This window comes from Phodopus roborovskii, unplaced genomic scaffold, assembly GCF_943737965.1.
Source record: "Phodopus roborovskii unplaced genomic scaffold, PHOROB, whole genome shotgun sequence".
NCBI classification, from domain to species: Eukaryota; Metazoa; Chordata; class Mammalia; order Rodentia; family Cricetidae; genus Phodopus; species Phodopus roborovskii.
The window spans coordinates 5,767,679-5,907,222 of record NW_026126558.1 but is presented as its reverse complement, the minus strand read 5'-3'; the positions used below and the strand labels follow the sequence as shown (position 1 = coordinate 5,907,222).

Sequence of the window (139,544 nt, the reverse complement as noted above, 5' to 3'; positions counted from 1 at the left end):
AACTTGAACACACTGTTGGAAACACACACCAACATCCCAAAGCTGAGGGACGGCTACGTGGGGGGCCAGGTACATTCTCTTGTCTCCCATCTGTTCTTTATTGGGGTCTCCCCTATGTTCCCTGTGGAACTGGTTAGGTATGGCCTGCCTTAGAGAAGAATGCTTCCTAGACCCCTGAGCCATAGGCCTTGGAAGGGCACACTTGAAGGGCTTCTAAAACGGCAGGAGAACAGACCCATGTGTACACTGGGGTGGGCTTAGATATCATTGGTCTGGGCTACCAGCTATTACGTTTTGCCCCCAGTTCTGGTCCGCATACTTGCCTTGTGATACCCAAAACAAAGATGCTGTGAGAAGGATATTGGAACAGATAGATGTCATACACCGAATGTGCCAACTATATCCTGAGACCTTCTTGTGTGTCACCAATAGTTCAGGTAGTATCCTGCCAATGTCCTGCTGCCAGGCTTGGTCTTGAGTACAGGGTGGGGCTTTGAACCCCAAAAGTCTAGTGCCAATCCTCTCCTTCTCTGTAGGTATCCGACAGGCTTTCAGCGAGGGGAAAGTGGCCAGTCTGATTGGTGTGGAAGGTGGTCACTTAATCGACAGCAGCCTGGGTGTCCTTCGGACACTCTACCATCTGGGCATGCGGTACCTGACCCTCACCCACAACTGCAACACACCCTGGTAAGGGGTCCCACTGTGAAGCCCCTGGGATGTGGTGAGGAGAGGAAAACAAACATGGCTTCTGTCATGCCCAGAACTCTCCTGAGCTCTAGCCCAGGCCTTGTAAGCTAGGCAAGTGAGGGTGACACTATTGCTTTGCTCCCTGGCCACATGTGTTTCTCTTCAGGGCCGACAACTGGATGGTGGACACAGGAGATGACAAGGCTGAGAGCCAAGGACTGTCAGACTTTGGGAAGGTGAAGGGGAAGGACCACAGTCCCCAAAGGACAGAGAGCTAGGAAGGTTTCCAGGGTTGAGTACATTGGAAGCCCTGAGCATTCAGGATGCTATGCCCTGAGTGCCCCCACAACCTCCAGACACTAAAGGACTAATTATCACCTATCCAGCACTGTCTCTCCCATGTCCCAAATTCAGAGTATCTATGAGGTGTACCAAATCCTATCTTTCTCCCCACCCTCAGAGAGTGCTGAAGGAGATGAACCGTCTGGGTGTTATGATTGACTTGTCCCATGTGTCTGTGGCCACCATGAAGGCTGCTTTGCAGCTATCCAAGGCCCCAGTTATCTTCAGCCACTCCTCAGCCTTCAGCCTGTGTCGGAGCAGGCGGAATGTACCTGACGATGTACTCCAGTTGGTGGTAAGGCATTTAAGGAGTAAAGGGGAGCCCTTTGTCTCTGGTGGGCCCTGTCTAATTTTCACTCTCCACCCCTCTCTGAGCAGAAGGACACAAGGAGTCTGGTGATGGTGAACTTCTATAGTAAACATGTGTCCTGTTCAAAGGATGCCACCCTGTCCCACGTGGCTGGTAAGTGGATTTGATCACACAGTGACCAAGTGAGGGAGGGCCTTGCTTAGGACCCACACCTGCAACTCTCTACAGACCACCTGGACTACATCAAGAAAGTGGCAGGTCCTGAGGCTGTGGGGCTTGGAGGAGACTATGACGGGGTTACAGAGTAAGAGTGATATCTTATTCTATGATGGAGTTATGATCCTATTGATGTGTGCTGATGGGACATGGGAGGGAAGTGTATCCTGAGTACAGTGCAGGGCATTTTGCTGCAAGCCTGTTCTTCTGGCCTTCATATGCCTGGAGAGTATCTTGTCTGCAATGCCTGGTCCTCTTGGTCTTGGCATAGGCTCCCCAGGGGACTGGAGGATGTTTCCAAGTACCCAGACCTGATAGCGGAGCTTCTCAGGAGGAACTGGACAGATACAGAGGTCAGAGGTGTACTAGCTAACAACTTGATGCGGGTCTTCTTGGAAGTTGAAAAGGTGAGGAGAAAGTGTCCATTTGGGTTTCCTGCCCTTTCCCTATCCACAAGGCTGGCTGTCTAACTTGGGTCTGTCTCCAGGCAAGTAATAACATGCAAGTTCCTGAGGAAGAGCCTATTCCCCTGGATGAGCTGGAAGGCTCCTGCAGGACACACTACGGCTACTCACAAGCCCCCAGCATCCACCTCCAGATAGGGGCCCTGCTGGCCTCTCTGACTCCCTTGCTCTTCAGTCTGCATCTTCTGTAATATCCTAAGGACTAGTGCTTTCAGAGTTCAGGGAAGACTGGACAAGCCAAGAGCCCATGTTATCCATGCAAAGACACACTTTCCCAAATAAGCAGTGGACTTACCTGGGGACACAGGCATACAATAAATGAAATGACCCCTTTAAGTGTAGAGTATGTATGTTGCCAGTATACCTCCCTGGGAGGTACTTCTGAGCATCTGGAGAACAAATTTTATGAGAATGAGCCCTGTGTGAGCAGGGATGCAGGAGTGTCTGAGTTCTTAGAGGACTGGAAGGAACCCAGATGTCTGCAAAAGGTCTTACATAGGCAGTGGCCAGTTTAAAAAATCATGGTCTAGGTTCTAGTGGCTACCTCCCCCTAGCACTTGCACAAGTACCTACCATCCCCACACGTACTCATGTGCACACAGCCCATACGCATACATATACTCACTCAGATGCACATATATAACATACATGGACACGCATAATCTGGTACATACCATATTAAAATCACACATACCTATGTTTATTTGGATTCTGTAATGCTGGAAAGGGACCCAGGAAATCTGCATTCGGTTCAGCCTTGGAGGGTAGCATCCAAATGGGATGGGTGCCTGGACTCTCCAAGGCTGTCTCACACAGCTAACAGCAGGTCTTTCCAGATTCACAGGACAGAAGTGGTTTCATATGCGTTACCTAGCATGACTGTTAGTAAAACAGGATCAGGCCTTCCAATTAGGACATTCAAGAATGAGTCTTGTGAATAAACTAGTGAGGGATAGCTGAGTAGCCAATCATGCCTTTCTGGTCCACACTGCTGAGACACTCCTCATGGACATGGGCAAGGTGTCCCTTTGTTAAGAGCCTGTTCCTACCTGCTCTGAGGGGGACCCACAAAGGTGAAGGACATCACTGACTGAGTTTACGAAGCCCCATGGCCCTATATCTCTGTCCATTTGAGATCTGCCTTCCCTGAAAAAAATGTAGGTAGACAATAAGCACAGCCTATGTGGCTGACCACAGGGCCCGGCCATCCATCTAGCTTTAACGTTTTTAGTTTTTGAGACAGGCTTTCATGTATCCTAGGAAGTCCTCCATGGGATGATTTTGAACTTCTGAGTCTCCTGCCTTCACTTCCTAAGTGCCTCAATTAAAGGTACAGACTACCTCACTTGGTTTATAGGGTGCTGAGGATCAAACATGGAACTTGATGCATGCTAAGCAAGCATGCTACCAACTGAGCCTAGCCTCAAGTTGGTTTTTAGTCCTCCATGTGTCAGGCTACCCATTTTCACATGTCACCAATGAATGAAAATGCAGGGGCCTGCCCACCCCCAAATCTGTGGGTATCAGCACTAGACATGACTTGGACCTGTGTCTGTCACAAATGGCCCACCAAACAGCATCCTTCTCTAGTCTGGTCTAAATGTCTTGGGTAACACCCTGTGACTACATAGGATCAATGTATAAGGGGAAATGCTTATTAAAGGTTTCTGAGCCCATTATCTGACCAAAGCAGTGGAAAAGATCCCCCTGGTGTATTTCCAATGTATTACACCTCATTTTCTCAACTGGGAAATAAAGGAACCAAGGTCCCAGAATAATCCTAGACCTAGGTATAGTGGTATGTGCCTAGAACACTGGCTCCCAGGGGCCTGAGGCAAGATTAGTTTGAGATCAGCCCAGGCTATACAGCAAGACCCTGACTGAAAATGTTTAGTTGCCTAAAATAATCATTTTGTTGTTGTTGTTGAGTGAGGGTCTCATGTAACCAAGGGTGGCCTCAAACTCACTATGCAGCCAAGGATGACCTTGAATTCCTGATGCCTACAGTAATCATAGACACAGTAAAATCACTCTATACCCCCACTGCAGTGACACAGCTAATCTGGTTCTGAAACTTCTTCCTGCTTTTTACAGTTGTTCATTTATTCCCCTTTTCCTATCTGGGTCACCATCTTTTCATTTCCAAATTGTGAGGCTGGACATGGTGGCACATGGGTGCTGGGAACTGAACTCAGGGCTTCCAGAAGAGCAGCCAGTGCTCTTAAATGCTCAGCTACCTCTCCAGCCCCGAGATCACCAAAAACAAAATAAAACAAAACAAAAACCCAAAACAAGCAAACAAACAAACACCAACCAATCAAATAAACAAAAAACGAGAAAGAAAAAAAGGAATGAAGAGAGGAAGAAAGAAAGAAAGAAAGGCAGCCGGACATGGTGGTTTATTTATCCCTGTAAACTGAATTCCCAGGAATCAGAATCTGAAGGATCCATGCAAGTTTGAGGCCAGCCAAGTAACTCCAGTTCAGCCAGAACTATTTAGCAAGCCCTTGTCTCAAACAAACAACAAATCCCCAAAACAACAAAAATGGAAAATTTAGAAGTTTCAAATTGTCAGGCATGGTGGTACATGACACTAATCCCAACAGTCAGATCTTTATGAGTTCAAGATCATTATGGTCTACGTAGTGAATTTCAAGACAGCTAGAGCTATGGAGGTGAGACTGTTTTACAGAAAAAATATTTTTGGTTTTCTGAGACAAGGTTTCTGTATCAGTCCTGGCTGTCCTGGAATGTAGAACAGGATGGTCTGGAGTTCATAGAGACCCACCTGCCTCTGCCTCTCAAGTGCTGGGATTAAAGGCACGTGAAAAAAAAAATTTTTTTTAAAGGTACAAATAAAGAAGGCAGCTAGGCTGGCTCTTATAGTATTACTATACAGTCCTAATGTCAGAGAGTAACACTAGCAGGCATTCTGTCATACGTCTCAGAAAGTGTAAAGTAATACATGCAGTGCATTTCTGTTTGGTGTGTGCATGAGTGTGCATTTATAGGTCAAAGATTAACTTCAGTTGTCGCCCTCAACCACTCTCCAACTTTTTACTTTTTATAAGTAAATAAATTTTTTTATTTATGTATTATGTGTATATGGGTATTTTTTTCTGCATGTATACCAGAAGAGGGCATCAGATCCCATAAACTAGTTATAGATGGTTGTGACTCACCCTGTGGATGGTGGGAATTAAACTCAGGACCTCTGGAAGAGCAGCTAGTGCTCTTAACCATTGAGCCATCTCTCCAGCACCTGCCTCCCTCATGCCTGGCTTTTTAACTTGACTTCTGGGAATCCAAACTCATGTCTTCATGCTTCTATAGCAAGCACTTTGCCAAAGGAGTCACCCCCCCCCAGGCCCACACTAAGTTTCTAAGCACTGTTCCCTTTAAAATGAAATCAGGGATGACTGGATGCCAAGACAGAGAAGCCAAGAGCCTGTGAACCCCGCACTGAAGGGTAAGCTGGGAAGCAGGATGTGCTGAGACCAAAGAGAGCAGGTTGAAGGGGCTCAGAAGCCAGAAAGAGGCATCTCAAATAGGAAGTAATCTTTATTTCAATACTTTAATGTCTAAGATAAATCATAGACTTGATTGGTTGCATATGAGTAGCCTGAGAATCTTCATTCACCCATGCTTCCCTTTCCTCCATGGAACCAGGCATCCAGGGACACCATTCCTGATTTCATCCTGAAGTGAGGCACGGGATAATCCACATAGCATCTAGCCCATAGTTCTGCAGCCCCGCCCAGAACATAAAAGCAAAGCTTGAGAAATTCTCCAACAATCAGTTTATTTACTTACAACAGCATTTTAACTGCAGATACACCATTTTGATGAACCCAGCCCAGCACCCCCAACTCTACTAGTGTGCCACAAATCCTGCACCCTTCAGGACTCAGGGAGCTCACAGGCTGTCCCGAGAGACTGTAGCTACTCTCAACACCTGTCATGTTGATTTCAGGGAGCCTGAAGGGCCCATAGTTAGATTGTACCTTAGTCCCCACACCCAGGGCCAACAATTGCAGCCCTCCTTACCCCCAACATCAACTTGTAATGTAGAATACCGAGGGGCCCCAAAGTGCAGAACAGAAAAAACACAAACACAGGGAGGCCAGGTACAGTCTCCAAGTTTTCATGTAACCCTGTGGGCAGTACTGTAGTGCTCAGCTTGTGAAGAGGGCTGGGACAAACACACCCCATCTGCTGTGTGCTTTCTACTTTGGCAAAAGAACAAAATCACCGGGAGTTTTAAGAACATGAGTAAACTTCAGGAGATAGAAAAATAAAACAGCAGCCTGTACACACAGCCTTGAGGCCACCCAAGTCAGCCTCATTACCTGCTTCCTGCCAGCTTCCCCGATGCAAAGGGATATAAAAGAGCTATTGCAGCCAAAGGTGACTGTCCCAGGTTACCTTTGTGAGCCAACCTGGCTTTCCCTTGGAGAAGGCAGAAGAGCCGGGGGAACCTCACACTCTCGAGCGAGAAGCTCTAAAATGGCCTGGAAGGCTGTACCACTGGTGGCCTGGTGTCATCAGGCAGACTGCTCAGCCCAAAGTCCTTCCAGAGGCAGCTGCCGAGGAAGGGTAAAGATCTCTTGGGGGGAGGGGGACACCTGGACTTGAAATTGGTGCCAGTTCTGTTCCTGTGTGCTGGGGAAGGGAGCTGAAGGACAACAAGCCAAGGCAGACTCAGCCAGCTGGCAGTGGTAGCCAAGAACTCAACTCAAGATGGAGGAGAGAAACCATCTGCAAAGGCCCTGGTCAGTGTTGGTGGCACTGGACATTTTTGGTGCACAAAAGGTCCACAGGAACCTACTCAGGACTGTCACGCAACAGAACTTCCCGTCTGCAGAGGTGGGGGAGAGGCTCCCAAGAGTTGCCTGGCAAAGGAGTGGCTCTGACCCTCAGTGGCCATGGCAAGCAGCAGCAGGTGGGTATTCACTGCGATCTGAAGACCCCAAAGCACTGGGCTGAAGTCCACACATCTGCTGGCCAAACAAATCCTGTCTGTCAACTCCATACAGGCAGAGCTTGCCATCTTCCAGCTGTGGCCCACAAGTCACATGAGTCACCTACACACTTGTGCAAATTCAATACCAGGACAGAGGCCCACTGCCCAACCTAAGGCTCAGTTGTAAGGTGCCCTGCCTGACAGGTTGGAGAAGAGCCAAGGCAGGTATGAAAGGTTGGAGAAAGTTGAGCGAAGAGTGAGGCCAAAGCCTCCAGTACATCATGAGACAAGAGAGGTAGCACCTGCCAAGCGTGTGCTAATTCCTCAGGGCAGCCAACCTGGAAACCAACAAAAAGGATTCTGTAAGAAAGGAAAGGGCAGAGGTACCTGAAATACTGTGTACAAGCACTAGACATGAGCCCAGAAATGAGGACCCACTGAGACTAAGGTTTTCAAAGTTGTCCTGAGATAATGTGTGGAAAGATGCCAGAAACAGCCACATACTGTGACCATTTCTTAGAAAGAGTATGGAACTCCCTTCTACAGTGAGCTGTGTGTAGACGATCTGTGATCACACATCTGGCACCACCTGCTGGCTATAGGGGACTGACTGCGGCATTCTGGTGCAAGGGGCAACTGTCCAGACTAACAGGTCTTCCCTCTGCCTTGCCAACAGTCCTATCAAGTGCAATAGGTCTTTGCATGGTTGGGTTCCAGCCCACAAAGTCCTTAGGGTTCCCAACCTGCCCTCAAGATAGAAAACTAGAGCAAGTACTATGACATTCCTACCTTCGAGACAGCTGGTCCTCCTGGCTGCGCACAGAGCTTTCGCCCACAGCAGAAGCACCCTCTGGAAGCTGGCTGAGCTGGTCTAAGACCTCCAAGCCATTTTCCTCGGCAATCTGTACAATGAGGCTGTCTACCTGCTCCTGAGGTGTGGTCAGCGTGGTGGCAGAGCTCACAGAATCCTCCATGACCTGAGGAGAGGTTCATTCTGGGCAGTATGGCCATGGCACCATGAAGCACACTGCAATTGTTTTGTTGTAGATATGTGCAGTGTACACACGCATACATGAATGTACTCATGTGAAGGCCAGAGGCTAACATCAAGTGTCTTCTCAATACCTCTTTCAAAAAGCCTCTCACTAAACCTAGTGTTTACCGTTTCAGTCAGGTTGGCTGGTCAGCAGAACCCTGGGATTCATCTGTCTTTGCCCCCAGCACTAGGATCCCACATACAAGTCCTCAGGCTTGCACTGCATCCACTGCGCCATCTCCCTAGCCCCCACTGTGCTCGCTCCCTCTCTCCATTCTGCTTCCCCCCCCCCCCCCCGGGTTCTCCCTAGGAAACTTTTCCTGGCTCCCATGGCCCTTCCTGTCCCATATTCAGCCCGTCCCACCGCTGGGTCTGCCTGGTTCAGGGACCTTTCTGTACTTCTGTGTGCTTGTCTAGCTTGTGGATTTCCCCAGAAAGGGCTGGTGTCTCATCCCCTTCCTCCTCCAAGTCCTTCCTGTGTGCAGCTCAGTCCAGCCACCCTGACCCACTGTCCTGTTGTACTGCAATGGTCACCTACCGATGTGTGTACATCCAGGTTCTGCACCTGCTGCTCAAACCTGTCCATCACTGCAGACACCTTCTGAAGATCCATGGAACTCAGGGCCTTGTCCAGAGCCTTGGTCACCTGTGCCATATTCTTGGTCACCTGGGATAAAAGAGGATTAGGGACAAGAACAGAGTTAAAAATAGTCAAGAGCTGCCAACCAGGGACAGGTTATAAACTTCCTGATGGGAACCCAGGGTCTCAGCACAGTCACTTGAATGCAGTTGATGACACAGTGGAGCTCTCTCCACTTTGAAGGGAAACTCTGCTGTGGAACCAAAAGGTCCATGTAACTTCCAGCCTATTATGGGATGATGCTATGGGATCCAGGCTTTCCTGAGGCCTTCCTGTGTCTAGTACTCTTTGATGCCTAGGTTCTTTGCTAGCTTCCCTCAACTCTCTATACCCTACAATATATGCTGGCCACATGGCACCATGGCCTAGCACTTACCCCCTTCATGGTCACAGCTGTTTGCACCTTGGAGGCTACTGCATCCACACGGGATGCCATCCGGAGCCAGTTTACACCTTCGTTCTTCTTGCGGATGGCATTTTCAGCATACACACGGGCACATTCCACATTTTTCTGCTGAAGGGCCTAAAATTCATAGGTAAATGTTCATGGAGAAACATTTGTAGGCAAGTTTGTGTATCTCTCCATGGTGTGGTTTACCACTGGGGAGGGTAGGAGGCTTTCACTTTTCCCCAGGTATAATCCTCAGACACGTGTGGCTTTGTAAAAACACAGTGTCATTACCAATAGCCACAGCCTTGGAGCTATTCTGCCTTGAAGCAACACTAAAAGCTGCACAAGATTTAGCTGACGGTCTGCTGGGACCAGTCATGCTACTTTACTTTCTGCTCTGTCTTATCTTTAGGCAGAGGATCTCTTATTGCAAAAACCCCAGCAAGCATCTACTTCTGCCCAACCCTATGGAGCCCGACTCCTAATATCAATGCCTCTGCCCAGACCTGATACTCCAGGCAGCAGCCCCACAGGAAAGACAACTGCTGAAGATGACGACACTGGAGCAGGACAGCTAGAGGGCCACACCTTGCCAACCGAGGATGTTGGAGGAAGAAGGAAGGAGTGAAGACCATGAAACTGCTTGGACACCACTGTGGGCAGGAAGGGAAGAAGGAGGGCTATTGCCCTTCCCTCATGCTTGCCTGTCTCAGGTATCAAAGCAAATGCACCAATACTCTGAAATCAATGAGGTTAAGTCACAATGTAGGAAGTGTCTTGAACAAAAAGAAGATATTAAAAGCAACACAGAGGGAAACAAAGCTGGGTGTGGTGGTTCCCACCTGTAATCTTACCAACCACAAGGCTGAAGTGGGGTCATCTTAAAAATAACATGAATGAAGTAAAGTAAAACAAAGGGGTTGGGGGAAGAAAAGAACCCAAACCAGAGAAGTTACACACCTTCTTCACTTTGGCCTGCTCAGCCTTGGAGTCCTTCTCTGCCTTCTTGGCCAGTTTCTCTAGCTGCTTCGCTGTGAACTGAGTAGAAACCGTACACTCTGAGACACACAGGTGGAGCCCATTCTCTAGGCTCTCTAGGTCCTGTTCCCTGTACCTCCTGGCTCTGTATATCCTTCACCCAGCCCTATAAGGCACAAAGCCTCAAAATATAAGTCCTGATGACTACTGTGGGGCTGTGAGAACTACAACAGCATCAGTCACAGTTCATCAATTCTGAGGCCGTGTGCAAGGAGGGTTCCTGGAATGTCCATCATCTCTAATAGCACTCCAACCCATATCCTCCTCTAGAGTGGAAAGCTGCCAAAGCAACTCTCACCAACTCTGCTCCTGCTTAGACTTAGAACTCACAGGGAAGATACTCGAGAACTTTCCTGGGGTACTCAAGCACTGAATATCCAGTGCTATCTGCAGAGAACCCTGCATATACAGCTTCCTCACTTCTTTGCCCACATACCACCACCTGAAAGCCTCAGTGTGTCATAGGTTATGTCAGAGCCATCATGTTCAGCAGCATGTAACCTCACTACTGCCCAGACCCTTGGAGCCAGGGAGAAAAAAAACAAGATAAAGTTAACTATGACTGTCACTTGTAAGGCATTAAAAGTGGCAAAAAATATGCTAAAGATTACGTAGGCTCAAGTATCTTCCAAGTAGGAGGCACATTCAGTTGCCCCTAAAATTCTCCAAGTGTGTTTAAATTTCAGCCAGTGGTTTTAAATGCTTACTTAGTAAAACATCAAGGCATGTGCCTATCATCCCAGTTGTGTTTCTTAAAGATAACACACTCAGTCTTCATGGACAAGTCTGAGTGATCTATTTCTACTTAGCCAAAAATAAAGAGTAAGCCTGGCTTTGGTCAGCAGTCTGAGCCCTGTGTAACAGACATTCAATGACTTTGGGTGTCCAGGTTCCAAGCACCGATGTAATTCTTGTCCTTATTTGCTAGTTGCAAGGACAGAACTGGGGAATGGTGGTTTTGTACAAACCTTTAACTGGAACAGGGTATCTGCAAAAACAGAGGAAATAACTTAAAATTAAAAAGAAAAAAATGAACAAGTAGCACATTTATCAAGCAAGATGCTAAGAGCTGGCCCACAGGAGACAGACATGGATGGGATTTGCCTGGGCCCAGCAGTGGAGTCAGAAGAGAGATCCATTTTAGATAAGGGATCCAAACTAACAGAGACCCTCGCTAAACTTGTTTGTCAGGAACACAATGGTACTAACCAATCTCAAAGGGTAATACATGCAGCTCTTAGCCATGGTCAGAATGGACATGACCGCTTACAATTCACTGAACTTTACAAAAGACACATGGGATTCTTTGCCTTTAGTATTAAACTCAATCCAATCTTTAGTACTTAACAGTTTTTTAATGCCTTTATTGGCTTTTTTTTTTTTTTTTTTTTTTTTTTTTTTTTTTGAGACAGGGCTTCCTCTGTGTAGCTTTGGAGCCTATCCTGGCACTCTGTAACCCAGGCTGGCCTCCAATCACAGTGATCCGCCTGCCTCTGCCTCCCCAGTGCTGGGACTAAAGGCGTGCACCACCAATGCCTGGCCTGGTTTAAAAAAAAAAAAAAAAAAAAAAAAAAGTGCACTGGTGTGAAGGTGACAGATCTCCTAGAACTGGAGTTACAGACAGTTGTGAGCTGCCATATGGTTGCTGGGACTTGAACCCAGGTCCTCTGGATGAGAAGCCAGTGCTCTTAACCACCAAGCCATCTCTCCAACCCCAATGTATCCTTTCCTTTACCCTGCCAGAGGTGAGTAGATAAAACTGAAAGGTGGTAAGCCTTAGTGAAAAAAGGTTACTACTCCATGACAGATGCCATTTCTAAGCCACAGCATCAGGCCCAGTGCATAGTCCCTACCTGTACTAAGCCAAGGAAGGGATTTAAATGTATTTTAAAAAAATTAATTGCTAACCAAACCTGCTATTCATTCACAAACTTGAGACAGGTAAACACAATTTCATGTTTATTTGTTTTTGATGTTTCAAGACAGGATTTCACCTCAAACTCCCTAGGTAGCTAAGGATGGGGACACTGTGACCTCCTCCTGATCCTTCTGTCCCAACTGCCTAAGGCATTGCAGCTGTGAGCCACCACACCAGGTAACTGGCTGTTTCTAAAGCTGCAGAGTGCTACGCTATGATGCCTGAAAAGGCTCACCCACCAGTCCAGAATGAGGCACTGATGGTCTGCTAATGCAAAACAAGGCCCAGCAGAGGCCTGCTGGGGTATAATGAGCTCCGTGCACCTACCTATCTACCACCACTCAGTGCAGGCACTAGTTATGGCCAGAGCTGCCACAGCTGACTAGTACTCTCAGACACAAAAGTCACCCGACAGTGACTCCCAGGTGAGGCACAACCATGTCACTAGCTTTAGGACACTGGCCAAATCTCTCCCTTTTCAACCTGTATTTGCATGTAGACTCTAGTGGGATTGGACTCTAAAAAAAAATAAATAAATAAAAAGCTGGAGAAACCTGATGTGAACTTCAGAAAAGTTCCCTCACACAAGCAGAGTAAAACTGTGATGCAAAACTTCTATATTGTTGAGACACTGGGGTGCTACATCTTTTGTCCAAGGAACACAGTATAGAATTCTCATGTATTTCCTCCATGACAATGACACAACTTTCTACATTTCAGAAAACAGGTTTTAAAAACTCCACTACAGCTGTGCATACCTTCAATCCCAGCCCCGGGGAGGCAGAAATAGGTAAATAACTGAGTTCAAGGCCAGTCTGGTACGTGTAGTAATTTCCAGGCAAGTCAAAGCTACATAAGGAGACCCTGTCTCATACAAACAAAAGCTCTATTACAGCAGCCCATAAAACCTGCAATGTCCATTCGTGAGTTATTTGAGAGTCTAGAGATCAGAACACTGAGTTAGTGAGTTATATACTAGGGGTGGCTCTCTCCCAATCTATTATAAGGGTAAGGGTAGAATAGGACATGAAGCTTTAGGAGGGAACCCACATCCTCTTACTCGGTACTTTAAGTCCTCTGTATCTGAATTATTCCTATTTCTTTGGGTGCTATTTATTCAAGGGTGCAACTACCACCTTTTCTGGTGCCTTCTGACAACACCCCAGGGTCCTCAAGGCAGAAACAAATCAAAGGGAGGTTGGCTAGAAGGGCCTGGATCTGAGGTCATTTGAACCAAAATCAGGGGTTCGGTCCTGGATTTGGGCTTCAGGCCTGGGGAGATCTGGATAAGGAACAAGACCCAGGGGTAGGTTCTGGCTGGGGTCTGGAGTCAAAAACCCAGAGGTAGTTCCTGTTGGACTGTGGGATCAAAGCCCAGGAGAGGGTTTCAGCTAGGATGTAAAGGTTCGGGAACCGGGGACTGATTCTGGTCGGTATGTGGGGTGTAGGCCCGAGGGTCGGTTCTAGTCGGAGTCTGCAGCTGAGGCAAGAGGCGGGTCCTGGTCGGGATGTAGGGTCGAGACAAGTTCCAGGCCCAGGGGCGGGGTCTAGGGCTGAGACCGGGGACAGGTCCGGTTGGGTTAAGGGGCTGAGACCAGGGTGTGCGCAGAATCCCGCTCCGAACCCAAAGTAGGTGACGGCCCCTTACCGTCCATGGCCAGTCGGGTAGTGCACCCCTCGGGGCGGCGAAGGGGACGAGATCTTACGGACCAGCTGTGCCCGGGAGGACTTCCGGGGTCGCTAATGTTTCCGGTCGCGCGGCCTGCTCTCGCGAGAAGACGGCGCTGGGCCTTGGGTGGGGCTTCGGTGCGTCTCGCGCGGTGCGCGGTTGCCATGGTAATGAGCTCCCAAAGCGAAGTGTTGGTTTTGTGAGTCGCTAGGGTTACTGGGTCTCCAAGGCCGCCCGCCCGGGGTGGCGGGGTCACCTATGGGCCTGTCCAAAAGCAAACCCAGAGAGAAGAAAGGTAAAGGGCGCCGCCTGGTGTCGAGGCCCGCCCTCCGAGCAAGCATCTTTGGGTTGTAGGTCTAACTGATTATCCGTGTGTTTCAGTTGAGGAGCCAAAGAAGAGCCCTACCAATATTGTTGTAAAGACTAAGGAGAAAGTAATGGAGACCAAGCAGCTTGACAAGGAAGTCATGAATCAACCTGCCGAAAGCCTGCTATTCGGGGCAGGGATATCCAAGCACTCAAAGCCTTCCTCTTCCTCTGAAGGTAGGAGACCAGAGGAGACCTGCCACGTCAAGGCATCTGGGATGGGGCCCGTTCCTAAGACTAATGATACAGCAGGTAAATATGCAGGATTTTTGGTGCAGTAAGATAAACAAGAGCACAGCTAAGCTTGTTAGTTTAAGTCCATTCTAGGTTATAGCAGGAATTCAAGGGCATCTTATATATATTATGGAGACTGTTTCAGAAGGAAAAAAAATTAAGGAGAAACTTATTGAATGATTCAGACATTGTCCCGCAGGAGGGTTGGGTGACTTCTGTTTCCTCTGTGATTCCTTCAGTATGTTACAGCTTGGAGCAGAATGTTGGGTGATTGTCCAGGCTGGAGTATGACTCCTGAGAAGGGTTTGGTCTTCCTCAGCCTGGCAAAAAGGTGGGAGGGCTTCCGAGGAAGAAAGGATCATGGATGGAACAAAAGCGTTTCTTCTCATACAAACCCAAGCATAGCATTTGGCAGATATCAGAGAGTGACAGTTTGCTGCCAATTTTACTTTTCCCTGAGGCAAACAGTTTGGCATATTTATTCATTTTATACCAGCCCAATGTGGCCACACCCTCAGTGTGGAATTGTTAGCGATGAGACCACAAAACCAAGACAAAGCGCAAATACAGATCTTCCATCATTGTATCACCCAGATCATTGGAGATAGAATTGTTAAGTATTGAAGACAAGGAAAGTATTAGGAGCTGTGTGCATTGGAAAGGTCTTTTTACTTCCAGAATGGACACCAGTATGACAAACAGAACACTAGGGGGACCCACATCATGCTCATTGCTGTAATCTGCTGGGAACGAGAGAAGCAGCCGAAGTAGACATTCAGAAAGACTGGAGGTAGAAAGTGTAGAACCTACTCTCTGATGAGATGCAGGGGAAGATCTGGGCTGGGTATTTAGTCAGATGAGAGAGGACTGGCCTGGAACAAGCAGGAGCAGTGCTCGGTGGTTCAGACTGAGGCTCCCTGGGACCTACAAATGCTACACAGCAGGAGGCAGCTTGAAATTCAGGTGCTGGGATTCAAGGAGGTCTGATCTGGAAACTTAGTAACCCCTTCATTTGAGGAAAGAAGGGCTACAGCAAAGGGGTATGCCTAGGGTGGAGGTTTAAATCATGTCTGTCCCTCAGGGTGCTTTTAGCTAAACACAGAAAAGCCAGCTAAAGAAGATTTTAATCACTAAGGGTGGGCAATGGCATCAACTGTGTTTGCTCAGCAGTGTGGCCTTGGTATCAAGGGCTCCTCGTGCTCCGTGGCATCACTGTCAGTGTCAGGGACATCTTCCTTCACAGTGCCAAGGCATCACAGACACACACTGGCACTTAAGAGACTGTGGACCTGGCTTTGCTGTTGGCAAGGAAATCTTTTTGAGGTAGGCTTTCCCAGCCCAGCCTCTCTAAGATGGGTTCAGCCCTACAAGTTATGAAATGCTGGAGGAGCGTTAAGATATCAGACTAGACAAGACCTTTGCCAGCGAGGAACTATCCATATGGAAGCCACCAGTGACACCTGTCACACAGCTTCACTTCCGGAGGAAAAGCAGGTGGACGTGAAGACAAACCCTAGTGAGGATGGTGTCGAGAAAAGATGACGGAGCAAGTTCAGCAGTTACAAGGGACAAGCCACTCACGCATGTGTTGCTGGAAGACCTCAAAACATGATGTCAGATGTAAATGTGCATATACATTATGACTTCCTTTATATGAAATGCCTTGAACTCAACAGCCTTTTTGCTTCAGCTCCCCAAGTACTGGGATTACAGGCATGAAATGTCATGTCCATTTGGAAATGATTGTAAATCTGTGAACAGGTTGGGCATGGGGTTGTCATGGCAGCTGCTCAGGAGACTGAAGCAGGAGAATCATGGAAGCCCAACTTGGTCAATATAGCGAAACCCCGTGTTTTCAGAAAGGGAGAGGACTAAGGATATAGTTCAGTTGGTAGAGGGTCTACTCTGCACAAAGCACAAAGGCCTGGCTTTCCTTTCCAGCACTATATAAAAGCAGGTGTGGGAGCATATGCAAGTAATCTTTCTTAACACTTGAGACAGGAGGAGCATGAGTTTAAGGGAACCTGTCATTATATGGAATGTTCAAGTCCAGCATGAGCTATATGATACCTTGGGGCTGGAGAGTTGTCTTAGAAGTTAAGAACATTTGCTGGTCTTGCAAGAGGACTTGGGTTTAATTCCCAACAACCATTTGTAAGTCCAGTTTCAGGGGAGCCAATGCCTTCTGACCTCTGTGAGCACCAGACATGGTACACATACATACATACATACAAGCAGGCAAAACACAAAACAAAGCAAAACTGACTTATGATTGCCCAATTGTGGGGCTGTGAGGCTCTGGGATGGACCATAGTTAGCCATCCTGGTGTCTGTGCCCTTCTAGCCCTGGAGTGGACCTTTGAGTGAACATGTAATTATAGGATCTGGCCTTTGAGTCTTCACAGCCTGTTGCTGCCAGCAGAACTTGCAGGCCAGATAAGTCTTCAGAGGGCACAGCCCAGAAACCATCCACTGCACCACCTTCTGAGGCTCCAGGGGGAACCGTCTAGGCAAGCCTGTCCTGAGTTTCTCACTCACAACAGTGAAAAAGTGGTTGGTTTGAGCTGCTGAGGTTTGGAGTTAGTTATACAGTAATAGTGAGACCAAGGGGTAAATGGTGGAGTCAAGAAGTTTGACTCAATTATAGAGTACTCCTGTAATCCCAGAATTCAGAAGGCTGAGGCAGGAGGGTCATGTGTTCCAGGCAGCTTGAGCTACATACTAAGACCCTGTGAAAAGAAAAAACAGCATTGTGGCAGCTGGTAGATGGGGTGTGTTATGTCATACATACTGAATCTGTATGTTTAAGGCATTTTTACATTGAAAATTCTACAAATATACACAAAGAGATTAGCCCACCACAAATTTACAACCAGCCTATTCTAGAATGTCGAAAGTTCTATGCCCTGAAATGACACAATTTCTTCACAACCAAAAAACATAAAAGGAGTTGGAGAGATGGCGCTCAGTGGTTAAGAGCTTGTATTGTTCTTCCAGAAGATGGAAGTCATTTCTGAGCATTCATATTGGGTGGCTCACAACTGCCCTCTCTGACCTCTGTGGGTACTGCATTCACATACAAATCCATAATCTGATACACACATACACTTTAAAATTTAAAAAGGAGGGAATTCTTATATAAGTAGCTCATAAACAAAGGCAATGTGTAGTTCTGAAGTGGGTCATCTTAAGAATCAGTTTGGATATTACGTAAAATAATAATAATAAAAAATTGATTCTGGACTGGAGTGTAGCTCAGTAACAGAGCAGTGGCCTAGCATACCAAAGGCCCCAGGTTCCATCTCCAGCACCATAGAAAACAAAACAAAACAAACAAAAAAAAAAAAACAAAAACCCAAAATATGGTGAGTAAAAAATGGCAACCCGAAAGTTTCACATTCTGTGTGACTCTCTTAGGGGTAAAAGAACAAGGAGAACAGGTGTGACCCAAAAGGGCATCAGGAAGGGGTCTCTGTGGTGGAAGGATCTTATGTACTATTCAGATGGAGCTGCTACAAGTGCATGATGGGCATATGTCTGTACAGTCACTAGACCAATGTCAATTTTTGGTGTTGATACTACCTAATGTAAGATGCTACCACTAAATAAACTGGGTAAAGGGAACATGGGACCTCTTCCTGCTACTTTTGCAACTGTTTGAATTTATAAGTATCTGAAAAATAAAAAAATTAAAAATATAAAAGTTATAATTTTAATTATTATAGTCCAGTATACAAAAAGCATACCAATTATAGAAAGTAGGGAGAATAAATGTAGTGTGTGTGTGTGGGGGGGGGGGTAAGTGTATAAGAACACTGACACTAAACAACCAGCAGAGACAGACAGGGTTATCTAAGTTACAATAGGAGAGCTAACACTTTAAAGGAGATGTGAGTGTAACCTCTTACTATATACAGATTATTTCCACAAGAGTAAGAGTTAATATAAAATGTGGGGCTTGGGGGAAGCTGAGAAATGGCTCTGCAGTTAAGAGCATTGGTTGCTCTTCCAGGGGACCAGAACTCAATTCCCAGCACCCACATGCCAGCTCACAACTGTCGTAACTCCAGTTCCAAGGGATCCCCGGCCCTTTTCTGGCTTCTGCATGCACAACACCCAGGCAAAATAACCATAAAATGTTTAAAATGTTTTAGGAGGCAAGAAGCAGGTGGCTCACTGTGAGTTTGAGGCCAGGCTGGTATAAATTGTGATTTCCAGGCCAGCTACACAGTGAGAACTTTTATTGAAAAACAACAACGAAAGTAGAAGTTTTGTAGGTAACTCGGTTGATGGATTGCTTGCCCTGACTTCCACCTCCAGTACTGAACAAACCACTCCTGGTGCTGCATGTTTATAATCCCAGCACTTGAGCAGTAGAAGTAGGAGGACCTTAAGTTCAACTAATTGAATTTTATTTCTCAACGAGGAGCATCTTTCCAAGCCTTGAATGAAGGGAAGGCATCACTTAGTGATATCGAAGAATATGTCCACACTTTTAAAACAGCCATTCAACATAGGCATGGTGGTACAACACCTGTAATGTCAGCAATTAGGAGGCAGAGGCAGGAGAAAGCTCTTTGAGTCCCAGGCCAGCTGTTACTATAGAGACCCTGTCTCAAAACAAAATGTATATGCACAAACATACACATGCCACAAAGAAATCTCTCCAAACACTATAGACATTTTAGATACTTTAAAGCTTAATGATAATCATTTGTAGCCAGGTTTGGTGGCTCACGCCTATAATGCCAACAGTCAAGAGGCAGACACAGACAGATCTCAAACTTGAGACATAAGCCCAGGCCATATAATGAGATGTTGTCTAAAAAAAAAGTTAAAAGCAAACTCAGAAGGCAGAGGCAGGCAGATCTCTGTGAGTCCAAGGCCAGCCTGGTCTACAAAGCTACACAGAGAAACCCTATCTCTAAAAAAAAAAAAAAAAAAAAAAAAAAAAAGTATGGTGCACTATTTTAAAAGTTAAAATAGTGGTGGTGCGCAACTATAATTCCAGCTGTGGGGAGGCAGAGGCAGGTAGATCTCTGAGTTGGAGGCCAGCCTGATCTACAGAGTGAGTGAGTTACAGGACAGTCTGAATTGCACAGAGAAACCCTGTCTTGAAAAAAAAATAATAAAAGCTAAAGCAACATATTTGAGAGACCAGAATAATATCACAAATATCAGATCAGGTACATGCAGGTACTCTGAGACACTGTAGAAGTACCTATCTGACTTTTTTCTTTTTCTTTTTTCTTTTTTTTTTTTTCTTTTCAAGACAGGGCTCTGGTTGTCCTGGAACTCACTCTGTTGACCAGGCTGGTCTTGAATTCAGAGATCCGCCTGTCTCTGCCTCCCAAGTGCTTGGATTAAAGGCATGCATCACCTCAGCAGGCTAGAAAAACCCCATCTTTCTTGAAGGCAGTCTGACAGTGTGATTCAGCCTCCAAATCCCTGTCCTCTGTTGAACAATCCTGTGTGATCTCTCCTTGAGTAGGATGTAACTTGCCCAAAGGAAGAGGTGCCATTGCTGTGGCTAAGTTTTAGTTGACTTTAACTCAACTAGCATGGTGATTATCTGGGTATACCCAGCTTAACCACAAAAGCCTTTACAAGTCCCAGAGGTAGGAAGATGGTTAGAGTGCTTGGTGCTAGGTCTGGCCACCTAAGCTCAATCCCTGGGCCCCACAATAGGGAAAGGAGAGAAATAACAACTGAAAGTTGTCCTCTGACCTCTACACCCACAACATGGTGTGTGTGCTCCCCTGTACACATACTTGCACACAAAATAAAAATACAATTTGAAATGTTTCTAGAAAGTCACAGGCAAGCTGGGTGTGATACTGCACACCTGTAATTCCAGAATTCTAGATGCTAAGTTAGGAATATCCCCATGATTTTGAAGCCAGACAACGATTCCTAGCAGAAAACTATCTCAAAACACGTGCCCACCCCCATCACATGCAGAGGTTGCAGGCTTCTTTCTGGACCTGCAACCCCTGATCATACTATGAGGGGAAATGGGAACTTCAGTATTTGAGCCACAAAGAAACCCTGACCCTAATCCAACTGGTACACGAGAATGTAGACTCAGGCCCTGAGCAGAATCTTAGCCAAACTGTGCCTAAATTCCAGGGCACCACGACTGAATGACTGTAAGTATAGACACTGATAAAGGCCACCAACTTTGAAATAATTTGCTTTACAGTAATAAAGTAGTTCAGGATGGCACTGTGGCTTGAAAATAAATGCTTGCCTAGCATTCGTAAGGCCCTGAGATGTATGCCCAGCACCTGAGAAATACAGTAAGGACATACAAGCATGGTGGTACATGCCTGTAATCCCAACAACCAGGAAGTAAAAGCAGGAAGATTGTTCAAGGCCAAGTTCTAGATACAAGTTCTAGGCAAGTTATTGCTACATAGTAAGACTCCCTCTCAAAAAAACTAAATTGTGCAGGTACTGTATAGCAAGAACTTTAAATCAGGTGTTATGTCTATATTCCCAGCATTCAGAGGCAGAGACAAGAGAATCTTGAGTTCTAGATAGCCTGGGTTACATGGTTAAGACCTTGTCTCCAAAACTAGATAGATTAAATAATCCTAATGGTTAGGATGTAGCTCAATGGTAGCTCATACCCTAGCACATGCAAAGACATGGGTTCCAATCCCAACATGGGAAAAAAAGAAAATGAAGCAGCACCATCAAACAAAAAAAAAAAAAAGAGAAACCTGAAAGATGAGTCAGTGGTTAAGAACATGCTAGATGCTCTTCCAGATAGACGATCTCAGTTTGAACCTCCTACATTGTGGAACCCCCATGGTAGCCCTCAACTGTCTTAATTCCAGTTCCTGTAAGTCTCCTCAGTAAGACCTCCACAGTAACCAGGCAGTACATACAATACACAGATATATGCAAGCAAAACACTCATGTGTATAAAACTAAAAAACTTTTAAAACAAAAAGCCAAGAATGGTAACTCATACCCTTAATCCCAGCACTGGAGAGGCTAAGGCAGGAAAATTGTGGATTCCAGGCCAGTTCCTGCTACAGAGTAAGACCAGAATTTTTGTTTGTGTTTTGTTTTTGTTTTTTGTTTTTTGTTTTTGTTTTTGAGACAGGGTTTCTCTGTGGTTTTGGAGGCTGTCCTGGAACTAGCTCTTGTAGACCAGGCTGGTCTCAAACTCATAGAGATCCACTTGCCTCTGCCTCCCAAGTGCTGGGATTAAAGGCATGCGCCACCACCACCCAGCTAAGACCAGAAAGTTTTTAAGAAAGAAAAATGCTGCAAAATGAACTCAAAGCATAAAAATGAGTAAAACAATTTATGTTGATAGAGAATGATTTTCTTAGCTTGTCTTGTTTTCTGAAATAATATCAGCCTCAAACTTTCTGGGCAGTGGTGGCTTGCTTTTAACCCTGTCACTCAGGAGTCAGAGGCAGGTGGATCTCTGAGGTCAAGACCAGTCTGGTTTACAGAGCAAGTTACAGGATAGTCAGGACTACACAGAGAAACCCTGTGTCCAAAAAACAAAAAACAAAAAACAAAAAACAACAAACAAACAAACAAAAAACAAAAAAAACAAGAAAACCTTCCTATAATTCAGCCAAAGATGACCTTGAACTTTTGCTGTTCCTGTCTACACGTCCTTTGCTACCTACACACAGCTCTATTTATAGTCTTCTAGCAGAAACTTAAGTTGGTATTTTTTGACGCTGGAGATTGACCCTAGGACCTTAAGCATGTAGTCTACCATGAAGCTACATCCCAGCTCAAATATGATGGCTTTTTTGCTTGAGGAAGTGTCTCTTAAGCAACTGAGGCTGGCTTTGGAATAAAAAATGCTGAGATTACAGGCACGTATGTGCTACCATGTCCCTTCTCTCAGTTAATTTGATAATATTTACCATAGTTTGAAAACATACAATTTGATCCAGAGATTATAGTTCTAGTAACCTGTCCAGGAAAGATGTGATGGTTAATACTGTCAACTTGACAGAATCTAGATAGCGGTTCTCACATGGGTCACAACCCCTTTGGGGGGGGGTCACATGTAAGATATCATAAATACCAGATGTTTACATTTCAATTCATAGCAGTAGCAGAATTACAGTTATGAAATGTCAAAGAAATAATTTTGTGGTTGGGGGGTCACCACAACATGAAGAGCCTGTATTAAATGATTTGTAGCATCAGGAAGGTTGAGGACCACTGCTCTAAAGTCATCTAAGAGACAAACCTCTGGACATGTTTGTGAGAAGGTTTCTAAATAAGGTTAACTAAGACTCACTATTCACGTGGGTGGCAGTACTTTGTGCTCTGGTGGCCATACCTTTCAGACATGATGGACTGTATCTCTTCTTAAATTAGGAGACAAAATATACTCCTCCCTTAAGGTTCAGGCATAGCAAATGAGAAATAAGTAACAAACAAACACACACACACACACACACACACACACACACACGGGGGGGGGTGGCTAGAAATAAAAAGATAAAATTATAGTATGCAGAGTACCATTCAGCACCATGAATAGGTTAATAGGGGTGAAGGCTCCAGGTAGGCACCAGCTTGACTTCTCCATGTTCAATGACATTGATTGGTTGGTTGGTTGGTTGGTTGGTTGGTTGGTTGATTGATTGATTGATTGATTGATGTAAGGTATTACTGTGTTTCCCTGGCTGGCCCAGGACTTTTTGTGTAGACCAGGCTGTCCTTGAACTCACACAGATCCTCTTGCCTCTGCCTCCCAGGTGCTGGGATTAAAGGCATGTGCTACCATACCCAGCTATTTTTGTTGATATGATTTTGTGTGGTGGCGAGAATTGAGGGCTTCATGTGTGGTTGGTATGCATTGTACCAATGAATATTTTAATTTCATTATGTATCCCTGGATGTATTGGAACTCTGTGTAGACCAAGATGGCCTTGATCTGACAGAGATCTGACTTCCTCTGTCTCCTCCAGATCTTGGAATAAAAGTGTGCATCACCATGCCTGGCTCAACATATTTATTTATTCATTTATTTATTCATTTGGTTTTTCAAGACAGGGCTTCTCTGTGTAACAGTCCTGAACTCACTCTGTAGACTAAGCTGCCCCAAACACAGATCCACCTGCCTCTGCCTCCCCAGTGCTGGGATTAAAGGTGTGTGCCACCACCGCTGCCTCCTGGCCTGTTTGTGTATTTAACATTTAACATACATATCCTATGGCTTTTCCAGGTTTATGCACTTCCTGTAACCTCAGCAAGTGTGTGAAAATGTGGAAGAATATCAGGAATGTATTTCTAGGACATTCTGATCCATAAAGTTCTGAACTGGAAGGTTTTACAAATTGAAATTCTCTGGCAACTGGGCACCTGAACCCTCTAACTTCAGAGGTAGATTCACTTTCTTCTAGCTGATTAGGCCCCTTGACAGGGAGAGGGTGGCTGGCTCAGAGAGTAAATCTGGAGGTCCTGAAGGCCTGACTAGCGTGTGTGTTGGGAATGGCCCCCTGTGAATGGCAGACAGAGTGACCTCAGTGTTGGCAGGATCCTAGCTTATCTGTATTAAAGACTCAAAAGAATGTCGTATCCTGTACTTGTCACTCTGAAGCTGTCCTGCACCTCATGAAATGTAGTCTCCTCTGTTTCTTCCTTGCATGGGTTTACCTAGTACTCATAGCCACCTCTCTGAACTTTGAATTTGTTTGAGTGTTGGAATAGAATCATCAGGCACAGTTTTGTTTTGTTTTTTCCTGTTGGCATGAATCTGTTTCCTTTACTGGGAGCTAAGATAGATAGACCTTGTCTTCATTGTGGAAGAAGTTTCTACATACCCACTAAATGGTTGGATGTTTTCTTCCCTCTAGACAAACCTGATACAAAACAAAAGTCGATCAAGAAGAAAAGTGTCATTCCGCAGATCATCATCACTCGAGCCTCAAATGAGACGATAATCAGCAATGGTCTCCTTGAAAGTGAAGAACAGAGAACCATTCGTGAACAGGCTGACTGGGGCCCTTACTCCCGACACAGGAGCCCCAGCACAGTAGCAGCCTATGATGTACACAACACAGAATAAATGAGAGCTCCTGGTAGCTGTGATTGTTTACTGTGATCTGAGTATCAGCTAAGCTGACAGAAGGGCCACCCTTCCCTGTGCTGGCACTGAATACCCTTCTCCAGTCTTTGAAGTTCTGTCTCAGTGCAGTGACATTTTTAGTTTTCTCAAAGTCAGCAGCTTGATGGGGAGAGGGTGGCTGGCTCAGAGAGTAAATCTGGAAGTCCTGAAGGCCTGACCAGCATGTGTGTTGGGAATGGCCAGCTGTGGGTGGCAGACTTCAGGCAGAAGCTCACACTGTTCCCCAGGTGGGCATTTCAAATCTACTCTGCTCAGTTGCTCCAGAAGGTGTGGTGGAAGCACTTGGAAGTTAGTAAATGACACGCCCCCAAGTCTGGGGGAAAGGCCAGTCTGTGAACTATTAAATTCAAGAACAGAGAGGCCCCAAGGCTGGTGGGATCCTAGCTTGTCTGTCTGTATTAAAGACTCAAAAGAATATAGTGTGGCCTTGAGCTGAGGAGGGCAGCAGGGCACTTAGGACTTTGGCAATAGCCTATGAATGCTGTCTTGTTTTTCTGACCCATGGATGAAGGGTTATAGAGAAGAGCTGTTAGGAATGCCAAACAAGCTGCCGTAAGACATCTTTTAGTAAACCAGGTCAGGTTGTGTCTTGAGGGAATGCCCTTCCCCGCCTTATTCCTCACATGTGGTCTAGTAACAGTGTATTATCTTCATTAACTGCCATGTTAGATGGCCTCTATGGCCTCTATGGACAGTGGTATGTCCACCATGATCACTAACACAACGACCTCCTGTACTAGGATGAGGGGATCTGTTTCCTATTCCACATGCCAGCAGTTTCTAATATATACATAAGGTTAGCTAGTATGTAAGTTATGTACTACACTATCTAGTACATACTTGCAGGCCTTACTATATATGCCTATATACATAACCTAAATGACTTTGAAGAATGATTTGTGTGTGTGGTCCTGAGAAGTGAGCCTAGGACTTCAGATAGTACTAGGCAGGTGCTCTACCCCTGAACTGTATTCCCAGCACGATTGCTTTTTGAGACAGGGTCTCACATCCAATCCAGTCTGTACTGGAACTGACTATGTAGCCCAGGTCAGCCTTGAACACACAGCAATCCTCCTGCTTCAGCCTCTTGACTGCTGAGATTACAGGTGTGTGACAACATGCTTAGAGAAAAACAATTTTCAAAGTAAAAAAAATGTAAAAGGAAAAACACTCTGGCAGAAATCTTACTTTAAAAAAAAAATCATGCTAGAGACTTGCTACTGAAAGCCTTATTTTGAGATAGCCAGGCTATACGAACTTGTTCTAGCTTGGAACTCAAAATCTTCTGGCCTCAGCCTCCAGAGTGTTCGGATGACAGGGATTATAGGCATAAGCCACCAATCCAAACACCAACTACAGCACTGAGCTAAGCAGTGCCCACATGGGCAGGAACATTCACTTCCCTAATCTATACAAACCTTCCACAAAGGCTTCAAGACAAATGGTGTTCTGAGTTCCATTATATAGTACAAGAGCTGAGTGCAAGCTGCCTCACAGAACCTCTTGGTCTAGAGTTGTGCTCTAGTGGTGAGCACATTAATTCCTTTCCAGCTGTCTCCCAAACCAGGCAAGTTTCCCCAGATCAGTAGGACAAATGTGGAGTAGAAAGAACACGAAAGCAGCTCTTTATTCCCTTGTGTTTGATGTACACCCTTCCTGCACAAGGCTTCTGTCTTGTCCATGGCTAGTGAAGGGACAAGGTTGGCCTCAGGAAGGAATGGGTTCCCACAGAGCCACTTTTCGGGGAATGTACCCAACATTGCTGATGTACTGGAATTAGTCTCACTTAAATGGGAACTAGGAAAGGAAAGCATCTTCTAGCTGATCAGGATCAGAGTCTTCTGCAGGTTTGGCCAGAGATGGTACTTTGAGCAACTTCGTGCGGTCGTGCCTGCACCGAATGCTGATAATGGGCCTGACCTCTGCGGCACGAGGAGACTGAGAGCAGACAGACCCTCCAGGGAATGCTTAGGCGAGGTTACCAATGTTTGTCAAGTCCAGAGCAAGCCGGAAGTACGTTGTGCGCCTGCGCCGAGGGGCGGTTTACGCCTGCGCGTTGGAAGTGGGCGGTGGGGCGGCACCGGCTTTGGCATGGCGGAGGTGGACCTTGAGTCAGATCAGATCCGACTGAAGTGTATCCGTAAGGAAGGTTTCTTCACCGTGCCTCCAGAACATAGGGTGCGACGGGGTGCCACTCGGGAGGCTCTGTGGCAGGGCCAGACTGAAGCGCTCTGATGCTGTCATTGTGGTGTTAAAGTTTGAGATGCCGGCATCGGAGGGATGGCAGTCCCAGACCTTGCTGCGGCGTGTGCAGAAATGCGTAGCCAAGCGGCTGGGGGCGGGAGGGGGCACGCGGATGGGGTCCGACGGAGTGCGAACTCCCGGTGAGGCGGCGGGGTGGGACGTGGAGTTCATGCGGGTGAGAAAAGTGGGGCGTTCCCGGTGGTACCTTCAGCTCAGAGTTCACAGCTTGCTGATAGTTCTTTACCCACATTTTTTGTATTGTCCCTTTTGTGTGATGGGGAAAGTAAACCTTAAGGGCTCTGATTTGTGCTCAAGTAAACAGTTGGTGGGAAGAGGTTTGCAGCTGCCCGCTTATGTTTTTAGCTTCTTGTTTATGGTTTCAAGGCCAAGGCACATAAACTTAAGTTTACTACCTCGGAGCGTCAGAGCACTCACTGTGTTGGAAGCTGAGGTAGCCAAATCCGAAATCTGCTCCCAAAGGGGGAGAATATGTATAATAGTTGGCTCCTCAAGACAAAAATGTCAAATATGCGTGGTGGCTTGTAATCCCAGTACTCAGGAGGCTGAGGCAGGATGCTTACCCTAAATTGGATGGCTGGGCTACAGAGTGAGACCTCAGAAACAGGCAAAGACAAAAAAAAAAAAAAAAAAAAAAAGGTTTTGGAGAAAAAAGTATATTCAATAAGAGATTTGTAGATGAGTTGACATTTGTTTTGGACCAGGAAATGTAGCCAGAATTTGGACGAATATGACAAGGGATGGCATGCCAAATTCAGGTGGCAGCACAAAGTCATGGGAAAGGCAAGTGCAGAGTAAACAGGAAACCTAAGGGGAAAGGTTGTGAGAAGCTAGGTTAAAGATCAGATCTTGGACTGGGCAGTGGGGGCACACACCTTTAATCCCAGCACTTGGGGTGCAGAGGCAGGAGGATCTCTTAAGTTCGAGGCCAGCCTCAACTACAGAGCTAGAGCTATTTCCAGGACAGCAAAGGCTACACAGAGAAACCCTGTCTCACACACACACAAAAAAAGGAGTAACTGAATGTTGGAGGCAAGATCTTTCTTCACAGAGGTGTAGCCATTTGTTACTAGTTAGCAGACATCTGGACATCTGGAACACCAGGTTGGAGGGAGTATGGAAGGTGGCTTCAATAATTCAAAGTGGTTCTAGTGTCCTTCTTCCCCTCTGCTCATCAGAAAATTCCAAGTATGTGGTTGCTTTTCTGTTCTGTGAGCAAGATATAAGCAGGCTTCTCGATGTGGCAGGCATAGGTAAGCTTTATCACCATTTGTGTGCCATTAGCTTCCAGATCCCCACACTGGCTACTCCTGTCTTTCAGCTTGGAAGATGCCGGAGCGTTAAGGAGTTTGAGAAGCTGAACCGAATTGGCGAGGGCACCTATGGCATTGTGTGTGAGTGGTCAAGACAAGGAGCCTGTGGCTCCAGCCAAAGGCCAAAGCTTCTTCTCATACTTTAATTCCTGGTGTGATTTCCACAAAATTTACACCATGACTGGATAAACATAAGCATCAAGTTGCTAATGTCAGTGATTCAAATATATAACTGTGGAGTAGCAATAACTGATCAATAAATGTACCAGTTCCTTGCAGCTCCATGGGTGTGGGTCATTTTGCCAAGGTATTTGGAAGTTGCACAAGTCAATGCTCTGTAAACCATTATCACATAAAGTAAGTTTTTCTCCCTAGATGGAGTACTTAGTTGCTGTTAGAGTGTAGTGCAAGTGAGCAGAAGGCAGCGGGCTGCCTGTGAAAGAGAATACCTCAGGAGAGCTCCTTCCTGCATGAGTTGCTGGTGGTCAGCTTTCAGTTCAGGGCAAAACTGCAAACTCCCGACCCAGCTCCAGTAAGGATCCCTAAGCTCAAATCTTGAAAAGGAAGGACCGGGTGTTGCTGGGCATTAGGTTGTCAGAGAAGAAAAAGGAACCCAGGAAACTCATAAGACAGACTCCTGTGTGGCATGATGGGGCTGTGACGGTTTGAGATAGACTCCATCTCGTATGTGCTTCTGTTTCAGATAGGGCCCGGGATACCCAGACAGATGAAATTGTTGCCCTGAAGAAGGTACGGATGGACAAAGAAAAAGATGGTAAGCTGGGAACAGGGCGCAGGACCACCCTGCCCTGGACATCAGATCAGGAGGGAGCAGAAAAGCACATTACCTGAGGTTTCTCAGGACTGAACTCTTCTGAGGGTATGTGCATAGTGGTTAAGGGGCTGGCCCAGCCTGTCACGGTAGCCGGAGCTTGAGCTCCCTAAGCCCTGCCAGACTTTCCCTACTTTAGCTAGCTATAAAATTGTACATTCTCTCCAAACCCTTTTGCCCCATCCTCTGGTGAGTTCATCATCACCCTGCACATACACCAGTACCCCTGCCCACTCGCCTTGCATCCTTAAGGAATGCTGGAGTATGAATGGTATCACTGTTATTTCCCTGATGAGGGGACAGTGGTTATCATTGTCCCAGGTGTAGTGGAGTAGGGTTCACTGAGTCCCTTTGGTTACAGGCATTCCCATCAGCAGCCTTCGTGAGATCACATTGCTCTTACGTCTCCGCCATCCAAACATTGTGGAGCTGAAGGAGGTGGTTGTGGGCAATCACCTGGAGAGGTGTGTGGTTTCCTGAAGTTATCTACAGCAGGCACAGACATCTTTGCCTACTAGGAAGAAAATAGAAGGTGGCATGTGTTTCCTCTTTTTTTCCTTCTAGCATCTTTCTGGTGATGGGTTACTGTGAACAAGATCTGGCCAGCCTATTGGAAAATATGCCAACACCCTTCTCTGAGGCCCAGGTATGTCAGGAAGGTGCTTCACAGGTCCTGGTTGGGGGGTAGCTGCATTGAATGTGACAGCTGAAAATGGATGGTGTTATCCATTCCCTTTTTCACAGCATGTAGGGCCTTAATGAGTTGAATTACTACCTGTAGGGTACTATGGGAGCTTGGGAACCCACACTGGGAAGTTGGGAGTTGGCCCCAGGTCTTCTCAGTCCACATATCAAGCTACTAGAGAAATGGCTCAGAGGGTAAACTGCATGTGTGCATACAAGTGTGAGGACCAAAGTTCGGATCCCCAACAATATAAATGTTAGGTGGGTATGGCAGCCTGCTTATAATCCCTGCATAAGGGAAGTAGTAGAGACAGGATTTCTAGGCAAGCTGGCTAGCTAGACCAGCTAAATTTGACCTGCCCTGGGTTCAAATGAGAGATGCTGCCTCAATATGTAAAGTAGGAAGCAACTGATGAAGACACTTGATGTCAGCCTCTTACATTCACACACATGCATGCACACCCACACATATATGCATGTGTGCCACATGCTCCTATGTATACAATAAATAAGTCTGTTGTGACATTGTCTTGGCTGTGCAGGACATAGCAACAGCCATACTCCTGAGGCTGCTGGTGACTGCCAGGCAGTGTATCAGAGGGCTCCAATCTGTGCTTCTGAACCTCCTCGTAGGTTAAATGCATCATGCTACAGGTGCTTCGTGGCCTTCAGTACCTGCACAGGAACTTCATCATCCACAGGTGGGCAGGGACAATCAAGAGGAAGGTGTGTTGGGGGCGTCTGAGGGGTGGGAGGGAGAGGGCCAGGAATAGTATAGTTTTGGCTTCCCACAGTGCCTCATTCTGAATATCTTCAGAAGAGGAGCAAACACCCAGTAAAAATTCTCTGACTGCTCCCAGGCAAGGGTCTTGGATCAAACAAGCCTGAGAAGCCCTCATCTTTCTGGGAGGTAGAAGGTGGGTGGGTAGATGGGAGAACAGCAGCCGGAAGCCTTCAGTAGAGAGCACCTGCCTACAGTGAGCTGGCTGTCACTAAAGAGGACTGTGAGGCTCGTAGCCGTTTGTTTGGCCTTTGTACTAGAAACTGCTAGAATAACACATGGGCAAAGTAGCAGCATGGCTGGAGACCCGGCCTCGACTTGCTGCTCGGTTAATGAGCTTGCTGGCTTCCCAGCAGCCAGTTCCATACTATTACCCACCCTCTTGATTTTAGAAGACCTTAGTTAAATGCCAGGAAAGTGTGTCAGTTGCCCTTTGGAACTCACTTTTTCGAAAACCAATGCTTTCTTTCTGACCCAGGGACTTAAAGGTGTCCAACTTGCTCATGACAGATAAGGGCTGTGTAAAGACAGGTAAGTACTGGGTGCTAACACTGCACATGTGGGGCTGGGTTTCTTTGAGCATATGTTTAGGAGTTGGGGATGTCAGTGTAACCTTGAAAACCAGAGATGGCCTGTCTGTCTTCCTAGCCCCAGGCCATCTTAGTCCAGCTCTTTCCAGATAGCAACTTGTCTGTCCTCATTGAGTGATATTCTGATATTCTCTTTCTCCTCTCTCCTACTATAGCTGATTTTGGCCTGGCTCGGGCCTATGGTGTTCCAGTAAAGCCAATGACTCCCAAGGTTGTCACCCTCTGGTGAGTTCCTTAGAATTGTGGTGGCCCATAGGAATGAGTATACCTTCCTCATAGCCCTTTGCAGTTATGCCTTTAATCCCAGCACTGGGGAGGCAGAGACGGGTGAATCTCTTGAGTTGAGGCCAGCCTGGTCTATAGAGTGAGTTCCAGGACAGCCAGGGCTACACAGAGAAACCCTGTCTCAAAAAGCAGCAGTAGCAGCAGCAGCAACAACAAAAACCCTAAGAAAGAAAGCTGTCCTGCACTGAACTAGTTATAAATAGCCTGGCTCTGTCTCAGGATGGGTAGTGTAGCCTTCTGTAGTTGTTTTTAGGGCAGAATGAGGCTGTGGCAAAGGGCAGGGCATTGATGTCCCTCACATTCTCATTAGGGTCCTTACATGGCCTCTCCTGAAAGCAAGCTGATGGTCCCTTGGATCTTGTAATATAGACATGGTGGCTCTCTCAGGCTTAGGGTAGAGGGTAGTTCAAGCTATGAGTAATGGCCCTGTTGCTCAGGGTACTGGGGACCCCGAGGGAGCTCAGACTGAAGAAGAGGAGCTGACCAGAAGTAAAATGTGGCCTCTGTCTGCAGGTACCGAGCCCCAGAGCTGCTGCTTGGAACTACTACCCAGACTACCAGCATTGACATGTGGTAGGAGTGATTTCTGCTCCTGGGGCCTCAAGTGACGTGGCCCTGGAGGTCAGCCCTGGGACAGGGGGAGCAGGATTGGTGCTGTGGTGGTGAGCCTGACCTTGGGACCCAGGGGGAAGCATGAGAACCTAGCTGGAGTGCTCACTGGCCTCTGGCACCGAGGCTCTCACAAGGCAGCATTTGCAGACCTGGTGGGAGAGCCTGCTGCCCACTTGCCTACTTCTTCCTGAGTACTTTGATATGAGGCTAAGCAGAGGTTGGCTGCTTCTGCAGGGCTGTTGGCTGTATCCTGGCAGAGCTGCTGGCTCATAAGCCCCTTCTCCCTGGTACTTCGGAGATCCACCAGATCGACTTGATTGTGCAGCTGCTGGGGACTCCGAGTGAGAATATCTGGCCGGTGGGTATTAAGGACAACCCTCAATCCCCATCTCTGCCTGGTGGCACTGTAGCTTCAGCCCCTGCTTCTTACAGGGTTTCTCCAAGCTGCCGTTAGCCGGCCAGTACAGCTTGAGGAAACAGCCCTACAACAACCTCAAACACAAGTTCCCGTGGCTCTCAGAGGCCGGACTTCGTCTGCTCAATTTCCTCTTCATGTATGACCCTAAGAAAAGGTACAAACCCTTCCTGTAGGCAGCTCCATGGGCCATGCCCCTCAGAAGGAGAGGGCCCTGACTTCAGATAGAAGGCTACCTTAAACCCAGATCCTTAATTTACTTTTTGTGGTGTGGGGTATAGGAAACTACAGCCTTGGCACATGCTAGGCAAGCATGAACCATCTAGCACTGAGACATCTCAAGTCAGCAAACCTTTTAAACGCAGACTGTAGATACCTTTTCCCATAAGTGCCAGGTAACCAGTTTGAGTGGTCTTAGGACTTAGAGCCATTCTGAGTTTTGACTGTCAGTATCTAGGCCTCCAGCCTCCATTTATTGGATGTTGAATTGGGCTGTTGAGGCTGGCTGTGTTGTGAGTGAAATAGGCCTCTCTGAAGCCAAAGGTTACTGTCATTTACCAGGGCAACCGCAGGGGACTGTCTGGAGAGCTCCTACTTCAAAGAAAAGCCCCTACGTGAGTTCAGCATCTCCTTGGGGTCTCCTCTTTGGGGGCTTGACAAAACGCCCTGTTTGTCCATATTGGGTGGGTTCCCAATGCAGGTTTATGTGGGTAGAATGGGCAAACTCCACGGGGGTAAGGTAGGGAGCAGATGGAGGGTCATGGTCAGCTGAAGAGAGAAGTCCTATCTAGACATGGATCATGCCCCACCAGGAAGCCCTTCTCCAAGCCAGCACTGAAGCTATCCTTTTCCTGCAGCCTGCGAGCCGGAACTCATGCCCACTTTCCCCCACCACCGAAATAAGCGTGCTGCCCCAGCTGCCACTGAAGGGCAGAACAAACGATGCAAGCCCTGATGGTGGGTCCAGCCCATCCCTGCACATCCTCATGGATCATCAGTGGGCAGACTGGGAGGACCCTCCAGGCCAAGATGCCTTTGGCCCCTCCAGCTAACATCCTTCTCTTCAGCTGACTTCTCCCTGTTATCCTCTGTGCCCAGATGCAAGTAGATTATGGACAGGGATGTTGCTGAGTGGGGATACCCAGCAAAGACTGGGCTGTTACAGCACCATCTGGTGGCCTGTTACTCATGGCAGCCTTGTCTGTCAGTGAAGCCATGCTTCTTGGGAGGCAGTGCTAGTGTTAAGGCCCAAAGTTCCAAATCAGTATAGTGTTGGAACTGGAGCTAGGCATTAACCTGCAGTGAGCAGGCCCAGGAGACCATACTGTTGCTTGGTCACTAAGAGCTGTCCAGGACAGACAGGCTGAGGTGACCCAGGGCAGGGTGGTGGGGCTTCAGGTGGGAAGGAGGGAGTGTTGGTTGGGGCCATGGTAGGATGCTTTTAAGACTGTCAGAATGAGAGCCCTTGCTGGATGTGGCTGGCACTGATACCCAGGGAAAGAATTGGTGGGCTCCTTTTCCAGGGATGGAGAGATAAAAAGCCTTTCCAATAGACAGTTTCACAATCCTTTAATGTACTCGGGTTTTGTTCCATGCAACATGGATGGTGTCCTCTGAGGGGCTGGGAGTAAGGGATAGGAACAGGCTTGGCTGAGGGGGTGCCAGTAGAGGAAACATCACAGAGCAGTAGTAGCTGTACTTGGGCCTCCCGCATGGTTGATAAAAACCCAGCCCTTCATTATCATTGTGTGGATTATTGGTTTAGGGATTCCCAATGAGCGGCCCTGGGCTACCTCAAGAGAAAAGGGAGTGTAACTTCTTTCTTCTGGTTTTCTGTTCCTGTAAAGGAGCTACATGGGGGCAGTGAGCTGCTTTTTGGTAGTAGCCCAAGGGGTGGCCTGTATATGCTCACCCCCTGTTTGGCTAGGAGGCAGCTGGTTGTTGAGAACCATTTCTGCTGGATGAGGGCTGGGGGGGCTGGTGAGAGCTCCTCCCACTGCCTGTCTTTTTTGCAAGGCTCCTTACTAACAGCAGGGGGCCTCACAGCTAAGTGAGCTCTACCCTGTCAGACCCTCCCACATGGCCCAAATCTATCTCAAGTATCTGCAGGCTCTTGAGCAAGCCTCTGGGTAAAGGTTTCTCATCACATGGAGAGAGGGACATATCCTGAACCATAGACTGCAGGGAGCAGGTAGGGAGCTTCAGACACTTGAGGGGGTGGGAATGGGCGAGTCCTTCTAGGAGTGAGTTTGGGTACTGTACCATGGACAACCTGGACTTCTCTACCCAGCACATCTGGGCATAAGGATAGGGACATGAGGGAAGGAGCTTGTTGATTGAGCTCAGGGCCTGCTGTAGACAGGACTGAGGCATGGGCTTGTCAGTGAGGAGGGCCTGATACAGCCCCAGGCAAGAACATTCCATGAAGGCTCTACACTCTTCCAATTGTAGGTACTGGACTCCCCTGGGGATTAGGAGGGCCAGGGCAGCCAGTGGCCTAGGCCCTTTCCTAAAAGAAGCACCATGGAAACTTATCTCCCCAAACTTTTGTCTTGGGGTCCATCTAGGCCTAGGGATGGGCCCCAGGACTGTCATAGATCAGGGTATCCACCTGTGGCCGTTGCAGCCACAGGCGTCTCTGGTTGTCACCAAGAAGTATGCGCAATGAATGACTTGGGCGGCAGGCTGATAGGGAGGTGCAATGGGTAGCATGTAACTGGCGGCAAGTGTCACAGCAGAGGGTAGGCAGGTTACCAGGGGTCAAGCAGCTGTGTGCCTGGTAGCCCAGAGGCTCAACAACAGGCCCATAGGCTGAGGTTGGTGCTCCTTCTGTCTGCCTGTGCCGGGGACTGGCCTGCCCAGGGCTCACAGGGGCTTCAGGGGTAGCTAAGTCTCCTGAACGACTCAGCTCACGTCGTAAAGAGAGGAAGGAAAAAGCAGAGGGTTCTGGCTCCATTTCCTCTTCCAGAGCTCCATATGGTGGGCTGCTGGCCCGGTCCAGATCATCAGCTTGGGGTTCCCAGGGCTGGCCTCCAGAGCCCCATAGTTTGGCACTCTGCTCCCAGAGTGGTGGCCTATATGCCAGCTCTACAGGGGGTGAGTCCAGCCCTGGAGAGGGCTCACCATACAGACTAGCTTCTGAGCTCTCATCCTCCTGCAGGTCCTGATAGAGGTCCACTGGGGCCCCATAAGCAGCAGGTGTGCCCCGGGGGGGCAGGGGTGGTGGCTCCTCATCTTGGGCCAGTCGCTGCTGCAGCCAGGCCACACAGGAGGCAACATCCCCACTGGCCCGTCGTGCTCGGAGCAGCTCCTCAGCTGGTAGTACACTTGTGCCCAGCTGGGTCAACACCTCGCTTAGGATCTCACACTCCAGCCGAAGAGCAAAGCAGCCTAGGGCCACCTGAACCAGCTGGCAGGCAGGGGGTGGGGTGGTCACCATAAGGCGGTGGTTGTCCCTGCGCACATAGCCCATCTTCTGAAAGCTTCGAGTCAGGAGCTCCTCAGAGAGTACACCCTTCAGCACATGCACATAGCCCCCTGAGAAGGTCTGCAAGGAAGGGTCCTGGTCAGGAATGTGCTTCCATAGAGGTTCTTGGATGCAACTGTGTGGACTCAGTACTGCCTTGACCTTGGTTCACTTCTGAAGTTTGTGTTCACCCCCAGAAACTGTTTTCATCTGCTGGAGTGAGCTTGGATCTTTTTTTCCTCTAAGGGAGAGCCTGAATGAAGCCTTGTGTATACTAAGCAAGTACTGTGCCACTGAGCCATATCCCTAGCTTTTTAGATCTGGTTTTTTTCTTTTTTTGTTTTGTTTTGTTTTTCCTTCCTGATTTTTCAAGACAGGGTTTCTCTGTGTAGCCCTGGCTGTTCTAGAACTCACTCTAGACCAGGCTGGTCTGGAACTCAGAGATCCTCCTACTTCTCTGCTTCCCAAATGCTAGGATGGATGGTGTGTGCACCACTGCCACCCAGCTCTTTAGGTCTTTTATTTTGAAACAGCTCAACCCTAAACTCACCATCCTTCTGCCTCAGCCTATAGGAATACTCTGTCCCTTATTTTTGTTGTTTCCCCCCCCCCCCATTAGTCCTGGTGATCTATGACTATCAGACCAGGCATTTTGTTTTCACTGTCCCTTGCTATGTCTAATGTGAAGCTGGTGACAGGACCATACTAACAGATGGGGCTGTGCTTTCTATATCAAAGCTACATGTAGAAACAGGGAATCAGGGTAATTTTGGATCTTTTCCAAATGTGGAAGTCTACAGCTCTAGGCATCCTTGGAGCACTTTCCTGCATAGACCCTTTAAGGTGCCCAACACCTTCTTAGGTCTTTGCACCTTGACTGTTCTTGTGGTCTCTTAGGAGAAGGGGGCATAGAGGGAGTAGAGGTAACTTCTCTAAAACCCCACAGCTAGGAGACTACCCACACCAGCTCCATCCCAACACTGCCAGAACTAGCTTATTTCAAAGCCATGCTTAACTGCCTTTGTCCTCTGGGGCTGGTAGGCTGGCCTCTAGCCTGAAAGAATGAATGAAAGTTCCAGGATCTCAGTTGTCCCCATGGAGCAGCAAGCTGATGGGGCAGGGAGAGAAAAGGGTGTGGAGGGGGAGCTGCTGCTATGGCAACCAGTGGAGGTTTACCTCGCCCACGTGCTCACTAACGTCATTGCCTTCCCACTCAAAATTAGCTCAGAGTGGCCCTGCCCCCCTCGGTGGTCCATCAGCTGACCAAAGGACCAGGCCAGCCCTGGACCTGGCCGCCTAACCTAGACCCAGGCAGGACCAAGGGCCATGCTCCAGTCCCCAGCCTGCTGTTCTCAGTCTTAGCGGCCTTTTACAGATGGGATCAGACCACATCCAGGAAGTGTTAAGATGACCACAGGACATCAAGTACCTCCCTCACCTTCCCACCCACATCTATCCTAGAATTTCCATAGCAACTAGGGCAGTGAGACTACTTTGAGGACAACAATGTAAGTTTTAGGTGAATGACTCCCTGGTAGGCATGCATCCCAACACGCCCACAGCCCCTCAGCACGGAACTCTTCCCTGAAGAGGACCTGCAGCCACCAACAGACCGGACAAGGAAGGGGGTGGAGGAACATCGACAAACCGTACCTTGATGGTGGTGAATTCCTTTCTCCAGGGCAGCAGGTACAGGTGCACAGCGGCCAGCTCCAGGAGTTCGAAGGCGCGGGCCAGATCGCGTAGGGCAGGCGCCAGGTCAGCACGGCCCCACAGGCCGTCAGTGAACAACGCCAGTGCGTCGTCCTGTAGCGCCCCGTGCAGGTCAAAGTCCTCCACCAGAATCTGCCAGAGCACCGCGCGCAGCGAGGGGTCGCCGCAGACGCTCGCGCGGCCCCGCCGCAGCTCGCGCTCCAGGCACTGGCGATAGTCCTCTGAAAGCGAGCTGCTGCCCATCCTGACTGAGCGCGGGACGAGCTGTCAAACTAGACCATGCCGCCTCAAGTGTGCGACTCCCAAGCCCGCACCCAGCAACCCCAGGGGCCCCTCCAACCTGGAAACAAACCTTGCCAGCTTAGCGGATCTCGGAATCTATGATCCCCTTCAGCCTGGAGATGTGGACGCCGACAGCTGGGTGACCAGGGTATCTATAGCTTCCCCTCCCCAGGAAACCTTCAGCCTGACTTGCTGAGCGCCTTCGTATCAACAGCACCCTCCTCCAGCGGACATCCGCTCCCGCCAGCTGAGCCTCTTGCAACCAGAGCCCCTTTCCCACTGACCGACCATACTGTAGACCCTGCAGGTGGCGGCGCTACCTGCTAGTCCCCAGCGGTCCCAGAGAGCTCCTACTTGGGCCCGGGTCTAGAATCACGCTTCCGCAGAGAATCAAGCCCGCCCCTTAGCCTTGGTCGTGACGTCGGGGGGCGAGGCTGGAATTCAGCTAAAAGGGAGGGTGGCGGTTGTGGGCGTGGCCTGGCCGAAGCAGTGGCTGGCCTCCCTGGGCAGCTCACATTTTGAGGTTCTCTGAAATTCACCCTTGTCCAAGTTCCTAGCCTTGCAACTAGTCCGAAGTCGTTAATCGCTTGGTTCCCGGCCAGGGAGTGGGAATATACAGCGGGTGTACAGTACAGGTAATTGAGATATACCTTAGTGGAGCCTCATCGGATTGAGGATCAGGCTGGAATCTGGCTCCTCAAGCCAACCCAAAAGAATAAAATACCGGCAAGGCGGGACCTGACTTGGCTGGCGGATCATGGACCAAAGGAGCTCAAACATATGTATTTAAGTGCAATTTAAAACGGATGGGGGTGGAGGATTGCTCTGTGGGTAAGAGCAACTTACATGACAGCTCACGTCTGTAATGCCAGTTCCCAACACCCACTTCTGGCCTTTGCACCTGACACACATTTGCTGCACATACATGCAGGGAAAAAACGCTCATATGCATGAATAACAAGAGTCTGCCTCTGCAGGCTTCGTTTCCCAGTCCCCGAGAAAAGTCGGTTAGTGGGTATTTGAGGTAGGATGAAGGTGTTCACTCTCCAGGACAAAGCCACCAATGCCTTGGCAAAAGGTGTTTCCTAAGTATGTGACCTACAGGCCTTCAAAACTGACTTGGGGCCAGGCGTTAAGTGGCCCACGCCTTTAATCCCATGACTCAGGAGGCAGAGACAGGTAGATCTTTGTGAGTTGGAGGCCAGCTTGGTCTACAGAGGTAGTTCCAGGACAGGCTGGAAACCTGTCTCGGAAAAACAAAACAACAAACTGACCTGGGTTGTGAATTCCACCAAGACTTGCAGTCTGAGTGACTTCAGGGGAACTGTCCCCTGACTTGTGGTTTTATGTGCTTCACTCTGAACCTAAGGCACCTTCCCCTTAATCCTAAAACCTAAGCTTCATGCAAGCAGTATCTTCTATTAGTTCCCTTCCTGGACAGGCTTTCCTGGTTACCAAACCTAGGCCAAGTTTGATGAACTAGAACCCAGCATGGGAAAAGAATTTGCCTTCTTGTAGAATTCCTCAGATTTGAAGGACTTAAAATTGTGAAACTAAGTAGGCAGCTCTCAGGCATCCTGGGGTCTATCACTGAGCTTTTTGCTGTGGACTCACACCAATCCAAAGGGGACGTCGATTGGCTTTTGAGGTTGCTTCAACTCACAGAGACAATGTTTAACTTCCTCGCCAAACCATAAAGTTTACATGCCTATCTTGTTTCAAGACACTACTGGGTCCCAGCACTGTATAATGAGTGAGTAAGCAGCAAAATGAAGAGGCCTTGGGGGTTCAGAGGTAGAGCATTGCTTAGTATGTGCAAGGCCCTAGGTCCAATCTCTATGAATATGGAGCCCAAGATGGGATACAGCTCCAAGCCAAGGAATTCTGAAAGCCTCTAGGAGCTGGCAGAGGCAGGAAGGAGTTTCCAGTAGTGTTTTTAAGGGAAGTACAACTCTGATGATTATTAGATTCAAGGCCTTCAGACTTGTAATAGTACATTTCCATTGTTTTAAGACTCCATCTCCCATTTTGTGGTGGTTTGTTAGAGTAGTTATAGACTACTCATACAAGTCTTGTGTAGTCCTGACAGCTTTATAGCTGATGTCCCTGTTAACCATAAGCATTGCCTTAAGAAAGATCTTCCAACAGACTCACCTTCTTGTCATCAATTACAACCTGAAATTTGCCATAGCTAATGATAGGATGTGGTAGAGACAAGCTCTCCTCATGGGCCTTATCTAAACTGGAATATACATGAACAATATAAAGAGCTTATGTATTTGAGCAAGTAAGCTGAGGTAATCTGTTTTGCATCCATTGCCACTTACCTTTCTTGCTTTCCCAGGGTGAGAAATTTTGTCCTTGCATGTCCTCTATGCACATGGACCTTGGTTTTACCAAGGCAGATAGATTTGCAAAATCAAGGAGATTCAATATTATCTTACCTAGGACTGTAAACTGGCTTCTGCTTGCTTCATCCACAGCTGTGTCCTCCCTACACCATCAAGTACAGCATTGACCAATTTCTTAAGATTCTCTTCAATCCAATGCATATGTAATTATTACTTTCATTTCTTAATGGAGATTGCCATTTTTAACTTCTTTTATACTGGTTAGCATTTTCTTCCTCTTTAATGAGTATTGCTGTGTAGCTCAGCTGGCCTAGAACTTGAGATCCTCTGGCTTCTGTCTCTGGAGTATGGGGTTATAGGCATGAGCCACCTACTAGGTCTGGTTATTTGTAAGTGCCTGAGCTCACTTACAGGGCCAAGAGGAAGATGGGAAGGCAAGTTGGAAGGGCCATAGCAAGATTGAGGCTGTGACAATTTTATTGAAAAAAATCAGACATTTTATATCTTTATCAGAAACAGAGTATAATGGAAATTACCAGGATCAATACAGTTGTAGTTGCAAGCCATACAGAGTACACAAGAGTAATGTCTAAGACCAATTGTCCTGTCAAGCTTCCATCCTTGCTTGATTAGTAACGGAACATACAGTGAAACAAACACAAAATGACCTGAATATTTCACTGTCTTGGGGGTGCATCAGTCTCTCAGAAACTGGAAGGCACATTGTGCCCCAGGACTCTAACCTAAAAAACCTGTGACACATGCCTCTCAAGGCAGCTAGGCCAGGCCAACTTCATAGTTCTCTGCAATTTCTTCTTTTTTATTTTTTATTTTTTTTTTTTTTTGAGAAAGGGTTTCTCTGTATTGCTTTGGAGCCTGTCCTGGAACTTGCTCTGTAGACTAGGCTGGCCTCAAACTCACAGAGATCCGTCTGTCTCTGCCTCCCAAGTGCTGGGATCAAAGGTGGCACCACCAATGCCCGGCTCTATTTTTTAAGTTTAGGGTTTGTAAGTCATTCTTTAAAGCAGACATAGAGTAGCAAATCAATTTTAAGGCAGTATAACCATAAAAAAGCTTTCCAGCGACATTCCTATGGACCATAGTTTAGAAGTCCAATTAGAGACAAAAAAAAATAATGACCAAAAATATTTTCCAGGTTTTGTGCAGCAGTGGAAGAAGGTGACTTACCTAATATTTAATGTTGAATGGTTAATATTTCATGCAAGGCATGAACATCAATACTTAAATTATCATATGACTGTCCCAATATGATTAGCAGTGGGGACACCTAAATCTCAAAGTCATTGACATAAATGGAAATGTTATTCTCTTCCCAGTTAACAAAGTGAAGCACAGGAGGATCAGGTACACAGGCCCCATATGTCTCAGCAGTAACAGATGCATTCAACAGAGACAACATAGCAAAAAGAGCAATTCTGCAGTCACACCCTTCCCCTGAGATCTCACCAAGCTTTTTCCCTAAGTCACTAGTTTCTTCATCTGGGTTGTTGTTGGTAGGCAGACTCTGTTCTTCATTGTTTGACAATTCCGTCACCCTGTTCTCCTCCTCTCTTCAGGGGTAGCCTCTGCAGATGCTTTGGAACTTCTGTGTTCATCTTCTACAGGTTGAGTCTTTTAGGTGTGCACAGCAGGCATTCCTCTATCAACCATCAGGCAATTGGCTGCCTGCAAAAAATGACAGGCAAAATCTGTGTAAACCTGGCTGTCCTGGAATTCACTCTGTAGACCAGGCTGGCCTCAAACTCATACGTGTCTCTGCCTCCGGTGAGAAACAAAATCTTGACATGGCTTCTCAGGCCCGTCTAATTTTAGCTAGTTCCTCTGTCTGTCCCCCCCCCCCAATATCTGTTAACTTAAGCCATACCTGAAAGCCAAACCACTGATTTATCCATCAGCCTCAGGAGGATATGTGATTTGTTGTTGAACATCATTCTACATGCCTTCTCCTGTTAACATTTCAATTGTTATGGGCACATTATTTTGTTGGTTTCTAATAGCTTGGTCTTGACATCTTCCTGAATAATCAGTCCTCCTCAGTAAATATTCACTCCCAGTAAGACAAGCCTTTGCTAAGATCCCCCAGTCAGGGGGAAGAAAAGCTTCTCCAGAAATAGAACCAAGGAGAGACAATGGAAAAGGAACAGTTGGTCCAGATTGAGCACAAGCCTGCTTAAAATTCTCAAGTCTTAAGTGAAATGGGTATATAATTTCTCTACTAGGTTATTAGGACTGGACATTTCACTCACCTGTAAAAGAAAAAAATCATTCCATTTCTTTTCTCATCTCTTGAGCTAATACAAAGTCTATCAGTTAATTCTCTTATAGAGGGTAAGAAACCTTCCCAACAACCTCAGAAAGAAATGAAGCAAGGCAGCGGGCGGAAAAAGTTTCCATGTTACCATAACTGACTTGATAGATGGCGTTTAGGAGTGGAGGAAATTGGAGCTGTAGGTGGGGAGCAAAAGCAGTACAAGGAGGATGAAAACCCTCCACCTCTTAACAGAGACATTAGATAATATTGCTTGTTTGCTTTTTTCAAGACAGGGTTTCTCTGTATAGCCCTGCTATCCTGAAACTTACTCTGTAGACCATGCTGACCTCACATTCACAGAGAGCCACCTGATTCTGCTTATTGAGTGAGAGGATTAAAGTCATGTACCACAACCACCTGGCTAGATAATATATTTTTAGGTTCTAATTTTTCTTCTATTGCCATTTTTAGTCCTACTTTTTTTGATCACTTTCATTTTTAATTTTAACTCATTTTTATCTGTTACTGATTTTATTTCTTTCCAAAGCTAAACATTGTTACTAGGAATTGTTTTTTCCCATCTCCTTGCATCTAATTCTTCCTGAATTGCTCTTCCTAATGGGGACCAAGTTCAGGGATCCAGAGTTCCCCCTTCAGGGAAAGAAGCTGAAGTTCACTAATGAACTCCAGGAATTTCAACTGATAGTGTCCCATTTTAACTCTTTTTTTTTTTTTTCCATTTTAACTCTTTTCATCAGCACCAAAGTTTGCAGAACTTCTGCAAACAAACAAATGTTGCTTCTTTCTTTTTCTTTTGAGACAGGGTTTCTCTGTGTAGCTTTGGATCCTGTCCTGTCCAGGATCTCGATTTGTTGACCAGCCTGAACTTGAACTCACAGAGATCTACCTGCCTCTGCTTCCCGAGTGCTGGTATTAAAGGTGTGCGCCACTACCACCTGGCTTAACTTTTTATTTTTCTTAAATCCCCCTATTTCAGGTCCCTATTCCTGGTGCCATCTGTAGGTACCCACACTTATAGGTATTGTTATTTTTGTCTCTTTATACATAGCCTAATAGTAGTTGTTGGTTTTGTAATTTTTAGTTTGGACAATTTCTTGTTACCATATAGGGATTTTCAGTAGCAAAATTACTGTTCACCCTTGCTCTATGGAGGAACGATAGCTTAGAAATGCTATAGAAGTCAGGCAGTGGTGGCACTCACCTTTAATCCCAGCACCCAGAAGGCAGAGACAGACAGATCTCTGTGAGTTTAAGGCCAGCCTGGTCTACAGAGCTAGTTCCAGGACAGGCTCCAAAGCTACACAGAGAAACTCTGTCTGGACAATCAAAAACAAACAAACAAACAAAATGCTGAAGAAGTCAGGCAGTGGTGACACATCTTTAATCCCAGCACTCAGAAGACAGAGGCAGGCAGATCTCTGTGTGTTTGAGGCCAGTCTGGTCTACAGAGTGAGTTCCAGGACAGCTAGGGCTACACAAAGAAACCCTGTCTCAAAGAAAAAACAAAACAAAACAAACAAACAAAAAACACCGCCTCCAATGCTGAAGGCTAACCCAAAGATGCCTTCAGCCATCACAATAAGACAAGCTCTGTGGAGAGCTGGGCCTCTTCCTAAGCTGGCACTCTACAAGGACAAAGCCATATTCAGTAACATCATGAAGCCCAGTGGTAAGAAGCATGAGGAATTCAAGGTGTTCAAGAACTTCCCAGGCCTTGTTGACGAAACAAAAGAAGTTGGACTTCAAGGTTCAACTATGGAGCTCAACACCATGCCAAAGAAATAAAAACTGGTGGTGGGAAATGTATGACAATTTTTGTTCCAGTTCAATTGGAATCTTTCCAGGAAATCCAGACCAGCTGGTGTGTGAGCTAGAGGAAAAACTCAGTGGGAAGCTTCATTGCTGAGAGAACTCAGCCTAATGCAACCTGAGAAAGCTGTGCCTAGAATAAGCAATGTCTCAGAAGGCACAAGGTGATCCTTGAAGATTTGGTCTTTACAAGTGACATTGTAGGCAGCAGAAACTGGATGACAACTGGCTCATTAAGGTTCATGTGGGAGGCTGGAGCTGTGTGAGAGTGCTTGCCTGGCATGTCGAAGAAAGCCCTGCCTTCCACCTAGAACGTTACATAAAACCCATATGGTGGCAAAGCTCTGTCATCTCATCAGTTGAGAGGTAGAGGCAGGAAAATCAGAAATTTAAAGTTGTCTTTGCTATGAAGCAAGCTAGAGGCTATTGGATACATGAGACTCTGTCTTTTAAAAAAAAAAAAAGTTTCATTTGTACAAAGACTATCAGAACAGCTGGGCAGTGGTGGTGTACACCTTTAATCCCAGAACTCAGGAGGAAGAGGTGGGTTTGAGGCCAGCCTGGTCTGCAAAATGAGTTCCAGAAAAGTCAGGACTGTTACACAGAGAGACCCTGTCTCAAAAAAACAAAAGAAAAAAAAAGTATCGGAACAACAGAACATTGGCTGAAATTTTTTCTGATTTGTCTATAAGAAATTTACAGGCAAAGTTAATTTTCAAGTCTGAGGTCCAGTTGTAAAAAATGACTCTCGTTGGGAGATGGTGGTGCTCGCCTTTAATTCCAGCACTCAGGAGGCTGAGGTGGTCAGATCTCTGTGAATTCAAGGCCAGTCTGTTCTATAGGCTCCAAAGCTACACAGAGAAACTTTGTCTAGAAAACAAAACAAAAACAAAGAAAGAAGACCAATCTTAACACAAATGTCACCTGAACATAAATGTGGCTCATCTTAGTGCCATGGTAGGCTGAACAGCACTGTCTAACCCCTCCCAGGGTTAGGCTGTGATATTGGTCTAATCTGATCCCAGGCAACAAGTACTCTTAGCACTGGTATGTGCTTAACACAACCCATTGTCCATGCTTCTGTGAAGTGGAGCTTTAAAACTGACTTGTTACTGTCAAAGCCAGGGCCTGCAGCAGGTGCATTAGCTTATCGTAAGACTCAAAAGTTACCTGGCATTCATGTCCATGGTCTGTATACTTCACATGACCTTCTAGGAGACTGCAGTGCCATGAACCAAAGTCAACCAAGATACAAGTATTTGTTTGTTTGTTTAACCTTTATTTTTATTTGTATGGGTGTTCTGTCTGCATGTAGGAAGTGCCCATGGGGGTCAAAAGAGGGCACTGAGTCCCCTAAAACTGGAGTTATAGATGGTTGTGAACTGCTATGTGGGTGCTGGAAATTGAAACCTGGTCCTTTGCAAGAGCAAGTGCCCTTAACTGCTGAGCATCTCTCCAGCCTAGCTGAAACACAAGTTTGTGGCTCCATAGTAGCTGTGAGACAGTAAAAATTGGCACTAGCCTATCTATTCTGATGCTGGTGGGAAGAAATTGCTAGAGGTTTCTTTCTTAGGTCAGGTGGACCAACCTGGGCCCACTATCTCTTTTTGGTGTCATAGTCCCAGGATTCTATTACCATTTGCAGACTAGATTCTGGAATCAGCCTACCAGGCTCAGAGAGGCATGTTATTTATTTCCTTGAGGGGTCAAAAAAGTGTTCAATAAACACACAATAAATAAGTTAGATATGACCTACCCCAAGAATCTCCAACAACCCCACTACCACTTCTGGTGATCTTGGACTGGAACCTTCCCTTAGTGTTCTACCACCTACTTCCTTACAGCAACCCCAGTTGCCATGGTTATTTCCTTTCCTGGGTGGGGCAGCTTGCTTGCCTGGAAGATGCTGCCTGTGCTTGGATGCCTTCATCCTCTTAGGTCCTCAGTATAGTCACAGGGCATCTCTATGTGTCCCTACATGTGGAAGTATAACATTAGCAGGGCATTCCTATGTGTTTGAGTAGGACTGTTGTAGGCTCAGAACTACAGTGGGTGAATGAACAGTCACATGGACTTAGAACGACTTTTTTATTTTAGGCTGAGTTGGTGGCCACTTGGGGCACATAATAGTCAGGGTACTGACCCTTGGACTCTCTGGAGAGGTTGTACAACTGTATGTGTTGGCCAGTGTCCTGAATGTTTACTGTCCCCAACCAAGGTAACCCCAGGGCAGAATGTCCTGGACTTTCAGTAGGAGAAAGGCTCATACCTCAGGCATGGGCAATGATACCTGCCTTGGCCAGCCAAAGTGAGCAGGGTAGTTGCTGCCTGATAAACAGCCCAGTCTCACACTACCTATACCAAGTTCTCTGGTGTAAAGGTAAAGTTCTTGCTATTGACTAACAAGAAACTGGCTCACACAAACTTTGGTTGTCTCAGGAGATCGGAGGGGTGTAAAACCAGACTGCCCTGGCAAGGCTCCCAGTGCCCATTTCTGTGTTGATGCCCCAGTAAGGGCTGCTTAGTGTCCACGAGAATAATCCAAGGCCATCCAGGTTTACTGGAGGTTCATCAGTGTTGTAGGCTCCCCAAGGAACAGCAGCTACAGATTTCTCCTATGGGGTCTGAGAGGCAGGCCCAGGCCAGAAAAGGCCTGACTCAGCCAGCCACCCTGCTGAAGAAGAGGCATTACCCTAGGCCTCCAGGACAGGTGTGTGGTTCAGAAGGTGGCCAAGAGCTATAGAACACCACCACAGCAGGCTGGCCCCAAACCAGACATATAGTACGGTGTGGAGGTCCAGTGGCTCCTTTGGTCTGTGAGGTCCATTCACCACTATTTGTCCAGCCGTCCCCGGGACAGAAGTTCCACATAACTCAGGGCACTCTGAAGTGATGTCAGGCAGTACCCTTCTTCTCCAATCAAGTACCTATGTGGAAATGGGAAAAGAGACATGTGTCACCTGGAGGGGACAGAATTACAGCCTAGTGCTCTAGAAGGCAACATATTCCTTACTTGCTCGGACAACGATGTGGTTAGGGAGCTGGGTCAGGGGAGGCCTTTCCCCATGGCCAGTCCTAGCCCTATTGTGGCTCTGCTACGCTGTGTATACTGTTCTTCTGCAGGCAGGCAGAAGCTGCTTAGGGTATACCCTTTACCTCCTGTCTAGGGTCTTCTGAAGGTTATGGAGCATCTAACATGAGTGTCCTGTGGATCTCAGAGGGCTGTGCAAAAGTGATGGTGGTGCTACAGGCCTCTCTTGCAGCTCCCACAGCCTATCACAGCCACTGCTTTAAGTCGGGGGGGGGGTGAGGTTCCCTCGTCCCCCTTGCCACAGCTGCTCTGTTCCCAGCTCTTCCCACAGAGACCCTCCCCTACCAGGGGAGTGCATGTCAGTTTCTTAATCAACCACTAGCCTAGGGCTCCTCCCTACCCTTCATGAATGAATTCCTCCAGGGCTGCGCATTCCGACACCAGTTGGGGAAGACCACTCCTCAGCACCACAAAGGACAGGATGGGTAGCAGGTCATCAGCACCACTGCTGGGCAAAGGCAGAGAGGTCAGTGGGTCTAAGGCCAAAAGGGACACTTGCCCTGGCTTTCTGGAGCCATCTTGGCCAGACTGACCACAATTCCTGTAGTCCCACCCTCCTAACACCACAGGAGACACCCCCTGGACATGTTTACACTGGGCCAAAATAGCAGTATCAATGCCTATTCTGATTTTCTAATTGGATGTGGTCTCACATGCTTTTGGGAGTTTAGGAGCAAATGGCTGGGACTAGAAGATCTCTGCAGTAGGCCCTTTGGGCCCACCTCAGGAGATGTCTAGGTAAACTAGTTAGGGTACACGTGAAGAGCATGGGGACCAAGAAGCAAGGAGGCAACTGGAACCTGAGGCTATGACTTGGGTCTGATCACTTTCTCATTGGCCAGGAGGCTCCACACACCACCTATACCTACTCTGTGTCCTGCCATCTACAGGGATGTGACTGCCACCTGTTGGGGATACCTTGGGCCAAGGCTGTTATTTGCAAGCATTTAGCCTGGGGATTCCTTTATAAAATGGGTAGAGAGGGCAGGAGAGGCAGGCTCTGTGGTGAGGATGGAATAGCAACCCAACTTTTGAGTGGGTGAGTAGTTGCCCCTCTTTCCCTTGGGTTGAGCTCCTCATGGGTGACCTCATACTTGATTGTGATATTTACTTGTGGGACTCCAGGTACAGGCCAAGGTAAGAGTCCTTCAGTCTGCAATGACTGGTGCCAAGGCTGATCCTGGTCCTTGGGACAAGGTGGCATAGGTCAGAGCTCACGCAAGAGCTGTGGGAAACACTGACTACAGGTCAGAGGATGCAGTTACAGCTGCGTTGAGGAGAGTGGAGGTGGGTTCAAGCATCCCAGAGTCCCAGTGCAGCTGGGGTGGGAAGAACATGACCCATCTTGGATGTGCCAGGGAGCCCCAGTGCTAGGTCAGTGTAAGAAAGGGAACTCACTTTGAAAGTGTTCCTTCCCTGCTCCCTCTAGGTATGCACCTGGATGTCCAGACAGGTCTTTCTCAAAGAGCAGCTCTCAATCTCACATTAACCAGGGCCCAGGATCCATAGGATCCCTTGGCCTAGTTAGAGGGCACTGCCAACAGCAGCTCATCTAGACGGACTGGAACACATGGTTGAGGGGTAGGAGCCCTTCTCCTTGCCCTGTCTCAGCCTAGGGTTTCGGGAAGGAATAAACTGTATTCTGCAGTATGTAATCTTGGGCTGCTAAGTGAAGCAGGGCCACCAGGGTCCTCTTTGGCCAGTTACATATACTTTGGCAGGAACATATACTGGTATACCTCCAGGTACCATCTTCATTCTAGACTCACATGGCGGCAGCAGGGGGCTGGGATCCAGCCTCAGGCCTGGCCTCTTGGGCACGGCAGTAGTCTTCTGCACAGATGCAGATGACCCGAAGAGTCCGCACTGTGGTACAGAAAAATGGCTTCAGTGGGATGTGATGTGGTGGTGGGTGAAAGAGGAGTATTTAGCAAGGGCAGGAAAACCTGATGGGCCTGCTGTGAGGGACTACATTGTTTCCTATATCAAGGGGTCTCTTGGTATTGCCCGATCTCTCCTGATAATGTAGGACTGGAGAGAGCTGAAGGGCACTGCTCCATTTTTGCCTTGTGACAGGCTAGCAGGGAAGGCACATCCCCATCTTCCACCTCTCAAACCCCTGGGCCCCTCAGATCCCCACACCGATGCACTCCAGCTTCTTCTGGGGGCAGCTCTCCAAGACCAGCAGCCCTAGTTCCTGGGTCGCAGTGCAGTAGGGGTAAGTGGAGGCTTGAACCTCAGGGACACGTGGGAGGAGTTTGGCAGGGATGCCAAGTGCTGTAGGGGATGTATTCCTGTACAGCTCCATGCTCTTGCTCACAGCAGCTTCCTGGGTACGGTGCACACTCCTAAAGCAGAGAAGCCAAGCTCAGCCACTGTAGAGATACTGATCCAGAGACAAGCAGAGTGTGGCAGGGGAATCTCTGGAGCTCAGTCCTGAGAGCTGCTTGGGTATTTGAGCAAATAGTCTGGCTGTCCCTAAACAAGGAGGTGGGCACAGCCACCTACAAAATTTTAACACCTGAGGTTAGCCTCAGGATCACATTAACCACTGGGAGACTGGGGTATAGACCCCAGCTCCTGGGGATGGTAAGCTAGGCTGGAGGCAGTACCTGTAGAGGGCTAGCAGCAGAGGCCACAGTGGGGAGAAGAAGGGCTCCTCAATGCACGCCAGGCAGCGGTCTTTGGAGGTGGCTGTATTCAGGCCTTCGAAGGCCAAAAGAGTCAGCGAGAGCAGTCTATCTGCCAGAAACAGAGGTGGGAATGTTGAAATGTGCTATTACCTGCCCCCACTTCTCTAGAAGCTCTAAGTTCAGAGTCAAGGTGCCATGTTCCCAAGATCCAGCTTTTTTGCAACTGAGCTACAGGTAACATCTAGGCCGGGGGCGAGGTGCTATTCTACTTGTTCAACCTCCCACACTCATCCCTTGCCTAGCCTATGTCTATGGCCTAGGGCCAGGTCTTAGCTTTTCTTCCATGGGGCTGACTTGGTCATACACAGCTCCATGTAATTTTAGTAAAGGATCTGCCAAAGAGAGGGGATAGTGGACCCTTTCTGAAAAGGACTGACTCTGAAATCTACAGAAACTCCAGGAACCTTAGAATAATGAGTAAGGCTCCAGGCTGTTGAGCCTTCCTCACTGGTACATGGAATATCTAGAAGTCTTGGAGTAGGCACAGCCAGGCCACCTTGTGATCAAAGGTTGTGACAAGCACCACACCCCTGACTCCCATACCAGCTCCACCCACTACCTAAGGCCTGGGTAGAATAGGGCCTGCTCCTCTGGGCTGAATGCTTGCTCTTATGGGTGGGTGGACATAGGTCTTTGCTGTCCAGGACAGCAAGTTGCACTTGAGGGCTGGCAGATACAATTGGAGTAAGTCCTGTGTTGGTGCCCTGGAGGCTCACCGATGGCATTGTGAATGTCCTTCACTGTGCTCTTAAGACATTCCAGCAAGGGCTCCCTCTTTGGTCCTGGGGTCTGTGGTTCAGATATAGCCAAAAACTGTTCCAGGTCCTCAAAGGAGCTGTCCTTGTCTGGCAAGTGGGATGAAGCATCTACCAGGGGTGAGGAAGGCCCTGCTGGGCTGCTGTCTGCTTCTCTGTCCAGGGGGCCTGAGTGCAGCATGGGAATAGATGTGGAAGGAGGTCCATCCAGAGGTCTTGGGGCTGCACTGGGTTCTGAAGGGGAGAGCATGCAGTAGAGGCTCTGGGAGGATCGAAGACGCCGGCTCCCAGGAGCCAGTAGGCCATTGGCTTCTGGAGGCAGGGAGCAGCAGCCTGGGGCAGGCACAGCACTGATGGCAGCCCGGCTCACAATAGGGTACAGCGCACTGTATACAGCACACTGGAGTTTCTTCAGGAGCTGGGAGATTGGGTGATCAGGAAGGCTGTAAGGAGAAGAGCAGGCAAGAGGCAGTTGAGCCCTAAAAAGTCTGCTTAGGTGGGTACTTGCTATACTCAGCATCTCCAGCAAACAGTGAGTACCATAGCAGCTACCCTCAAAGCTGGGCTTAGAAATCTGAGTTCAATTCCTACTGACTGACCTCCATCACCTGGGCCCTATGACCTCACCTGGGATGTCATTTGTAAAAAATTGCCACACTATGAAAGATTTCAGAGAGGTAACTTCTCTGCTGTTTCCTATTAGTAAATATCATAAGTGTGTCCCATCCAATCTAGAGAAAATAATGGAAGCCAAGGTAACCTATCAGCACAAAGGGCCCTTCTGCAGGAGTCTCTTGTTCTCTAGGTCTCGGTAGACTAGCCTTTCTAATTAATCTCCTTTCTTCCTAACTCTTTCCCCATCATCTAGCAGGAAGAACCCTAGCAGGGGGATGGACTCTATAAATACCTGAGCAAGTGGGAGACCAGGCTGGTCACTATTGACAGGTCCCCTGGGCTCCGCTTGAGCTTGGTTCTCCAGTGTTTTGGCCAGTCCTGCAGGACAGAGGACCTTGGAGGAAAGCATAGTCGGATCTCCACAATGGGATGCCCTGCAAGCACTGTATGGGGTTGCTCTGGGGTATAGGAAGGAACCAACTCCTATAGGCCCATGTGATCCCAATTCTGCCATTCCTCTGTGTGGACCAGTGGGACTCACATGGTCTTGCTCATATTCCAGGATGGCAGCATAGAGGGCTCGTTGCTCCCGCTCCTCTGGGGTCAGAGCAACTTGACTGCAGAACCTCCTGAGGAGGAAGACAAGCTGGGAACAGGGATGGACCTATGGGCTCAGGAAGCCCTTTCCAGACCTCCCAGCATGCCTATGAGACAGGGAGAAGATGCACCTGTTGGCAGCCTCCTGAAGGCGCAGGCGGCGCTCCTCCATCTTCCTCTGGAGCTGAGGTAACAGAGTCAAGGGGCCAGTAGTGTCTGACCTGAGTGGGCCTCCACCCTCCTCCTATGCCTCATCTATTCCATACTCCTCCAATACCCTTGATGTCCCAAGGGTCTAGGTAGGCTGCCTCTGCCTTCTAGAGCTGAGTCCAGTCCTGGGCAAGGCCAGGAGAACAGTCATTAGTTCCTGGGAAGGCAGACTTGAAGTCGGAGAGTAGTAGTTGTGGGGATGCCAGGAAGGCAGAGCCTAAGGAGGTTCCTGGGAGCAGTGTAAGGGTTAATCTTGAGGGTATCCTGCTTCGCTGATGGAAAGGCTTACAGTCCCACACTTACCTGGCACCTGGTCCCTTCTCCCTATTCTTCCCCTTCTCCACCCCAGTTTAAGACCTCACTCTCTCCATAAGGATGCCGTCTCTTCTCTTGCTTTAGCGATCACCAGATTCTCCATCATCTGCCGCTGCAGAGACAGGGTCTAAGGAAAGAAGGAGGAAATAAGGCCCAGTTCCTCAATGTCCTGTTCCTTCCCTGACCAGCCTAGTTCCTCTCTGGGCTTTGCTCACCAGTGATGTCTTCTGCATGGCCTGGCTGGGGTCCAGACGAGCCATCCGGGCCTCATACGTGGCCCTTAGCTTCTGGTTCTGTAAGGAGGCCTTCTCCAGTGGTGATAGCTCCCTAAAAATAACAGCAGGCTGATGTCCATGCACAGGAAGTCCTGGAATGTCCTAGTAACCTGAGCAACCATCATTACACCCCTCTTGATCTCATTCTAAGACCAAGATGAAAGAAGATGGTGATGAATCAGGAAGAAATGCAGAGGGGTCATCTAGGGCAAGCTATGGGCGTTGGTAATGCTAGGACTCAGGGCTTCCAAGAGAAGCAGGACATCTGCATTTTTATGAAAATCAGTTATATATGTGGCAATAACAGAATTCCTGGAAGTTACTACAGGGTTCCAAAGCAAGATTCATTTGCAAGCCACCAAAGGGATAGGTTGTGTCTATCAGTAAAAAATCACAGCATACCACACACCTCTATGTCTAAGGACTAAGAAAGAAAGTCTCCATCCTGAAGTTGATGTTTGTATCTGTCCCAGTGCTGAAGCTGCACACACAGACAGGTGGGGCCTGAGGAACCTGGAGGGTAAAGGTACCTCTGGGACATGTAGTAAGAGGGGCCTGATTTATCCATGTTGGGTTCACTGAGTTTCCTGCATCTGTGTCTTGGTATCTTTCATTAGTGTTATATTTATTTTGTTTTTTAGAGATAGCCCTTGTGGTTCTAGAACTCACTCTGTAAGACCAGGCTAGCCTCACAGAGATCTTTCTGTTTCTGCCTCCTGAGAGATAGGATTAAAGGCATGTGCTACCACTTCCCAGCCTTCCCTCCCCCCCCCCCCCGAGGCAGAGTAGCCCAGGTTGTTCTTGAACTTGCTAGATTGTTAAGGCAGGCCCTGACCTCATGCTTTTCCTTCCTTTACCTTCCCAGTTCTGGGATTACAGGCATATGCTACCTCCCCTGGCCAGGCTATCCACAAATTCAGTATGGTAGACTTGAACCTTTGATCCTCCTGATTCCACCTCCTGAGTACTGGGATTATAGGCAGTAATAGGGATCAAATCCATGGCTTCATGCATGCTAGGGAAGCACTCTACCATTCCACCACATTCTCAATTATCTAGTTTTTATTTATTTACTGTGACTATTTTGTTTTTATGTGTATGGGTCTTTTGCCTGCATGTGTATCTGTGTATCATGTGTGTGTGCCTGGTACTCAAGGTGGCTAGAAGAAGGTATCAGATCCCCTAACTAGCTTTGGTTTTGTTTTTTTCTTTCTTTTTTTTCTTTTTGAAACAGGATTTATCTGTGTAGCCTCGCTGTCCTTGAACTCACTCTGTGCACCAGGCTGTCCTCAAACACATAGAAATCCATCTGCATATGCCTCCTAAATGCTGGGATTAAAGGTGTGCACCACCATTGCCCAGCCCCTAACTAGTTTTTAAAGACAAATTTCAGCATTGTATTTTGATTTCATTTCTACTTCATTTATATTTGCTGGCTCTGACTTTATAGAGTTTCTTGTTTAGGTGTTTCCAAACTTGGTTTTGCATTTCTAAACAAAGTTCAGTGTTGTTTGACCTGTGCCTGATAAAAACCACTACTTTATCATTTCTGTTTCTATATGGCTATCTTTGTTTCCTGCTAACTTTTTGAGGGATGAAGGTAGTTTCTTCCTGTCAGAATTGTGTCAATTCTGGGAACCACTTTAACTGACTACCCCAAGAGAAGCTCCCTTTGCTCAGCCTCCAACATCCACAGCTTTAGCAGCCCCTCCCCCCACCAATATTGTCCATCTTACTTCTTAGAGTTTTGTGGTTCTGCCACCTGCAGCTTCTGGAAGATCTCAGGAGGCAGGAAAGGGGAGAGTTTCCCTCCTTCGTCTGAACACACTCGGCGGTGTCGGCTGGTGGGCAATGGGATGGGAGGAGCCACAGGTACAGCTGGCTTCAGGCATATTTTCCCTGCAAGCCATGTATAGCACCCTGGTCAGCAGGCTAGAGATCATCCCACAAAGCAGGTACCAAGATCCCCCTTCTTTGGGTACCCACCAAGTTTGGTAGCTGTTGACTGGGCCCGTTCCAGACACTGTTCAGCTAGCTTCAGCATCTTTGAGGTCTCCGGGGGCACAGTTTCCCCAGATTCTAGGGAAGGAACATGGGGGATGGTTATAGTGCTTCTACTGTGACTCATATTCTTACTAAGAACAAGGAACTGTAAGTTAGGCATCCTTATTCATCTCACTATGGCTCAAGACAATGTAATCACGATTGGCAGCCAAGCATCAGATTGACTCTTGCTTGCCTTCTGGGGATGGCCATGGAGCCCTCATGGCCACAGCACAGACATGGGTGCTACAGGCTGTCCTGGCTCACCACCTACTAGCTGCCTGTATCACAGACTTGCCCCCTGCAGGTGTTTCAGTGAGCACTTTTGCCCTTCTATCCTTGACCCCCAGGGGTCTGTGTTGCTCTTTTCCCTCCATGGGCCTGCTTATATCAGTAGACACATCTTTTACTGGTACTTTGCCAAGTTTACATAGCTCCTGGACCCATTTTCCTGTTTCCCTTACAATAAATCCCTTATAAACTCCATCTTCTCTTCATTCCACCACCATTTAGCATTCAAATTCCCCTACCCCGCCCTTACTTTGCCAAAGATGGCAAATCATCCAATTTTTTTCTATGTTCTGGGCTACCGCTTCCCTTAAGGCTCCCTCCTGATAGTCCTGATACTTCGATCTTTGAAGTGTCAGGCCTCAGCTGAGCTCCTCACTAGCTCTCCTCACTCATGTTCCTATGTCCAGAGAGTTGCTTGTATCTCAGACTTTATATGTTCACAGTGGAATTCTCTAATCTTTGGAAATTCAAGACAGGGTCTCATATAGCCCAGGCTGGCCACAAACTCACCATGTAACTGAGGATGATCTTGAACTTTTGATTCTCCTAAATGCTAAGATTTCAGACTTGGGCTACCACAATACTTTACGCAGTGCCAGGGACCAACTCCAAGACTTTATGTATGCTAGGAAAGTACTCTCTACCAGCTGAACTACATCCCTAGCCCCACAGTGGAATTCACTGTTTCTCCCCTTACACATAAAGTTGCCCATCATCTACTTGGAACATCCCCTCATGAAACTCACCATCAACCCTAGCAGGTCTGGTTGGTTTCTGCTTCAAGATACATTCAAGGTCTTTGCTCCTCCCAATGTTGGGCAGAGCTTTGGGAGGTTCCTAAAGCTCCCTTTCAATTCCATCTAAGATGTACAAAGCACTGCTGTAACTCCTTCCTTCTCTCTGACTTTGAATGTACTTCTGCTGGCAATGCCTCCCCTTCTGTGCAGCTCTCTCTTCACTGCCTTGAGGCAGTATCTTGACCCAATCCGTGATCTATCCCTTCATCCATCAATACTGCCCTTCAATGCCACCATGCTACATCATGACATTCTATACTAATGGTAAAAAGAAGCAGAACTCCAGCCTTGGGGATCACCAAGGGCTAAGTTATCCACAACTTGCCATCATAAGAGAAGAAGCAAGTGTGAAAACACACCTGTAGTGTTTTCCACATCTTCCAGTAACACTTGGGAGATGTAGTGGATGCTCCTCAGGTATTCCATGTATGCCTCCTGTATGCAGGGAAGAGAAAGGCAAGGGTCAGGCTAGTAAATGGAAGTGCCTACATCATGCCTGTCCAGTGGATGTGGAAAACACAGGATCAACAGTGCCTATGCATTTTTAAGAGACTTCTAGACTTCAGTGATGGTCCACCTAGGACAGGGGCAGTATCCCTACTGTCTAGACTTGAAGGAAAAAAGTTTGCATCTGAGAACAAAATCAGGGAATTTCTACCCACAACTTTTGCACTATGGAGTTCCCAGCTTGACACATTGGAGCTTCAGTCTTGAGGCTTGGTAAAGCAGCCTCGGCAGTGACATCATTTTCCACTCTGAATAAGAGTCCCCTTCCTGTGTAACTCAAAGACCAGTAGTTTTTTCATGTCTTATGAAAAATATTTCCTGGAAGTCTGAGGAGAGAATAAGGGCTCATCTCTCAGTCTCACTTTCTGGCTTAGCAACAACATTGTCCAGACTCCAGAGTTGCAGGTAGGTGTCAGCGTTGTGACCCCTCTGACCTAAGCTGTGTGGCAGCTCAGGGTAGAAGCACTCTGGTATGTATCTGTTTTGTTTTATCCATCGTTAAATTACCCACACTTAATTAATTCAACACTTCAAAGATTAGATTTTGGTCTTGTGGGGAGCACCTGATGCCCTAGAAAACCAACTCCGGGAACCGGGCAAACACTAATTCTTCCTCTCCAAGGGTAGCTCAGCTGGCTCTTCCACCTAGTTGCCATCCTTTTAATTAGCATTCATTCTCAGTGACAGGCCACACCCCTTCTGTGCCTGCGTTTCTTTACAAATGACCTTTGAAGGCAACTGCAAACAGCAGCATAATGAGCCAACAGCCAGTCTTTTTTTGGATTAAGTCTACACAGTCTCTGTCAAGAACACACACACACACACACACACACACACACACACACACACACACACACACACACACGAGACACACACGTCTGTCAGTCTGTCATTTACATCCTGGAGGGCTGCTTCACAGGTCCTTTGCAAACAGATCCGCGGCTCTATTTCACCGACCATTGAAGAGATAAATCTGAGACCAAGTGCTAGTTGAGCTGTCCGAGGTCCCCGCAGAGCGCCCACAGTCTCCGGGCGAGGTCCCACAGCTGTCGCGCGCGTCGGAAGCGCGGATTCTCTCACATGCCCGCCCTGGCCCACCACGGACCAGATGCCTCCCGAAGCTGCTACCGCGCCCCTCCCAGTCTCACCCGGGGCCGGTTGCCGGTGTCTAGTTCGATGGCTCTGTTGGCCAGTTTCATGGCGCTTTGCAGTGGCTTCGCCGCGCCGTCCCCGGCCGCAGCGGCCATGGCGCCGGGCGAGGGAGGCCGCGGCGACAGGGGCGGGGCCGGCGCCTCCAAACCGGAACGTGGAGTGCGCAGCTGAGGGAGCTGCGGGAACCGCACACTGCCGGAAGGGACCCAGAAACACTTCCGTCTGCCCCGCCCCGCCGCGCAGATCTAGGTTTAGAGATTAGAAGGGGACGGGTGGGTCTTGTCAACTATTCAGAGCGTACTTGCTCTGAGTCTCGACCAGAAGATTGGTGGAAAGAACCTCTCGTTTTGCGGTTTTCTGTTAAGTGCCACAGCCCGTGCCTCAGTCCGTGGCAGTTTACCCTCCCGGCTGCCCCTCCTTTATGGACTTGTCGCGAGTTCTGTGCGACCCTAAGAACTCTGAGCTCTCGACACAACAGCGGCCACTGTCGCTCCCGGGCCGCTTCTCACATCGCTCCACCCCTCGCTTCGTCCTGCTCAGATCGCGGTGAAACGAGCGGAGCCGAGTAGCCGGGCGGAGTGCAGCCGAACAGTACCGAGTGAGTGGAGTCAAGTCCAGGCAAGCAGAACCCAGTGGGCCGAGCCACACCGAATAGCATAAAGCAGAGATCAGTCAAGTGGCGGACGCCACCATGAAGCGGGACCGGCTCGGCCGCTTCCTGTCTCCTGGGACTGCTCGGCAGCGCGGGAGTTCGGGCGGTAGCTGTGGAAGCGGTCGGACTCGGGGTCGCCCTTCTCGCACCGGCGGAGCGAGCGCTGATGGGGCAGCGGCTTTGGCGGCAGCACAACTCAGCTGGGGCTCGACGCGTTCTTGCGGGGACACAGGGGAGGACGGTACAGACGAGGCAGGTGGGTTCTGGGCGTCCTCTGGCCCTGATGTGAGCCTAGTGATTCTGAGAACAAACCAGGCCTTCTCGTTCCGGAGGGCTCGGGCCCTCTGACTTCTGTTGCAGTGACTTTTGATCAGACAGCCGATTTTTTTCCTGCCCTGTGTCGCTGCTATTTAGTACTAAAGATTTGGAGTCCGACAGGTATGGGGTTTCAAGTCAGCGCTCCGTGCTATGTGCTCTTAGGGTAATTGCTTAACTTCTCTGAACCTGTGGTGGGAACTCAGTTAAATGAACTACTTGTTCCCTGTCTGGCTGAGAGTTTGTGTATAAGCAGCAGCTGGTTAGAGTAAAGCATCAGTGTGTGTCACATTTATGTAGTGCTCTTCAACCGTTTGAGAATGACTTTCTTAAGTCATTCTCAAGAGGTGGCATTGCCCACATTCTGCAGACAGGGCACCTGTGGATGGACAGTAAGCCAGAGTCTTGAGACGCAGCTGGGACATACTTTCAGGATAAGAATGTGTGAACAAAAGTTAAGTTTCACCTTCACTGGAGGCATCTGGGGTCCTTTGAAAGGAGCTGGGCACAGTGGCATTGGAAGGCTGAGGGAGAGGGTTATGAGCTCCATTGTGGGCTACACAGTGAGGCTCCACCTCAAAAAGTATTTGAAAGATTTCTTAATAGTATCCCTCCAAAAGTTGAGTGTTCAGTGAGGTAGGCCAGCTCCTGAGCCCAGCTGTTAGTTTAGGAAGCCCATGAAGGGCATTTCTCTGCTTTAGGTGCTGGGAGGCTAGTAGGAAGTGTGGTCCTCACATTGTAAGTATCTTACTTACTGTCACATTTGCTTCTTTGCTCAGGAGCAGGCCGAACTCTTGCCATGGGGCACTGTCGCCTCTGCCATGGGAAGTTTTCCTCACGGAGCCTCCGAAGTATCTCTGACAGAGTACCTGGGGAGACCTCAGAGAGGCTGTCCCCAGGGCAGCATGTCTTCATTAGGGACTTCCAGCGTCTGCTGGGTGTTGCTGTGCGCCAGGACCCAGCTCTGCCTCAGTTTGTCTGCAAGAACTGCTACACCCAGTTTTATCAGTGCCACAGCCTTCTCAGGTCCTTCTTACAGAGAGTCAACGTCTCCCCAGCTGGCCAGCGGAAGCCTTGTACAAAGTAGGCCCTTGTTTGATTTCTTGGGACCTTCGGGGTTGTGTTCTGGGTGTTGATTTATTTAGGGCAGTGACTTGGGTGGACAGAAGCCAGTACAAGTCTCTCATGGCACTACAGTGAGGTGCTGTGGTGGCAAGGTTTACAGAGGTCTGAGGGTGAAGAGCTATCATTAGAAGTGGAGGGTTCCTGGGGAGGTTTGTGACCTTGAGAGGCTCCTAAACTGTGGCCACACTGATGCTTTGCAGGGTTGGTGTTCAGCCTCCCACAGTGGCAGAGGAGGGAGCATGTATGGGTGAGTGCTGTTCGTGCCAGGGTGGGTATTCCAGGTCGGGCCTTGTGTTGGCCACCATGAGACTGACATCTCTATTGATTCTCCTCAGCTGATCTGATCATCTCGAGCCCCCGGTGTCTGCACAGCTTGGTGGGCTGGGTACATGAACATGCAGCCAGCTGTGGGTCTCTGCCCAGCCTCCAGAGGACACTGTCCTCTGAGTACTGCGGCATCATCCAGGCTGTGTGGGGCTGCGACCAGGGCCATGACTTCACCATGGACACAGACTCCAGCTGCAGAGCTCTCTTTCTGGACAGTGCATTAGCAGTGAAATGGGCATGGGGCAAGGAGAGATCACCACGGCTGTCCGAGAACTCAGAGTTAAACCCCACTGGAGCTGCCTCTCAGCTCTGCCAGGCCAGAGAAACCCAAGTTGGATCTGAGACCAAGACACTACCCAATGTGGATGTGGCCCTGCTGCACTCACATGGAGACCCTGTGGGACCTGGGATAGGCCCCTGTACTCAGCCAAACTTGGCTCCCAGTGAGGCCCCAGGTAAGCAGTACCTGTGGCTTATGGTAGAACAGGATTCAGTATCCTGACCAAGGTTGTCTTCAGCAGAAAGTGGATGTCTGTACTATTTGGGGGTAGGTCATGGTACAGCAGTGGAAACTGGTAGGAGAAGATGGGGAGCCAGGCTCAGTGTTTTCCCACAGGAACTGTAGCTGTTCCAGTACCTAAGAGTAGGATGGTCCTACCAGCCTGTCTTGACTTCTTGTTCCTTCACAAGCAGGCCTCTGATTCAAGTTTCTGTAATGACATGCTCATCTGGCATCCTGTCTTCTTCTAAGCCTGTCCTTAGACCACAGGGTACTGGTTGTTCTTGTAGGCTAAGGGGACTGAGGGAGAGAAGAATGGGGTTATTGTCTGCAGGACATGGAGGCAGACAATGAGGCTGCTACTTTACCATGGTGTGGGCCAGTGTGGTAGCCTCTTCTGCTGACTGGACCTTCTGTGGGGTTTGGACCCCACCCACACGTGCTGAGGGTTGGGTGCAGCTGTTGCTAGGCATCCTGTTGGGAGAGTTGAGGCCAGCTTCTTGACTTCATATGCTTGTTTTCATGGCCACTTACGGGTGCTCAGCTGGTTTCTACCTGCAAATTCACATTGGCGCTCTTTAAGAGTGCAGGAGGTTTGCCGAGCATAGTGGTACATACCTTTAATCCCAACACTTGCGAAGGCAGAGGCAGGCAGATTTCTGTGAGTTTGAGGCCAGCCTGGTCTATATAGAGAGTTCTAGGACAGAGCCTGTCGAGAGAGAGAGAAAGAGAGGGAGGGAGGGATGGAGGAAGGGAAAGAGAGAGAGAGAAGAATGCAGGAGGAGGGTTGAAGAGATGACTTAGCAGTTAAGAGCCCTTGCTGCTCTTGGTTCAGTTTTCAGCACCCACATGGTGGCTCATCACCATCTATAACTCCAGTTCCAGGGGATCTGAGGTCCTCTTCTGGCCTCTGCTGGCACCAGGCATGTAAACAGGCAAAACATTCTTATACATTAAAAGAAAAAATTTAAGAATGCAGGTACCCTTGTAGTTCAGCTAGAAATAAGACAGAGATAGATTCCAGGCAAGGACCTAGGAGGATGTTACAGACATCTTAGAATATGGTATCTTAGAATGCTTGACTTTATAAAGTTTATGCATACCTCTTTTGATAACTGTCGCCTTTACAATGTTGTAAACTATCCAGAGTGGGCTATTCTCACCTAGAACTGAATCTAAAAAGGGATATGTTGCCTCCTCTTCCTTTGAACAGAGACTGGCATAGTGAATGTGTGTGTGTGTGGGGGGGGAAGGGGTGGGGTGAGAATGGAGGAAACTGAGGCCAGAGGCCTTCTGGCCCTAGTAAGGAAGGCTGTGTCCTTAGAGACTTTGCCTCCTTACAGGTGAGGCCCTTTCTGTGCTCAATGTTAGTAACCAGAGCCCATTTTTTGTTTCCCAGGGCAACTGGGTGAGAAGCAGGTTCCATCTTCAACCTTGGATGATCGGGTAAAAGACGAGTTCAGTGACCTTTCTGAGGGGTGAGAGAAGAGTGGGTTTAAAAAGCTTAACATTTCTCCTTTGAAAATCAGACTCAGCCTCCCTAGAGCTGCTATCCTTGGTTGGCATGTTTGCCTTCCCTCCTTCTCAGAGGTGGGGAGGAGAGGAGTGGCTAGGGGAGTTCTGAGGCCTCTGGCTCCTGACTTGGCTTTCTGGTCCCAGAGGTACCCAGATGAAGCAAACTGCAGGGGAAAACGCAGTTTCTATTCTAACCCAAAACATTCTGGAATTGCCTCCTTTAAACTTCCCCAGGGTTAGTCCTTTACTGTCATCTGTCTGCTTCCTCCTTAAAGGCCTTAGTTTGTGCCAGCTCAGGTGTCACTAGAACAGAGGATGCTAGATTCAGGCCCTTTGGGATAGTGGTGTTGTCTTGGAGCAGAAGCTCTGTGTACAGTGAGGAGAGGAAGGGGTGAATCAGGGTTTGTTGGCTCTGTTGAGAACCACTTAGTTGGTGTTTACCCCCTTCTATCCTGCCCCATGGCTTAGACTGGGGTGCAGATGCACCATCATCCAAATAGGGAGGGACAAACTAAATTTTGGTTCAACTCCTGTGAGGACCAGGACTGTCTTTGGGTATAGACTGCCTGTAGCTCCACGTCTAACCCCATCCAGTGGGGAACACTGTGGGCTTGTTAAACTGACTGTTTGCTGCTCAATAGAGGCCAGTGATTCATGTTTTAGGGTGAAGGTCATAAACCATTTGTTGTTGTGAACTTTGAAATGGCTATCAGTGTGCCTATGTTCACAGTTGATGGGTGAAAGAGTTACTTTCTGAATCTGCCTTTAAATCTTCACAGTGTCTCAGCCATAAAGAAATAAGCTGTTTCAGAGTTTGGGGTTCTGGTATTAGGAAAGAGTGGCTTACAGGGAGGGAGGATTGCTGGCTTGTTTGGTTTCAGTGTCTGGCTTGTCCTTCTTGTTAGGACATAGATTGAAAAGTTGGGAATTTTAGATTTCTTTAGACACATTCAGAAGCAAAGTGTGGGCATGGGGTCTGTAGCGCCTGAAGACAGGAGGTTGCATTGGGTTTGTTGTCTACCCAGGCCAGTGCTTTGCTGAAAGATCTCTCATCTTTCCTAGAGACTTCCTGAGTGACGATGAGAATGATAAGAAGCAAAACCCACAGTCCTCGGATGAGTCCTTTGAGCCTTACCCAGAAAAGAAGTAAGAGTATAGCCCTGTCCAAGCATATGATGTCTAGAGTGATGCTGTACAAGTTAGCCTTGGTGCACAAAGGAGTCATGAGGGTTTAAAAAATGGGATATGAAGGCCTATACTTCCTGAATGGCCTCAGTCACTTCCTGTTTTTCCTTTGGCTTCATCTCCCAAGTCCAGTGAGCATGGCAGCTTCTTCTTTTTTTCTTTTTATTACACTTATTTATTTGTGTGTGTGTGTGTGTGTGTGTATTTGCACATGGGGAGGTCAGAGGACCATTTCCACTGGTTCTAGGGATCAAACTTAGGTTGTCAGGCTTGGTGGCAGGTGCCTTTCACCTATGGAGCCATTTCAGTGGGTTCTAAATGAATCAGGAGGTCTGCTTGTAAGGCCAAATGAACAACTGAATATGATAGGATTCCCCTTGACCTCTGGTGGTTTGGGAACCTGTGTGTATCACAAGGTGGCTGGCAGCCCTGTTAGTAAGACAGCCCCATTGTAGGGAGTACCTTAGTGGTCCTTTTCTAGTCTTACTTCTAGTGTGTCCCTTAGCATCTTCCTGTCCCTACTCTAACTGTTCCTTTTGTTCCCTGGATCATTCCTCTTCTAAAGTCCAGGATTAGCCTTGTGACCATTCTCAAGTTGGTCCTTGGCTCTGCTTTCTTTAGCCAGGAAGACATTGTTCATTCTTTGTTAAGCCTCTTGTGTGACATCGCTTTGGCTTTTTTTTTTTTTTTTTCCCTTTTCCTTCTCCAAACAAACATAGGATCCTATAAAGGAGAGACAGAGCTATTTTTTACTTGGGTCTCTTTCCTCTTAGCCATATGCCAAGAATACCTACATACCCAATAGCTAGTTAGTGACTGCCTCATTGCTGGAGTGCTCTGAGCATTTCACAGTTCAGAGTGAAAATCCAAAGAACAGCCAAGAACACCCTTCAAAAAGATTGAGAATTTCATGGTTTCTTTTTTTTTTTAATTTAAATTCTAATATTCCTTATGGAAAGAGAAGTAAAAATAGAGCGGGAGGCATGGGGAGATCAGAATACAATACCAAGCCACATGGCCTCAGCGCGTCTCACAGGACAGAGAGCTGTCTGAGGCTCCAGGAAAGCATGGCCAGAGTGCAGGCTGGGCTGCCATAGGAACCCCTGTTCCCTTTTCAATGACCTCCACCTTGAGTCACTTTCATAGGTAGTTTGGAGGGTTAGTGGGTTTCATTTTTAGAAGATTGGGAAGTGATTATTCTGCTGAGCCCATGTTGCTCAGATGTGAACAACATGTTCTGCTGTGTACTTGTCTCACTCAGACTTGAAGATAATGTGTTTTGGGTGGGACATATGAGATACATTTATTTATTTATTTATTTATCTATCTATCTATCTATCTATCTATCTATCTATCTATCTATCTATCTATCCGAGACAGGATTTCTCTGTAAGGCTCTGGCTGTCTTGAAGTAGCTCTGTAGACCAGGCTGACCTCAAACTCACAGAAATCTGCTTGCCTCTGCCTCCCAAGTGCTGGGATTTAAAGGTGTGTACCACCCCCCCCATACATTTTCAGATACCTTTAAAAATATTAGCTATTTTTAGTGGGAACTCTACTTTACCTGAATGCTTCTTTGTTTTCAGACATTATAGTGAGGCTCAGCTGGGGACGTTCCCCCCACTCCCAGGTTTCTCTGTATAGCCCAAACCATCCTAGAACTTGCTTTGTAGACCAGGCTGGCCTCTAACTCACATTCACTAGCTTCTGCTTCCTGAGTACAGGGTAAATGTTTGCACTGCCTGGCTTCAGCTGGGGGTTTTAAAAATAGTTTTTTTTTTTTTTTTTTTTTTAAAGATTTATTTGTTTATTATGTATATAATGTTCTTCCTCTACGTATGCTTGCATGCCAGAAGAGGGCACCAGATCTTGTTATAGGTGGTTGTGAGAATTGTGGTTGCTGGGGATTGATCCCAGGTCCTCTGGAAGAACAGCCAGTGCTCTTAACTGCTGAGCCATCTCTCTAACCCTAAAAATAGTTTTTTTTTTTTTTTTTTTTTTATGTGTATATGTGTGTGCCTGAGTTCATTTATGTGTACTAAGTAAGTGCATGTGGAAACTCTTGGAGGTCAAAAGAGAGCATCAGATCTCCTGGTACTGGGATTACAGATAGTTAGGAGCTGTCATGTAGGTTCTAGGAACTAAACCTGGGCCCTCTGCAAGAGCATCCAGTGCTCAGCAACCTCTAATTCATCTTTCTAGCCCCTCAGCTGAGGATTTTTGAAAACAGGGTGTCAAGAAACCATTGGTCTGTGTGCTTACTCACATAATTGCCTCTTCAGCCTTTCTCTTAGCCTTTAGAGTTCTGGCTGGTGGGTACTCATCCTGAGTGAATAACAGCTTCAGGGATGGACTGCTCAGAGCACTGTAGTTCAAAGCAGAGAGCACCTGAGCTAGACAGGGCAGTTTACCTATGAAGCCTATATGGGCTGGTGATTTTCTTTGTGTGTGTGTGTGTGTGTGTGTGTGTGTGTGTGTGTGTTGTTTGAGTGTTTGAGATCCTATCTTACTATAGCTCTGACTCATCTCGAATTCCTTATGTAGCCCACACTGGACTCAGACTCACTGTGTAACTTAAGTAGGATTTGAAATTCTGATCCTTCTGCCCCAGCTTCCTGAAAGTTGTGGTGTGTCCCACCATACTGGGTTACTTAGGTTTGTTTGTTTGTTTTGAGATAGGGTTTGATATTTTTCAGGCTGACCTTGAACTCTGTGTAACTGAAGGTGACCTTGGACTGATCATACTGCCTTGACCTAGGTGCTGAGACTATAGGTAATGGCATGCTTAGCTCTTTTTTTTTTTTTAAACTTCCTGAGATGGAGTCCTGTCTGGAATAGAATTTTTTTCTTGTATATCAGGATATCCTCAGACTCAGAGAGCCATCTGCCTTTATCTTCTGAGTGTTGAGATTAAAGTGCCTATCATTATGCCTGGCCTTAATTTTTAAAAATTAACCATTTGTTTTATTTTTGAAAGATTTATTTAGTTTTAAGTGTGTGAATGTCTTGTATACATGGTCTGTATGCCAGGTGAATGCAGTGCCCTCAGAGATCTGAAGAGATTGTATCCTTGGAACCAGACTTAGAGATGGTTGTTAAGTGTCATGTGGGTTCTGGGAATCAAACCTGGGTCTTCTGCAAGAATATCAAGTATTTTAACTACCAAGACATCTCTTTAGTACCAGGACAGCTTAGATTACATTGAGATCCTGCCTCACAGGCACCAACAAAAGCCTTGTTTGGCTCTAAACTGTCCCCAACAGTTCTGTTAAACTTCAGTTAGGTCTTTCTATTTCTTGCTCCCAAAAAGTTCATTTGTATTTTTGTTTATTTATTTTTGCCATCCTGGAAACTGAATCCAGGGCCTTGCATATGCTTAGTAAATAATGAATGAGCTATACTTCCCAGCCTTCTGTTTTTATTTTTTGAGATAGGCTCTTGCTTTTTTATGGTTGTTTTTCAAAATAGGGTTTCTCTATGTAACATCCCAAGCTGTAAACAAGCTGTAGAACTCACTCTGTAGATCAGGCTGGCCTCGAACTCACAGAGATCTTACCTGCCTCTGCCTCTCAAGTCCTGAGATTAAAGGTGTGTGTGCTTCTTTGCTCAGGCAGGCTTTGAACTTGTGATTCTCCTGCCTCATCCTCCCATACTGGGATTATGAGCATGTGTTATCACAACCAACCTCCATTTTGATTTTGGCAGGGATTTTACTGAATCTGTAGACTGCTTGGGTAGACTGTATTGGAATTGTATTGCCATTGTTCTGTAAAGGAATAGAATGAATATATACTTAAAGGAGATTTACTAGGTTGGCTTACATGATATAGTCTGAGTAGTCTAACAATGACTGTCTTATTCTGGAGAGGCTGAGAACTGGGTATTTCCCCAGTCTTAACAGTCATAACCTGGTATTGAAGGCCTGGAGGATTCCTGGAGAGCCACTGGTCTTCAGTTCGTGTTAGAAGCCTGAAGAAGCTGGGTTCTGGTATCAGCAAAGAAACAGCAGCAATAGAATAGATGAACTTGCCAGGACAGTGAAGGAAAGCAGGCAGAAAGCAAAACTTCTTCCAACTCCTTTTATTTGAGTTGCCACTAGAAGTTGGCTACCCATGTGTGGGTTTTTCTACTTCCAATAACTCATCTAGAGAATCCCTTACAGATATGCCCAAGGGTTTGCTTTTGATTCCAGAGCTAAGCAAGTTAACTTTTTAAAATATTTATTTATTTATTTATTTATTTTGGTGACAGTGTTTCTGTGTAGCTCTGGCTATCCTAGAAATTGTTCTGTAATCCAGGCTGGCCTTGAGCTCAGAGATTCACCTGCCTCTGCCTCCTTCCTGAGTGCTGAGATTAAAAGTGTGTGTCACCAATACTGGACAACCATCTTTTAAGATTAGGAGGGTGGTGTGTGTATGTGTGTGTGTGTGAGTGAGTGACAGAGAGAGAGAGAGAGTCTTGATCTGTATCTTAGGCTGACCTTGAGCTCATGATCCTTCTGTTTCTGTCTCCTGGGACGCTATGATTATAGGTAAGTGATACCACATCATATTCTCATATATATATATATATATATATATATATATATATATATATATATATGTTCTTTTTGTTTTGTTTTCCTTTTTGGTTTCTTGAGACAGGGTTTCACTATGTAGCCCTGGTTTTCCTAGTACTCACTGTGTAGACAACATTGGCCCCTAAATTAATTCTTATTCATAAACATAAAATTATCTTTCTACTTACTGTCTTTAAATGTTATAATTTTTAACAAAGAAGTTTTTCACTTTCTTTGGTCAATTTTTTATTTTTTTATTTATTTTGAGACAGGGTTTCCTCTGTGTAGCCCTGGCTGTCTGGAACTCCTAGAGACCAGGCTAGCTCAAACTCAGAGATCTTCCTAACACTGTCTCTTGGGTGCTGGGTGTACCACATGGCAGGGCTTTCTGTTCAATTTTATTATTCCTAAGTATCTCATTTGTTCTACGGGGATGCAGAATCCCAGAAAGATAGGGCTAGATCTAAGTCACTGCCAATCCATAAATAATAAACTAACTGGGTTTTATATATTGTTATTTACTTTGAGATATGGGTTATTGACTGAGTGCTTTGTACAAATTAAGTACTCTCCTGAACTGCTTCACCACACTTTTTTTTTAAAAATCTTTGCATTTATTTGTATATTTATTTATTTAGCTTTTTGAAACATGGCTTCTCTGTGACTTTGGAAGCTGTCCTGGAAATAGCTCTTGTAGACCAGGCTGGTTTTGAACTCACAGAGATCTGCCTGCCTCTGCCTAGTGAGTGCTGGGATTAAAGGTTTGTGCCACCACACCCAGCCAATTTTTGTATTTTTAAATAGGGTCTCACTAAGTTGCTTAGGTTAGCCTTTACTTTGTGATCCTCTTGCCTCAGCCCTTTCATTGACTAGGATTTCAGGCCTGTATGACCTTGTTTGGCTTCTGTTATTGGTTAAAAAAATATATTTTGGGTTTGGAGAGACTGCTCAACAGTCATGTGTACTTGTTGCTTTTGTTTTGTTTCCCAGCACCCATGTGGCAGGGAACAAGTCTGTAATTCTAGTTCCAGAGGATCTGACGCCCCCTTCTGGCCACCACAGGCAATGTAAAGCACAGACATATGCAGGCAAAATACCTGTGTACACATAAAATAAAAATAAATTCAAAAATTCATTTGAGGATGGATTAAATCTAGGACCTTGTGCATATCAGACAGCTGCTTTACAATGGAGCTATACTTCCCCCCACAGAAATGGCTGAATTTTTCGTTGTTTGCTTGTTTTGAGATGAGGCTTTGGTGTGTTGTTTGGGCTGTACTCAATTTTCAGGCTCAAGCAGTGCGTGCATCATCCCTGGAGCAGCTGACAGGTCAGGTATGCACCATCATGCTGGCCTACTATTCTTGTTTGTTTTGGGGAGCAGGATTTCTCTGTAGATCCCTGGCTGTCTTGGAACTCATTTTGTAGGCCAGGCTGGCTTGGAACCCACAGAGATCTATTTCTACCTTCCGTACCGAGGTTAAAGGTGTGCTCCACAACCGCCTGGCCTAGCCTTTTTGATACTATTGAACATAAGTTGTGTTCTTAGTTTCCTTTTTGAACTCTTTGTTGTTAGTGTATGAAGTATAGCTACATTTGGGACTGAAGGTATGCCCTAGGCTGCTGGGTGCCTGACAGAATCTCAAGTGCAGCAGTAACGCTGAGCTCCTTTCTAGTATGAGGTCATCTGGTAACATGACTGATAGAATTCTCTACCATTTTCCATATCTCCACCTCTTGATTTGGGTTCTTAGCACATAGGACTTTACTTCTGAAATTTCATATATGTGATAGCATGTGTGCTCCATGCTATCATCAGTTCTGCATACCTTCCCACGGTAACTGCTCCAGACTTCTAACCCTCTCAAGAGTTGTACTGACTGGTGGCTAATGGTAGGTGAGGCCCTAGTCTGCATAGAGGCAGCTGAGTCAGGAAAGCTTAAAGGAAACTGGACATGCAGGGAGACAACCATTTGCAGATAGAAACATCACCAGACTGTTTTCTTTATCCCTTCTAGGGTCTCTAGTAAGAAGATCGAAAGCAAAGAAGCCAAGAAGCCTGAAGAGCCCAAAATCAGAAAGAAGCCTGGGCCCAAGCCTGGATGGAAGAAAAAGCTCCGATGTGAGAGGTAAACAGGCTGCAGTGTGGGGCATTTGTATATTGGGTCAGCACCTCCACGTGTGCTTTGCCTTACAGGGAGGAGCTGCCCACCATCTATAAGTGTCCTTACCAGGGCTGCACAGCTGTATACCGTGGGGCTGATGGCATGAAGGTAAGAAATGGGCATCACCTTCAGGAAGGGCTTCTTTCAGGTCTGGGTGTGCTTGAGTGAGTTGTCCTGGGTGTTAGCATGAATCTTGTGTAGAGCCAAGTGCCAACTTCCCAAGGGCTCACATGACCCTAGTGGATGTGGAGTCAGTCCCTTGCTCTAAGACACTAGCTTAAAGGAGCCAGTGTTATAGGGTAGGGAAGTGTCTCTTTCCAGTTGTCAATTGTCAATTGATGAGACCACTACACAGGCTCTCTTGGGAGGTAGGATGTGCCCAGACTAAACACCAGGGTCTCTGTCCCTTCTTCCTCTAGAAGCACATTAAGGAACACCATGAGGAGGTACGGGAGAGGCCCTGCCCACATCCTGGATGCAACAAGGTATTCATGATCGACCGATACCTGCAACGACATGTGAAGCTCATCCACACAGGTACCTGCCTCAGGCTGTGCCTCATGAGCTTGGGTTTGGCTGTCAGTGGATCCCAGGTGCCCAGCCAGAGGGACACCCCCTAAAAGCAGGCCATGCCCCAGTGGCTCACAAAGCTTGAAGTCAGGTGCTTCTTTATCACATGGTATTCTGAATCCATATACACATTTTGAGTCTTGTCTGTTGAATTCCTGACGAAGGCAATTTTTTTCCCCTGCTGTGAGGTCTGAGCAACTTTTCAGAATTGATAGCCCAGAATTAGTACTCTTTTTGCGAAGTCACCACCTTTAAGAATTAACACTAGAGTACCAGGTGGTGAGGGTGGTGGTGCACACCTTTAATACCAGCACCTGGGAGCTAGAGGCAGGCAGATCTGAGTTCAGTGTCAGCCTGGGCTACATAGGGAGTTTTAGGACAGCCTGGGCTACATAGAGAAACCCTATTTCACAAAAACCAAATCAACCAACCAAAAACTAGAACTGACTGGAGTCCATCTCCTTAGGACCCATATGGTAGAAGAGCTGACTCTTGCAGCCTGCCTTCTGACCTCCATACACTTGCTATGGCATGTGCACACCACCCCCAAATTTAAAAATGTAGAAAAAAGAATTAACTTCCTCTGGCATTCATGCAGGTAGATTTGTTACATTTTTCTGAGGTTTACAGATGTCAAAAATCCATTTTATATCAGCATTTGTGAATCTTATTGTTGGATTATATACTTGGTTTTATGATGAAACCCAGATATATATCGATTTTCTAACCTCTACTCCTTAGTAATAATGTGGGCATGTGTCCTGATAAGAGTAATTTCCTTTGGTCTAGCTATCTAGCCAGTCACTAGTCGACACAGCAGCAGCTTTCTGAAGAGGTGAAACATAGACCCTTAAGTAGTCCAGCTTAGAAGTCAGATTTTTTACAGCTGTGTAGGCATCATGGGTTGGAACAAGTAGAATTAATACATAGTACTGGTATGTTAAAAAAAAAGTACTTGTGCGCATGGCATATGTGGGGGTCAAATGAGTTTGTAGAACTCAGTTCTCTCTACCACGTGAGATCTGGGATTGAATTCAGGTCATCAGTCTTGGAAGCAGATTTTACCTGCTGACCCTTCTTGATGATCCTTGTTTTGTTTTAGAGACAGTTTCATGTAGTTCAGGCTGGTCTCACATTCAATATACAGCAGAGGATGACCTTGTTAAGCACTGAGATTACAGGTGTGTGCCACCATGCATGTGATGTGGCTAAGTTTTTGTTCAAGAGCTAAAGAAGTTGATTTCCAAAGTGTATTGAATCATTTCACTTCCACCAGTGATGCTGTCTCCACTGTTTAGGTTTCTACTTTGGGATGACTTCTAGAGATCATGTTCTCTAAGAAGTCTGTGCCCCCAAAGGAGCTTCGGGCTGAACGTAGTGGTGCATGTATTTATGTAGGCCACCAGGGCCACATAGTGAGATCTTATCTCAAAAACAAACAAGCCAGGAAGTGGTGGTGTATGCCTTTAATCCCAGCCCTTGGGAGGCAGGGCAGAGGCAGGCAGATCTCTGAGTTCAAGGCCAACCTGCTCTACAGAGCAAGTCCAAGGATAGCCAAGGCTACACTACACAGAGATACCCTCTTTTGAAAAACAAACAAACAAACAAATATACACACAGTTTCTTTGGGGGAAAACTTAGCCATGTAACTGCTTTGTATTAGAAACATTAGTGAAGTTCTTTATATCAAAATTATCTTTCATTTTAAATAATGTTGGGTTCTCAACAGTTCTTGCTTGGGCACATCTTTGTTATATATAAAGCAGTAATAACTGCCACCCATTTTGGAGCAGATTTGGGTATTTGAGACTGGTGCTCACAACCCCTCTGGTCTTGCAGAGGTACGCAATTACATCTGTGACGAATGTGGGCAGACCTTCAAGCAGCGGAAGCACCTTCTTGTCCACCAGATGCGTCACTCTGGAGCCAAGCCACTGCAGTAAGTGTGGGCTGGGCACTTCCCATGACTGGGCCAAGGTGCAGCTTATCTCACCTGCCTCTGCCCTCCAGGTGTGAGGTCTGTGGGTTCCAGTGCAGGCAACGAGCATCCCTCAAGTACCACATGACCAAACACAAAGCAGAGACTGAGCTGGACTTCGCCTGTGACCAGTGCGGCCGTCGGTTTGAAAAGGCCCACAACCTCAATGTGCATATGTCCATGGTACATCCTCTGACCCAGACCCAGGACAAAGCCCTGCCTTTGGAAGCAGAGCCCCCACCTGGGCCCCTGAGCCTCTCTGGGACCATGGAGGGTCAAGCTGTGAAACCTGAGCCTACCTGAGAACGGCAGGTGGAACACTGGGCATCTTGAGCCACTTGAACTCAGCAGGTGTGATGTGAGGTTTAAAGACATCAGTGTTCCTCACTTCCCTACTGGCATAGTTCTGCTTGCTCTTTGGACCCCATGCTGCACTCCACCTCACATATCCAACAGCCGTATGTTGGAGGGTACCTCTCTCTAGGTGAGGGAGGTAGGCTTGGTGTGTACTTCAACCTGCTGTGGTACCAGCAGTTTATTTTCCTATGGATGGATACTGAGCAATTTAAGGCTAGAAACAAATTATGAATAATTAACTTTTTTTCCCAACTAGAGCAATCAAGGAGATTTGTAATCTACTTTCCAGTGTAACAAGAACTCCATGTTATGCTTGCAATAAATTATTCACAAAGGTGCTGGCTGGTGCACTGAGATGGGTACAGTCAGAACAGATGAGGTTCCTGGTAGAGATCAAAGTTGGAGTCAGCCTGCTGCTTTCGCAAGAGGGTGTTGATCATCTCAGGGTCATAGTTTTCTCGACCAGCCAGCAGCTATGAGAAAATATATTGATTAGTGCCCACAGCCTCTCAGGATAGCCTGAGTAAGTTGTTTGTAGATCAAGAACTAGTCGACTCTTGGGTCTGTGGTATGCAACTACCATCTCAAGTGCCACAGGCCTATGACTTCTCATTTGACCTAAGTTGTGAAATCAGCTCAAGGATATCTCTGGATTTGTTACCTCTGTCATGTTGGAGAAGCACTGTTCTGGGCACTGAGGTATTAGCTGCAGCAGAAAATTACGTGCTTCCGTTATCAGTTGTACAGGACTACCCTAGAACGGAGACAGGCAGTCGTGGGTCAGGCACACTGAATCAGTACTAGCATATCTCAGTTGCTGTTCCTAAGGAATGGTTGCCTCATAGGCTCGGGGTGGGGTGGGGGGGAGCTTACCGGGAGCAAGGAGTGGCCTTGGAGCTTTAAGCTTTTGCTGGCCTGAGGTAACACAGTCCTGGTTTTCCCATCTACAAAAAGCTGCATCAGCTTGAGGTACATATCGACAGCAACATACAGGAAAGCCTCTTCCTTGATGATGGCATCTTCACTGAAGTAGGAGAGAAGACTGCAGATAAAGGCAAAATGATAAAGGACTTGTAGATACTGAGAGGTAAGTAGCAGTTAGCACAGAAAGTACACACTTTATTTGTGGAACGGAGTGACAAGAGAGACCTTGGGGAAACAATGCCTTTTCTTTGACCGTGCCAGGCACTACAAGGATGGACTTACTCACCACTGACTAACAGGTAGTTACCTGTAGAAAGCAAATGGTAGCAACCTGGCGTACTGATCTGGGGCCAAGTGGAGGAGATGCCCTAGCTCAGCATCTGTAAAATTAAGGAGTTCATCAGTTCTTTAGGTTCCTGAACCCAGTGTCAGTGCTGTGGGATGACTACAAGATGTCATGTGCTCTGAGGAGGTTTTTTTTTTTTTTTTTTTTTTAAATCTAGCTGTGGTAACATCCAGGGGCTTGTGATCTACACTGGGGACATCCATTAAGAGCTCCTTGGAAAGAGAGTCACTTCCTTGTGTTCTGGGAAAATGGAGGTGATATGCTCACATAGTACAACAGAGACTGGAGGTTTAACAAGTACCCTCTCCCACTGCTCCCCCTACAGTGTGCCTGTGGGTAGCAACATTCTGGACCTTTGAGTGTCCCAGTCGATTCTTATGGGTACATCCTGAATTTGTACCCCAAATGAAGTAGGGTTTATAAACTCAGTAAAGTTAAACCCATAAAGGGTGACTCCAAAGCAAAGCTTGTTCTTAACTGTTTGAAAGTTACTTCTGAAGACTGATAGTTGTCATGGTAGTTCATCAATTTATGTCTGCTCATCTTGGGTAGAGCTAGCTTTCACATACTATTCCAGGGACACATGGCTTCTCACCTGTCTCTGTCAACTGGAAGAGCATGAGCCAGGAAACCTTCCTTCTTTCCAAGCACATGAGGACCTCGGCACAGATATCCATGGCTTTCAGATACTCAGCAGTGTCCTGTGACCCATAGAAGAACTCTCAGAAGAGCTGAGTAGGTAGAGAGCTAATCTTTGTGCCAGTGGACAAAGCTGTTCCCAAGAGCTGCTGTGTTTATGTGGATTCGGGGTTTAGCCCTCACCATGAATAGGGTGGTTCCTTTTTACTTTCCAGAGTCTAAAATTGATGACACAACCTAAATAAAGGCATTGCCTTGGGCTTTCTAGATGGAAAATGCTCATATATACCACGTCGCTATACCATGTTCTGGAGCAAGACATCAAAAGGAAGAACAAACAAGAAACAGGGTCTGAAATACCTAGAGATCTGAACTGAAGTCTGAGTGGACCTGGAACTTATTACCTTGTGCTCCTGACCTGCCCAGGGTTAGGGGAAAATGCCTGCTTGGCTAAAAGGTCTGACTTACCTGTTGGGTCAGGTAGGACGAGAGTAGGCTCATCAAGGAAAAGAAGAGGAGGGAGATGAGTAGCTAAGAGGAAAACAGTTAACACATGAAAGTCACGCACTGATACTCTAGGCTAGAGCTTAAGGCCCTTAAGTGGATCTCAGGTGGGGGAAAATTCTAACTCACTATGTTTTTTTTTTTTTTTTTAGAGACAGGGTCTCACTGTGTAGTCCTGGATAGTCTCAAATTCATTCCAGCAATCTTCTTGTCTCAGCCTTCTAAGAGCTATGATTGCTAGTATGAACCTCCAATTCCAGGCTTTCTATCATTTAGGAGCTTATGTCAGAATAAATTATGGCATATAGGGCCATTTAAAACAATTTTTACTACATTTTATTTTGTGCATGTATGCTAGCAGAGGTCCTGCATTTAGGAGTGTGCGTGTGTGGGAGGGTGTACAACATGACTTACTTCCAGCTTCCTCCTCAGATGCTGGTTCCTGTTTTCTTGTATCCCAAAAAATCTTGGCTTACAAATGCCCTAAATTTTCTTAAAGGTCTTGTGAGTTCTGACAAGAGGGCGCTAGTCAGGCTCTTTCTCTTGGGTCCAGTGCCTAAGTCCTGACTGTCTCTCACTTAGAAGTTGCAACAATTCCTCCTGGCACCTGTGCAGAGTCTGAGTTGCCCTCTTTAAGTCCCCTGCAGCACAAGTCAGTTATGGCAACGCAAATATGGGAGATATGGACACTGCTGGTGGCTTTATACTAGGTGGTAGTGCAGGCAAAAACAAGCCCAACAGAAACACTTCCAAAGAGAAATGTAAAGCACTTTACCAATAAACTTGAGAGGCTTACTGAAAACAAACAGCTAACAGTTTTACTCTGAAATAGTGACAACTCCAAATGTAATGTTTTTCTTGGAAAAGGAAGGAAGGAAGGCCATTAGGCATACCTCACTTAAATGATTAAAACTAAGCTCACTAGAAGAAAGGTATTGAAAATTCTGTGTCTTACCTCCTTTCTCTCGAAGTCTAGCCTTTTCAGATGTGCCTTGACATTTTCCTTCCTAACTTCTCTAATTGCAAAGTGCAGTGCAGCAGCTGAGATCCAGGCTGGGCTGGGTGCTGGGGAAGCTGAATCAGAGAGGAAACTGACACACACAAACATTGCAGAGATTTAAATCATATTCACCTTATTGTCATGTCCCTAGCCACTAAATACCTTTGTGTTTAACAAAGGAGGCTTTCCTTTCTAACACGATGCAGGGGGCCCCAGAGTCACTACAAACGAAGTCTGTGTCAAGGGAGGGGGGATGGGATCTGGTAGGTTGGGGCCAGTCTTGTACATAAGGCAGATGATATATAGCATTCTGAGGGGGATCTGGCTTCCATCTCCCATCAGTCCTGTCCACCTCATAATGAGATATTGGGGCCTGAGAGCTTTGAAGGAAGAGGCCATAGTACTACTGAGCTCTCAGTATTTCTTGGTTGTCCATGTGGGCCTGTGACTGGGCTAGCCCAATGGAGTCTAACTTTATTAACATCAAGGTACCTTAGTTCCAACACCTTGCAGATGCACTAATGCCACACAGTGTAAGAATCAAAGGAGTAATCTGATCTCTGTAGGTTTCGGGTTGGTAGCAAGGCCTGCATTATTGTTTACTGAGCAGGTTTTAGAGTACTCCCAACAGAGGCACATGGATTCAAAACTAGCTAACACTAGTCGGTAGTGGTGAACGCCTTTAGTCCTAGCACCAGGGAGGCAGAGGCAGGTAGACCTCTGTGAGTTTGAGATCAGCCTGGTCTACAAGACCAGGTTCCAGGACAGGCTCCAAAGCCACAGAGAAACCCTGTCTTGAAAAAAAAACCAACCAACCAAACAAACCACTAGCTATCAGAGAGTAATCCTTGATAAAGATTACTGTCTTGCTGAAGCACTCTAAGAACTCCCTACATGCCTTGGGTGCTTGGCGGTCCTCAGGTAAGGCCAGCCAGGACTGCCAGAAATCTGCCTGGGCTCTCAGATGAGGGAAGAACTGAGAATCTGCTCCCTGCCCTATCCTGTTCCCCTAGTGCTGCCTGCCTTGAGCCTCTGGGGCACCCTGTGCTAAATAAACATCAGAATAGAATCCAGGCCCAGGATGCAAGGAAGCTGAGCTGCAGAGACCTGATGAAAGCAGCTTCATGAACACTGGAGCAGCTTCCTTAGGCAGGCCAGCCAGCTCAGCCTGCTGCTTTCCCTTCACCAGAGGCAGTACCCAGTACTCAGTGTGGCATGACAGCCTTGTCCAAGGAGCAGCTGCTCCCCCTCACCCCAATACACACACACACACACACACACACACACACACACACACACACACTCTCTCTCTCTGCTCCAGCTTACTTGCTAGCAAACTCCCGGGGACAGAGACAGACAGACAGACAGACACACACACACACACACACTCTGCTCCAGCTTACTTGCTAGCAAACTCCCGGGGCTACACACACACACACACACACACACACACACACACACACACACACACTCTGCTCCAGCTTACTTGCTAGCTACACACACACACACACACACACACACACACACACACACTCTGCTCCAGCTTACTTGCTAGCAAACTCCCGGGGCTACACACACACACACACACACACACACACACACACACACACACACACACACACACACACACACACACACACACACTCTGCTCCAGCTTACTTGCTAGCAAACTCCCGGGCCTCCTGCAGCCTCTGCAGCTCACGAGGCAGTACGCTCTGATAACATTTCTTCCACCGACTACACAGCACCGGCTCTAGCCTTGACCACCACAACTATGGGAAGTAAAAGATGACCAAGAAACAGATTACAGAAGTTGTCTTTGGACAGCTATGAGAGAGATGCTGCCAACATCCAGAAACCTAATTGCCAGTCAGCTAGGAACTCCAGAGAGCTCTACACAGTTCATGTTGTACTGCTGTGTACCTTTTACCCTTTTTGTTTGTTTTGGTTTTCAGAGACGGTTTCTCTATGTAGCCTTGGCTGGCCTTGAACTCACAGAGATCTACCTGCCTCTGCCTCCTGAGTGCTGGGATTTAAGGGGTGCACCACCACACCCAGTTCATGAGACTTTCTTATTCTCAGGGACAAGGCTTGAAGGGAGAGAACACTGTATGAAGAAATACCCTGTAATGTTGCCCTTGAGCTGGTTGCCCTGCTTTTTAGATAATGCCATGCTGAGGGCTACTGTGAACTCCACCTAATGAGCTACAAATTGAAATGGCCATCACTTGACCTGTCCATTTCCCCTCTGATTAGAATAATTAACCAGATGGAGGCACCAGTGGATCTGGGAAGCCTCAAATAGTTTCTTCTAGGATCAGTCATTAACATCTGTGTCAACTGTGTTTTGGGATGAATAGCAGCCAACATGGAACATCCAGTGTGTGGCAATATAGGATTTTGTAAGAGGATGCAAGTGGGTGTGGGTGGTAACTTCTGAGTCATTCATTGCTCCAGCCCTCTAGCTACTTTATTTCTCCTTAAATATCTTGTGAATCTTAACAACCAGGGAGGGACATTGAACCTGGGAAACCACGACTGTTGAAAAAATATCAAAACAAGGAGTGTAAGATGTCATAGGAAAAGGTGCTTGTTGCCAAATCTGATGACCTGAGATCAATCCTAGGGTCCCATACAGTGGGAAGAAAGAACTGACTCCTGAAAGTCATATATACACTGCTGTGTATGAACAGAGTAGTGTGGGGGAACAAGATAAATAAATGTAAATTAAAAAACCCTACACACCAGACTTACCAGTGCTGAGGTCAAAATCATGGGACATTTGGTCTGGCACTCTGTCAGGGTCAGGTTGGCCACCAATGCTGGGTCTTGACTTCGAAAACACACATTAAGGAGCCCCTGTAGCAGGAATACATTGAAGCTCAGCAGTTTGCCAACCCATGTGCCCAGGGCAACCCTGGCCCTGAAGGGCAGCAGCTAGGCAACCAAAAAGAGTCACATAGGAGGTACTGGGTTACCCTGAAGAAGTGCATGGTGATATCATGGGTCAGGACACTGCCATGGCAACAGAAGTTTCTCTGTAAAACAGTTCAAAGTCAGCATAAAACCAACAGAGAAGTAGAAAGGCCAGCCCAGAGCATTTGCACATACCAACTCAGAGTTGACCAGGTTAAAGAACTCCTCACAGTTGGGAGAGACAGGTTGTCCAGACTGGGGGCTGCCGGTAAGAACAGATGGAGGCAAGCGGAGGAGAAGCCTTGGGAAGAAGGCGGTACATCATGGTAAAGACAGTGAAGATAGGCTTCAGAAAATATAAACAAGTAATATTTTGATGGATGCACCACTGTCCTTAACTGGAGGATTCTATTATGAAAAATTGCACTTAAAAAATGTGTTCTTAAAACAACAAAGTGGCCGGGTGGTGGTGGCGCAGGCCTTTAATCCCAGCACTTAGGAGGTAGAGGCAGGCAGATCTCTGTGAGTTTGAGGTCAGTCTGGTCTGCAGAGCTATATAGAGAAACCCTGTCTCAAAAACAGAAATAAAAACCCAACAAAGTGTCCTTTATAGTACATCCTTCAGCAGAGGATTCTTGAGTCTGAGTAGAAAGACTTGAATCCAAAGCTCCGTTTTGCACTGTCACACCTGTTCCTATGGGAGCCACCAAAATGCTCATTCCTTCCCAAGCTTGGGGTAGACGTAATACAAACAATTAGTAGTGGGAGCTAAAGAACGACACTGGCATGAGAGACAATGTGATGTCTATTACCGTTTGCATATGAGCAGCTCTCGCTGTCTCCTAAGGTTAGTAGCCATGCTGTCCCCACTTGCCAGAGCTTGGAGCCGTCTTTTGAATACCCGGAAGAGAATGTGACTCTGAGAAGTTGAACAGCCATAGGAGACAGAAGAGCCTTGATCCAGCTCCAGGTCAGCAGCCATTTCCTGGAAAAGATCAGACCCAAACACATTTCCATCCTCTATCTCTGAGCTGACCCAAACATGAATCAGACAGAAAAGTTCTCCAGGGCTCATTGTGGACCTTAGTTGGGGACCCTGAGAGATGAGTTTGGGAGGGTTATCTCCACAGGGATGGAGAGTGAGGAGGGACAAGAACATAAGCTCTCCCATGTGAAAACAATGTTTAGCCAGACGTGGCATCCCAACCACTGGGAGACTAAGGCAAGAGAACTGCACATTCAGGGGCCTGCCTGGGTGAGAGCACTTGCCTAGGACGTACAAGGCTCTATGTTCAAGCCCCCAATCCACAAAAACAAAACCATTTTTAAATTGAAAAAAATAAAAGTGTGCCAGAAATATTAATCACACTTCACCTAGATGCACTGTGGCTGACTCTCTGCCCTTTCCTTACTCTCTGCTATATAGACAAGTAGACCCACATACAGGAGTGAGCTGAAGGTGAAATTTTTCTTTTGCCCTCCCAGGCTCTTTGTATGCATTCTTTAAGGCCAGAGTCAGACTCTCTTGGTCCATCACTACCCCCATTAGCATAGCACAGATATACTTCTGTCTGCTCTCAATGTAGTCTAGGCTAATGTGAGGCCAACATTTTGTGCCACAGCTCCTGAGGCCTCTGTATTTTGGAACATTTCCAAATACTTTTTAAAACATATTTTTCAACAGAATAAATGTGAGTTTTTAAACACCAAAGTGTTTAAATAAAAGTGCCCCAAATAAATGTGAACTCTACTTTGGGCTTATATTTGGATCTTAACTCTTTTAAAAACAAGATGGCAAAGACCAGGAATAGGACTGTTTTCTTTTGTTTAACCTGGGAGCCAAGTCATCGACAAACTAAGCCAGAGTGGTTTTTGGTGTATCTTTGTCATTTTGGTTTTATTCTGCATCCTTAGCATCCATTTCATATAGGGACTGTAGGGGCCAGGCTCTAGCCACTCTGAGCACTTCCATCAGCAACACTGTCTGTCTTGCAGATATGCTACTACGCTGCTGCCACCAAGGATGCAGTTTATCACTCTCCTGGGAAGGTAAGGTGGCAGAGGAAGCAGCTACTGTCTTTTAAGGAGGAATGTGAAAGGAAACCAGGTAGGCCTGAGGAGTGAAGTTAGAGGCCCCATTGCTGGGGAGGAGTGGGCAGGTACTCAAAAATGACAACAGGTAATGTCAGATGCCTGATAGTATGGAGGTATATTCTGTCTACTGAACATAAATAATATGCATGGCACCTGTTACTGCCTGTTGTGCGATCCTAAAAACCTCATGCAGGCTACACATTTCTCAGGTTGTCCTTTGACATCTGGGAAAGATGATGGGGAGGACAAAGGCCAAGATGAAGAGACAGGTGGTTTGGATCTCTTATTCTGTAGAATGTTCACATTTCTGTAGTACTCCCCACCTACAGATCTCTTTAATTCCCCACATTTCTGAATTTAGACCTTTGAAGAGTGGTTTGGATCTGAAAATGTCCTCTAAAGGCCAGGTGCTGAAAGCTTATTCTGGCCCAACCCCTAAAGCACCAGTGTTCAGACCCAAGTGGCTCATGAGGGCTCTGACCCCATGCATTGTTGGAGATATACCTAAATGGACTACTTGTAACATGTAAGAGGTAGGGCCTGGTTAGAGGAAATAGGTCATTAGGGACCTATTGAAGGAACTCCCATGTACCCAGTGGTTTGCTCTCCACTTCTTGGATGCTGTGAGGTAAACAGCTTTGGTCTACCACACTGTCCCTGATATGATGTACTGACTTAACACAGGACCATGGCAATGGGGGCAAGAGACTGAAATCAGGAGGCAAATCTTTGTCCCTTTAATTTCCTCAGTATTGTGCCATGGGACAGAAGACTGACATGTGTGCTCCTGTGGTACTGAATGTAATTGGTCCCCATAAGCTCACAAGGAGTGGTGCTATTAGGAGGCGTGGCCTTGTTGGAAGAAGTGTGTCACTGTGGGGGTAGGCTTTGAGGTCTCTTTCCTATGCTCATGATATGCCCAGGGTCTTGGTTCACCTCTTGTTGCCTTCAGAAAAAGATGGAGGACTCTGAGCTCCTTCTCTAGCACCGTGTCTGTCTGCATTCTGCCATATCCCACCATGATGATAATGGACTAAACCTCTGAACTGTAAGCCAGCCCCAATTAAATGTTTTCCTTTACAAGAGTTGCCATGGTTGTGGTGTTCCTTCATAGCAACAATAAGACAACTCTGAAGGGCAGTTGGCACGCAGGATTTGGAAATAGGCTACCTTAGAAGATAAGAACAGAGAGACACGATGTGTGGAACATCAGCCCAACACTACTGCATTCTCCCATTCATTCTGGGACCCCATGAAAACTCCATGTGCTCTTTTCCTCTGCTAAATGGGAGCTTGCTATGATCACTTCCCAGAGCCTCCTGTCCAGCTAAGTAAGCAGTCATAAGGAAGCAGAAGGCTGTGCAGCAACAGCAGCTTTACTGTAAAGTTGGTCTGTTCCAAAGCCTGGAGACAGTTTTGGCACCACAGCTGTGGAATAAATTCAGAGTACAAGTACACTCTTGTTCTAGGTCTTAGCCATGGTGTGGGTAATGCAAGTTTCCACTCTGTCCTGTTGAGTTAGTCACCATTATGCAAATTGGTCATAAATATCTTGGCTGAGGACAGGTTTGCTGTGACAAACACATTGAGCCCTATTGTCTTCTAACTCACCTGTAGCCTGGAAAGAATGTCCTCATTTCCTGCTCGGCCCCCGAGAACCAAATCAGAATCCTGTGAGTGGTTATAACTCCTCGAACTGAAAGTAAAACAAAAGCCTGCTCAAGTACTGGCTGGCAGTACTTACTGGTGCTCATTTCAGCTCCTGCCTCCACAGTGGAGGAGCGTCTGCACATAACTGACAACATGAGACAATCCGCAAAAACTCAGTGAAACTAAAGTACTAGCCATCAAAAATGTAAGTACAAGGAATGGCAGGGACATGCACTCGAGGCAGGAGGACCACTGCAAGTGTGATGCCAACTTGGTTGACATCACAAGTTCCAGGCTAGCCAGGGCCACACTGTAAGAGCTTATCTAAAGAAAAGGGAGGGTCTGGAGAGACAGCTCAGTGGTTAAGAATGTTTGCTGAGCAATCATAAGGACTGAAGTTTGAATCCTAGCACCTATGTAACATGCTGGACATCTTGTAAACAACTCCAAGGACTAACACCCTTTTCTGGCTTTTGCATTTACATTTGTGTGATTGTGTGAGCACTATTTCTTGTTTGTTTGTTTTGTTTTGTTTTGTTTTTTGAGACAGGGTTTCTCTGTATTGCTTTTGGAACCTGTCCTGGAACTTGCTCTGTAGACCAGACAGAGATCTGTCTACCTCTGCCTCCTGAGTGCTGAGATTAAATAAAGGTGTGTGCCACCACCACTCAGTTCCTCCTGTTTTTTAAGGGGAGAAAAATGTACATAATTTATCTTAGGTTTAACATTCAAAAACTGCCACACCAGCTCCAGTGGAGACAGTGTAGCAATGGCTGAGAGAAATCTCAATGGCTACCTGTCCAGAGGTTTGCACCACATGTGGTTGGTTACGCCTCCTGGGGAAAAGTGGTTCAGGACCCTGCAGGTGATTGCCCGACTGACAGTCTGGAATGGGTGCTAGGTATATGTTGTGCGATGATAGCTATAATGCTTTTGATCATGGGTGCTTTGGCCTATAGCTCCACTGTTAATTCAGAGAAGCCCAGAAAACACTTAGATATAGTTTCAGGGACTGAAAGAGATACAGACCAGCAATCAGTTACAAATCCCAGGGCACCAGTGGAGACTTCAGGTGTCAGCCCAAGGCCTAATAAATTAACATACCTAAAGCTATAGGAATTTGCCCACAAGATGACCCTGCCTAATTAGCCTGCCCACAGCAAAGCTGTTGTGGGATTTACTACTGAGTTTTTAGGGCCCCTAAATCAGTAAAACAGTACAAGCGTTCTTATCAATGCTGTTAAAAGTTTACTGACCATAGACAATGATTATTCTCTAAATTCAGTAAATCAAATCCCTGGTTCGCTGACCACAAGCAGGCCAAAATAAACAGAAGTTCCTGGCTACACACTTGCTTAGATGTATTTATGATCTCATGTTCCAAAGTAATTGCTGACATTTCTATCATATGTCTGTAATTTTTAAACTGTGGCGAAAGATCTGTTCCTTGAACTTTCTGCATAAAAACCCGATACTCTGAAGTAAAAATCGCAGCAGTTGCAAACTGTGTCTGTCTGTCAAGCCAAAGCCACTCCTGACCTGTTCATCCGAGTCTTGGTCTCCCTGCAGACCCGTCGCCCACTGAAAGGTCTGTGGCAAAAACTAATTCATATAATTTAACAACGGCACAAAAACAAAACCACATGGCTACATGAATTGATGTAGAATAGGTATTTGACAAGATTTATAGCCTAGCATGAAAAAAATGAGTCACTAAACTGTAAACAGAATGGCATTTCCTCAAGTTGACACAGGATATCTGTGAAAAACCTAAAGCTAATGTCATACCCAACAATGAGAGACTAAAACCTTTCCCCTTAAGATTAGAAATAAGAGCCAGGCAATGGTGGTACATGCCTTAATCCCTGCACTCAGGAGGCAGAGGCAGGAGGATTTCTGTGAGTTCAAGGACAGCCTGCTCTGTAGAGCAAGTTCCAAGACAGACAGCCAGGGCTACACAGAGAAACCCTGTCTCAAAAAACAAAAAAGAAGCTCTGCAGCAAATAACTGAGTTTTCTGAAGCAATGTACAGAACTCAGTTCTATTTCTATACATTATCCATGAATAACTTAAAAAAAAATAAGGCAATAATTCCATTTATAGTCACACTGAAAAGAACAAAATACCAAGGCAGGTGGATCTCTGGGAGGTCAAGGTCAGCTTGGACTACATATCAAGTTCTAGGCCAGTACTTAGTGAGACCCTGTCTCAAGACAAACAAAAATAAAATACTTAGTAATAAATTTAGCAAATATAAGATTTGTACCATGGAAACCTAAAATACTACTAAAAGAAGTTAAAACCTAAATAAGTGAAGTGTCATATTCAAAGTGGTAGAGAGATCTAATGTAGTTCCTATCAGGATCCCAGATGGTTTTGAAAAATTGAAACGCTCTTAAAATTCAAATGAAATCACAAAGGACCCAGAATAGCCAAAGCAATCTTTAAAAAGAGCGAAATGTTGGAAGACTCACACTTCCAAATTTCAAGACTGCAGTATAGAACAACCCACTGAGACAGCAGACAGAAGCATGGGCCAGAAGTCTTTTGTGAGTGGTCAACTGACCTGTGACAAGGACATCAAGGATATGGCATCGGGAAAGTACAGTCTCTTCAACAAAAATATGCCACACTGAGTTTATATGATCTGTGTTATTACACGACATATGAATACCACGCAGAAGATGACAACTGCAGGCTTATAGGAGCTGTACCTACCTGTGCCGTTACTGGCACACAGCAGGAGGTTTTGATTTGAGTACTTTGTGGCTAACCTTTGGTAGAAGTCCATCAGCTCACTGACAAGGACTGTGCACGCTGCTTCCAGGTCTCCCTGACAGCCTCCTAAAGCAGACGGTGCTGGGAAGAAGTGTTCATAGATTGCCCACTGGTGGAAGTCATGTCTGCAACAGTGAAACCCTGAGTCAGTTCTGAGGAACACTTTATAACCAGGGGTCCTTAACCTCCTGAAGTGGGCTCCATAAGCGGAACACACAAGCTGGGGCATGATAGCACACCACTTTAATCCTAGCCCTTGGGATTGCAATCCCAGCAGAAGCAAGCAGATCTCTGAATTTGAGGTCAGCCTGGTCTACAGTGAGTTGCAGGACAGCTAGGGCTGTTAAAAAGGGAAACCCTATCTCAAAAATCACCGCCCCCCCCCCAAAGAAAAAGACCCAGTTCCAGTGATTGGGCAATATGGAAGCAGGTGACTGCTGACTACCAGTGAACCCAGTAAATGGAGCAGGCAACTAAATACAATCTCAAGGTAATAGTGACCCAAGAGGCTAAAAAGTGAAGTTGTCGAGGCTCAGCAAGAATTGGCTGTTCTTGCAAAGGTCCCAGGTTCTTTCCCCAGCACTAACGTGGCAGCTAACATCCACCTGGAACTTCAGTGCCAAAGGATCTGCCACCTCTGGTCTCTGTAGACACTAGACACACACACAGTACACCCATAAACATAAATTAGTCATTTTTTAAAAGTGAGGTTATAATGAGGCCTCAAGTGAGCAAACAAACAAACAAACAAAAAAACCCAGTCATGATGTACTCACTTTCTGATGTTCATCTCAAGGCACTCCTTGGAGCCGGCTCTCCCGTATACCCCTATTGCCTCACAACAAACAGCCTGCTCTATTGTCCCAGTATGCTCTCTTGCTCTTACAGGGCTTATCTTGTAGCCTCAGGCCATTCATTCTGTCTACCTGTGGTTTTACCAAAGTGCACAGAATACACATACTTCTCAACATGGGCTCTGGTGGGTGTAGGGTCCTACCCAGTCTCTCATCCATACAAAGGTGCTGTATAGGTGAGTGTGTCTGTTACTTTGTAACCCCAGCGTATGGGACATTCTAGAAATGTCTGGCATGTGGTGGAAACTCAATGTTTTTCAATAAAAAATGAATGACTGAAGTTGTTGACCCAGTTAACCTGAACATCACACTTAAGATGGCTGTATGAAACAGACTATGACAGTGTTTCAGGGGCCAGCTCCCATGAGCTCTTACCTTTCTGTTTCTGAGAGAACATCAACTTCAGGTTGAATTTCCAACTCCAGCTGTACCCAATCTCTGTAAGTTAGCTGAGAGACAGAAACATTGAGGATGAAACACAAAACTCACACTGCCTATAAATATTTTAAGATAAATATTTATCTTAAAAACAGATCTGTGTTCTGTCCTGTGATGAAATGGAGAACTGATGTACTGTAGAAACAGAGTAACTGTGTAGAATCTCTGAAGTCCAAACTATCGAAACCAGTATAGTTTTGTTTGTTTGTCTGAGACAGGGTCTCACTCTGTCCTTGAACTTACTGGGGATGGCCAACAAACTTGTGGCAATCCTCCTGCTTCAGTTCCCAAGTGCTGAGATTACATGCATATATTACCACACCTGGCCAAACTGGTCTTAAAAATTAGCATACTATCTACTCTTAATTAACCTGTTCCTGGTTAAATTATTATGTGATAAGAAAAGAAATTATTTTATAGGCTAGGAGTTGGGGGAACAAACCTTCTTATAAACCTTGGTATAAACTGGGCATTTAATCTCAGCACTCAAGGCAAAGGCAGGCATATCTCTGCAAGTTTGAGGCCAGCATGGTCTACTACATAGGGAGTTCCAGGCCAGCCAGGACTACAGTGAGACACTGCCTAAAACAAATCAAACAAGCAAACAAACAGTGCCCCCAAACCTTGATGTACCAATCTTCTTCAAATATTCATGGCATCTTTTTATTTTTCTGAGACAAACTTTCTCTGTATCAATGGCATCTTAAATTTTGTTTTATATATATATATATGTATATATATATATATTCTTATTTTACATATTGATCCCAGTTCCCTCTCCCTTCCTCCCACCCTCCCATCCCACGCTCCCCACTCCACAGGGAGGGTTAATCTAAGGGACCTCTGACAGTGTTTTGGTTTTTCTTATAAAATTCTTAAAGTAATCGCACATACCAGTGTGCCCTAATTTCAAAATGTCACTTTGCATAGAAAAGCCACTCAATGGAACACCCCTCCACACATCCCACTTCGATAAAGTTCAAGGCAGACATGATGTAACCAAGAAGCAAGACTGCAGATGTCCTAAGACATGACAGGGCCCTCTGAAGAGCTGATGGCATGTCCCCCGTCCCTTGTGGGCTTCTGGCTATGCGCTGCTTCCTTTCCTCACACTGGTCTCAGTGCCACACCTTCCCTCATATAGCTAAACCACAAACGTGATAAAATGGTTTTCCCTAACGTAAGCAAACACATTAGGAAATGGTCAATTCGTGTGAATCGTGCCAGGTTCCAGTTGATAGGTGTAAGCCAGAGGCACAGAGACACCAGGAGCCCATGACAGGGCTGTTGTGAAGAGTACCTGCTGGGGGACCAGGCACAGCAAGGTCTCTCTGGAGTGCCCCTTACTGCTTCAGTGTCTGCAGTGATGGTTTCAATTCAACCAAGTATTGCTCTGGCCTCTCAGCAGACATCGAACCCTCTTACACACATGACCAGAGACACAGCTTCTTCCACCTCCCAAGCACACACACACACACACACACACACACACACACACACACACACACACACACACACACAGAGAGAGAGAGAGAGAGAGAGAGAGAGAGAGAGAGAGAGAGAGAGAGAGAGAGCCAGGACATGTGACATACTGGATGACATGGAAACCTACGTAAAATTGCTTCTCCTTCAACAGCTCTTGGAAGCTGTTGCATCTCCACAGGGAGAGTGCAGCACTCTGCCAGTCTGCAGAAGGGAGGTACAAGGGTCTCCAGGAGAGGGAAGCTTCGTGCTTCGCAGAACAAGGTGCTCTGGCCTCTGAGAACAGTCTTAACACAATGAACTGAAACTGAAACAGACAGTGACAAGTCCACAGTGAGAGAAGGGAACAATCACAAGAACACAACCAAAAAACCAACCAGGAGAACTGTCTGTCACCCTCTCAGGGACGCAAATCGGTCCTTATATACACAGCATTTCAGTGAGCGGGGGATGGGGGGGGAGGGTGTGGGCAGGCAAGGCACTACTCCCTGGGGGCTTCTAAGCCCTGGCGTTCTGGTGAAATTTGGGGTGGATGTTTTATTGAGAGGAGAGAGTGCTGGATCTATGCTGTCCTCCACAAGTTAGCTCTGCAGCATTGAGAGAGGCCTGTCTCCCCGAGTGTGGCCAATACTAGTGTATTCATTTAGAACCATACCAACTAGACCAGAAAAATGTCTTACCAGTAACACATTACTAGCATTTCTTGCTTAGGAGGGCTATGAATAGGACTCTCAGCCCCTATTTAGCAAGAACTTGGCTATTCAACTGCCCAGCCTTTGCCCGAGAACATTCTGGGTCTCCAGTCTCCATACAGGCCCTAGGATAAGGTCCCTCAAAGCATAGCTGTAGTGTGGATTCCCTGGATGCTTCTGTTCTGATTTTATTTATCTGGGCAAGGCCTATAACTATAGACTTTTCAAATGTTTCCCCAATGACTCTTTTTATTATTTTATTATTTAGAGACAGGTGTTTATAAAGCCCAGACTGGCTCCAACTCTGATACATAAGCTAAGAATGACCCTGAATTTTTGATTAACTCCTTTTGATCTTCATTTCCCGAGTGCTAGAATTACATTGTGTGCCACATCTGGTTTTATAATGGTGCTGGGGATCAAATTTAGGGCTTTTGGTTGGGCATGCATTCAACTAACTAATCTATGTCAGCAGCCCTACTTTTTAAAGATTTTCATTTTTATTTTGTGTGTGTTTGTGCAAGTGCCCACAGAGGCCAGAAGGACCGGTTGGACTCCTTGGGATTGGAGTTATGGAAGGCATTTCTAGGTGCTGGGATCTAACCTCCAGTCCTTATGATGGAGCAGCAAGTGCTCTTAACTAAGCCACTTTCCGGCCCCCCATTTATTTATTTATATACATTTATTTATCTTGTATATGTATATAAAAGGCATGTGTGGAGGTCAGAGTTGGTTCTTGTAGGACTTGGCTCTCTCCTTCCAACATATAGGTTTCAGGGATTAGACTCAGTTCCCCATACTTAGTAACAAGCATCTTTATCCATGGACCCATAGTCTCTATTTTATATGTGTGTATTTTATTTTATTTGTTTATTTTTAGATCAAATCTAGGTTGGTCTCATATAATCTGAGGCTAGAGGGATGACTTAGTGGTTAAGGTTGCTTGCTGCTGTATTTTTCTTTTTGGGGAGAGGGGAGAGAACAGGGTTTCTCTGTGTAGCCCTGGCTGTCCTGGAACTCCTAGAGACCAGGCTGGCCTCAGACTCAAGAGTTCATCTGCCTCTGCCTCCCAAGTGCTGAGATTAAAGGTGTGTGCCACTATGCTCGGCTATTTCTGCAATATCTTAAGAACCAGAGTAGAGTTCCTAGTCCCCATGTTGGGTGACTCACAACTGCCTGCAACTCCAGCTTAAGAAATTCTGAAGCCCTCCTCTGGCCTAAACTGTACCATCCTCACACAAAATAAATCTTGACAACAAATGAACAAAAAAATTTTCACAAATCCTTTTGCTTTAGCATCTCAAAGATGTTTTCTCTTTATTTCTAATGTGAAGCCTATAGATAAAATCTAATGGTTCATACACAAGAGGTGCTCATCAAAATTCTAGGAGGAGGTTTGAGGCAATAACTTGGTGGTAGGGCACTTGCTTAGTACATATGAGACCCTAAGTTTGATCCCAGAATTAAAACAAACAAACAAACAACAACAACAACAACAAAAAAACCCAAAACATCCAACCAGCCAAACAAAGCTCACAAAACCAAACCAAACCGAGGGATAACTGTGGTTTAAGGAGAAAGACTTTTAATGAATTCTTATCTTTTAACTTACTTGTGCTATGAACATCAGTTATGTATTCAAAGGAGTAGCATTAAAAGCTGTCGTCATAGCCCCAATTTAAACCCAGAAAGAAATGCAACAGTAGTATTAGCATGAAAACCTCCCCAAGCAGACAGTCAGGTTGTCCCAGAGACAGCCGGATATATTGTGCACTCATGCACTGAGATAAACACAAGAAAGCAGCAGAAGCCAGGCACCTTCAGATAAAAAAGCAGGGATCTGAAACACATACCCTTTTGATCAGGCCTGGAGACAAATAGTTGTGCAAGGCAGCATGGGGCTGTGCAGAGAACTTGCATAAACAGTAAGAAATTGCTGCTGTACAGAATCTGCAATGAAGGAAAAGGAAGCTGAATTCACCAAACTGACTTCAGTGTGTTCTAAACTAGATGACCTGAGCATCACTCCTTGACTTAAAGAACTGTTGGACCACCCTGGTTTGAGGCTCTGTGTCTTCTGAAAGGGAAACAAATGTTTCCTCCAAAAGTTCATCTCCACAATTAAAGCAGAGAAATGACAGACACACAATGGCATAAAAGCAAAAGCACAGTCACTGGACATGTCACAAAAGGAATGAAACATACGTTGTCTGATGCTGGAATCAGTCAGGGAACAGGCATTCAATGAATGGCGCAGAGGAAGACTGGTGCAGGCACCTCTAGCTCAGGAGAGCATCTCGTGAAAGAGTCAAGAGCTACAGAAAGAACATGCTCCACATCTTGGTAGAAACCTGTGTCTGTGACTTTGGCCACTAGGGAACCTGACCCATTCCACCACTGTGTGCAGAAGCAAAAGATGACATGTAACAGAGAATGCCTCAAGAAAGAAAGAACTTTCTTGAGGGATCAGGCAATTATAGAATATTCAGGGGTTTTTTTATGGCTTAGTTTATACAAATAGTTAAAGCTTAAAAGTGAGCAAAGATGAGCTGGACAAATATTACTGTAAGCCTGAGTAGATCTTAGGAATTTATAAATCTTTAATTAGTTAATTAATTTCATATGCATTGGTGTTTTGCCTGCATGCATGTCTGTGTGAGAGGGTTTCAGATCCCCTGAACATGAAGTTACAGACACTTGTGAGTTGCCATGTGGGTGATGGGAATTGAACCTAGGTCCTCTGTTAGAGCAACCAGTGTTCTTAACTGCTGAACTATCTCTTTAGCCCTGGAATTTATAAATCTTGAATGTCAAATATACCTCTGGAAGAGCAATCAGTGCTCTTAACCTCTGAGCCATCTCTCCAGCCCATTTGTTACTTTTCAAGAGGAGAAAATAACTGCCAAGGAACTCAGGAATGGCTTACTTCATGCAGAAGAGCAGGGATTCTCTTGTGTGGCAGGTCAGGAGGCTGTTCAAGAACTCCGGGACACAAAGGCTGCCATCAGGTGCATGAACACCTGGATCCACCTCTGGAAGCATGGACCTACACTCGCCCAGATGAACAGCAAGAGCAGCTAATCCCAGTACATGAGGGGTACTCAGGCTTGGGCCCTGAAATAAGGACAAAGTTAATGTCAGTCTGTTCTATAGCTAGAAGGCTCAAAAATCATTGCAAAGCAGAAATTAGCATCAGTCGAGGTTCACGGCAGCTTGAGAAGGGATCTGCATGATGCAGGAGCTTACCTGGTGATAGAGCAGCTGGCAGAGCCGAGTGAGCACTGCAGGGGTAAGCACGTGTCCACAAAGGGTCCTCACGAAAAGGACAGCCCAGGGGCTCTGCCTGCAAACACAGAGAACAAGTTCCTGGCTGGTCATAGCCTTGTACAGTCCTTCCACAATCAGTCCAGGCATGGAGGCCTATAAAAGGGCCAGGGTTCTTCCAAACAGTGGTCTTTACATAACATACACCATCAGTCTTCAATGCAGTCCCTACTCAACAAAGCTCAGCATAGTCATTGTTCTTGGAACACAGCTTGCCCTGCTCGGTCTCAGCACCCTAGAACAATTGGAAATCACCCTTACCTCTCTGGGGGCACAAAGCTAGAGGCCACCATTAGGTTCTGACAGAAAGCTGTGAGCAGGAGATCCACAACCTGGGAAGAGACACAGCACTGTGAGGCTCTGGCCTCTTACAACTGGGAGTGACAGGAAGCTGGCCTATACAAAATGCTGCACTTAATTTTTAATTTATTTTATGTTGTGAACACGTGTGTGTGGAGGCCAGAGGACAACTCTCAGGAGTCAGTTCTCTGCTACCACATCACAGGAAGTGGGGATCAAATTCAGGCTGTCAGGCTTGCGTTTAGAAAGAGCTTCAGTGCAAGTTGGCACCAAATCACTGGACTGAATCAGTGTGTCACCACACAGCTAGAAACGTGAAAGTGCCTAGTGAGAAGATAGGTAGCCCTTGAGGGTAAAGGGCAAGAAGAGTAAATATTATGGGCTTTGGAGTTAAAGACAGCCTTTGCCACACGGGCTTCTTTAAATGAAAAAACAAGCTGGTGAGTACACCTATAATCCCATCACTTGGAATGTGAAGACAGGGAGAGCAGAAATTCAAGTTCAGCCTTGGCCAGCTAGGCTACATGAGATCCTGTCTCAAAAACACTTATAAACAAGAAAGAACATCTTTAGCCACAAACAGGCAAGGGAGGCTGGCCAAGGGTGGCATAGCCAGTGCCTGTGTGCTCAACATCTGATTGCATACCTTTTATATAATCTAACAAGGGGCCACAGCTGGGTTCTAAGGCCTCACAGACATACCACCTGGTCCTGTCTCTGGAGTGTGGGAGTAAGGACACTGAGCTGAATCTTTGATCTCCGGAGGCTGCCGTCATCGCTATTGTGATCCAAAGCAGCATTTAGTCTTTCAGAAATCACAGCCACCCGAGCAGATATAACTGCAAACAGAGAAGCCAGTTATATCAGGAGCAAGCCAGGAAGGAACAACATTTAGAAGTGCTGGCAGGGCCTTGTAGGTTACTAGGTAGCACTGGCTAAGCTGCTACCCCACAAACTGGTGCTGCCTCTGAATGGAAGGACGGGTAGCCAGACTATAGCAGCCACAGCCTGTCTAAGGTATGACACTTCTATCTGTTCAAGCACAAAGCTTCACAGACTGAAGACACTTAGGATCACTGCAAAGGCCTCGGGGACTCAAGCATGCAAACCTCTGTTGCTTTATCAGAGCGTACCTGGCATCCATTCATCATTTGCTTATGCCCTGGAACTCTTCCTAATGCTCCGCAAATGCTACATTCTGAGCTGGATGCAGGGGTGAATGACTATAAATTCTAGCACTTGGGAGGCTGAGATTAAGGCCAGCATGGGCAACAGAGCAGGAGCCCACATGCATGCGCACACACAAAGCAACACACAGCATGTTTATACAAGCAGCCTAGCAAGTTGTACTCTGACGCCTGCACACCTGGCCTGAAGGGTTGTGTCAAAGATCCACAGCCTCAGCAAAGCTGTGCCAATGCACAAGTTGGTTAATGCCTCCCTGTGAGGCTGTCTTGGCTTGTATAAAAATCAATCCACACTAAGGTAAAATCTATCATGTATAGAAATAGATTTGGGGTTTGGATGTGGGTCATCATACAATGAAGGATTCAGAGTTTTTTTTTTTCAATTATTTTTAATATGTGTATGTATGTGTGCTCTGTGTGGGTATGTCCATGTGAGTGATGGTACCTGGAATCCAGAAGAAATGTTGGAGTTACAGGTAAGTTACCTGATGGATGCTGAGAACTAAAACCAACAGATCCTCTATTTAACTATTGAGCCACCTGTCCAAACCTACTTCAAGTGGCCCAATTCAAGCGGTTTTTGTTGTTAGATTCGTCATGTTTTGTTTGTTTCTTTGGTTTTGGTTTTTCAAGACAGGGTTTCTCTGTGTAACAGCCCTAGCTGTCCTGGAACTTGCTCTGTAGACCAGGCTGGCCTCAAACTCACAGAGATCCACCTGCCTCTGCCTCCTCAGTGCTGGGATTAAAGGTGTGCACCACCATCACTCCTCTGTTTTTTAAGGGGAGAAAACTGTACATAAACCAAGTGTACTTTATGGCGTGTGCCATCACCACCAGCAACAGACACTAGACTGGCACATCCAGTAAAACCTGTGATGAATTTACTCTAAATTGTACATCCATTAAAATGAAAACCTAGGAGCACAGCAAGTTTGTTACTGATGTCATGGGCTGCTATGCAAGCTAGTGCTTTGAGTCCCACAGGTGGCCATCATAAGCACAGGTTCTTACTGATCATCTAAGCAGACATAACAAGCACCTTGGAAGTTTCCCTTTTTGTTTATGCTTCTGAACATTTGTGAGACATTCAGTCCAAATGGCCACCTGAGGGACTTCAAAACAATGGCTAGTCTTCAGTTTCCTTCTTCTCTATCATCTGTCTTATTGTAATACAAACAAGATGACCTGCCTCCTGTCTCAGGAGTGTGACGGTACAGTGAGGCTATCCCCATCATTCTGAATCTGCACTTAGTCTAGTCTGTGGGCAGGTTCATTTGGCAAATGCTGAGCTACAGAAATGACGGGCCAATCTCTGTCACTATGGCTGCATGCATGCACCCAGGGCACAAACACTCTACCACACAGCCCCATCCCCTTTCTTACCATCATATTGGGTGGGGTCTGTCATTAAAGCTCTGAGCTCTTCAAGTGCTGCTGTGAGCAGTCCCAGGGGCTGTTCAGCACAGTCAGGCTTAGTCCCTTTTCCTGGGGTGGCATCTGAACCAGGGGAAGACATTAAAAATTAGGTCAAATGGTAATCACACTCAATGGGATTCTTTATTACAAATAGAAAAACCTCATGCACTTGGGGGAAATGCTGATGTGTACTGCTTTGTATGCATAGCACTCAGTCTCTGGGAGGTGTTCCTTTTGATGCTGGATAATGCAAATAATAGCAAAAATAAAACATTGAGACTATAGATGTCACTCAACAGCAGAATATGTTCCTGTAATGTACAAGGCACTAGGTTTAATTCCTAGCTACATACTTTTTTGTCTTTTTGTTTTGTTTTCTGAGACAGGGCTTCTCTGTATAGCTCTAGCTGTTCTGGAACTTGCTCTGTAGACCAGGCTAGCCTCAAACTCACAGAGATCCACCTGCCTCTGCCTCCTGAGTGCTGGGATTAAAGGAGTGTACCACCACCACCCATTATAACATACATTAAAAAAAAAAAAAAAATATATATATATATATATATATATATATATATATATATATATTAGTTTAAGGAGACAGAGAGGAGAGAGAGAGAGAGAGAGAGAGAGAGAGAGAGAGAGAGAGAGAGAGAGAGAGCCTGGAGAAAGCTCAGGAATTAAGAGCACCACCTGCTCTTCCAGAGAACCCAGGCTTTGGCTCACAACAATCTGTAACTCTAGTTTCTGGGAATCTGATGCCCTCTTCTGGCCTCTGAGGGCACCAAACACATACAAGTAAAACACCCATGCATAGAAAATAAAATGAAAAAAGGGGATATATAACTGTGAAAAAAATATATAATGAAAGAACAGCAGCACAGCCCTGGTGATTGGCTGGGGACAGGGTCAGAATCACAGATGCACAACAATTTATTCAATTTCCCAAACTTGTAACATGGCTATCCTCTCTTTATAACAGGAGGTGAAGAAATATGAATACTTAGTGCTGGAGAGAATGTTTAGCCTTTAGCTCATGGCAAGACTAATATTTGCAATAGGCACTGGTTCAAAACCCCTAACACATACACTGTTTTAGTTATATAAAGGAAGGGGACGACATATTTTGAAAGAGAAACAAGAGTCAGTAAGTTGACTCAGAAGGGAAAGGGCCTGTTGTCAAGCTTGAAAGTCTGAGCTAGAGTCCTAGAATCCACAGGGTAGGAGGGAAACAGCTCCTACAAATTGTCTCTGATGTCCATACACATGCTGTGTCACACAGACACACTTTCACATCATCCATGGCCCCTCCAGAACAACGACAGTCTCAGGAGATCAAGAGCTGAAGACAACCAAAGGAATCCCGAGCAAAAAGAACAATGAAGTATCATAGTATCTGTTGAAATTCTATGTGAGCCACAGCAGCAAAAGCAGCATGGTGCTAGCACGAGGAAATCATATATACTGATGGAATAGAGAGCCCAGAAAAAAACAAATCAAACAAACAAACAAAAGAAACCAAGACAAACCCATGCAGCAAAGTTATTCATGTTATCAAGGAGTAATGTCCAGACTATATGAAGTCTATTACACTCCAAAAGAAAAACAATCCAGTCAAGAAATGGGGAAAGGGGGACTAGAGAGATGGCTCAGAGGTTAAGAGCACTGGCTGCTCTTCTAGAGGACCTGAATTCAATTCCCAGCAAGCACAGGGTGGCTCATAACCATCTGCAATGAGATCTGGTGCCCTCTTCTTGTGTGCAGGCATGCATGCAGGCATGTATTCATATATAAATCTTAAAAAAAAAGAAAGAAAGAAAGAAAGGAAGGAAGGAAGGAAGGAAGGAAGGAAGGAAGGAAGGAAGGAAGGAAGAAAAGGGCAAAAGAACTGGAATGGCTGGGCAGTGGTGGAGCATGCATTTAATCCCAGCACCAGGAAGCAGAGGCAGGAGGATTGAGCTCCAGGATAGCCAGGACTACACAAAGAAATCTTGTCTTGGAAAAACAAAAAACAAAGAAACCTAAAATCACAAAACTAAAACCAGAAGTATCATGCACAGCCCAGCTGCACACTCCTGGACATTCATCCAAAGGGGTAAACACACACTGTTCTATCACAGGCTCAGCATAGAAAGGTATCAATGGATGGATGAATAAATTAATATATATATATATATATATACACACACACACACAACAGAGTTTTTGTCTATAATAAATAAAATTGTGTCATTTGCAAGAAAATGGATGGAACTGCACATCATTATGTTAATCAAAATAAGCCAGACTCAGAAAGACAAATATCAACCCAGTGTAGTGGCATGTGCCTATAATCTTAGCACTTAGGAGATCAATGGCCAGCATGAGCTACATTAGATTCTGCCTTAAAAAACAAAAACAAGAGGCTGCAAAGACTGGCTCGCTGGTGAAGGTGCCTCCTGCCAAGCCTGATAACCCAGATTTGACCCCAGGGGTTCAGAAGGTAGGTAGAAAGAAAGAACCCACAATTTGTCCTCTGATTTCCACCTATGTGTTTGGTACACACATCCATAGCCACCCCACCCCTACCCCCACCAATAAGTGTAATTTAAAAAGACATATCACATATTTTCTTTCAAATGTGGCATCTAGATTTTTTTAAAATGCACCAAAGTTAAAATAAGACTCCTTGGGAAGAGACCAATGTGACTGATAGGAGTAGACAAGAGAGAGTAATTGAGTGATATATGATCAAGTACATTATATGTGTATTATATATATATACATTATACATATATGCATACGAGAATGACATAATGAAACCCAGTATTTTGTACAATTGATATAGATTAGTAAAAAAATGTAAACAGAGTGATTGTGATGTGACTCAGTTACTCAGTTGGTAGAGTGCTTGCCCAGCTTGCACAAAGCCTTAGGCTCAATACCAGTACTACCCATAAAAATGGGTATGGCTGGGGGCTGGAAAGATGGCTCAACAGTTAAGAGCTCTGACTGTTCTTGCAGAGGACCCAGGCTCAATTCCCAGTACCCACATGGCAGCTTACAACTGTCTAAAACTCCAGTTCCTGGGCATCTGACACCAATGAACATAAAATAGAAAAAAATAAAGAAAAAATGGGTATGGCTGCACATGCCTAGAATCCCAGCACTTGGGAGCAGGAGGCTCAAAAGTTCAAGGTCCTTCTCAGCTACATAGTGAGTTTAGGGCTAGCCAAGGATACAAGAATCCCTGTTTAAAGTAAGGGAATGAATAAATGATTGAAAACATTAAGTTAAAACAGCAGCTTCTTTTGATGCTCCTCTCACTGTTGTCGTGCTAGCTGTCACAGCCAGATGGCATTGAAGAATGGGACAGAGAGAACACGATAGCCACACACTGTGGGGATGCAGCTCACTGATCACAGCTTCCCAGAGCCAACAAGATCTATCACTGTCCTCCTAGGTACAAAGATCCCAAGCCCAGGGTTGGACAGATGGCTCAGTGGTTGAGAGCACTAGCTGCTGGGTTTGATTTCTAGAACCCACATGGTGGCTCACAACCATCTGTAACTCTAGTTCCAGGAGATCCATCCAACCCTTCTGGCCTCTGAAGACACCAGGCGAACACATGATGCACAGACATACACATAGGCAAGAACACTAACACATGTAAACTTTAAAAAACAAAACAAATAAAAACCCTGCAACCTGCTACAAACCAAATTGTCCAGTTAGAAAATAATCACACCTGACTGTACTATGCTTGAGCTACATTTAAAGATTCCAAATATAGAGGCAGGCTCCTACATCATGCTTCCCAGGAGTTTGGAGGCCTCCAAGACAATAATCATGCCCTGGTAACACACTGTTTAGTCTCCAGATCCCAGGATTAGGCAAAGTCACAGGCCTCCTGCACCTGGGTGAATACAACCCGACCACGGAGGATGCCGATGCAGGAGCTGGTGACAGACTCATGACAGAAATGGAAAGCACAGGAACAGAAGGTGATCAGAGCCTTACTTTCAGGCTGCTTCTCCTCAGCAGTGGCACAGGCTTGGCAGTAGGCATCATATAACGATGAGGGAATCTTATCTGCTCTAGATAAAAAGAAAGCAATGCTGATGTCAACTATGATAGTGTCCAGGTTTCTAATTCTAAAGCCATTGCACCAGTATATTGTATGGTTTTCTGTTTATTACTTTTTTTCAATTCTGGGGATTAAGCCCACTAGGCAAACACTCTACCATAGAGTTACAGCTCTAGTCATTTATTAGTTTTAGAAGAAAACAAATCACATTTATGATTTTAAAAGTATATGATTTTATAACATGTCATGTACTAGCGATAAATACTGAGTGCTAATTTTAATGTTTTATTTTATGTGCATTGGTGTGAAGGTATCAAATCCCCTGGAATTAAAGTTACAGACAGTTGTGAGCTGCCATGTGGGTACTGGGACTTGAACCCAGGTCCTTTGGAAGAACAGCCAGTGCTCTTAATTGCTGAGTCATCTCTCCAGCCTGAGTGCTAATTTAAAAAAAAAAAAAATCAGACTATGCTGGATTCCCAGCTATCAGTCTGGGGGCCCGTTAGCTCCTCCTTGTTCAGGTCACCTATCTCTATGTGTTTCTGCAACCTGGTCTTGTCCTCTCTCTCTGCATCTGGATTCTAGTTTGACTCAGTGTTTAGGTATGGGTGTTTGCTTCTGTTTCTAACAGGTACTAGATGAGGGCTCCATGATGGTGGATAAGTTAGTTGTTGATCTCACTATACGGGAAGGGCATTTATGGTAGCCTTTCCACGTTTGCTGACTCAGGCCCCCTGAATATGGGTCTCAGCCAGAAGGACTGAGAAGTCTAACGGACCTCAGTCAGTGGAACCAGGATGTATTTCTGGTGTACAAAAGGACCTTGCGGACACATCCCCCATGGAGGGATACTCCCTTAACCTAGAGATAGGAGAGAAGTCCTAGTCTCTACTTCAAATGATTTGACAGATCTACATGACCCCAGCTGGATGGCACTGCCCTACATGTGGAATTGGGGTGGGGGGATGGGAGGGGAAAAGGAATAAAGCAGCTGTCTAACAGTAATTCACAAAGCTGAGTCCATAGCCAAAGTCATGATTCTGCAAATGTCAGCAGAAAAATGTTTTTATACCACTTTCTGCCAAACTTCAACAGAGTAGGAACTTTGATTCAACAAATAGTTCCAGCAAACAGAAAGAGATTACCCAGTTCATTTTATAAGATGCTAAAAGCTGCCAAGATACATATGAGAGAACTAGACAGTGGCATAAAACCCATTTTGTTTTATATATTAACTACATTAAATTCAGTTCAAGCCAGATATGGTAATCCCAGGCCTGTAATCCCAGGCCTTAGGAGGCATGTAGGAAGGTTAGCCTGGGCTACATGGAAAGACCTGTTTCAAAACAAATAAAACCAGGTGTAGTAGGGCAAACCTATAATCTCTAAACTTGGGGGGGGGGGTGTAAGAGAATGGTGAGTTCAGAATCAACCGTAGCTGTTTAATAAGTTCAAGCGTGGACTACATGAGACTGTTTCAAAAGACAGCAACAGATGAGTGGCTTGTGGGCTTTGGTGAAAACACAGAATTTCATACATTTTCATGTTATCCTTCCACAAAGGTTATAATAATTTTTTTTCTATATCATTTCAACTTTAGTATATAGCCAACTGAAGTAAATAATCACGGACACTATTTAATTGTTTTAAAGTGGTCTACAGAGTGAGTTCCAGGACAGCCAGGGCTACACAGAGTAACCCTGTCTCAAAAAAAACAAAAACTAAATAAATAAGTGAACTAGTAAAAATAAAGGCCAGGGTGATGGCACATGCTTTAATCCCAGCACTCAGGAGGCAGGTGCATGTCTGAGCTCCAGAGCTACTTGGTGATGCCCTATTTCAAATAAGTAAAAAGATGATAATACATAAATAAAAAGAATTTCTTCTTCTTCTTTTTTTTTTTTTTTTTTTTTTTTTGTTTGGTTTTTTTGAGATAGGGTTTCTCTGTGTAGCCCTGGCTATCCTGGAATTGCTCTGTAGACCAGGCTAGCCTCAAACTCAGAGATCCATCCGTCTCTACCTCCGAGTGCTGGGATCAAAGGTGTGAACTACTACTGCCCACCTGGAGCCAATATCATATGAATAAAACACACATGTGGTAAATTTATCTACAAAAGAACTCAAATTCTTTGCCCTAGGAACACTCATTGGAAAAAATTAAAACAAGGAAAACCCATTGGACACAGAGCATCCTCTGTGCAAGCTCTTGCTTACCTCTTCAGGGTCTCTATAAAGGCCACCCGGGAGTCAGGAACCTCTGGGAGCTGTGAAAAGAGCAATCATGTGAGCAGCAGCAGGCAGGGAACGTATCTCCCAGAGGTGAGGGGCGTGTACTCACCACTCTCGGTGTGAGCAGGGCGGGGAGGAAATGCGACAGGTAGTAGGGCCTCCTGAATATGCTGTGGTACAGAAAGGCAGACACACTATAATGAGCACAGGAAGAGGGAGGATTCTTCCATCAAGTCACTCACAACCCAGGCGCTCTCATTCCAAGGTTTTCATTTTTGTTTTCTTTCATTTCAGTTTTCAAAACAGAGTCTGATGCAGCCCCAGTTGGTGTCAAACTCACTGTGGCAAAAATCCTGAACTGCTGTTCTACCTGCCTCCATCCCTCAGGTACTGAGATCACATGTGGGTACCACCAGACATGGCTGAACTTTAATATTGACCATGTGGGTCTTTTGTTTTGTTTTGTTTTGAGGCAGCATCTCACTGTGTATCCCTGGCTGGCCCGAACCCCAGAGATCTGCTTGCCTATGCCTCCGGAGTGCTAGGATTAAAGGTGCGAACTACCACACCTGGGCTTGATCATGTTTTTAACTCTTTTTTTCCTCCTTCACTGTTGCGATGCATCTTGCAAAGGCACCCTGCGTGACCAACAAGCCTATGGTCCATGAGATCTGAACCATGTTTAGTCTCCCCAGGACTGGTCATGGAACCCAGATTAATATAAGGCTATGAGGGTTGCAATGAGGCCACCATGAGCTTTCTGCTTGGAAACAATCTCAAAACCCCATGAGTTTGATAGTAATCAAAATTCAAGATAATCAAGAATCACAATGAATTCAATAAGGCTACTCAGTTCCCTAGGCTGGGTCTACACTGGTCACCCCATAAGCACTAACTAAAAATCTGTTGCTAAACTGTGGGTCAATAATCCTTCCTTCCCACATGGGCTTCAGATAGGTACCATCTATTGCCTATTTTAGAGAGTGAGGGTGCCATATGCCGTCATAGAAGTGAAAACAATCTTGACACAGTGGAATATGTCTTTAATCTTAGTACAAGAGACAAAAGCAGGCAATGAGTTCAAAGCCAGCCTGGTCTGCATAAAGAGTTTCAAACCAGCCAAAGCTACACAATGAAACTCTGTCTCAAAACAAAAATAACAACAACAAAAAAGTAAAAGACAGAGGCCCACGCTCACTCTATGCCACCTCAAGCCCTCACCTTTGACACAGCATCCACACTGACTCCTGTCTCCCATGATAGAATAGGATACCTTCATCCCCATGTGATCTTGTGATCAAAGTGGGACAGACTTCAAGAATCCCAGTAAACTAATGGCAGCAGGGCCATGTCTGGATATGCTGTAGCCAGCAGATGCTCTACAGCAGCCTCCTCCTACCTGGCCTCCATGACAGGCATTGGGATCTTCCCTGTTTGTTCAAACACCACGATGGCCTTCTCGACATCTTGGATTGCTTGGCTCTGAGGCTACTTCCATACAGGGAGAGATTGAGAAAGAATGAAGACTTAAGAGCAAATAAGCAAGCATAGAAACCTGGCTGTTCCTCGCTGCCATGACTTTCTGGATATTTTAGAGGTAAAAGGTGAAATGGGCACCAAACAACCTGGAACAATCACAAATGCCCTGGTCCTGCTTTTTGGACTCATATGGGCCCTAGGGTCAGCTCAGCTCCAAAAGCCAGTGCCACTCTCCTAACTTGTCTGGCACAGCCATTTCTCTACTTCTCTGTTGCTCTTCCGGAGAGAAGGCTCCCAGGTGAGCCAGAATAGAGAGTTAACGTGGAGATTTCAAAAAAAATATGAAATGTCAAAGCTAGGTGTAGTGGCAATGCCTGGAACCCAAGTACACAGGAGGCTGAGGAGTTTAAAGCCAGCCTGAGTTACATGAGCCTGTCACAAAGAAAATGGGCATAGGAGGAACAGAGAGAGGCAAAATGGCTCAGTGGGTAACATTTGCCATGCAGGCCCCTTGGAAACCTGAGTTAGAGACCCTGGATCCCCATGAAGGAGAAAACACTCCAGAAGTTGCCTTCTGACCGCCACACACACTCATGTGTGCCCCATTCCTCTGACAACATTATAAAAGAATAAAAATGGACCAGCAAGATGGTCCAGAAGGTAAAGGTGCTCCAGCAAGCGACCAACCTACATTCAATCCTTGGGACCTACAAGGTGAAAAGAGAGAGCTATTTCCTCAAGTTACACTCTGACTTCTGCACATGCATCACAGCATGTGCACACACACATAAACAAGTATAATGACAATTAGATAAATAAAATTAATGAAAAACTGTGTAAACTAAAAAACCCTGATGAGAATTCACTGCACACAGGTCCGTCTTTGAACATGGCTACTCTCCTCTGCTAGTGTTGCCATACAAAGACTCCAAGGGACAGTACAGACAAAACACTTTCAGGAAAGCAGGCAACCCAGTTTCACTAGAGACAAAATAGAGGCTTTTGAAGGTCAAATTACTCAAGTCAAAAGACAAGCGAACCAAAACTGTAAGTCAACTAAAAGCAATGTTCATTATTCTTGTGGAATATTATGCAAAGATGTATTACACCCGTTTATGCTGCAGAATATTACTTTAACTGTGTAAAGGTGTGTTACTTTTCTTATGCTCATTTGTTTAACTATGTAAAGCTGTGTTGCATTTGTTTCACTTTGCCTGCCTAAGGAACCTGACTGGCCTAATAAAGAGCTGAATGAATGGCCTGGGAAGAGAAAGGATGGTGGGGCTGACAGGCAGAGAGAATCTAGGAGGAGAAATCCAGGCTCAGAAGGAATGGCGGTGGAGAAGGAAAAAGAGAGGAGAGAATGAGGGAGATGGCCAAGGAAGCCAGGAAGCTGCCAAGCAGGAGACGCAAGAAGTGAAAGAAAAATACACAGAAGGAAAGAAAAGTAAAAAGCCCGGGAGCAAAAGGTAGACAAAGAAAAGAGGATCATGTTAAGTTAAAAGAGCCAGCCAGAAATGAGCCTAAGCATTTCAGACTAATAAGTTTCTGTGTCATGATTTGGGAGCTGATTGGTGGCCTAAAATAAAAAGCCTAGTACATCTTACCTCAGCAATGTCCCCAGAGGAGGACAAATCCTCGTAGAGTCCCACATTCTCTACAGAAACCTTCAAAGGGGAAAAACAAACATGTGAATACAAAGACAGGCACTGGGTACTACCAGGCAGGGCTAGAGCAGTGGGCAGACTTGCCTTGAGGTCAACAAGCCTTGTCTTGGCCAACGAGATGTAGTCTGTAAGGAAGGAGTGATACTTGCTTGGGACCAGTGGTGGGTGGAAAATATGCACCTACAAGAGGACACAGTACAGCAACGTCAAGACACAGACTAACATGGTATTTCTCACAGGGACATTAGCAGCGCATGGCAATGAGAATAATGATAACAGATGGCCACTAGCACATGAGACATATAATTTTTGAAATCAAAACCCACAAGAAGTTGGGTGTGGTGATGATGCACACCTGTAATCCCAGCACTCAGTAGACAGTAGCAAAGATAATGTCAAGTTCAAGGCCAGCCTGGTCTACATAGCAGGATCCAGGCTGGCTAGAGTTACACAGTGATACTCTGTGTCTTACACAAACCCACAACAGAAAGCTGTCCTTCTGTATGCTGCGAATGTTTTGCTTTTATTGGTTGATGAATATGCTTTGGCTTGTGGCAGGGAAGAATATAGCTGGGCAGGAAAGCCATACTGTATACAGGGAGAATAAAGGTGGAGTAAGATGCCAGAGCATTACTGGTAAGCCATGGACCCCATGATTACACAACAGATTAATACAAATGGGCTAATTTAAATGTAAGAGCTAGCCAGTAAAAAGCCTGAGCCACCGGCCAAACAATTATAATTAAAATTAAGCCTCTGAGTGATTATTTTATAGGTAGCTGAGGGACTAGGCAGGATGCAGAAAAGCCTCTGGCTACAGCTGCTCTTCCTTCCAGAAAGAAAATTAAGAAAAATGTACTGTGATTGGTTCTTTGAGTGGGAGGGAAACCAAAGGCATGGAGCAATAGGCTCTGGAGATTTTTATCATCTAGAGACACAAAACACAGCATCAACACAGCCTGTCAGAGCCCATACTGTGTCCAGGTCTGTGATTAGAGAACATGCTTCATATTTGTGGCTGACTTTACAGGAAACTGACCACAAATCCCAGGTTTAAGGAAGAGGGAGTCCAGTGAAAGCCAGATTGCCATGCTCACAGCAAGTTCAAAAGGCAGGCAGGAAGAGAATTTGTCAAAGAACAGGAAATGTAGATAGAATTTGCTTGCAGGTCTGCACAAATGACTTGACATTCCTTGTTTCTTTGGTTAGAGATAGAGAGGAGAAGGAATGGCTCTCAGTGTCCAGACTTCTCACTTCTCAGGGGTGGAGGCCGAGACCTTCGGTGTTCAGGACAGGATACTTCAACAGCTGGTGTATGTGTGGCAAGATGTAGGGGTGGTCATAGCTCCGTTATCTATACTGGCACCTGCCAGTCTTGAAGAATGATTGGCTTGGCCATAAACAGCAATGCACAAGAAAGTCAGGGTCCAGACTTGGGGCAAGCAGACAGGTTCAGTTCTAGTTTCCATGATGACTGAAGTCTGTTATTCTCTTTGCTCACATATCCCCATTCAGTTTGGAGTATAAATCAAACTTCTTACTAAAAAGGGAGTATGAAAAATACTGCCAAGCCTTCCTTCCTTCCTTCCTTCCTTCCTTCCTTCCTTCCTTCCTTCCTTCCTTCCTTCCTTTCTCCTTTGGGACAGTGTTTCACTGCTCCTCAAGATGGATTTGAACTCCTGGCCTCCTGTAGTCTCATACCCAGGCTCTTGAGTAACTGAGACTATATGCCACTGTGCCCAGCTTCAGACTTTTGGGGAGTTTGAGACAGACTCTTGCTATGGGGCCCTGAATGGCTTGGCTGACAACTTATGATTCTCCTACCTTAGCCTCCCAAATGTTGGGACTACAGGACTGTGCCACTATTGTGGCTTCAAGATTGGTTTGTCTTCTTGTTTTGAAACACTGTCTCACAAAGTAGTCCTGGCTGTCCCAGAACCTCTGTTGAATAAACCTCCCTCAAACTTATAGTGATCTTACATCTGCCTCCCAAATGCTGGGATTATAGTGTATACTACCATAACTTGTTACAAATATTTCAACAGTTGACTTACATAAAGCCTTTTTGGTTTTGTTTTTTGTTTTTTGAGACAGGGTTTTTCTGGCTTTGGAGACTGTCCTGGATCTTGCTCAGTAGACCAGGCAGGTCTCGAACTCACAGAGATATGACTGCCTCTCTGCCTTCCAAGTGCTGGGGTTAAAGGTGTGTACCACCACTGCCCAGCAGAGTCTTAAAAAAAAAAAAACTGGAAGAAATGATTATTGTAAGTTTGAGAATATCTCTATCCAGATTTTTTAAAAAAGATTTATTTTGAGTGTTCTAGCTGCATGTATACCTTTACACCAGAAGAGGGCACCAGATCTCATTACAGAAGGTTGTGAGTCACCATGTGGGTGGAGGGGATTGAACCTATGTCCTCTGGAAGAGCAGCCAATGCTCTTAACCACTGAGCCATCTCTCCAGCCCTGATTTTTTTTTTTTTTTTTTTTTTTTCAGTAAATTTAATAATATGGGTGTTTTGTCTGCATGTATGTCCGCCCATCATGTGTGTGCCTGGTACCTACAAAAGCCAGAAGAGAGCATTTGATCCCCTAGGAACTAGAGTTACAACCAGTTCTGAGCAGCTATGTGGGTGCTAGGAATTGAACCCAGGTCTTCTGGAAGGACAATTAGTGTTCTTAACCGCTAAGCCATCAGTCCAGGTCCCAGAAATTCAAATACCATAAAGCCACATCATTTTAGTAAAGTAAAAATAGATCCTCCTATACTCACTCCCCCATGACCTCTTTCTAGACCCCACCTGGACCTGCTCATCCTGAGAGCCTATGTGGCAGGCACTTCATTGCACACTGGTAGAATACATTCTCTTCTCCTGGGGTGGATATGTGGGTGTTACTAGGTGCCTGTGCTGGTTCACTGTACATGGATGCTTGGCATCACCTGAACTGTCTGTTGAAGGGCAGAAACCAGTCCTGGCTCAGTGTGATCTGCAGAAGGCAGACCCTTATATAAAGGACAGCTGTAGGAGCCCACAAGTGACTCAGTTTCCATCTGGACTCTATTCTGACTTATAATACATTAGAGTTCAGGCTTGCTTGTTTCAGTCTCCTTGACAGCGTGAGAAAGTTCTGATGAAGCCCATGGGAACAAGCATATTACCTAATAACAAGCTTCTGACAACAGACAAAATGCACATAGAGATAGGGAATGAAGCTGCTTGCTGCTAGCAGGCCTCACATGATAGAGTGAACCTGGATGCTCCTCGATTCAAGGACAGTGCAGGGAGCTGGTTAATTGATATGTTGTTCTTTGTTCCACTTTGCCTCTAGTCTGTATATAAGCAGGGTCTAAATTAAACTCGGGGCTGTACAATGTGCTGAAAGGCATGGACTGGGCAGTCCTCCTGAATCTGTCCAGTGTTTCTGTCTCTGTTTCTTTTATCTGCCTTTTCTCAATCCTCACGCCCCTACTCAGGCAACCCAGCTGACTCGTTGGAGCAGGCTCCAACAGATAGCACTAGCAGAAAACCTCAGGATGCAGCAGTTGGATCCTTACCTGCATGTACCGAGGGGGTTCCCAGGGTACAAGGTCAGACAGGAACTTGAAGAGGAAGACAAGTGCCTTCTTGCTGCAGCTGTGGTAGCCAAGTGAGCTCCCAAAGGACTCCTGCAGAGAGAGAGATCACATCAGGTACTGCTCTGTGGTGGCCATTCTGTGGGCTATGCTGTCTAACAAGAGCTTGGGCGCTACGGTCAGCCCCACACAGAAGACTGCTGCTGAAAAAAAGAGAGAAGTAACTTTGGTTCAGAGAATTTAAAATGTGACAGAGATGGGCCAAGATTATCTGTGCAAATAGTATCTATGGACAGAATGTGGTGGCTCAGGCCTGTAATTCCAGAACTCAGGAGGCTGAGGCAGGAGCAATGCTAATGGGATACATGGTGAGTTCCAGGCCATACTGGACTCATAATGAAACCCTGTCTCAAGATGACAAACAAGAAGAACAAAAAAGAGGGGCAGATATGGTTCAGTTAATAGAACATTTGCCTAGCATGCCCTGAGTTCAGTCCCCAGCAACCTTTAAAAAACAGGTGCAGTAGTACAAACCTGTACTCTAGCACTCTGGGGGTGGAGGCGATGGATCAAGGATGAAGTATATCCTCAACAATACAGTGAGATTGAGGCCAGCCAGGGTTACATGAGACCCTGTTGCCAAAACAAAGTAAAACAAAAATAGTAAGAATGGGACCCTGTGACTATCAGGAACACAATCTATCTACCTGGCTAAGCCTCTCAACTCAAGAAATATGTTCATTTCATCACCTGAGATTCTTCTGAACACATTAATTTACCTTAAAACTCACCAAAATCAGCAATGTTACTACACAGTAGGCAGCCAAGGAAAAACTAAATAAAATTACATTTAACTATAGACTATGACATGGTACAATGACACTGTCAGCAACCATATACACATACAACATTAATAAGGTGTTGTTGGTTTTTTGTTTTGTTGTGTGTGTATATGTGTGTGACAAGGTCTCACTCCTGGCTAATCTGGAATTCACTATATAGCCTCAAACTAAGAGATTAGCCATTTTTAGGCTCCACTCTCCCAGGTCTAACTGCCTCAAGAGTGGTAAACAGACTCCAGAGAGCTGTTCTGACTTCCATATGCCTACCATTTATGTGCATGTATATTTATACACAGACAGACAACACAAATGAAAAATATTAAAACAGGAATTCAAATACTAAGCATACAAATATGAGGGCTGAAGAGATAGCTCAGCCATTAAAGGCTAGGCTCACAACCAAAACTATAAACATACAAATATGGTCAATTAAAATACAACCAACAACACAGGTAAGTTGGGTCCATTTTAAATTATCTTTTTAAAAATTAATTTATTTTTGTAGAGTGTTCTGTCTGCATGGATCCCTGCAGGCCAGAAAAGGGCACCAGATCTCATTACTGATAGTTGTGAGCCACCATGTGGTTATGGGGAATTGAACTCAGGACCTCTGGAAGAACAGCCAGTGCCGTCAACCATCTTTCCAGCCCAGTTATCTTTTTCTTAATGAACCAGTGAAATGGTTCAGTCTGACGATCGGATCCCACAAGGCAGGAGAAAACTGAATCCCCCGAGTTGTCCTTTGGTCTCCACAAGTATGCTGTGCCACACTTGTGCCCATCTGCCCAGAATAAATAAAAACTGAAATGAAAATAAGTTATTTTTCCTTTTCTGTTTTCTTCTCTTATTTCGAGACAAGGTCTCACTATATAGCCCTTACTGGCCTGGAGCTCACTTTATAGACCATACTGTCCTTGAACTTAAAAGATCCGCCTGCCTATGCCTCCTGAGTGCTGGGACTAAACGCATGTGCCACCATGCATGGCTTGTAAATTATATCTTTAAAAATATTTTGTTCACAGGTACCATTTTCCAGTTGAGACAGGCTCTCTTGTTGTTCACTATTGCATATGCTGGACTACCTATCCTATGAGCACCCGGGGATTTTGTCAAACAGTTTCCCATCTTAGGAAAGTTTCAGAAAAGGAGACTCCACCAAGCAGTTTTGTCATATCAGTTTTGTCATAACCCACTTCTCCAGTAACTCACCTTGAACCAGTCTGCATAGGATGGGAATACAAAGGGGCCTTCCAGAGTAGCCTGGCGCACAATCAGGAACGCAGTGACCATGCTGTCCAGATGGTAGCTCTCAAAGGCGCGGGTCATCAAACCGGCCACCCAGTCTGTGAGATTATGACACAGTAGGAGGGAGGTGAGAGGGCAGCTCAGCTCACAAGCTTTGCTGGTGACTGAGTACACCCAAACATGTCCTTCATTCAGGTGGCAACAGTCACCACATGCTGGATACAAACCACCTCAGACTGACAGAGATAGCACTAACATCAGGCAGGCAGGCAGGCAGGCAGGCAGGCAGGCAGGCAGGCAGGCAGGCAGGCAGGCAGGCAGGCAGGCAGGCAGGCAGGCAGGCAGGCAGGCAGGGTCCTATTAAGTTCTAAGTGAGTGAAGGGCATCACTAATGCATTTAGCCTGTACTGTTCAGGATTCAACTGACATTAGCATGCAAATCACACATACATACATGTGCTCAAAGCATCATGGGGCTCCCAGGAACACACACCTTTAACCAGCTGCTGTGCCTCAGGAAAGCAGACAACCAGTGTAGACAAACAGGAGAGCACATGTTGCCAGTTAACCTCCTGCGTCTCCAGGACTTCCTGCAAACGGCCAACTGACTCTTCTGTGCCTAGTGTCACAAAAACCTGAAATAACAGCCCCAGCTCCTTTCAACACCAAAGTAAGTGACTTCCAGACAGACACTGGCCCCTCTGCTCTCTCTAGCCCATCCACTCCAACACCAGTAAAGTACAGACTTGCTGAGGAGCCTCATGAGTTGCCGCCATATTATTCTCATTCTGAGAAGGAAGGTCTCTGCCCAAGGACAAGGTCAACCTCCTGACCCTGAACTGCAATCCTGATGAGGACAGTTGTACCCTGCTGGAGACTCTGGAACCTCCCCACACAGGCAGTGTCCACAGAAGTCAGTCTGATCCCGTCTTAAACCTTAAATCCTGATGCGAGGAGCAGACCCCACACTCACCCTGCAATACAGAGTGGTGAGCAGATTACAAGTCTTTGCAAAGCTCCACTCTTTCTGCATTTGAATGGCATCAGATACTGCAGAGGAAAATCAACAAAACTTCAAGTCAGAGTTTATTTAAAAAAAAAAAAAAAAGCAACATCAACAAAAACAATCAATGAAACAAAAACCTATTTCATAAGAGCTTCAATGTAAAAGACAATCCTGCTTTAAATTTTTTCCAATTACTGTTGACATTATCATTTCCTTTTGTTAACTGAGGTCATTCTTCAGTATCAGAAGAATTTTGGTTCCAGACAACAAGGATGTCAGGCTCTGGGATAAAGTGTCATTATCTGAAGAGGTCTTAACATGCTGCATTTAACCCATGGGACTAAATTACAGGCGCCTGTAGAGGACAGTCAGAGTTTCACCAAGTATTAGGGGCAGAGACCCCAGAGTGGGCAGGAAACTGCAGCCACAGCAGGGTGACCTACCTTTCAGCACAGGCTTGTGAGTCAGAATCTCAGTTAGAGTGTGACTGAAGAACCTCTTCAGAGAATCCACTGCAATCATACCACAGTACACATCTCCAGAGTATACACTACACCTACAAACAGAATAAGGGGTACACAAGGACAAAGGCTCCCTGGCCTGGAGCACCCTACTTCAAGCCTGGGAAGCACTTTCTCCACCAGGGCCATAGAGACACAGGTATCTAATGAATCCAGGGATATGTAGTTTCAACAGGAGAGAACTGAATTGTCTGAGGGTGTCAAGAGCCCAGAAGCAGGCAGGAGACTAGGTACAGATTAAGAAGGTTGGGGCTGCACACCAAAGATGAAGATAGAACATGGGAGGGAGGTCACACTGGGCACATGACAGAAAAGAGGGACTGAAGAACCCCGCACCCTAGAAATCTGGAGAATGAACAGGATTCTACAATAAGAAGGAATCTCTTGCCCCATCTCAGAGAAGGCTGAGCAGACCTCCCAACCTCCCGGTGCTTTAGCAACGATCTTCCCCAAAGTCACCAAACAGCAGGCAGTACCCAGTCGGCTACTGCTACCATCAGTGTTTAAGAGGCCTTGCTTCCAAGGAAAGCAAGAATATCTTTCACACGAACAGCAGGCCCCACAGACATACCAGCCCCTCACTGCCTGGTAAGCCGAAGACACCTGTGGATCAGCGTGCAGGGTATCGAGTACAACTAAGAACAGAACACAAGACAGAGACAAGTATTAGCCCTATGAATGGCCTGTCCTGTGTCACCCCAAGGCTCTCAGACAACAGATCAATTTCTGTCATAGACCTCTGAAGGTCCAGAATCTCCTAGGATGATACCAGGTCCATCAGACACTGGGATCTGCAAGCTTAAAGTTAAGAACACTCGGAATGTAAATCCTATACTGGGCTGGTGACTTTACAGCTCTGGAAAGTTAGTGGTGCTAGGGACTGAACATGCCAGATTAGTGTTCTGCCACTGATGCATAGCCCAGCTACACTCAAGAAATTAAATGTGGGGCCTAGGAAAGATGGCTCAGCAGTTAAGAGCACTAGCTGGGGGCTGGAGAGATGGCTCAGAGGTTAAGAGCACTGGCTGTTCTTCCAAAGGTCCTGAGTTCAATTACCAGCAACCACATGGTGGCTCACAACCATCTGTAATGAGAACAGATGCCTTCTTTCAGTCTACAGGCAGAAAGAACACTATGCAAAATTAATAAAATAAAAATCAAAAAAAAAAAAATCAAAAAAAAAAGCACTGGCTGCTCTTTAGAGAACCCAGATTCAATTCCCAGCACCTGCATGGCAGCTCACAACTGTCTTTAACTCTACTTCCAGAGGAACAAACACCCTGCTCTGGCCTGTAAGCAGTAGGAACACACATGCTAAATAGAGACACATGCAGGCAAAAGACCTTTAATCCCAGCACTCAGGAGGCAGAAACAGGTGGATCTGTATAAGTTTACAGAGTGAGTTCCAGGACAGGCTCCAAAGCTACAGAGAAACCCTGTCTTGAAAGCGAAAAGGAAAGAAGCTAGCTCATACCACATATATGTCATAAAAAGGGCCTCTATAAACAGTGAAGCAGAGATGGGTTACTTCAAATGGAAAGACTGGAATCTGCCAGAATTGCTAGTAAGCAAGTTAGTCATTTATACCCTGGGGCTCAGAGCAAGCAACTTACAAGTCAGCATTCTCTGCAGGACATCAGTAGCAACCTGCCAACAGAACAGAAATTCACTCAGTAATTTCAAGCAGTCACATGGTGGCAATACACAAGAGAGTGCTTTGTTATGGTGAAGCAAAATAAGAAACTGCATGTAAGGTATTCTTCCATTGGAACCCCTCCCACTCTTGGGAATTCTTTCTCATTTCCTTAATAAATCTAGGTAAGTTCTGCTGAGTGTGTGTGTGTGTGTGTGTGTGTATGAGAGAAAGAGGAGAGAGAGAGAGAAAGAGAGAAAGTTGAAGGCAGATAGGCAGATAAACTTTACAAAGAGGTAAGCCTGAGAGAGACAGAGTTGAAGGCAGACAGGCAGATAGGCAGATTACTTTACAAAGAGATAAACCCTTGATTTGGTCAATAGCATGTCATAAAATTGAGTGGTGATGCAGTTATAATCCATCCAAACACTTTCGAGGTGGAATCAGGAAGATTAGAAATTCAGATTAAGCTGGGTCTAGTTGTACAGTCTTTGATGCCAGTACTCAGGAGGCAGAGACAGGAGGATCACTGAATTTGAAGCCAGTCTAGTCTACATAGTGAGTTCCAGGATAGCCATGGCTATGCAGAGAAACAATGTTTTGAAAAAAAAAAAAAAAAAACGATCATCTCTCCCCTCAAAAAAGACTGATTTTCTTCCACTCTTGTATTTTTCCTTCTTACCTGCAGCATCTTTTCAGGCTCCACAGGTCTTGGGTCTGAGCTTTCCTGAAATCCTCTTGAAACTAATAGTTGCATAAAACCTGAGAGAGAAAACAAATTCAAGCTAGGTGTTGGTGGCGCACACCTTTAGTACCAGCACTCAAGAGGCAGAGGCAGGCGGATCTCTGTGAGTTCAAGGCCAGTCTGGTCTACAGAATGAGTTCCAAGACAGACTCCAAAGCAATACAGAGAAACCCTGTCTCAAAAAAACCAAAAAAAAAAAAAATTCAAGTAATTTATAAGCAACATGTTCTCCAAACAGCAGTGACTCATAGCAACCTCCAGGGAGAACCTGTGTACAGACCAGGGAACTGCTCTGAAGCAGAGCATCTAACTCTAGGTGAACTCCTACAGCTGTCACTGTTCATGTGACTGAGACACAAGCATTTATCCAAATCCTTGAAAAAGTCAAATTTATGATAGGGACTTCTTTTCTAAGATTTTATTTTTATTTCATGTGTTTGAGTCTACTGCAGGTACACCAGGACAGTTCAATACCCACAAAGGCCAAAAGAATAGGGTGTCGGATATCCTGGATTTACTGATGGTTGTGAACTGCCATATGAGGGCTGGGAATCAACCCAGATTCTCTTAACCACTAAGCTCTCAACCACTAAGCCCTCTCTCTCTGAAGCACAGGACTGTGAGCTTCCAGCTAGTCTAGCTATCCACCATCAACTCAAGAACCTAGAAAATGTCTTTTTGTTTGTTTGTTTTGAGATTGTTTTGCTAAATTGCCTAGATCAGCTTCAATCTCAGACTTACCAACCCAGTTGGGATAGCAGCTGGGATTAAATTCTAAACCACCACCCCCAGAAGCATCACATTCTGAGGAATGAGAAAAAAAAAAAAAAAAACTAATTCATAGTTTTATATTTGGGATGGGATTGAAAGAGGGTCTTACTACATAGCTTGGCTGGCCTGAAGCTATGCACTAGCCTGGCTTTGAACTCAGAGATCTGCATGCCTCTGCTTCTGGAGTACTGGGACTAAAGGAATGAGCCACCACAATTGGCTGATCCACAAATTTAAAGATCAGAATAAGGAAGCCTGGAATTGAGGTTTTCTGTCCATCTTTGATTTAAACTTTACCTATCTAGGGAAGATTACAGGAAATATAAGCAGTTCATAACACTGGAATCTTATCTTTGGCCAACAAGGAAACATACAAATTTGCCAGGCATGATGGTTAAATGCCTGTAACCCCAGCTTTGTGAGGGCCAAGGCAAGACTGCTGTGAATGTGAGAGGTTAGCCTTCTCAAAAAATAAGTGTGGAGGCAGGCACACCCCTTTTAATACCAGCATCCAAGAGGCAGAGACAGAGGCAGGCAGGTGCAGGCAGATGCCTGAGTTTGAGTCCAGCCTGTTCTACATAACAAGTTCCAGGCCAGCTATAGTTACATAATAAGACCATGTCTCCAAAGATAAAGGAAAGAAACCTATACAGAGCACATGCTTCCATCTTTGAGGTGGTGTTCGTCTCTGGGACTAGTGGCAGTCCAGGCTATAGCTTAGACAGCAAAAGGAGCTAGGGCTCTACAAGGGGAAACCCAACTCCTGCCACTCAAGGAAACAGAACCCACGGTTGAGCTGGTGAGTTTATCTCATGCTAGGCCCTAGGCCCACAGGAAAGGAGAGATAGCTCTAGTCCCCAGGGTCAAAATTAATAATTGTCCCCAGGAACCCGCCTGCAGTGAACATACCAGAAAGCATGGCTTTAGTAGTATCAGAGGATGGGCTTGGTGCTTCTATCTGCTCACACAGAATGCATAGGTTCCTGAAGAGCCACATGGTCATGGCCTGGGTGTCAGGATGGCTAAGGACACAAAGAATCGAGGATAGAAACATTGCTGTTAAGGATGAGATAGCAGCTGGGCAGCAGTGGTGCACACCTTTAATCCCAGCATTTGAGAGGCTGAGGTAGGCAAATCTCTGTGAGTTGGAGGCCAGCCTGGATTACAGAGTGAGTTCCAGGACAGTCAAGGCTGTTACACAGAGAAACTCTGTGTCAAGAACAAAACAAAGCAAAACAAAAAAGGAATGAGGTAGCAGCTGCCAAACCCTGTCTCAAGGACCAAAGTAGGCAAAGATAGGGTATCAGCCTAGCTGCTGCTAACTCAAGAACATCATTTTTTAAAAGTTTACTAATAAACTGGGTATGGTGGTACATGCCTTTAATCTTAGCCCTGGAGAGGCAGAGGAAAGTGGATCTCTGTGAGCTTGGAGCTCGTCTAATCTACACTGTGAGTTCCAGGACAGTCAGGGCTGTGTAGTGAAATGCTATCATTAAAAACATTTAGGGCTACAGAAATGGTTCCAAGATTAAAGCACTTGCTGCTCTTGCAGAGGACACAGGTTCAGTTCCCGGTACCCACATGCCAGTTCACAGCCACCTGCAACCTCTTCCAGCCTCTTCTGACACTGTATGCATATGGTACACATATATACATGCACACAGACACATATACACAGGAAAATAAGTAAACCTTTAAAAAATAAAATTAAAAGGTACTTCAGTGATAATGAAATAATCACCAACAGGTTCAACCACCCCTCAACAAAAAAATTGCTTTGTGGGTAGAAGACCTACTTTGAGGAACCATGTGGTTGCTGGGAATTGAACTCAGGACTTCTGGAAGAACAACCAGTGCTCTTAACTGCTGAGCCATATCTCCAACCCCCAAGAACCTAATTTCAATGATTTCAACCTTTTAATGTTTATTCCAGCTACTGTTATGACTTACATTTTCTGTTCTGTTTCAGAATATCTATGTACTTATTTTTTCCCCTTCCTTTTTGAAACGGTCTTACACAGCCCAGACTACATACATGTACTTTGTAGCTGAGGCTAGCCTTAAACTCTGATCTTTCTGCTTCAAAGTTCTAATGCCAGGGTTATGGGTGTATGCCACTACATGGGGTGGTGCTGGGAATTGAATCTGGGGCTTTGGGCATGGTAAGGAAACACTCTACCAACTGAGCTACATCCCCAAACCTTGGTTCATGGACTTATAGCACTGTGAATGTTTTGTTTTGAATCTGGGGTTTCACTGTGCCACCTTGACTAGCTGGGAATTCTATGTAGATCAGGCTAGCCTTGAACTAACAGAAATCCCTACATCTGCCTCTTGGGCGCTGGCATTAAAGACATGTGCCATCACACCCACTTTGTACTGCTAATTTAACTTACTCTACCTAGTACCAAGAGGAATACACAAGTCTCTACCAAATATTATCAAAATGTGCATTTCACCTTTTATTCTGTCCATTTTTTGCTTTGTAGAATTTGATGTCCCAATGTGTATATATTAGGAGATGTGTTCTCCATGTAATTAAGTTTATTAATGTTTTTTAGCCTCTGAGCTTTGTCACATTTACATCTTCCTACTTCAAGATCCTAAAAGCAACTGTCTGTAATTTCCTCTTAACTTTTTTGGTTTTTGGAGACAGGGTTTCTCTGTGTAGCCCTGGCTGTCCTGGAACTCATTGTGTAGACCAGGCAGGCCTAACTCAGAAATACATTTGCCTCTGCCTTCTGAGTGCTGGGATTAAAGGCATGAGCCATCACTGTCCAGTTTCTCTTAACTTTTTTACTCTTTTTATGGGAACTTGTGTCATAACAAACCATCTGGTTTCAAGATAATATTTTCAACTGTGTTTGATATTCCAAGCTAGACTTCCAGGCTTCTGATGGACTAGAGGGGTCTGAGGTTCCAAACACTTCAATGACCTTGCAACTAGGCCTCTGAGAATTTTTCATCCAACCTCCTGAGGTATAAATGCTCCCAATACGCATTCCTTTATGAATAGATAAAATAGACTCAATGGCTGTCTTTCATCCACACTACTGGCTCAGGATAGATCTTCAAGTTTGCTAAGTATCTTACTTATGGTCCATCTGCTCCTTCCTTCCTCCCTCCCTCCCTCCCTTCTGATTCTGTCATCTTCTGTGCTATTCCATCTTCATCGTGTCATGTCTTGTCATAAAATTCCTTTCTGGGCTGGCAAGTAAGGAAAATGAACTTGCCACCAAGCCTGACAGCCTAAGTCCTATCCTGGGGCTCCACATGGTGAAAGAGTGGACTCCTATAATGTTCCCCGAGTCCCATACAAGTGCTTTAGCACACTGGCATCTTCACACAGATTAATAAAGCCTGGCTCCTGAAGTGATTTCAGAAACCTGAACAGCTCTTTAGTTAACTTTTCTGTTTTGTTTTCTGAGACAGAGAGGGTTTCATGTAGCCCAGGGCTGGTCTTGATCTTGGAATGTAACTGAGAGTAACCTTAAGTTGTTTGTTTTTAACGACTTTATATTTATTTTTAAATATAATTAGAAGAAAACCCTTTTATGTGTAGAGTGTTTTGTTTATCTGTATACCATGTGCATGCTATGCCTGCAGAAGTCAGAAGGTGTCAGTAGGCCCCGCAAGAGCAGGTCTGCAAGAGCAACAAGTGCTCTTAGCCTCTGGGTCATCTCTCCAGCCCAGAGGTTTTGATTCTTTCCCTCCCAAGTGCTGGGATTATAAGACTGTGCTACTATGCCTGGTTTATAAAATACTAGGGACTAAACACAAAGTAAACACTACAGCCATCCATCTTTTTTTCCTTTTTGCTGTTATTTAGTTTTTGTTTTCAGACAGTCCATTATGTAGCCCTGGCTAGCCTAAAACTCACTATGTAGTTAGTTCAGGCTGGCCTTAAACTCACAGAAATCCATATGCCTCTGCCTCCCAAGTGCTTATTGGTCTTTTTTCCCAGTTTTAAAAAAATAATCATCATGAGAAGGGCTAAGGAAATGGCTTAATAAGTGAATTGCTTCCCAGTGCTACAGATCCAGAGACAAGAAGATCCCTGGGGTTTGTTGGCTAGCAGGTCTAGCCAAACTGGCAAGCTCCCAGTTCAGTGAGACCCTGAGTCAAAAAGGAAAGATTGTGGAAGACACCCAACTTTGACTTCTGGCTTCTACAAGCATGTACATTTACATATATACACAAAAATCATCATCGCAAGGCATGTACAAAGAAAGCATGCATAAGGATCCTTTAATCCCAATAAATGTTCTCTTAACAAAAGGACATGTTGGGACCTAGAGAGAGGGATGGCTCAGTGGTTAGGAACACTGGCTGCCTTTCCAGAGGTCATGAGTTCAGTTCCCAGTAATCACATGGTGGCTCACAACTATCTATAACAGGATCTGATGCCCTCTTCTGGCATGCAGGTATACACACAGAGCACTCATATATAAAAAAATATAAACTAAAAACAACAACAAAAAGGACACGTAATCAGGCCAGTCAGTGTGGCAAGTGAAGGTACTTACCACTAAAACTTGACACCACCCTAACCCGAACCCACATGGCAGGAGAAACTAACTGACTCATCCTCTGACTTCCCACACACATGCTAAGGCACATGTACCTCCTATCCAACAATAAATAACTAAATAATTTTAAAAGAGCTTAAAAATATAGGTATTTAATAAAAGAAAAGCTATATGATACTAAGTAATGCAGAATGACTAGTGAACTGCTGTTGTTGGACTTTCTTTAGAGACTGCTAGCTCCCAAATAATGACATGGAGACTTCTTATTAATTATGAAATCTTTGGGGTCTTACCTTAGGCTTGTTCCCAACAAGCTCTCATAACTTAAATTAACCCATTTATTTTAATTTACGTTCTGCCACGTGGCTCCATCTGATTTGCTATGTATCTTGCTGGCGAATCCTGAACTCTTAGATTCTAACCCTGAGTTCCCCTCTCTCACCAGAAGTCCCACCTATTTTCTCCTTCCTAGCTATTGGCCATTCAGCTCTTTATTAAGGTAAAATAGCAATAACATCATTACACAGTTTGCCCAAATATCCCATAGCAACTACCTTTCCAGTAGCTCTTGTAGGCTCACAACACTGTGCTTGTGAAGACACCACAAAGCTTCAAGTAACAAAGAGTTCTGAAAAACACAACAGATTATCTCAACATACACATCTTCCTACAGAATGTTCAGCTTAGGTTATGCTCGTATGCCCACTGAGAAAAAAGCCAGTGTCACAGCATGGCCTACAGGGCTCAGTCACAGGTTCCCATATGCACAGCATTCATATCCTTCATGGTCCTGCATGGCTTTTCCTCTGCCATCGATGACAGTTCTGACCTCCTCCCAGTAGCTTGCAATAAGTCATTTCCAACCCTTTCTACACAGTGCCATATGCATTCTAAATTACTACCTGGAAATCGTCATCTGATCTCTACTCACATGCCATGGCTCAAGAGCACACTCATACATACATATATGCACAACAATGATTAAGAAAAAAATTTAATGTTTCAAGTAGAGCTTACTGGTATAATTCATTTTGTTTTGTTTTTTTTGAAGTAGGGTCTCATGTAGTCAGGTTGATCTGGAACTTACTATGCAGCCAAGGATGACCTCAAATTACTGATCCTTCTGCCTCTACTTCCCAAGCGCTAGGATTACAAACATGCAGTACTTCGCCCAGTTTATGAGGAACTGGGAGTCTAATCCAGTGCCTAATGCATGCTAGATAAGCACCCCATCATCAGAGCTACATCTCTAGCTCTTATTAGTATAGTTTTAAAGTATATGATCTCTGGAAGAGCCTTCCTAATAGTATAGTCAAGAAGCAGAAGGATCATGCTGGCTTCTGGGGTATACAATGCTCTATGTTATCTTTGTGGTGGGAGATAGGGTCTCAGGAGCATCTGATGAACCATCCTTTCAAGCTCTTTAATTAGTGAGATATTTCCTAAGAAAACTCATAGCCCCAAGGCAACAGAATACTGCTTTAAAAACAAAAAAAAAAAAATCTCAACTGAAAGAGCTTCAAATTTACCTGTACTTTCCACAATTCTTGACAGAAGGTGAGACGGGAGAACATATTGTGTGCCAACAAATGCTGAGCTATCTCTAACAAGGAAGACAGTTTCTTCTAAAAAAACAAAAGGCAAGTTATCTAAAAAACAATATTTAAAAAAAGTCCTATTTTCCCAGATAGCTTAAAAAGGACATGTTCTCTTACTCTTTGCTCTGAGCTGAGCAGCACAGGGTGGCTGGGCTCCATGCAGACCTGCTGCACACTGCAAGAGAACACTCTGGCAGACAGTAACCCCACAGGAACTCCCAGCCGTGAGGCTTGATCCCGAAAAGCAGAGCCTTAAAAACAAAACAAAGCCATGGTTTTCCCTGAAAACCCAAGAAAAACTTTAAGAAGACTTAAGTTGGAAAATGCTTATTAAGTTGTAGCATCACAGTAAACTGTCTTTAATGGGGAAGAATAGATAAAAAGGGAAAAACAAGAGACACAAAATGAAGACAATTTCAGGGCCAAATTGGCAGCTGTCAGTACAGTCAGAGGCAGCCTTGGACCCCAAAGTCACACACATATGTATGCATCATGTACCACACATTCCATTGCAACATACAGAGAAAACTTTATCATCTTCTTTATAAAGGAAGACAATAAGCAGAACTCATCAGGCTCTTGCTCTTGTGTTTTGCCATGATGGGGATCAAACCCAGAGCCTCAGACACAGTAGACATACAGTAAAGACTGATTCAGATGAAGAAAAACCTCTAAACAAATTACAGTGTGTTAAAAAATATCATAGCTAGAGAAAGAAAAGAAAAAGGATAGAGAAAGTCCTTAAAACAGAAAAAGAGTAGCTGGGTGCGGTGGCACATGCCTTTAATTCCAGAACTCAGGAGGCAGAAGCAGGTGGATCTCTGATTTCAAGGCCAGCCTGATCTACAGAGTGAGTTCCAGGACAGCCAAAGATACACAGAAACTCTGTCTCAAAAAAACCAAAAAATAAAAGAAATAGAATAATTGTTAAAAAGCCACGTAAAGTTGGAAAATATTCAGAGAATCTTGATATTGTATGTTATTGTGTTGTCTTTGAATCATTTGATTGCTGAGAAAGGAGAAAGCAGCTGCTAAAAGACATTTGATTATAAATGCTGTTGGATTATTCCAATCTATATATTGTGAAAATGCCTTGACTTCAAATTTTAAGTCTAAGGACATGTTACTATGGAAAAGAGGTCTGCTTTTGTTTCCACAGAAGATGAAAAGCTGTGGATTCCTTCCAGACTAATATGGTTTGATCAAACAAGACCCCCTGAAGCAGTGGCCCAGGTGATCCAACATCCAGGACAGCTGGGATGATGCAGCCTTGCAGACTGCTACAACCAGGATTTGGTCATGGTTCTGGGTTTTTTCAGGATCCCCTTGGGATTGACAGCACACCCATAGAGCAGGAAGGAGTTTGGAAAGAACTATGCCCACATTCCCAAATATTGTTTACAAATGTTTGTTTTCAGTTATAAATGGTTAATGATCATCACAGCCAATCTCTTTCTAAAGGAAAAAAAAAAGGAATGTGATATAGAAATGAATACTTTGCATTGACATGGATTTTGGTTTATTGACACAAATTTAAGGTCAATTTTGTTATATGTATATTTCTACTCTTGTTTAGGTATTGTACTTATACAGCTCATTTAAAAATGTAATGTAAAATTAAATACAGATTATAGATAACCACTATAATAGTAAAAACTTATAGTTTAGTTAGGTTTTCTATACATACAGAGATATATTTCAAATGAGCAGGTATTCTTCAAAACCTTTCAAAGACCTACAGAATATGGCATTTAAAATGGGTTATTAGGGTTTTTCATGACAATGAGATACAACAGCTCCTGGCAACACCAATTACTTCAGAGAGGAAGATAGGCATTGAAGAAACTCGTTATGGAGTTTGTCTCCAACATGGCGGGATAGCCAAGAAACTGGACTGTTTGACCCCATGCTGTCCAAACTGGACAAGTAGCTTACAAAGAAAAGTGACTGCTGAACTTTCCAAGGGACAGGATTGTCCTTCAAGATTCCTGCTTCATCAAAAAGTCTGCCAGACATTCTGGGCCTATAGGCTGAAGGATGCACCAATGTTACAAAGGAACTTTGGGTGACTGTATAGGCAGCAAGATGTGTCTGTCAAATCTAGAGTTTATATATTATCTTTCTGGGGTCTTTGATGGAGTTGAAAACAGATAGTTATGGTTTTACTTAGTTATAATAAAAGATGTTACACATAAAACTTTAGACTCACAAAGATAGGATAGATGATAGAATATTTTCTTTAAATTTTGCCAAATGTTAGTGAACTAAATATTGTTAACTATAATTGTTGCTTGATAACTGTTTTGTTATATATAATTTTACTGTGTTAAAGTTAAAACCTTTCTTTTTATTTAGATAGAAAAGAGGAGATGATGGGGGATGTCCTTCTGCATGCTGTGAATATATGGCTTCTCTTATTGGTTGATGAATAAAGCTGTTTCAGCCAATGGATAGGCAGGATGCATCCAGGCAGGAAGTTTAGGCGGAGCTACTGGACTAAGAGAATGTTGGAAAGATGAAAGAGAGTGAGTCTCTAGGAGACACCATGAAGCTACCAGGAAGGTAGGATGCCTGGGCATTCTCTGGTAACTAAGGCCACTTGGAGACACAAAGATTAATAGTTATGGATTAATATTTAAGAGAGAGCTAGCCAATAAGAAGCCTGAACCAAGCTCACACTGTTAATCCTAGCGTTCAGGAGGCAGAAGCAGGTGGATCTATGTGAGTTCAAGGCCAGTCTGGTCTACAGAGCAAGTTCCAGGACAGGCTCCAAAGCTACACAGAGAATTCCTGTCTTGAAAAACCAAAAAAAAAAAAAAAAAAAAAAAAAAATTTTTAAATTAGCAACAAAACAACTCCAAAACAAGTCATAAAACCTATGTAACTAGTGATAATACATAAGAGGAAAGGTATCATTTGGTGGAATTTAAATGTCTATCTTATAAACAGATCAAGACTTTTTTCCTTAAAAGCTCTCTAACTCAATGAATTGAAGAAAAGCAGTGACAACTTACCAATAAAGGAAGTAGACCGATCGGAGTAGCCTGAAGCACTGTCACAGTCAATCAATTTGCTGAGACACAATTTTTTACACTGTGGATCTTCTACCTATAAACCAAAACATAAAGAACTCCACTTTCACAGTCTACACTGTGTAGTGGACACAGTGGGCACTCTCAAGTTGCCTTTTGTTTGGTTGGGGTTTTTTGTTTTGCAATTAATTTTTTTGTGTATATGTGTCTTAGAATTTCTATTGCTATGATAAAAACACCATGACCAAAAGCAGCTTTAGGAGAAAAGTGCTAATTTCAGTTTACAACTCGTAGTCCACCTACGAGTGGTGGCACAGACCTTTAATCCCAGCACTCGGGAGGCAGAGGCAAGAGGATCTCTGAGTTCCAGGCCATCATGGTCTAAGAGTTCCAGGACTGCCAGCCAGGGCTACACAGAAAAACCCTGTCCTGGGGGGGAAAAAAGGAAAAGAAAGAAACATATAAAACAACTTATAGTCCATCATCCAGGGAAGTCAGGAGAGAAATTCAAGGCAGGAACCTGGAGGCAGGATCTGATGGAGTGGCTATGGAGGAGTGCTGCTTACCTCCAGCCCAGAGATGGTACTACACACACATCATTAATTAAGAAAATGCAGCACAGGCTTACCCATACATAAGCCAATTGGAGATGGGGGGGGGTGTTGCAGTCCTAAACTGAGATGAACTCTTCCCAAATGACTTTAGCTTGTGTTGAGTTGACATAAAACTAACCAGCACAGTGTACCTGCTTGTGTGTATGTGTACCGGTTTGTAGTGTCTGCAGAAGAAGACATCAGATCCCCTGGAACTAGAGTTACTGATGGCTCTAAGCCACCTGGCACAGGTTCTGGGAACTAAACTCGGTCTCCTATAAGAACAGTATGATGTGTTAGAGCTGGAGAGATAAGATGGCTCAGTGGTTAAGAGCACTTGCTCTTGCAAAGGTTTGATTCTCAGCACTCATATGGTGGCTCACAACCATCCACAACTCCAGTTCCAGGGGATCTGATGCCTTCTTTTGACTTCCATAGGCACACATGGTTCATACATACATGTAGGTAAAACACTTATACACATAAAACAAAAACAAAACAGCATGTACCCAACCACCTTTCCAGCTGGCTCAAGTTCTTTTTTCCAAGAAGGAATTTACTAAAGCCTTTCAAGAATTACTACATTTACTACCCAACTGCTTTAATCTCCAAAGGCATAAAATACACTCAGCTTTCTTCTCATCTGGTTTGCAGTTACCAATTATTCGCCAGATACACAGGCTTACAAGAATATTATAAAGATTATAATCTGTCCGAATTCGAAATACCCAACCTGCCCAGACATGCCAGCTTCCTCTTACCTCTAGTAAAAGTTCGCTCATGTTTTGGTGGTATCTCAAGAGTTGCAGAGCGGAATCCTTTAATTTCTGTTCCCTTTCAGGATTGTATTTTTGCTTCTTGACTCTGCCCGCTAAAGAGATTTAAAAACAAATTTTCTTTCAATAAATTTTAACGCAACGTACACAAGGTGACACCCTGAGAAGAGGTCTAGGGAGAGTTGCCAAAGATCAGGACGGTCATCTGCCACAAGCAAGCGGCTGGGACCAGAAAGCTTGGGGCCCATTGCGGATTGGGGCTCTGGAACTCCAATTCTGCAGGCCGCGGGGCTGAGGCATATTGGGACCTAAAGGACTGAGTGGGCACTGACCAAGTGGAAGTCGGAAGGTAGTGATAGCGAGACCTACCCAGCAGCTCGGTCCAAGACTTTCTGCGGCCCAGGGGGCCATCGCGTGCCGCAACACGGTCAGCCTGGGAATCCGACATAGTGACTGGAACACCGGCACTGGAGCCCGCGCTGCCTTCCAATTGGTGGAGGCCAGGCGCTAGCGCTCATTGGCTAGGAGCACGCTTGACCACACCCCTCGAGGGCCGAACCTTGCTCTGTGGCCATTTTTGTTGTGGCACAGGTCGCAGTCTGACCCCATTTGTGTAGAGGAGGAGTAGGCAGAGGCTTGCCGTACCTTTGGTGCAATACTCCGGCGCATGACAACTAGGGGGGGAGGGGGGGATGTGGTGCAGAATTTGGAGCTGGAATGGGCGGTGTGAATTGACTGCAGCTGGTCACGTGGTTTCAGACGTGCCTTAAGCGAAGATAACAGCCAGACCGAGGCCTAGGAAGATGCTGAAACTTTGTTCAAAACTAGGCCGCATCTACCCCCAATACTATTCTGTGCTGATTTGACTCTAATTGCAGGAACGCTATCAAAAGGCGTTTTGGTGCTGGGATGTGCGTTTCAAAGGTTGGAGAAGAACTGAGGTAATATCTCTCCCCTCTAAGCACTCAAAGTACTCAAGAAGGAAAGCCATGGAACACTACACTCCAGCCTTTCTGCCTTTGTAAAACCCACCTAACATGCTTAGGGGTTTTCTTGGGAAGGATGAGGGCCCTGTTCTGCTTTGTGTGTGCGCTTTGAATATGTGTGGAAATACCGAGTACTTGAACCAGAGCTGGAGGCACCAAGACCCACTGAAAAAGAGCGACCCTTTCGCCCAGATGCTGGTTCACGGCTCGACAGATGGTCTCCCTTTCCGGTAAAAGCATCCACAGACTTCCTAGGACTAATCACCAAGAATTGAGGTGGGCAGAATCTCACCACTCAAAACCAATTTTAGAAGCCTCCTTGCTCGGATTCCCTGAGGACAACTGACCATAATGGGGAAAAGGGGACAAGCCAAAGAAGAAACAAAATCTGAAGAAAAAACCTTTCAGTACTAGCTGCTACGGTATGTCCTAACTAGAATAAACACACACACTTTCAATTAAACCTTACTACTTTTTACTTCTTTCTCCTCCAGCAAAATTATTAATGGGTGGTGGCATAAAAACAGAAAAAGTGGGCATTATCTGCACTGCAGTAACATAACCGTGCTTGGTTTTCGGCACCATCCCAGGCATATACTCAGACTCTGAGTGGAAAACAAGACATTGGAGACAAGCTTGAAATGGCCATAATCGCCAGGTTGTGACTAAAATTCTCCCAGCCGGAAGTGACTCAGCTGAGGGACACGCCATCATCAGCGCCAGAGTGAAGGGGATAAAGACTGATCAGTTTTCCAAGAATCTGATTTATTAGCCTCCATGGCAAGAAGGGGGTACTGTTGTGCCGGTAGCCAAAGAGCCACTACACGTCAAAGAGAACATTTAACTCAAAAGATAAAAATGAAGAAGGCCAATGCAAAAAGAAAAAAAAAAAAAAAAAGATTTCATCAAAAACTCATCACTGTAGTCAGGCCTCCTTGCAGTTCAGGACCTCTAGCACCTGAAGCTCTCTTGAGCTTCAGAAAATTTGGCTGCACTTCTACCACTGGCCACAAGGTGGACTCTCCTCCAACACAAATCTAACCTCTAAAGTCCAGCCTACTTTCACTGTTCCCTGACTGCATCTTCACAGAGAAGTGCTGTCTTTTATTTCAACACAAAAAGGACCATTTTCCTCTATTATGAAAGAGATGATCTGCTTGACCAGACTATAGGTACAAAAAAATAATAGCTTCCCCAAAATCATATCAACAGACCATCACCACAAATACCATGTTTTCAAGCTTTTATTACAAAGATTTTTCTTTTATTTGCTGCTTTATAATCTGATTTTCAACAAGTATACTGGCACAAATTAGAGATTCCAACTGCTCTGGAACCCGAGGCAAAAGGTTAATTTCTGCCTAGGATTTTGGGGCAGCCTAGGCAACACAGCAAGACTCCCTCCTCAAAAATAAGAGGTGGAAGCTGACTGAGGAAGACACCCAGTGTTGACCTCTGAACTGCACTCTCACGTGCACACAAATGTTCCTACATACATAAGTGGGAATACACACATGCACAAATAAATAGCCTTCCTGTTTTATCCATGGCCATAAATATCTTCTATGTTATGATGGAAGCATTCTCCTACAATCATTTCTTACAGTTCTATGGTGATTCCCATAGGCTCCTTAACAGCGCTGTTGCTGGGTCTATATTTTCCCTTTTGTTTTTTCTTAGATTTTTGTTTTGTTTTAAGAGATTTATTTCTATTTGAATGGCTATGTGTTTGTGTGAAAGGTGTGCCACATATGTGGGTACCTGCAGAAGCCAGAACAGGGCCCTGAATCCTTTGGGGCTGGAGTTATAGGTAGCTGTAAGCCATCTGATGTAGGTGCTAGGACCTCTTCTGGAAGAGTATTAAATGCTTTTAACCACTGAGTTGTCTCTCCAGCCTGTGTTTTGTTTAGTTTTTTGAGGAGACAAAATCTCATGTGACCCCAAACTCACTCTGTAGCTGAGGATGACCTTGAACTCCTCCTCCTACCTCACAAGAATCTTGGAAATAGTCATTGCAGATATAAATAAAGGCTCTCAAAAGCATCCTGGATTGCTGAGAGACTCCTAAATCCAATGCCAAGTGTCAGGGGACAGAATAAAAGATGACACAGAAGAGACAAGGACACAAACATGAAGACAGATGTAAGACCAGATGTAGCTTATACCTGTAATCTTAGCAGCTGGGAAGCTGGTGCAGGAGGATTACCGTGAGTTCCAGGCCAGCCTAGATGACAGTATGAGACCATCTAAAGAGACAAAAAGAGTGGGGGAAAGGGGAATATATGGAGTGAGGATTTCTCAAAGAAACACTGCATGGAGCCAGGTGTTGGTGGCACACACCTTTAGTCCCAGCACTCGGGAGGCAGAGACAGGCGGATCTCTGTGAGTTCAAGGTCAGCCTGATCTACAGAGTGAGTGCCAGGACAGGCTGGAAAACAATACAGAGAAACCCTGTCTCAAAAAACCAAAATAAATAAATAAATAAATAAATAAATAAATAAATAAATAAGAAGAAGAAAGAAAGAAAGAAAGATTGCATGGCGCCACCATGCAGAAACAAAGGACAGAATTATCTCTGAGTGGCTCTGGAGGGCGCTCCAGCCCACCTACTCATTGGCTTCTGGCCTCCAGAACTATAAGGATGGGTTTCTGGCTAGGGATGGCGGTACATACCTTTAGTCCTGGAGGAGGCAAAGGCTGATGCTGGTGGGCTGGATCTCTGTGTTTGAGGCCAACCTGTTCTATATAGCAAGTTCCAGCTAGCCAGGGCCACCTAGTGAATACATACATACATAAATAGGGATCTCAACAAACAAAGAACAAAAAAGAATAAATTTCTGGTGCTTAAGCCCCTAGGTCATTTGTGGTCATTTGTTTTGGTAGCTACAGGAAACTCCTACACCCACTACTGCTTCTGTATCACCATTCCAAGTGTCAACATAGTTAAAAATTACATAATAGTATCAGTGTGGAATTTACTTTGATGTAATGGATACCCTGAAGGATACCAGGAAGCTCTATATATGGGTCACATGTGGAAGCGAACTGCCCCAGCAGAGAGAGAACTCTATTGTAAAAGGGCCAGAGAGTAAATAGCCTTGTGGGGCATGCAGTGTTTATCACAGCTATCCAACTTGCTATAGTAACTTAAAACAGCCACAAATATGTCACAAATAAATGTAGCTGTATGCCAGTAAAACTTGATTTACACCGGGCAGTAGTGGTGCATGTCTTTAATCCCAGTACTCAGGAGGTATAGTAGATCTCTGTAAATTCAAGACCAGCCTGATCTACAGGCAAAGCTACACAGAGAAAACCCTGTCTCAAAAAATAAAACAAAAATAACAGCAAAAACTTGATTTACAAAAACAGTGAGTAGGCCACCCCTGTGCCAGAGTTTTCCAGCCTCTGGTCTCTCAAAAGACTCTAGAGCCAAGAATGAGGGAAACACTGGGTATGATGACTTATCCTCATGATCCAGTAATTAGGAGGCTGAGCAAAAAGAATTTCGGTGAGTTTTAGACCAGCCCCAACTACCAACTGTCATGTAAAACCCAGTCTCAAGAAAAAAAAAAAAAAAAAAAAAAAAAAGAGGAAATCTAGATTGCAACCCAGCCTTGACATCTGTCTTATTAAGAACATACTCTATGCTGAGTGTTAGTGGTACATGCCTTTAGTCCCAGCACTCGGGAGGCAGAGGCAGGCAGATCTCTGTGAGTTTGAGGCCAGCCTGATCTACAGAGTGAGTGCCAGGACAGCCCCCAAAGCAATACAGAGAAATCCTGTCTCAAAAAAACAAATAAACAAACAAAGAAAAAAAGCAAAAAACAAACAAACAAAAACCATATTCTACTTGTCTCACAGGGATACGGTGAGACTACAATGAAATTACTATGACTATCTTGCAAATATTAGCAAAATGGTGAGAGCTATATACATGCTTAGTTGGATTCCTCTTCCATGCCATGAACTGTTCTAGGCCTGGGAACAAAGCAGCAAAAACTATAACAATAACAAACTGGCAATAGCAATGTAGGCTATGTGGTCTAGTGAGAGCAGAGAGCCATTAATAAGTAACATATCAGATGATATATAGTGCCATGAGAATATAAAGAACTTCATATTAGCCAGGCAATGGTGATTATTGCACGCCTTTAATCCCAGAACTCCAGAGGCAGAGGCAGTAGTATCGAGACCAACCTGGTCTACAAAGTGAGTTCCAGGACAGCCAGGGTTGTTACACAGAGAAAGACTGTCTCAGAAAAAAAAAAATAATAATTGCATATTAGGGCCAGGGTAGGGCTCAACAGAGTGTAAGCCTAGCAATGCACCAGGCCTTAGGTCCCATCCACAGTACTACAAACAAACAAATGTTATAAAATATGCAGGAGGGAGGTGGGAAGAGCAGGGGCCACCAGGGGCTTTTTTCAGTATTGTGAAAACCTTGGCTTTCATTCAAGGGAACCTTGAAAGAGACCATTGGACCTGAGCTGGGCTCTGTGCTAAAAGCACACTAAGGTGTTTGGGACAGACATGGAGCAAGCCAGGTGCTTCAGATTATCAGATTCAGTTTGTATTTGAAAGTTGTTCTTCCAGGTAGGAAAAACTATAGTTTTGGCCCTGAGCTATGTGTCAGCTATGGTATTGCCAGGAATTGGAGAAGAGAGCTGGTAAGTCTGAATGGTAAGAGCAGGAGTGGATGACCACCAACATCAAAGTGTCCTTTGGCCATGGGAGTCACACACACTCCCAATCAATGCCATCTTTTATTCTCGGCTTTAAAGAGATGGGGGAGGGGGTGCTGGAGAGATGGCTCAGGGGTTAGGAACACTGGATGCTTGTCCAGAGGACCAGGTTCCTTTATCAATACCCACATGACTAGCTAATAACAGTCCGTAACTCTGGTTCCAGGGCATCCATTGTTCTCTTCTGGCCTCTAGGGACACACTGAGCACTTATGGTGGCATATACATTAAAAAAGAAAGAAAGAAAGGAAAGAAGAAAGAAAAAAGAGAGGAAGGAAGGAAGAGAGAAAGAGAGGAAGGAAGACAGGAAGAAAGAAAGGAAGGAAGGAAGGAAGAGAGGAAGGAAGGTAGGAAGAAAGAAAGAGATGAAGGAAGAAAGAGAGGAAGGAAGAAAGAGAGGAAGGAAGGAAGAAAAGCCAAGCTTAGTAATGCATGCCTTTGATCATAGCATTTGAAGACAAAGGCAAAAAGATCTCTGTGAGTGCAAGGCCAGCCTGGTCTACAAAGCAAATTTCAGGCTAGCCAGGATACATAGAGAGACTCTGTCTCAAAAAAATAAATTAAAAAGAGAAAGAGATAGTAAAACAACAATAAAAAAAATTTTTTTGAGACAGGGTTTCTCTGTGTAGCCCTGGCTGACCTTGAACTCAGAGATCGGCCTGCCTCTGCCTCTGAAGTGCCAGGATTAGAGGTGTGTGTCACCACTAATAAAACAAAAGTTTTTAATCTGTTCCTCATTCTAACAAGTAAAACATACACTAAGCCATGTTATATTCATCCAAGATTCACTTTTTATTTATTGTTATTATTAGTGTGTGTGATGAGAGAGAGACAGACAAAGACAGAGAGATACAGGGTATGAGAGTGTTCAGGTGTGTGCATGCCATGGTGTGTATATAGGTTAAAGGACAACTTCCTAGAGTTGATTCTCTCCTTTCCCTGTAAGTTATGGGGATCATCAGGATCATCAGGCTTGGGCAGCAAACTCTTCTTTACTTGCTCAGCCATCTTCCTGGCCTCTTTTTTTTTGTTTGTTTGTTTGTGTTTTTTGTTGTTTTGTTGTTGTTGTTGTGTTTCTGTTTTGGTGTTTGTATGGTCTCAGTGTGTAGTCCTGGCTGACCTGGAACTCTTTATGTATACCAGTCTGGGCTTGAATTCTCCTTGAAGTCTCAGAGATGTATTTGCCTCTGCCTTCAAGTGCTGGGATTAAAGGTATGCACCATCACTCCTGGGTCCCATTTTGCTTTTGAGACAAGGTCTCACTATGTAGCTGTCAGCATAAAGACTCCCTATCCCCTCCATGTGCCCACTGAGTGCTCATGACAAGTGTGAGCTATCACATCTGGCAGATTCAAAAGTCTGATCCTATTCCTATCGAAAAAGCTAAGGAAAACAGATACCTTCAAGCATTACAGATGTGTGTGTGGTGGAGACAACCTCTTTGGAGGGCAGTTTGCTGGTGCTTGTTTTAAGTTTCTCGACTGAAGTCAGGGGTAGGTCAAATGCAGAATACTGACTGGGACTCAGTTTAACTCCTAGGCATACAAGAAAATGACAAATTTACATACTTTTCCATCCAGGAAAACCATTATTCTTTTTTTAGATTTGTTTTTATTTTATGTGTATAACCGTTTTGCCTGCGTGTGTGTGTGTGTGTGTGTGTGTGTGTGTGTGTGTGTGTGTGTACTATGTGCATACCTGGTGCCCCTAGAGGACAGAAGGGACACTAAATCCCCTAGAACTGGAGTTATGGATGGTTGTGCACTACCATGTGTGTGTTGGAAACTGAAAGTCCTCTGAAAGAACAAGTGATCTTGACGGATGAGTCAGTCATCTCTCCAGCCTGTAGGGAGTCCTTTTCTTGAGATTTACACCAAATGTATAGGAATGGACAAGAATCATCCATACTCTTATCCTGTGAAAAGTAGTTGGGTGGGGCAAAGATTAAGCCAACATCACAGACTATTGATTAGCATTTCATGAAACCTCCACGTCCCTCTGTGAGAACTGGAAAGCAGATTCTGGAATACACACTAAGAGACCTGCAGTCCTGCGGATTGTAGAAGCACTTTGCACAGAGGTATACATTTTTTTTCTCATGACCATGGTTAAAATCAAAACACAGAGCACAAACAGGAGATGTGTAGATGACTTTGGGAAGGAATATGTCTCAGTTAGAACATCTCTTGGTGTGAAGAGCCACCATGACTACAGCAACTCTTATAAAGGAAAACATTTAATTAAGCCTGGCTTACAGTTTAGAGGCTTAGTCCATTATTGTCTCGGCAGGAAACATGGTGGCAACGCAAGCAGACATTGTCCTGGAGAGGTAGCTGAGAGTTCTACATCTGGATGTGCAGGCAGCAGGAAGAGAATGTGACACACTTGCCAGGCTTGAGCTTCTGAAGCCTCAAAGCCCATCCCCTAGTGACACACCTATTCCAACAAGGTCACACCTCTTGATAGTGCCACCCCTTATGGGCCTATGGGGACCATTTTTATTCAAACCAAAAAGGCCATTTGTCTTATTTGTGGTTATTGTTGCTATGAGATAACACCATGACCAAAACCAAACTGGGGGAGAAAGGGCTTATTTGGCTTACACTTCCATGTCATAACCCATCATTGAAGGAAGTCAGGGCAGGAACTCAAACAGGTAGGAACCTGGAGGCAGGAGCTGATGCATGGGCTATGGAGAAATGCTGTTTACTGGTTTGCTCTCCATGTTTTTCTCAGCTTGCTTTCTTATAGACCCCCATGACCACCAGCCCAGGGGTGGCCCCACCCACAATGGGCTTAACCATTGATCACTAATTAAGAAAATGTCCTACAGGCTTGTCTGCTCCCAGCCTGAGCTTCTGGAGGCATTTTCTATATTGAGGTTCCTCTCTCTTAGATGAAGAATACCTGTGTCTAGTTGATATAAAACTAACCAACACACTGCAATGATGTCTCTGAGAGGAATATGAGTGGCTGGGACCAGTGTCTGGTGTAAGAGTTTCCAGTATATACATTTTCGAATCTTTGAACATCACACTGGGTCAAACTCAATTTGAACACTATGTGTCACAACCATTCCTTCAGTCTTACAGTGTGCAGACCTCTGGGAAAGTAGTGGATGTTCATTTCATCATCCAAGACTAGATGTCAACTGTGAGGAGTAGTTGCAGCAACAGCTAGTGACCCTGTAGGAGAGAATTCCATTCATTTTTTTAATCACTTTTTCAAATTTAAAAATTGGCAAACAACTTCAACTGTTTTCAATGGGCATCAAACACTCAAATGCCTTTACCTCCTCATCTCTAGTAGGTTTCCTTTTCACATCTCCAGCCTCACTGACTTTCTGTATGTGTGTGTATTTTAACTATTTTTATTGTAGCTGCCATGTGGGTGTTGGAAATTGAACCTAGGTCCTTTGGAAGAGTATCCAATGCTCTTAACCACTGAGCCATCTCCCCAGTGCTTGACCTTCTGTGTTTTGAAGTGTCATGCATCTCAAAGGATCCTGGCTGCTTGCTACTCTCTCTGAAGTGTGGGTTTTAGGTTCCCTCTCTTCATTTCGACTTCACTCTGGAATCTCCTTGTGCCTTGTGGCAAAGTGTGGTCCTAGTCTCTGGATCCTTTCTCACTGCCCAGGTTCAGCCTCTGTATCTCCAATCACTAGCCCAGAAACCTTGTGACACCGATTCCCAGAGTTCCTCCCTGTGAAGTGTCCTGGGTTCTTTCATTGGCTGAGCACAGCCTGGCTCTATCTGTTACCCCTAGAGATTCAAAGCCATTATCACTATCCCCAAAATAAACCTGAACACAAAACCACACTCTCATGTTTCAGCTTTTCCTCTTGGACCCTTGAACTCTGGCTCTACCTGGCTGCATAGAATGTGACAAAGAGCACATTCAGGAGCCTTTGAATTCAGGTAACACAAAGCCTGGTTGCTCGCTGCACATAGTGTACCTGGAGTCTCTGGAGAGAAGCTGACCTGAATCTGAAATGGACTTGGATTTGGATGGCAAGGGCCTCAGCACTCTACTCTTGGCAGGTGGCTGGCTTGGTTCTGCCTGTGTCTAGGTGAATGGATGAGACCTTTGCTCTGAGATTGGCTGTGTGCCTGATTTTCTCCCACCCAGGAACTTCACCTGTTCTGCCAAGTCATTAGAGGCTCTAGTCTTGCAGTTCATACCATGAAATGGCCTCCAAACCACAGTACCTGAGGGTATAGTCCTCCCTTACACATTTGATCTACAGAAACCCAAATTGGACTTTTCTAGCATCTGTGTCTTTAAAGATGCTCACAGATTAACTTCTGGAGCTTTGCCGTCTGTGGCTGCAAAATTATCAGCCATAGCCATTTCCATGTGTTGCTACTACAGTTCCCTCAGAAAATTCCCATTAGTATTTTCAAAGCATCAAGCACAGAATATGGCCAAAAGTATGTATAACCCTGTTCCTACCAAGTACCCAGAGCTTTCACCTAGCCCTCCTCCTTGTATTCATTTTTTTTTGTTGTTTGTTTGTTTTTGGTTTTTCTAGACAGGGATTCTCTGTGTAGTCCTTGCTGTCCTGAAACACACTCCTGTCAACCAGGCTGGCCTTGAATTCATGGAGATCTATGTGCCTCTGCCTCCCAAGTGCTGCGATCAACAGTGTATGCCATTACCACCAAACTTGAGGTCCTTAAAGATTGGTTTATTTTTATGTGCATTTGATTTTTGTTTTGTCTTCATGTATAACAGTTGTGAACTGCCTTATGGGTGCTGGGAATTGAACCCAGTCTTCTGGAAGAGCAGCTGATGCTCTTAACTACTGAACTATCACTCTAGCCCTCAAAGACACTTTTTAAAAGTTTATTCTTGTGTCTTTCACATCATATCTCCACATTATGTCTCCAGATCTCTCTCTCTCTCTCTCTCTCTCTCTCTCTCTCTCTCTCTCTCTCACACACACACACACACACACACTAAAATAAAATTTAAGAGAAGAAAGAGGGAAGAAAGGGAGAATCTCATCACGGAAGCTGCAGTGTGATACAGTGAGTCACTCAGTAAACCTCTTTATCCATACATTTTTGCATGCAGGTCTTCATCCCTAGGAATCATTGGTTTGGTTCAAGGCCCCTGGTCCCTGCTACACCATCAACGCTGGTCCTTCACTGGGACTCTTCCTGGACATCCCATTACTGCCCCTGTGTCTTGGAGATCCTGCATCCCTGGGTCTGCAGAACCAACCTCCCCTTCCCCCATGCTCCAGGATGTTGGAGTGGGCCAACACATTACTCTGGTTCTGGGCCTGGGTAGTTGCAGGGTTGGTTGCTCAGCCCTCCAGCTTTCCTGTCTTCACCACCAGGGGGAGCGCTCCAGCATTGCCCTGGCTAGTTCACCCCTTGTAGTGAGGAGCCATTTCTCCCCATTTCATGTCCTCAGGGTTGGTTCTCCCACACCTATAGCTTCAGCTCCACTGGGGAGCCCAGGAGAGGTGTAGGGGCCGCTCTCCCAAGTGCTGCAGCTGGTGAGGGGCAGGGACAGCTCTCCCACTCCTGTGACCTCAGGGCCATCTCTCCCACCTGCTTCAGGCGATGATGGATGGGAGTGTAGGGAGTGGGGAGCAATGCCACTTTAAATGTAGGAAATAGTGGAAATGGTCTCCTTGACTGACTTCAGATATAAACTGGTAGAGTTCATTACCACACCAAGATCACCAACCAGGTCAGAACCCATCCAGTTTCCGGACCAGGGCAATTTAATGGGTCTTTGAGTTGACCCACTCTTTAGTTCTGACAACTGGCTGTAGGTCACTCAGGGCTCCCAGGCTACCATCAAGAGGTTTGGGTCTAATGTCTCACCTGAGGTCCATTTTGGATTTCCTCTGGTACTTTAGGGGATATATAAGTAAATGACATGGGAGGAAGGAAAGCAATGCTTTCTACAAGTGAGCACAGAGCTGACTAGCACTTCTGCTTCCTCACTACGGCCATGGCTAGGTAAGAGGAGATAAATAGTAGAACCTAACTTGTACATTTATTAGTAATAGGGTCATGGAGTGGTTCAGTTTTAGAGTTCAATCCCTAAATTCAGTCCTCAGGGTCATAAAAAGATGTGTGTGTGTATGTGTGTGTGTGTGTGTGTGTGTGTGTGTGTGTGTGTGTGTGTACTTCTGAGGGTGCATGTGTAACCTACTGTTCTAAACATTACTAGCTGATATCTTGGAAGTATTTAGGGATTTCCCCAACAATAATTCCAGGTGAAAAAACCAGCAGCTGCTGGAGGCCCACACTTATTATATAAGAACCTGAACACTTGTAGCCAACAAGGAAAATTCAAAGCTTTAACAGAAAGTGGGTAGGCATGGTAGATATTTTGTTGCCATGACAGGATTCCTTAAAAAACAACGAAGGGGAGGAGAATTATTTTGGCTTAGTTTCAGAGGTTTCGGTCAGTGGTCACTTGGCTTTGTTGCTTCTGAGTCCTGTGTGGTGAAGCAGAGCATTATGGCAAAGCAAAGTGGCTTACCTCGTGGTGACCTGGAAAGAGATGAACAAAGAGGAGACCTAGAACACAACACAGTCCTTAAGAATTTGCTTCTGGTGACCGCCAAACATTTCCATCACTTCCCTGATGCTATTTAAATTGCAATTCTAGGACTCTTAAGATGGTGCACTGGGTAAAAGCCTTGCTACACATGCCTGACTATTTGAGTTCCATCTTGGAAATAACAGTGGAAGAAGAGAATCACCTTCCTAAAGCTGCCCTCTGATCTCCACACATGTTATGGTCCACATGCACCCACGCTCCCATCATACACACAATAATATAATAAAATTATGAGTCTTTCTATAGATTATCTACTGGTTATGTCAGAGCCCTCATGATCCAATCACCTATCAGTGATTGGTGCAAACAGGGCTCAGATCTTCCACATATGAGTCCTATAATGATAACCCTAAATAGCTTCCCCATAGGTAATTTCCATCTTCTGCCCAAATGCCCACAACTCTTTCACTGACTGTGATGATGGGCAGTTCCACCACTAAAGGAGAGCATGGCAGTAAACACTGAGGGAGCCCAGTAGATAGAGCCACCACCCACCACCCCGCACAGTGCCTGCCTTCTGCCAAATCTCTTGCTACCCTTTGGATCAGGGATCCCATTCACTGGTACTCCTTGCCTTATTTTCCCCTGTCCACCTGAGAGACTCTCTTCCCCCCCCCTGTGATATCCCCAGCTGTAATCCATTACTTGGGGGGGGGGGGAAACAAAGCACTTAGGTGGCTTACTCCTTGACTAAGTCATGATTCCAGTTTTTGATGAGCTGATGCTGACACTTTCCTAGTAGGTCATATTCCTACCAATTCTAAAAGCAGAAACCATTCCAGGAGTTGGCCAATAAGAAACAGCCTGGCCTCATCAGTGGGTCCTGTCATCACACACTTGGCATTGTGTCAGAGGCTTTCCTTAAACTACTCACATACACACTCTTGCTACTAACATAAACAAGACCCTTTGTGGGAGGTTGCTACTCTTCCTTTTTGAGGTAGCCATTGAAGTTTCTGGTGATTAGAGAAGAGGAGCCAGAATTCGAGATTGTCTGCACAATGTACTCTGAACAAAGCAAACTTTCTCTTTTGTCTCCTCTTCAGTATCCTTTGGTCCTGCTAAATTGGTTGTGTCTCATAAGCTTGTGAATGGGGAGAAGGATGTTAAACCTGCCCAGCTATTGACTACAAACACTTTTAGGCAAAATTCATTTGTATCAACTTCTTTCCAATGGAAGATTAAGAATCTAGAAGAGACAATTGGCTACCCTCAACCAAGTCTCCCTTAAATGAGGTGAAACTATCTTATGATTATGGTTCCATCCTTGTCTATTCAGAACCTCAGGGAACCCCACAGTTCAGAGTTTCACTCCAGATCCAGTCAGGTCCAGTTCCACCTTTATGCTTCCTAGGTGACTCCAGCCAGTGGCCAGACCTGAGACCATTTGCCTTTTTATCATTTATTTTTTTCAGTTGCATTTTCTTGCTCTGTTATTCTAGACAGTCATAAATATGGCTGAGATTTCTTTCAACAAAGCTGTGTGCTAAGACACTAAAGAGTTTAAAGTTGGACCTTTTATTTATGGAGACCTGAAAGCCTGTGTCATCTTCGTGTCGATCACACCATAGCAACCTTCTAAGGTCACTTTGCCACCTGGGGCCTTCAAGAAAAAACACCTTTAAAGAGCCAGAGCCAAGGGAGCAAATGTACGCGTGCCTGGTGTGTGTGTGTGTGTGTGTGTGTGTTCCCAGTCATGCTCAACGCCC

General features: G+C 45.6%; 8 protein-coding genes across 10 annotated transcripts in view; 4 read left to right on the top strand and 4 right to left on the bottom strand.

The window, feature by feature from the left end:
* The window catches only part of Dpep1 (dipeptidase 1), a 13,726-nt gene extending 11,371 nt beyond the window's left edge, over window positions 1-2,355 (top strand). The window contains exons 3-11 of the mRNA XM_051201416.1: window positions 1-69; window positions 305-437; window positions 537-687; window positions 854-923; window positions 1,148-1,324; window positions 1,408-1,492; window positions 1,568-1,643; window positions 1,827-1,962; window positions 2,043-2,355. The exon at window positions 1-69 is cut by the window's left edge and continues 64 nt beyond it. Of these exons, the coding sequence (XP_051057373.1) occupies window positions 1-69; window positions 305-437; window positions 537-687; window positions 854-923; window positions 1,148-1,324; window positions 1,408-1,492; window positions 1,568-1,643; window positions 1,827-1,962; window positions 2,043-2,210 (1,065 nt within the window). The 3' untranslated portion in view covers window positions 2,211-2,355. The remainder of the gene's footprint in view (window positions 70-304; window positions 438-536; window positions 688-853; window positions 924-1,147; window positions 1,325-1,407; window positions 1,493-1,567; window positions 1,644-1,826; window positions 1,963-2,042) is intronic.
* Window positions 2,356-5,800: 3,445 nt separating this feature from the next.
* Window positions 5,801-13,855, bottom strand: Chmp1a (charged multivesicular body protein 1A). Its single transcript, XM_051201304.1, has 7 exons — window positions 13,654-13,855; window positions 11,056-11,075; window positions 10,010-10,087; window positions 9,035-9,181; window positions 8,557-8,685; window positions 7,772-7,959; window positions 5,801-7,320 (listed from the first exon to the last, which is right to left on the bottom strand). Exons 1-7 carry the CDS (start codon window positions 13,838-13,840, stop codon window positions 7,299-7,301), a joined length of 771 nt encoding a protein of 256 aa, XP_051057261.1. The 5' UTR covers window positions 13,841-13,855; the 3' UTR covers window positions 5,801-7,298.
* A 19-nt stretch (window positions 13,856-13,874) lies between these two features.
* On the top strand, window positions 13,875-24,350 carry Spata33 (spermatogenesis associated 33). Its single transcript, XM_051201305.1, has 3 exons — window positions 13,875-13,969; window positions 14,056-14,217; window positions 24,123-24,350. The coding sequence occupies exons 1-3, from the start codon at window positions 13,933-13,935 to the stop codon at window positions 24,332-24,334; spliced, it is 411 nt and encodes a 136-aa protein (XP_051057262.1). The 5' UTR covers window positions 13,875-13,932; the 3' UTR covers window positions 24,335-24,350.
* A 2,093-nt stretch (window positions 24,351-26,443) lies between these two features.
* Window positions 26,444-33,745, top strand: Cdk10 (cyclin dependent kinase 10). 2 transcript variants are annotated; one of them, XM_051201866.1, is made up of 13 exons: window positions 26,444-26,534; window positions 27,978-28,050; window positions 28,673-28,744; window positions 29,163-29,265; window positions 29,366-29,447; window positions 30,119-30,186; window positions 30,745-30,797; window positions 31,012-31,081; window positions 31,655-31,714; window positions 31,988-32,111; window positions 32,186-32,325; window positions 32,730-32,782; window positions 33,026-33,745. In XM_051201866.1, the coding sequence occupies exons 3-13, from the start codon at window positions 28,726-28,728 to the stop codon at window positions 33,121-33,123; spliced, it is 870 nt and encodes a 289-aa protein (XP_051057823.1). In that variant the 5' UTR covers window positions 26,444-26,534; window positions 27,978-28,050; window positions 28,673-28,725; the 3' UTR covers window positions 33,124-33,745. The 2 variants fall into 2 exon arrangements, with proteins under 2 accessions (XP_051057823.1, XP_051057822.1); XM_051201865.1 differs by having other exon boundaries at window positions 26,447-26,572.
* On the bottom strand, window positions 33,721-38,070 carry Spata2l (spermatogenesis associated 2 like). The gene is made up of 3 exons (XM_051201864.1): window positions 37,950-38,070; window positions 37,288-37,591; window positions 33,721-35,715 (listed from the first exon to the last, which is right to left on the bottom strand). Exons 2-3 carry the CDS (start codon window positions 37,588-37,590, stop codon window positions 34,738-34,740), a joined length of 1,281 nt encoding a protein of 426 aa, XP_051057821.1. The 5' UTR covers window position 37,591; window positions 37,950-38,070; the 3' UTR covers window positions 33,721-34,737.
* An 8,083-nt stretch (window positions 38,071-46,153) lies between these two features.
* Window positions 46,154-57,575, bottom strand: Vps9d1 (VPS9 domain containing 1). Of its 2 annotated transcripts, none has more exons than XM_051201598.1 (15): window positions 57,420-57,575; window positions 56,124-56,199; window positions 54,620-54,712; window positions 54,370-54,532; window positions 52,574-52,685; window positions 52,423-52,485; window positions 51,965-52,017; window positions 51,778-51,865; window positions 51,529-51,614; window positions 50,583-51,064; window positions 49,786-49,915; window positions 49,316-49,521; window positions 48,943-49,039; window positions 47,514-47,621; window positions 46,154-47,009 (listed from the first exon to the last, which is right to left on the bottom strand). In XM_051201598.1, the coding sequence occupies exons 1-15, from the start codon at window positions 57,516-57,518 to the stop codon at window positions 46,916-46,918; spliced, it is 1,950 nt and encodes a 649-aa protein (XP_051057555.1). In that variant the 5' UTR covers window positions 57,519-57,575; the 3' UTR covers window positions 46,154-46,915. The 2 variants fall into 2 exon arrangements, with proteins under 2 accessions (XP_051057555.1, XP_051057556.1); XM_051201599.1 differs by having other exon boundaries at window positions 47,514-47,618.
* A 58-nt stretch (window positions 57,576-57,633) lies between these two features.
* Znf276 (zinc finger protein 276) lies at window positions 57,634-73,007 on the top strand. The gene is made up of 11 exons (XM_051201600.1): window positions 57,634-58,331; window positions 59,170-59,473; window positions 59,716-59,762; window positions 59,851-60,297; window positions 61,741-61,819; window positions 62,919-63,002; window positions 69,618-69,728; window positions 69,797-69,872; window positions 70,184-70,301; window positions 72,174-72,273; window positions 72,345-73,007. Exons 1-11 carry the CDS (start codon window positions 58,115-58,117, stop codon window positions 72,613-72,615), a joined length of 1,854 nt encoding a protein of 617 aa, XP_051057557.1. The 5' UTR covers window positions 57,634-58,114; the 3' UTR covers window positions 72,616-73,007.
* Fanca (FA complementation group A) lies at window positions 71,786-125,964 on the bottom strand. Its single transcript, XM_051201601.1, has 43 exons — window positions 125,886-125,964; window positions 125,502-125,611; window positions 124,130-124,223; window positions 121,233-121,366; window positions 121,047-121,142; window positions 120,072-120,145; window positions 115,898-116,010; window positions 114,155-114,234; window positions 113,453-113,486; window positions 112,411-112,474; window positions 111,762-111,874; window positions 111,286-111,362; window positions 110,806-110,947; window positions 110,277-110,410; window positions 108,208-108,318; window positions 104,736-104,831; window positions 104,592-104,651; window positions 102,905-102,993; window positions 101,615-101,675; window positions 101,491-101,540; window positions 99,210-99,286; window positions 95,181-95,294; window positions 93,313-93,449; window positions 92,572-92,642; window positions 92,233-92,329; window positions 91,913-92,100; window positions 90,840-90,936; window positions 88,425-88,601; window positions 86,750-86,823; window positions 85,517-85,645; window positions 82,704-82,788; window positions 79,811-79,983; window positions 79,194-79,299; window positions 79,061-79,120; window positions 78,837-78,941; window positions 77,742-77,854; window positions 76,038-76,173; window positions 75,047-75,109; window positions 74,535-74,640; window positions 73,901-73,973; window positions 73,543-73,711; window positions 73,331-73,423; window positions 71,786-73,142 (listed from the first exon to the last, which is right to left on the bottom strand). Exons 1-43 carry the CDS (start codon window positions 125,962-125,964, stop codon window positions 73,035-73,037), a joined length of 4,362 nt encoding a protein of 1,453 aa, XP_051057558.1. The 3' UTR covers window positions 71,786-73,034.
* Between the last annotated feature and the right edge of the window lie 13,580 nt (window positions 125,965-139,544).

Excerpts from the sequence above, each read along its gene's own strand:
- Chmp1a (XM_051201304.1), bottom strand. The coding sequence starts at position 13,840 with ATGGCAACCGCGCACCGCGCGAGACGCACCGAAGCCCCACCCAAGGCC. Across the intron at positions 7,960-8,556 it reads ACCTGGATGTACACACATCG|GTCATGGAGGATTCTGTGAG; the intron begins GTAGGTGACCAT and ends ACCTCTCCTCAG. Across the intron at positions 7,321-7,771 it reads GAGGACCAGCTGTCTCGAAG|GTTGGCTGCCCTGAGGAATT; the intron begins GTAGGAATGTCA and ends GTTGGTTTCCAG.
- Spata33 (XM_051201305.1), top strand. The coding sequence starts at position 13,933 with ATGGGCCTGTCCAAAAGCAAACCCAGAGAGAAGAAAG. Across the intron at positions 13,970-14,055 it reads CAAACCCAGAGAGAAGAAAG|TTGAGGAGCCAAAGAAGAGC; the intron begins GTAAAGGGCGCC and ends CGTGTGTTTCAG. Across the intron at positions 14,218-24,122 it reads GCCTTCCTCTTCCTCTGAAG|ACAAACCTGATACAAAACAA; the intron begins GTAGGAGACCAG and ends TCTTCCCTCTAG.
- Cdk10 (XM_051201865.1), top strand. The coding sequence starts at position 26,486 with ATGGCGGAGGTGGACCTTGAGTCAGATCAGATCCGACTGAAGTGTATC. Across the intron at positions 26,573-27,977 it reads CCGTGCCTCCAGAACATAGG|CTTGGAAGATGCCGGAGCGT; the intron begins GTGCGACGGGGT and ends CCTGTCTTTCAG. Across the intron at positions 28,745-29,162 it reads GATGGACAAAGAAAAAGATG|GCATTCCCATCAGCAGCCTT; the intron begins GTAAGCTGGGAA and ends CTTTGGTTACAG.
- Spata2l (XM_051201864.1), bottom strand. The coding sequence starts at position 37,590 with ATGGGCAGCAGCTCGCTTTCAGAGGACTATCGCCAGTGCCTGGAGCGC. Across the intron at positions 35,716-37,287 it reads AGGAATTCACCACCATCAAG|ACCTTCTCAGGGGGCTATGT; the intron begins GTACGGTTTGTC and ends CCTTCCTTGCAG.
- Vps9d1 (XM_051201598.1), bottom strand. The coding sequence starts at position 57,518 with ATGGCCGCTGCGGCCGGGGACGGCGCGGCGAAGCCACTGCAAAGCGCC. Across the intron at positions 54,713-56,123 it reads AGATGTGGAAAACACTACAG|AATCTGGGGAAACTGTGCCC; the intron begins GTGTGTTTTCAC and ends TTCCTTCCCTAG. Across the intron at positions 51,065-51,528 it reads CTGGTCTCCCACTTGCTCAG|CCTTCCTGATCACCCAATCT; the intron begins GTATTTATAGAG and ends TTCTCCTTACAG.
- Znf276 (XM_051201600.1), top strand. The coding sequence starts at position 58,115 with ATGAAGCGGGACCGGCTCGGCCGCTTCCTGTCTCCTGGGACTGCTCGG. Across the intron at positions 61,820-62,918 it reads TTCAGTGACCTTTCTGAGGG|AGACTTCCTGAGTGACGATG; the intron begins GTGAGAGAAGAG and ends CATCTTTCCTAG. Across the intron at positions 70,302-72,173 it reads TGTGAAGCTCATCCACACAG|AGGTACGCAATTACATCTGT; the intron begins GTACCTGCCTCA and ends CTGGTCTTGCAG.
- Fanca (XM_051201601.1), bottom strand. The coding sequence starts at position 125,964 with ATGTCGGATTCCCAGGCTGACCGTGTTGCGGCACGCGATGGCCCCCTG. Across the intron at positions 101,676-102,904 it reads ATGCCTGTCATGGAGGCCAG|CATATTCAGGAGGCCCTACT; the intron begins GTAGGAGGAGGC and ends TCTGTACCACAG. Across the intron at positions 90,937-91,912 it reads TCCCTGCTCTTCTGCATGAA|ATTCTGTACAGCAGCAATTT; the intron begins GTAAGCCATTCC and ends CCTTCATTGCAG.